We start from the raw sequence: 121,896 nt of genomic DNA, 5'->3' as shown, positions 1-121,896 counted from the left end.
TAATATAAGTAGGTAGGTAGGTACCTACGTACCGAAAATCTATTAAAATTACAATTTTTAAAAGCGATGTTAAACTTTGATAATTTTACAATTTACAAACACAACAATAACACAGGTAGATAGATACATAGAAAAAAATGCGCCGAATTGAAGACCCCCCTTGTTTATGGAAGTCGCTTAAAAAATTGGACAGCAAGTTTACGTTTAATCTTATAGATAAGTACTACTACTTACCTAATAAGAGAAGGTTTACAAATTTTAATTTTTCATCTAAAACATCCGTTAATTTAAACAATTAAAAAAAGATTAAAATTCCAACCTAACATTGAAAATCGTTCGAAAGTAAAAAGCGAAAATTCACCGTCGTATCATTTCTTGCGCCCACTTCAAATAACAAAATAGCGGTACACTGCGACTTAATAAACTAGACTCTACGTCATTTCATTTAAAATTCAAACTCCGATAGCGAGCTTAAAGGATGCGCAAAAAGTGCATTAGGCCGGTACAGTTAACAGTTTAGGTTGCGGGCCCACTAAGCTTAACCACCGCAATAATAATAATATTTATGTATCAATAAAATAATGGTGTCTAACTGTATTGTTTCAATTAATAAACTAAGACGAAAAACCACGATAGTGTGGAAATAAAATTCATGACATTGATTTTGACTTTTAACTAAAAATATTATTTAAAAATAAATTGTTTTTTTTTAAAATAAATTTACGCCTAATACTTTTTATATTTATTTAGGTGTATTTGTTTGTTGATCTGTAGTTTAATCACACCGCAACGCATGCATGTGAATTCTTGCATGTATATTTACTTTTTATCCCGGGAAATTAAAGAGTCCCCAGGGGATTTTTAATAAACTAAATCCATGCGGAAGTCGTGGGTATCATCTAGTAGGTAATATACAATACTATATGGTAGGTAGGTACTATATACAATATTTTTTGATTGTCATCAGCTCGCTACCAAAACTTGAAGATGTCTCTATTACTAACTATACTAAACTAAGTATACTCAGAATTTGCATAAAATATTTAAACGAGTAACCTTTGCAAGCAACTTTCAAATGCGTATTATAATAAATTGAACTTTTGAAATAAAAATATTAAGACGTACACACCAAAATCCTTGATTTAATTTAGGCAATACCGAAATAAACTGCCAAATACTAATATCTTACTAAAATGAATTTAAGTACTAATTGCTTAAGATATTATTATTCAAATAGCTTATGCTCTCGACTTCGCGTGGATTAAATTAATTTTCGAATTCCTATTGAATTCGAAAATTATATTGAACCCACTTAGAGGAGGAATTTCGAAAAATCCTTTGTTAATAAATACCTGCTCTTTACAGAGAACACGTCACCCTCCAAATTTCATGTCTCTAGGACCAGAGGTTTAGGCTGTGCGTTGATATATATAAGTCAGTCAGTTAGGACTTTGAATTTTATATATATACTCCCCTGCTCGTTTGCTCGCTATATCTATTAAAAAAAAAAAAGACAGTGGAAACTCGATTAATCGGACTAATTGTCCCATTGGATAATCCCAAATCCGGATAATCGAATGTATGAAGAAAAGCGGGTTTTGTGCATTTTATGTAGTTCACTATAATAGTATTTTCAATTTTCAAAGTAAGATAACTATACCAAGTGGGATATCATATTATGAAAGGGCTTTGCCTGTACATTCTAAAACAGATTTTATATGCATAATAGTTTTTGATTTATCGTACAAAATGGCGGAAAAAATACTCGAGTATGGAACCCTCGGTGCGCGAGTCTGACTCGCACTTGGCCGAACAATTTTCGAACAAAGTCCGGATAATCGCGAATCCGTATAACCGAGGGCCGGATAATCGAGTTTCTACTGTATACAGATAAACAAGAGTTATGAAAATAATTAAATAAATATATTAATTAATGTATCACTTGGTACGTAAGAGACCTAGAATTAATAGTTTTAAATAGATGACAAATAAGGGTATAATTTAATCAGCCGCAATCCATAAATTGGAATCAAGTTTTCGAACATGTAAGTACGTATGGACAAAAAAGCAGCTCTATTTTAAACCTATTAAAAATTAATATACCGAGTCTACGAGTAAGGTTTGATGGCCTGATGTAAGCTAGTAGCTTAACGGGCGGGGCTGTACATATTGGGTCCAATGCTAATTGCTTTACAAACTACAAATACGTAAAGAGTTATTATTTATTAATTATCCCTCACATTAAGATATCTTTAATATTATTAAGTCAGACAGACCACCTGCTAATAGTTGGCAAGACGACATTGTTGCAATGTCGAGTATGCTGACGCGAAGTGTGAAATACCTGTGAAAATGGCGTGGGAAAGACTCGTATAATCAACATCGGATAAAAGAAGGCATAGTTATGGTTGTTTTTATAAACTGATATTTTTTCCAAATGTGTGTAAAAAGTGTAATGTGAAAAATGTGCCTCCCGCAGCAATATGGAATGTAGGTGCCTACTTACACGTAGTTAAATACATAGGTGTAGTTCATTTCAACGGTTGTAGCTGTTGGGTATATTTTTTTAAATTAGTTGCGAAGATAAGAAGGTAATAATAAAGGTGAATAATCATAAAAATAATATTTTCTTAAAGCACTATAAAAAGTAGAATTTTCAAAAAAAATACAAGGAAAAAACTTTTTTTTAATGATCACTTTTAAATCTTAGTGTGCAACTATCTCAATAGTCGGTCGGTCCGTTTGATCTGTTGCAATTACAGTTTTACAGCGACCATAAACACGGGAACAGAATGCCAGGTAAGCCCTATTGTTGCCTTTTATCCCACACCCTTTGCTAAATCCCTGACTCTTATTTACATGGGCGAAATGCTGAATTTTCAACTAAACTACCTACAGGATATAGAGCCAAAGTACCTATACGATACTTTTAGCATTCAGCGTTTTAGCGAATTTACTGAAGATCGATTGTGGTATCAAAATCGATCGATGTTTATCGATGCTGTTTTGCGTTTGAATGAGGTATCAAAATGAAAGATGCCCGAGATGCAAGGCTGGTGGTTAAAGTTAGGTTAATGTTTATCATTACTTACCAGCCGTCCAAAATCGCGCGATTGCCGTTCGAATTTCGAATGCTTCTTGCGTGAACTAGCTGCGTGCCGCTGCCGATATAATAGACAAAATCTTAGACTTAATAATTGGTCTCCGGTAGAGAGAGACTAATAGGTAATGTGCGGAGCCGAGTTAAAAGCTTCGAAAAGCTGATAATGCTGATGATGAATGATAGTGAAAATGCAATTATAGTTTTTATTTGAATACAATGAGATTCATATTTGTTTGTTGTAATATTAGTTTCTCTCCATTTGCATCGAAATTAAAACGAGGCGCGTACAGAATTTCGCAATTCTACCTGTAAAGTGTCGTTGGTAGGTTCAGCTTTCGCTCGCGGCTGGGTAGGTAAAAACTCAGTGTTTTGCCTATCAGTGTACAACATTATAAATACCAGACTGGTATTGCAAGTAAAATATACCACAAGCATCTAGCTTGTGGTATATTTTTACCAACTTTTCTCAGACCAACCAATCAGAGGTGATTGCGATATTGACATTGGACCTACCTGTCATTCAAATGCAATCGAGCCCCAGAATCAGCCACTGAGTGGGTAGTATGTAATTTTAATAGCTTCATAGAACACAATTTTTGTTGACCCATCAACTTTGTAGTAGGTAGATATGTGATGTGTAGGTGATAGAAGTCGTTGTGTTAAGCTAAATCCACGTTAACTTGAAAGGTTGCACTGGTGCCTCAGATTGTTAACGTTAAGGAAGGTATGTGAGTGTCTGCAATCTGCAATGACATTTTAAATAATGTTATCAATATGCTCTTATTGCAATTCTCAATGGACATCGCAGACAGGTCCGGTTAAACAAGTAAATATATCAACGTTTACCATATCTTCAACTTAATGCAAATCTCTAGTTACCACTTTAATAAAAGTCACACACAAAACGCTTGCAATATCGTCTCTGCTACTTTGCAATACGGACTATGATACTCCAGAGATATGTTAACTAAGATTAAATTATTATTTATGAGATCGCTTGACCACTTAAGTATCGGATTTTGCTGATTTCCTTAATAAATAAAATTATTTAAACTTTACGCTCACCGTCCCCTTTAATCTTCTTTCGGTCAAGACGTAATCGACTTCAATGTCAGTGTTACATGTAAAAATATTTTCGCATAAACCCTCTTTTTGTGCGTTTAAGCTCACAATTGATAGGCTATGGATATAAAACACCTTAGTTTGTTCTTATTCTTTTATTATCTGTTATACTTCGTTAAAGGTTCTATAATAATTTGGGAACATTAAAGCCTAAAGGACTATGCATCCAGAGCAGTAGATAAATTAAAAAAAAACTATTGTATTAGGTTTACAGCGAGTTTACAGCGTATCTACTTACGTTACGTTTGACTGATGTGAGTGATATTGAATTTGGCTGAACAAATCAAAATACTTTGGTGTTAATTTTGAGCATTTGCATTTGCAGTTTCGTTAAGTTAACGTCAAGGCCCGCAGCACTAGCAGCTTTTGTTTAAGCTGTTTAACGGACATGTCCTTTTTCAAAAAAACCTTAGCTCGAGGTAAGGGCTTTGAAGGATGAACTAGTGCAGTGTGGTGTATTGCATTTACACGCCCTCCAGTTCGACCCTTCCCCTTACGGCAAATCCTATGGAATACTTACAAACGACTTAGAACAAGCCAGTCTGGTTTTGTATTTCAAACCGCGCGGGCCGCAGGCGCGTTGATAATACACGTTAGGCTAAAAGTCTTTCGAATTTCATAAAAAGAATAGGTACCCTTCTTTAGAAAAATTCCCGCTTTTCAATTAATGACACGCATCTTTTATTTTTTAAATCAGAAAAAGTTCTGAAAAAGTTTGTTCTTAAGTTTTTTTTTTCATTTTTCAAGAATTAATATTTTGTGTTATGTTTTTGTTCAGTTATGTGGTTTGATTCTTTTTTCAAAATGGTTTTCGTATTTTGGTTGTTGTTTTACTCGGTGTTGTGAAGTGTTCCTTTGGGGTGAATTTGAAGATTTTTTATGCTTTTTTGGAACTTTTAAAGCAAAATGAAGCTTTTTTGGAAAGTTTTGTGCACTCTACTGGTCCTGGTAGACGCCGTCATGGGTAACTGGTGGTAAGTAAACAACTTATACTCGAAGGTACCTACTTAAATATGTATTAGTAGATTTATGTATTGATGAAAGTATTTACTTTATTTCCAAAGCGAACGTCTTTTCTTTAAATAACTATTCTCCGTTATAATTTACGGTTATATTTCCAATAGTTAGGTAAGATTTTATTACTAGTTAGGTATCTTGACATTATCTAGCTTTTTAGATAGTAGGTACAATAATTTAACCTAGCGAAGCTTTAATATAAAAAATATTTTTATAAATATACCTAGGCAAACATAAACTTCCGCTCTAGAATTTATAAAAGTTCAACGCATAAAGTAGAGAGCTTCTTGAAGTAAAAACAACAAGAGATCTCTAGACAAAAATAGCCACAAACTTTTTGGGTTATCTATAAATACCTATGTATCTTAGTTGCTTTAATGTAAATGATAAATTGTTTACATTGACCATGTTTTGTTTGCATTTGGTGAAAAACAAAATACAATTTATCGCACTAGCACCTACCTACTTAATGCAACTTTTTAAGAAGAGCAAATTATAACTTCACCTGTTAGGTATCAGATTAAATTTCCGTACTCGAAGAGTACCAACGGGCCTCTATAGCTTCCGCTGTTCGCCCCTCTGTCCGTCCGTCTGTCTGTCAAAAGTACCTACCTACTTGACAGACAAAGTATTCAAAAGTAGGTAAGTACTTGTAAAAGTTTAATTAAATAAAAAAATGATTAGACTTGTCAGCGAGCTGTACCTATCTCATGAATCGTAGATAGGGAGTAGGGAGGTAAAAGGTAGAGTTGAAACTTGAAATTTTTACACAGAATGTGTATTTCTATTGCCGCTATAACAAAAAGTAATAAAAAACCAAGATGGCGAATTTCATAATGGCCACTATGCAAATTACAAAGTACCTACCTAGGTAGGTAGGCATAGTGTTATATCTTGTAATTTGTATAATGATACGGAACCCTTCGTGTGCGAGTCCGACTCGCACTAACCGGGGTTTTCCCTATTATCACTACCCCTATTATAAATACGAAAGTGTGTTTGTTTGTTGGTTTGTCCTGCAATCACGTCGCAACGGAGCAACAGATCGACGTGATTTTTTGGATGGGTAGGTAGGTACAGTTTAAGACCTGGAGAGTGACATAGGCTACTTTTTATCCCGGAAAATCAAAGAGTTTCCACGGGATTTTTAAAACCTATATCCACGCTCGCAGGCATCAGCTAGTTTATTTACATTTAATATTGTTAATTTAGCATGTTACTTTATACCTAAACTCTTTCGAATAAAGCTTACCTTTTGCTTTTTATTCTCAGAATACAGATTTTTATTACTTACTTAATTGAGTTTTATAAAGGAGAAAGAAGCTAAAAATTATGAAATGAATCCAATAGGTAGGAAGGGTAGGCTTCCTTTGTGTTTTGAGGTACGGAACCCTAAAAATATAAACAGTAGCTGTCATGTTGGCTGTGATGACACAGATTTGTTTAATCTAGCATCAGCTAATCTCTGCGATGTAATGCTTATGAAAGCGAAAGCAGATAAGACATGAAGTAGGTAGGTAAGTGCAGACGTAGATTGCTTAAAATGAATACGGCAAGTAAACTAAGAAAAGAAAGCAATAGAAAAACATTGATAAGTTCAAAATATTATTTAAGCAGCCTAATAAATAGGTCATCGGTTAGAGGATAGATTAAAATGATTCTGTGGTAGTAGCAAGTTTGAGACGCACCTCTAGCGTGGAATTGGGTTTTTTCAAAATCCCGTGGGAACTCTTTGATTTACCCTATGTCACTCTCCAGGTTTTTATCTATACCCATACAAATCACGTCAATCCGTTGCACCGTTGCGACGTGATTGAAGGACAAACCAACAAACAAACACACTTTCGCATTTATAATAAGGGTACTAATTCTGTGATCGTGGGCATCATTTAGTCATCGTCGTCATCATGATCAACCGATCGCTGGCTCAATACTGAGCACGGGTGTCTTCTCAGAATGAAAAGAGTTTAGGCCGCAGTCCGCCGTGCTGGTACAGTGCGGATTGGCATAATATTATGGGACACGCCCGGGAGCGCTAGCAGGAGACTCCTTTTACTCAGACAACATCGGCGGGGTGATAACGTACCTATATCGCGACAGGCTTGCGACAGGCGTAAATCTCGCGATCATTGCTGTCAAACGTTCGGCTAGAGAGAGACAGCAATAGCCACAAAGCAAAATAAGAAAAAGAGAGACAGCAAATGACCTGTCGCATTGCTACTGCTGTCACGTTGCTGTCGCTACTTCAACGTTTTACGTAATCACCCCCCAGGTCGCCCAAGCTAGTGGAGTTACAAATGTATGTGAGATACTCCTCGGTGACTCGTCTTCGAGACTCGCGTAGGATACTAGTCGCCTGGAAGTATCGTAATGTAAGAAGGGCCTTACATTCTCCGTAGCATGTCCGAGGCGCACGCTCAAAGGGATGTCATTCCTGTTCAGTTTACACAAGCTAGCATTGTTTAAAACAATTCTTGTCTAAACACTAAGGTTAACTTTCAACCTCTCCAAATGGTCACGTCCGTCCTGTTGATTTACAGCTACACTGGTTACACTAAACACATTTCATAATACGCAGTTTCTCTTGATTTTCATAGTGCAGCTTTAGGAGAAATATGTATCATTCTTCTTGAATGAGATTTGTAGTTGTCGTTAGTGCACAAGGTACCTACTTAAAAAAATATCTTATGTAATAATGATTTATTATATTATGTAAAAAAGGACCTACCTAGATAAGTTACAATATACCTACGCGTCCAAAATATACTAAAAGTAGATGTAGACAGCTATTATTTTACTCTCGTGCGTTTTGTATTTTCTATCTACTCCACAGCGAGAAGGCACGGATTTTATACGCCATGTCAAATATTATGAACATCTTATTACTTATCTTTGATTTATAGCTTTTTCCCGCAACTTTGTCCGCACTGAACTTGGTCCGCTTTTTAAAGATTGTTTGATTTTCTGAAAATCCTTTAGTGTGGCGCTACACTATACGCTACCTACATGCAAAATCTCAAGTTTATAGAGCTGTACGTTGATAATGTTTGTCAGTCAGTTCTCCCTTATATTCAAATAGATTGAAAGACAGTCTCTTGAATTTTTTGTACAACAGCGTTCATACTTCATCAAGAGTAAGTTTCAGGGTTCGCCAAACCTCTCTTAAAACATTTTAACGCAATTTTCGATATCCATTCATAAACAGGTGTGTACGTTTGTCAACCTTTGATGTCCCACGATTTCCGCGCGCTGTAAAATTATTTATACACGCCAGCACTAGCACAAAATAGCTTTCCCCTTTTGTTACTATTTTGTAAACAACGCAACTTGAAAGTAAGTTTAAAAATAAGGCGCAACATGTGGGCGGTGAAACGATTAAAATCGCAGGTGGTTTCTTGTTAGGTTTAGCTTTTTGCCGTCTTTTAACTAAAAAGCCGTTAAGTGAAGAAAAAAAATTTTGACTTATCGACTTATCGCCAAAAACGTGAATTTTTAAATCCTAGGAATGTTTCTAAAAAATAATGCTACGTATGCAAATTAAAAACTAACTTAAAACCTTGGTCCTAGCATTTAGATTTTATTTATTTTATAGGAAGCCAACGGTATACAAAGAAATATTTTTTTATATATTTAAATTCAAAGTAAAAAGACAACATTAAATTAAATTAAATCCTAGTATTAGGTCTTAGCATTCTTTATATTTTTTATTTTAGAGTTAAAAAACATTGTGTTCTAAGTTCTAACGTCTCTTTAATGGAGAGTAGCAGATCATTTCATCAAGATGTGCCCCAAATTGACATCATTTAATCAGATTGTAGTCAACTGGAACTTCTCATCATGGTCGAGAAATTTTTGTTGACTAGTCGCAACCGCAGCCTGCCAAAAGTAACAACGAAATTAGCTCCAACTCGATCTTGTACCTTGCTCAGCTTATATATCAATCCGGTGACTGACGTTTTGCGCATTTCCGTCTAATTAGATTAATTTAAGTAGAATATTTTTAGAAGTAGATAAATTCCGTAAACTGCACATTAGAAGCATACCTACGAGCTACCTATATCGTACCGTATAATTATATTCAAAGAAGCCCTTGGAGCTTTAATTTTGGTTGGCACCTTTTGGCTACTAACACCTGAGCATGAGCTTACACCTCTACGACAGGAGTTAGTTATCAAATGCTCAATCGATTCCATTCTGACTTCTGAGCATATCGATGGAAGTTTAACTTGCTGGAGTCAACAGTCTTAAGTTGCTACAAGAAACGATTGATCGGTCGATAGGAGTAATGGATGCCCAGTCTTGATGTGATCGTATAAAATAAATTAAGTGTCAAATAAGCGCGTCATGTCATGCGCTCGCACTGGACACTTTGATCTTGGTTTAGCTTCTACCACATCTTCTACTCTTGAGTTGTTTTTAAATTATGTAGTTGTGTCCTAAAATATGATCTAATTAGTGTGCAAGGTGCGCGAAACGACGTTGTCATGGCCTGAAGGACATCGCTCATATAACCAAAATGCAGCAGCGATGCGACGCGCGCGGTCGTTTGAGGAGCACCTTTTCGACTCTATCGTTTGTTTATTGTTTTTGACATGGTATGCTGTGTGTCAGGGCAGAAAGCCTAAATCTACATCTTAGGCGTAAATAATTAGGTAAGTCTTAGGCGTAATAGGTAACATCTAAGTTTAACCAATTGATACTGGCCGGAACTAGTCGTAGCCGGTTAAAACTAACTGTAACCGCACTTCGGCTTTTACCCGTAGCAACTAAGTATATCGAATGAGTGTGACAAAGTATATTATTCGCTTAGGATTTTTGATACAAGCTCGCCAGTCGCCTGAATGCGAACATTTCTCTACCCTCATTAGATCATCCTTGACTATACAGTGAGCGATGCGCCTTAAAATTGCGGTAGTATTTTTTTTTTTTACTTTATTTATTTTCAATAGGTAAGTAGGTATAAGTATGTTCTACTTTTTCGGAGTAATTCAGACAGTTAACCTAATATAGTTCATAAAATAAGTTCCTATTTAAGTTAAAGATCGCATTTTAGGGAATGTTGATCTTATATTAATGTGCAAAATTTGAGCCAAAACATATTATAGGATAATGAATGAATGACGTGTCAAATGAAGTGCGATATGCGTCCGCGCAGCGCCCTTTGATCTCGACCAAGCTACTTATTCTTCGAGCAGTGTATTCTAATTACGGGAAATTGTGTCGTTGTTTCCTAAAATATTGTTCTAATTAACGCATAAGTTGTGCGAAACACCGCTGTTTGAGGATTGAATGATTGATTTTACGAAATTGATATATGAAAATATTGTTTCCTAAACTGCAAACTAAAGCTACGAGTTAGGTTTTAAAATTAACCAATTCCTTGAAAGTTTGTTGGTATGTATGTTTTTATTGTACAAGATGTGCTAAGAAATTAAATAAGTAATATATTACTTAACTTTTAGCTACATTTTAATTAATAACTACCTACTAAGTACTAGTACTGATACATAGTTATAGCAATAAAGTTAGTTATGCTTAAGCTGACCCGCCCCGGCTTCGCTCGGGTGGAGTTTAAAAAATTGAGATGGGGGTTCAATTTCCAAAAATCCTGAAATCCATATTTCTTCATTTGTTACCGAAAACCCAAATACCAATTTTTATGCAAATAACTTGAAAAATGACGGACTTTCATACAAACTTTCATCCCCTATTTAACCCTCTTGGTAGTAGAATTTCCAAAAATCGTGAAATACTTATTTATTTATTTATAACCGAAAGCTTAAATACCAATTTTCATTAAGGTGACTTCAAAAATGACGGACTTTCATACAAACTTCCATCCCCCATTTAACCTACTTAGGGGTAGAATTTCAAAAAATCCTTTCGTAGTGGATACCTACTCTTTACAAAGAACACACCCTCAAAATTTCATGTCTCTAGGACCAGCGTCATATATGTCAGTCAGTCAGTCAGGACTTTGAATTTTATATATATAGATTCCGTGAATTCGCACCTGTTAGGGAGAGATGTGTACTTTGGTAGGTAGGCACCTACCGACATAGCAATAAACAAAAAAGAATATTACGCACTATGTTGTTCATATTAAAGTTGACGCCCACCGTGCCGCCTCTTGGCCAAAATTCGATTTTAATTAACCGGTTGCAATGCCCTTTGCGAATAATGAACAAGAGTTTAACGACGGGTTTATAAATTAAGGTTTTGCAATGATCTCGTAAAATTCAAAACGTATAGGAACGGTTTTATTCTGTTGTTTCGTATTTAGTTGAAATGAATAGAAGGCTTATTTGAGCTGGGCCTGGGTTCAAACTAAAAGCGGCAAACACAGTTTATTTTGCACGGTAGCGCAGTAGTTGTTGATGCGCCTTGACCGAGGCAAATGCGCAATTTATTATCTATCGATCGAGGCAGCGCAGTGGTGTTTTGAGACTCCACAAGTCCACACTGACTGCACCTGGGCTCCGGCCTAAGCTAAGCCTCCCGAGGCTGCTGTGTACCTAAGTCTGAACGCTAGACCCAGTTATACGCAATAAAAAAATTGGTCAAGTGCGAATCGGACTCGCACACGATGGGTTCGTAAATAACACTTTTAATTTTTTTTTAAATTTTCGTGGCGACCATTTTGAAATTATTACCTAGTATTATAGAAGCAATATAAATACACATTCTGTAAAAATTTTAACTCTCAACCTTTTGCGGTTCACAAGATACAGTCCGCTGACAAACAGACAGACGGACGGATGGACGGACGGACAGTGGAGTCTAAGGGTGAGAACTATAGAGTGCACTCTGACTTAGCTTAGACCTTGTTTAATATATTATCTTTGCTTAGACTTAAGACAGAGTAAAAACGAGACAAAACTATATCTTTCACATTAATCTGTCGCGCTCTATAGATCTCACCCTTAGTAATAGGGTCCCGCTGGCACGTAGTACGGAACCCTAAAAAAATTAAAATTATATAGTGCTCTACTCTACCCAGAACATAAGCTTGATGTTACAAAATAATTCCCAGTGTTCAAGAATTTGGTTACATGGTTAAACTTATAAAAACATGGACGGCTAAGGAAATAACATTGACACGGTGTTGAAGTTCTAAGTAAAATGATTCGCTATTCGACACACTCCGTTTGAAGCGAACGGACCGTTTGCCCACATCTGTTGCCCCTCTAGCTAGCCTCTATAGTCTATAGCTGAAATACAAAGAAATCGTATCTAACACTCGACTCCTCAATAGCTTAAAGGTTAAGTCGGTGGACTGAAATCTGAAAGATGGTGGTTCCGATCCCATCCGTTGCCAATACAGTACATGTTTTACGGTAAGAGGAGAAAAAACCTAATTCCTAAAAGGCCGGCAACGCATCGGCGGCTCCTCTGGTGCTGCAAATGTTCATGGGCGGCGGTAATCACTTAACATCAGGTGACCCGCCTGCTCGCTTGCTCGCTATATCTATTAAAAAAAAAAAAAAAAAAAAAACCGGTCAAGCGAGAGTCAGACTCACACACAAAGGGTTCCGTACCATCGTACAAGAAATAACTTTTTTTTTTAATTTTAGTGGTGGCCATTTTGTATTACATTTATTGTTATAGCAGCAATAGATTTACATATTCAGTGAAAATTTCAACTCTCAACCTATTACGGTTCATGAGATACAGCCCGCTGACAGACAGATGGACGGACAGCGGTGGCTTAGTAATAGAGTCCAATTGGCACTCTTCGGATACGGAACCCTAAAAACTATGTAAATATAAGTTTTTCTTTGTACGTAGGTGCAATTAAAAGACGCTTACGAGTAGGTAATAAAATATATGTGGGCTTACAAAATTTGATTCAATACTTTAAAAAGTTGAATAAGTAAACACCCACAATAAAGCGAGTGACTTTAATTTATTGCGGTATAGAATACGCCTATCTTGATTGTTATCACATCGAACGCTATTCAATTAGTCTTGCTGCTTTTAATTTGTCTAATTTGTGAAGAGCGGTTAAGTTAGGTTAATTATGTGCCTCAGGGACGATAAATCCTTTCAAAACTTTGAAGAAAACGTTTTATCCCAACTAGAGGAAGAAGTGGTTCGCCCCGTACCTCACGTAAAACCTTTTAAGAGTATTTTTAAGGTTCCGTACCTTAAAAGGAAAAAATGTACCCTTACAGGATTACTTCGTTGTCTGTCTGTCTGTCATGCCTGTCAATTCAAGAGGAAAAACCTATAGGGTACCTACTTGCCGTTGAATCATGAAATTTGGCAGGTAGCAATGTCTTAGGTAGGTATATAGGAGAAGTAAAGGAAAAATCCGAAAACCGTGAATATGTGGTTACCCCTATAATATGTATATTGTAAATATTCTTTTATTATTTAATAATTACTTGAAGATGGAAACAAATAAACTATTAATAAACTTAAATCTAAAAAAAAGAAAACAATATTAAATTAAAACTAAAATAAATTAAATTAAATCTAAAACCTCATCGAGACCACCGCAGCGAGGCATTGTACCCAAGATGCTGGCAGCATTACCCCTTTGGATGGCCAAACTAATTCTTTGGCCAAGGTAGCTGCCAGCTCTCGGGTCCCCGGTTGACTCGATAACTCTTTTCGCAATTTCTTCAAAAAGAGCTCGAGCCCCCGGGCCCCACGGCCCCAAGGTCTCCACACCAAAAGGCACGAATACGAAGCTCCCATCGAGGTTTTCATATTTGCGCCTTTTGGCCTGTTCGGCGCTGATGGCCGCTGCACCCGCCATAGAGGAGGTCGCCTGAATGTGGGATGCAGCTAAAGTGTCTACACAAGTTGCATCCCAAACAAGCGACCTGCCCATCTTCCACGGTACGAGCGTCATACCATCAGGTCTCTTGCCATCGCCACGTGCCAAACCAATAGGTTCTAGTACAGCTGGCACATGGGCGGTGGCAAGGGACCTCCGGATGATGTCGTTAAGGGTACTATGGCGGGAGAAGCGACCAGCGCTTCTCGAACAGGAGAGCCCATGGTGGCCGAAGGCGTCAACGCAGTCACCGCAGTGGCAACGGTGAGGCTGGTTTATTGTGGCGCCAAGCCTAAGACCAATCAAAACAGAAAGTGTCGTATGGTCTAACAGAGTGCCCAGGTTGGCAGAGGGAAGAGCATGTAGCCAGTAGCCGGACTCTTTTGCAGAGACAGCGAGAAGACGAGCACGGTCTTTTTTAGAATTTGCGTTTGCTAGTAAAGTGTCAAATGTCGTTTTGCAAATAATGTCGTCCCACTGTCTCTGGGAAGAAAGAGAAACCGGCACTTGGCAGGGACTATGCATGGACCATTCATTTCTTGCCTCTGTTAAGCCAGACACCTCTATGGAACCCAAAGAATTGGATATAATCTTGCCATAGAGAGTGTGTGTACTGTAAACAGAGGAAAGAAATGCTGGCAGCGAAACACTAGAAATTTTGCGAATTCCCAGACCTCCATACCTGATTGGAAGAGAAGCCTGGGACCATGCTTGATTACTTATTGGACAATTTAGAATACTAGTGAGAATATTTTTAACAAAAGCATCTAAATTGTCCAATAAAGTATTAAATTTCCAAAGTGGAGAACATCTTAGATAGTAAGTAAATTTTGGAACAAATAAACAAAACCGCAATATTGTGAGAGCCATATGTGGATTAATTTCAAACAGACGGTGGGAGTTACTACTAAATTTTGAAATAGTATTTTCAACAAATTGAGGAACTGATGCATCTAGTACGGGAGCCCCTAGGAGACGAAGTGACTCATCATTTAAAATTTTAATACCAGGAGCCAACATATTGAATTTCTCTAAAATATCTAATTTAGAATCAGCCGAAAACGAATTTGGAACATATATGTATAACCCTACTTTGGGCTTCGCCGCAGTCGGGTAAAAAAGTTCTAGGCAGATCGTGGGTAGTTAGTTTCTAATCTGGGTTAGAATAATAACCATACTCTATTAAAATACCTACCTATCTACTAACGTCGAAGGAAGTTACGTATTCACTAAACCAGTTCTAACCAGTCATCACTTAATATGAATTACTCAGGGGAATATTCATCAGTTTTCTGGTTTAGTTTGTTTGAATACAAATCAAGCTTCCCATTTGATTTCCCATGTCACGGTGATGCGATGTCATAACACAAAAACTTATCCGTGATCCATCAGAATTGCGATTGATGAATAAGGATGATTGCATACTACAAGACGATCCGCCACAAGAGAAAGAAACGCAAGAGCTATATGCATCGCGTGTTTCAGCACTGAAAATCCGAATGACTTTGATCCGACTGACAGCAAAGTTTAGCGAGTTGGTAAGCGAGTTTCGTGCGAATTTTGCAGCCATGTGCAGTCACCTTTAGACCACGTTCGGAAATAATAATAAAAACTCGAATAGTGCGGCAAATCCTTTATCGATGATTTTTGTCTAAACCTCAACCTAAGCTATAATTTATTAGGCATTAAAATAGGTTATTTCTTGTTGTTTTATTATCATTTCACTTTTCAGAACAGTAGGTAGAGGGTGTATATCCAGATTTTGAATATACATACACCTAACCAAAACCTACTAATTAATAAAACTAAATCGTGGCCAAATGATATAGAGCTGAAAAAAAACTTAATTTTCGATATAAACCTTGATATTATTATTATTATTTATTTATTTTATATCTAATTAGAACGGCAGTGCCACTTACACTAACTAGATGATTAATAATAAATTTAAATACAAATAAAGGTACAAGAAAAAAGACATAAAATACAAAACGATAAAAGATCAAAGGATTTTGAATATGTACGCTGATATAATACTATATTAAAAATAATCAAAGATAATAATAATAATCATTAAAAATAGTAAGTGATATAAAAAGGAAAAGCTGACCGACTGACTAATCTTATCAACGCACAGGTGAAACTACTGGACGGATCGGGCTGTTTGGCATGCAGATAGTTATTATGATGAAGACATCCGCTAAGAAAGGATTTTTGAAAATACAACCCCTAATGAGGTAAAATAGGAGTTTGAAATTAGTGTAGTCCACGCGGACGAAGTCGCGGGAATAAGCTAGTACAAAATAATTACAGAATGTGTTAAAAACCTAAAAATAGTATTATATTTAATAGACCACTTATTATAGGGAACGCCAAAATAAACCACTCGTACTCATAACCATAACAATAATTATAGAACAAAAATCCCTTGTACAGTATAAAAATGGAGGTTGATATTAAACATGGTGCACTGTTACAATTAGGCAACTTTGTAAAAGTCACAGAAACTTATAAATGAGACCATCAAACTTGATTAATAGTTTCCTAATATTTATATTTTTTTAACAAATAGGCACAGAGTATCTACAGGCTGGAAACTACATAATATTATGTATAATTTTGTTGGATTGTATTCATGTGTAGTGGATCACGATCATTAGTTTAAGGACGCACAGGTGGATCACATAATATCTAAGTTACGACTTAATCGATCGATCGATACGATCATGGACATCGATACGATAATGATACACTGTACAATGTACATATTGAAGGTTCGTAACAGAGGAATACCTACACAAAAATTTGGACCCAGCCAGCCAGGTGTTTAGTGTTATCAGATTACGTCAATTTCGTCATAAGACCCATAATTTAGGCTACGTGAAATAAAAATATATGTACTTATAATACACAACAAAAATAATTATGAGCTATCTCAATCTATCTCAGTAGTGTAGGGGCGCTGCTGCTAGGTGAGAAGTCCTGCAAGCAAGAGATCATGGTCAGGTTTTTAAAAAAAATAACACGTCTTCCATTTATGTGTAGACCGTGGGTCATAAAACTTATAACTGCAGGGACAGATTTAAGCAATTAAATTTTAAATTAAAAAAGAAGTCGTCCTATTACTAATTTATGTCAAAGAACTATACCATTTATTAGAATGCGGTAAAGACTACATTAGTATACGCTAGGAATTCGAAATACAATTGCGTTGCTTGTTAACAACCCTATTCCTCATTATTAGAATAATAACCATATTAGGTTGGGGAGTTTAAAAGCACATGTGTTCTCAGGACATCTCGGCCAGATTGCGTCAAATTCAATTTTCCGAAGTAATATTTCACACAAAACACGACGGATAAAATCATTTATAAAGGCGTCACAAAACATTTACATATCGCTGCCAGGTTAGGGTTGACTCCTTGTATCTTCATCAGAGTATTGAAAGCATTGTAAAATCAATGTTAAGAATGTTTTTAAATGTATTTTACTATAGTAAATATGCCAAAGGATTTTGCAACTCATCGCATTACTAATTAACCAAAGCAATAAGGAACATGATGTAAAGAGAATATCATAATATTTTGTGTGATAATCAAAGCAATTTTAATAAAACGATTTCGGAATTGTATTAAATAGCGAGAAAATTGTTGCTGTTCTATTACGAAATGTATTTATTTTACGAAAGCTATGACCAAACACTTGTAAAAATTTGTTCTTAAGGCCGAAACATTTCTCTACTTACAGGCAGAGAAGAGTTATCAACTCTCAAACATCGAGAAGTTAAAAAATCAGGGGATATAATATTACTCAAATATTTTTAACTAGGAGAAATGATAAACAAAAATAATCTCGTGGCATGTGGATGTGACAACCCTGAATACACCCGGGGGCTAGTGCACACGGTTGGCTAATTTGGTGATGTTGTACAAGTCTCACTCTTTACCCTGTCTATTACGATATTGGACTTTCGTAGTGATGGCTGTATTAAAATATGATTTATCGATTCACGTCGTCTCGTCCGTATTTTTTTTCTACAAAAGTAGTATACTTAACGTATATAAATACTTTTGAGTAGGTGATAAAATTAAAACACAATCTCTCAATAATTTGACTAGCCGAAGGACAAACGTCTCTTTTTTTGTTTTAGGTGTCCAAAGAGATTTTAAATTGTATTTAAAAAGTAGGTTCTTCATATGATGTATTAAATAAGTAATTGATGAAGGTTGAATTCGATGCCCTTATAAGTATATACCTACGTACAAGGTATAGTACAGGACCTAGTATCTATACTGATTAAAATTATAGCGAGCCGTATGTCTGTGGATATTATTAACATCTGATCATAAATTTGATGTTAAAATTAAGTGGTTACATTACCGTACCCTGAAAGGAATCTGGTTAGCCTTTCACAAGTGCAGAGGGCAAATGGCAAGTATCAACTCGATTTTAATAATACGGTACCTTGATGGATCTAAAGATATATTTTGAGATTTTAAAGAAATTATTGAAATTTAAAAACCCCTGTGTTATTATAAATATTTAAATAATAAAAAAAAATTATGCATTTGTACATCAAATAATGTGATTTTAAGCGCCCCAAAAATCTGTTTTGTACATTATTATTAATTTGTTAAATTTATTTAGAGTTAATAAGGGATAATTTCTTTATTTATTTAATTATATTAGGTCGATTCAAATGTATTTCACTGAAACTACTTTGATGCACTTACCTACTTAATATTTAATTTTATATACTTAAGTTAGTACTTGATTTTTATATGAACATACAAGCTTTGCTGTATGTTATATAAGTACCTACTCCCTAAAGCACCTTCTTCTTCTGACACCACTGAAGGTTATTAAAGCCCACGTAAGATTTACCTTTTTAAAAGTTGGTTTAAAATAAAACTATATCGTAGGCACGGAACAGCCACACACAGCACTAACCCTATGAATATTTAACTCACCCCTTTCGGCGTGTTTATTTATTGGCCGTATATTTCATAACCCCGGGTGAAATGCAGGCGATACAGCTGGGGTAAATATGCAACAGTAAGGGCGAACTCATAATATTAGCCCAGTAATAAAATTACAATTTGGTTCTTTGTTTTGTAGTTTGCTTGTTTAAAAAATATCTGTGAGTAAAATCCGTGATTAAAAAATAGTTATTTATCGACTTTAAAATCATTTTAGGTATGTTCTTTAGTTAATTGGTAAAAAACTTTTAGTGTCACTACTAGAAAATGTGCTTGTTTGTTAGTTTGTCGTCAATCAACGTGATTTTTGCATGGGTGTAGTTAAAGACTTGGAGAGTGACAGAGCTAGTTACTTTTTAACCCGAAAAATCAGAATTCCCACGGGATTTTCAAAACCTTAATCTATGCGGTCAGTCGCGGGCATAGCTAGTTTGATTATAATTAATTATTTTATTTATTTATTTATTTAAACAACTTTATTGTTAACAAAATTACAGAAAGTAAGAATACAAGTTACACTAATGATTATGTATTTAATCCATGTATTGGTTTGGATCCGCACATGGCCAGCGTGGTAGACTATGGCCAAACCCCTCCTCACTTTGAGAGAAGAGCCGGCTATGGGTTGATCATGGTAATGGTACATACATGGATCAGGTACAATAAATAAGCGGCGTATTTTCGAGTCGAATTGCAAGTGCAACACATGCAGCCGAATTATTTATATATGTATATGTTTTAATTTTTATATACATAATATTTATTTTACCTAATTGTTTGTTGACCACTATAATGCTCGAATTCCAAGAAAATGCAACCTTACCTATTATAATTCACAGGAATGCCATCGAAAGTAAAGCAGTACACGGTAAATGTGCGGGTTATGTGAATTTATTTTCCATCTTTTTGTAATTGGACACTGCATGTCTCTACGTCGCCATTCTTACGTGGCTTTCCTAGAATTTGAGGAATTTTGTTCAAAGCAATGTACCTAATGTTTAATTAATGTTGCACTGCACATATTATGTATTATAACTTTTATAAGTTGATAAAATAAAGTGCCTGAATTGGTAGTTTATAAAGTTATAATCTTAAGTGTTTTAATTTCCTTCCAGTTGTGAATTTATTAGTTGCAATACGAATTTCTCCAAGAAATATTATGTACCAATTACCTGATCGTTGATTTTAAATATTTAAGTATGATAAATATTTTTTCTAGACGAGAAAAACCATAAAACGGTTTATGAAAATTAATGCGTCTTATATTTTTTGGGGTTTCAAAATAATAGGCATAATACTAGTTCCTAATAATATATTTTGCAAATCAAAGAATGATTTTTGAACCAAATAAATATTGTTTAAAATCTTGATGAAGAGTAATTTAATATTGCATCTAACGCTAACTGCTTTGGATCGGTTTCGGTACTTACTTAGTTGTTATCTGATACAATAATATCAAATGTATCTTTATTAAACACAGTTACTTACAGGTTTTTGTCAAAATAAGAAGACTTAATACGCTCCATTAATTCTATACCTTTATATTTTATTTTTCTTTGCCAATAGATAGATAAATAGATAGATCTATGTCCTTCCCCGGAATGTAAGCTAGCTTTGTACTAAATTTCATCAAAATCGGTTAAACTGCTGGGCCGTGAAAAGCTAGCAGACAGACAGACACACTTTCGCATTTATAATATTAGTATGGATTTTAATACATGAAAAAAAAGTAAACCGCGACTAAGCGCTGCATAAATAATACACCTTTTCCTATGGCCTTCTATATTAATATTACCATAAGAAAACCACAGAAAAAGTGCGTCGCTATGTTCAAAGTTAAAATACTGTGTACCTACCTTAACCGTATCATTTGACATTTTTGTTAATAAACATAATGACTTTCATTAACATTTAAATATCGCCTTATTTTCTCTATCAGTGAAACCGACGAATGCAAGAAGTCGGTAGGTAGGTGTATTATGTAGGTATGTTGCATCGGTTAACGTTGAATTGTATTAAACTATTAACGTATTAACCTACATAAATTATTGTGCATACTTAATTAGGACTTTTTGTAAGCTACGACGAAAAAGGTAAGTCTCCTGCTGAGCGGTAATGTAGACAACTCCCCTCTCTTGTTAACAAGTGATAAAATTAACTGGTTTTTGCTTTATGTATCCTACACATACTATTGGCATATTTAAGTAGGTAAAAACCATTTCTTCGTCTTTATAGTACTTACATATTATTACGTTTATCGATACCACCTGTTATAGAGTAAGCATATTTCGGCATAAAATTTCAATTTTATGTTTATAGTATCTTGCAATGCAGATGCTCATACATAAAGATTAGACAGCTAGTCATTTTTTCCAGCTTCTTTTTAGATAAAGAAAATTGTTTCCTCTCTTGACTTATTCTGCAGAAAACTTAGATTTACCTACAACCCCCTTTTAGTTTAAAATAAAAACATTTAACATCTACAGCAGCTTAAAATGCCCAAAAAAGAAGTGAACAATTTGAAATCATATAGGTACTTTACCCAAACAAATTCCAACATGAAACACGAAATTGTTAAAAGGACTAAAGCGATCCCATTATAAAGGTATCAAATATAATGGGGCTCCCACCGTAGATAAATTCCCACTTTTAATTACTTACATATTTCACACGATAAAATATTCTAAGGACGTATCACGACCACATGAGTGTTTTTTTGTTATTTTGTTACCCAAAACGTGTAAAGGTGGACCACCTCTGACTCTGGTAGCACAATAAGCCACGACCGCCATTAATTTTAAACCGCGGCAGGTGTTGTCAACAGTTCTCGTTGAATATCTTTTTCTGATAATAATATTTTTTGATAATTTATGTGTTTTGATTATTGATATGGGTTTAATAAGATGTCAAATGGATTAGGTAAGGCTTATTTTATTTTCTGTGTCAAATCTTTTTTAAAGAGTTATTGGATTCAGTTAACTATTTATAAATACTTAATGTTAAAATAATATAATTTATTTACAGCAACCTTAGTCATCAACATTATAATAATGCTACTTAACAAAATCCTTCATAATAATTATATAACATCATACTCCATGGAAGTTTTGAAATAATTTTTACTTACATAATAAATTAAATCAAAACTTCGCGATTTAATAATTATAAAACGAATCGGTAAGCAGGCAAAATAACCCCTCACTATCATCAAATCAGCCTGTCTTCTAACTTTTTACTGCCATTAAGTTTTTATATAATTTTTCATTAAAACGAGACTACCCAAAGAAGTTATTAACTTGATACGATCGGCCCGCTCATCGTGCTTTTATAAAAGACTACTTAATTTTGCCTTTATCGAAAGAAAATATTGCTTTAAAATTGTTAAGAGTGCTGGACTTACGAACGCGGAAAAAGATTTTTCAATAAAACTCAAAACATTTCGCATCTTTTGCATTTTTATAAGGTTGACTTGCGAGGTAAACTTAATAAGGTGGTGAAATTAATTTACTGGATAAATAGGCCGATCGACTTAGTTGATATTTGTTCGACCGTTTAGAAACCCTTTATGATAATATTATGTAGAATTGAATTTAGGTTCCATGAGAAGATAATATCCCCTGTCCGAACTCTCCCAATATTCATAGTCCCAACATTTGCCAAAGCAAATAATGGCAGCACTTACCAGTCATTCACATTCTTAGGCAAAATCTTTTAGAATTTTACACTCGACAGTCAGTCTTAAATATAATAAAATTCATGCCAGCCCTACACTGGGACTCGGATATAGATTATAAGATAGTAATCAAGGTTTTCAACGATCTTTGGGATGAAGTAAAAAAGCCATCATCCTGTGGTGTGTGGTCTTCTAAAGTCATTACCGGGTGATATTGCTTTTAAAGATGGTTGAAACATTACGACTTTATAGCAGATATTGTAAATACCGTTAACAACGCTAATTTAAATCATATTTTTATGCTATTCGTACATTTTTACGAGAAGTAACCCTAGTGCGCTCCCCATCGCTTTCCTTACAAACGTACTTAATTTTATTCTCATTTGAATATTAACCAATCAAAATACAAATATACAAATCAAAAGTCGAACGAAGTCGTGGGCATGTCGCGGTAGAAAAAACTAGAGTAAAATATTTTTAAGCCCAAATAAAAAAATCTTAGATACTTACTCATTTATTTATTTTAGTTTTTATAGTAATCTTTAAAAGTCAAGAACTAGTATGTTTGCCCTAGACACTGAGCATGCTAGCAGATATTTTTGAGACTTCAGTGATATTATACTCTTATGAACCTTACGATCTACAAATAACTTTTACGTCTACAGGCATACTCGCTAATACACTTATCATTATATTTTTATAAGCTAATGGTTACATTAAGATGGCTTTACATTGTCGTACTGAACGTATAATATAACACATAATATATTGTGGTTCATAATTAGTGTGATAAAAATTTCAGTCAGTCTTGAAGATCAATAAAATATGTTTGTGGCCCTGGACGGGAGCTTTAAGTAGCAACGTGTTTCTGAAAACCACAGAGTAGGAAAATAAGTCTGTTATAAGTCCTGCAAATTGCTATTGCGCTGTAACCATGTCTCTGACGTCGAAATCACGTCAGCCGAAATAAAAATATACCATCAGCTCGAAACTTCAGTCTAGTGCTGACGTCAATAAAATGGCGGCCACGCGCATTAGCAATTTGCGGGACCTATATCTATGCTGAAAACGATGGTTCTGATTATCACATTTGACAACTAAGCGTGCCACAAAAAGGTTATCCTGATCAACCTAAAGGCGAGTATATAATGCATTAAATTGCAATTAAAATAACAACGTTGATTGGATTTTTTCTCCGGAACATCCAAAATTCCTCTTTTAAGAGTAATAAAATATTTTAACTTTACACATTTAGATATTCAGATAAAGGAAAAAGCATTAAGGCGGTGCAAATTTATTTTCAAAGGTGCAAAATAAAATTTATTCCACGGTTTTTTAAAGAGAAAGTCTGGTTTTTCGGCGCCTTTTTCATTTTTCGGATGCCGATGTGCCGCGCGCCGCTGTTTGTAAAGTTCGTGGCATTCTACTCTTACTTTACTGCCACGGTATGGCTTGATGATAATTAGCTGTCATTTTAAGAGAAGTTCTTGGGTAATAAGCGTACAGTTTTTGAATGGTACGAAATTCAAACGATGACGATGATTAAAATCGCAGGTTCAAAAAAAGAGTTTTTAAAATAATATTGATGAACGTAGAGATCCTTGATGATATTTTATTGTTTGTTATTTATTTATTTGCTTTTGGATTAACATGTATCATGTAAATATGAAAATATGAGTACTTATACGTATAAACTATAAAAACTACCTACTTTTGCAAGAAATAAGGCGGTTAAATACCAATATTTCTAGTAGATTGCTACTAGAAATATTGGTAGGTATGTTTATTATTGTATTGATATGTATATAGTTTGTTTGTTTTAATAAATAAAAACGCGTTATTTTATACATTTTAGAAAAATTAACGTACTTACTTACAAAATTGTTTCGTCTAAATTTATATCGTCGAGTATTTAATTAAGTGGAGATAGAGCAAAAAGCACAAAAGCTCTGAAATCGAATCGAGGCAGTCGGCAAAGTTAAATTGAGGTTAATAATTTAAGCTGCTCGCGACAGATAAAATAATAACTGCGTTCTTAATAAATTCATTACCAAAACAATAGCATTGTGTATTATAAAATAGATACCTAATGTTCTTAGTATATTAATTTGAAGAACCTACTTGAAACTTGAAAGCTTTTATGAAGCTTTGCCTTAGACGTGCTATTATTAGAAGAAATTTTTTTCAAACATTTTTTACTAAAATAATATTATATTCTCAAGAATTAATATTAATTCTATACATATTTTGTTACTTACAAAAGCAATTTATTTGGACCCCATGATGAATAACAGTTTTTTAATCATCATGGTTTATGGTGTAAATACGTTTGAATGAAGGTTCTCTGCCTTTAGTAGCCTACCCTACTAATAGTCAATACAATTTTTTTTTTATTTTACTAAAAAAACTGCTTTAAATGTAAAAAAATATGTACCTATTTAATTTTGGACGAACTTGAAGTAGCTTTTTAACGAAAATATAATATTTATTTTATAAGAGTTCTATAAGCTTATTATATATTTTATTATATATTTTATAAGAGTTCTATAATACTTATTATAGAACTCGACTATCACTGCGCTGCCCGGTTCGGAAAGCATTCTACTACTTTTTGGGATAGAGCTAATTCATACTAATTAATTTTTTATAGTCTTTAAAATATATTTAATCATCATGATCAACCCATCGCCTGCTCACTACTGAGCATGGGTCTCCTTTCGGGGTTTACCCATAGTCCACCACGCTGGCCACGTGCGGATTGGCAAAGAAATTTTTAATACATATAAGTCATTAATACCAATTACATTTCAGATGTTATAATTAAAACTGCAGACATTGTAACTTTAGTAAGTATTTGTTTCAGGAGATTTTCACGACAAAAATATTACACAAACATTTTCTCCGAAGAAAGTTAGCTTCAGTGTGTAGTAAAGTGTGCGTTTTATTTTTCTTGGAACACTTTCAATTTGCGACAATAGAGTATAAATTCTATGCACAAAGCACCCGCTACGAAGACGCGTGCACGTTGAGTTTCGTATGAAAATATTGTAGGGTTGTCCCTTGGTTGTCCAATGTCCTTGATAATGTTATGTTATGCTGATATTGCAAAAATACAAAGTTATGATCTAAAACTCATGGTCGTCTCTATCATGGTGCTATGAATCTCCCCCCGATTATGTAAGAAAAACGTAAGTATTCATCGTTATCGTAATTGTCAAAAAACTCTGCCCTTTGATTGGTTGATTCATCATCATCCCATCCCCGGCCGCCGCCGGCTCACTACAAAGCACGGGTCTCCTCTTAGAGTGAGAAGGGTTTGGCCATAGTCTACCACGCTGGCCATGTGCGGATTGGTAGACTCGCTGGTAGATTGATTCGCTGTTTAGATTTTTCACAGCTAATCAGGGGCAGAATTTGTTGACGATTACGATAACGATGAATACGTTTTTCTTACACAATTCGGGGGCAGCTTTGCTTATTATTCGGTTATCTGAGGCTTCAATTTATCGAATTCACATCGTAGATGCAGATTTGATAGCCTAAATAGTCTGATGTTCGAAACGGGCGTAGTAAACGAACATAAATTTAAGTAGCTAGAATATTTAGGTACTATGCTGAAAAGCGGACTCCCTTTTGGTGGTAAAATACAAGTCAAAGATTTGATGTTAGGTATAAAGTGATAGCTCATATAGCAGTAAAAATCATTTACAAAACGGGGCTAGAATGAAAAAATAAAGCAAACTTTACTAATGCTAATTCATATATTTAATTCTCTAATTCTTATAATAATTATGCTTCGATGATACATTATTTGAAATTTCTAGACGTTCTGAGTTGGAAATCCGCTTGTTTGAGCCGATTGGGGCCCATACATTGTAGACAATCGACATAGATTATAGACATGGAGATATACAGATATGGAGATTGCAGTCGGTAGGTATGGGTCATGTATGGATAGCATGGAAGTAGGAATTACTAATACTTATGGGTAGTTTACTATCAATGCAAGTCAGTCTAGACGTACATGTCGGACCAAATCGCTATCGCCCACTTGCATCCTTCTTAAGGCCATTTAATATTACTATTATGTAAGGTAGTCAGCCCTAATGAGGAGAATAGTGCACTCCGGTGTTATCGCTCGTCGTCAGCCACGACTGGAGGCAACTTGAACTCTACTGTACCTACTGTATTGCTAAACTCGTGCTGAATTAAGGGCATATTGTAAGTTTCTTTATTAAAAAGTTTTCATTTTATATTACCCAATTTAAAATTAATATTTTGAAATTAAAATTAACTTGGTCGCGTTCTGAAATCGAGTTTAAAATAAATTTAAGTAGTAAGTACCCAAACTCCATTTGGATTGTATTATAATTATGTAATGCATATATTAGGTAGGTAGATACTTACTGGTAGGTAGCTACTCACGATAGTTCATTTACCAAACCAATCTTCAATTATTTTATATTCCAGAATCGTCGGCCAATCGGGTTTCATTTTAACAGTATTTAGGCACTTAATTAATAATGTATACTGTGCAACATCGAAGGAAAACATCGTGACGATCCTGCATGTCTGAAATAAGACTTCGCGACGGTATGGCATTCGTCTGTGGTCAAGCGACCTACGCCAAAGCAAGCCTTTCGGTATCCGGCGAAAAAGTGCGATACGCTTTCGTACTCGTGAATATTGTACTTATAGATATTATATATCTAACAATTATGTATATTAATTATTGCTTTATTGTACTACCATTTATAGATCCTATAAACGTTGACAAGCCAAAAAAAAGAATCGAAATTTTGACCTACAGTACGCGACAGGTCGAGATGGCAATCGGGGTAAGAGGTGTGGGGGGTGTGCGGGGCGTTCCCAGTTCCAACCACGATTGCCATGTTGACATGTCGCGAACTATAGGTACTATATTGGACTATAAAATGTAATTTTGGGCTTCCCGTACCAGAGAGCTCGGAATCAGCTTAGTTTGTTGCTAATTCAGTAGGTATCCAAAAAGAATCAACGAGACCCTATTACTAAGCCGCTGCTGTCCGTCCGTCTGTCTGTCATCGGGCTATATCTCATGAACCGTAATAGGTAGAGAGTTGAAATTTTCATAGCCTGTATTTCTATTGCCGCTATAAAACAAATAACAAAAAACCAAGATGGCGAATTTCAAAATGGCCGCCATGCAAATTAAAAAATATTAAGTAAGTAGGTACTACTTAGGTAGGTACATACCTGAATTTGAAAAACTGTCCAGGTAAAACCAGTAACATAGCAATTTACGTAGGCCAGTGTTGGAAGTTGGAACTCGAAAACTGTGCCTGCGTGGTCTGTAATTAGTTATAATCAGTATGATTTTAATGCAAAAAGCCACGCCCTGTGTGTGAGCGAGAGGTACCTACGAGCTATTGAAATGCTTATTGCTTAATCGAATCCTTATTGGCCCTTATCAGCCATGATCGGACCCAATTCTCTCTCTTTGAAGTCACCTTTTTTAATGACAACTAAGTACGATATACCTACCTATAGTACGCGACAGGTCAAGATGGCAATCGGGGTAGGGAGTTTGGGACACCCCGCACAGTGCACACCCGCAAAGCCCTCGCGCTAACCTGGTGCGGGATAGCGCGGGTGACATGCGGGAGAGGTGTCACTCCGCCTCATACCCCGATTGCCATCTCGACCTGTCGCGTACTATACCAAGTTTTTTCATTAATTGTCAAGTAGTAGGTAATAATAAATTTACCTACATTAATAATTTTAGCTTTGGCCTAAGTATTGCCATCTACCTATCACTAAATTATCTCTATGCCTTCTATCTTCTACATAATGAGTTGAGAATCCATTTTTTGACTGTTATTGTACGAAAAGGTGTTCCAAAGGGGATGTCGTATTTAGTCCACAACGCTAGTTCGTTTTGTTTAATCGAAAACTGAATATTTTATAGGGTAGGTACCTACTTACCTAGTGAAATTAAACATAATTTGATGCCGTAAAAAGCTTATATGGTATAAACTTTTAGTATAGCAAGTGAAATCGGGGGGAATCACTGTAAATTACCGGTAATAGACACGGAGTAGAAATTTTAAATTGCTATTTATGAGCGAACTTGATAGATTATCTGGCGTCGATTTTTCTTCGAATGGAAAATATTCTTGTAAAATGATTTTCATATTGCTGACATCAAAACTCATCATTACGCATATTATTGGTATTTGGTTCAAATTGTGTTGATTTAATAGTTGTAAGAATACAGTTGAGCTGGGTAGCGTTTTGAAACTTAACTCTTCTCATCGTCAATACTACATCTTCAAAATCTTTATTTAATCAGTGTGATCTTCCCAGCCTCACTTGGCGTTGAAACGTGGACACTGACAAAGGGCTTGATCCAAACTATTTAAAGCCGCTCATCGAACTATGGAGAGGGCTATGTTAGTAGTTTCTCTGAAAGATAAGATTCGAAATAAAGAGATCCGCAGGAGAAGCAAGGTCACTGACATAGCCCAAAGCATCAGCAATTTGAAGTAGAAGCGATGGCCGGTGGAGCCGAAAATTTCTAGATTTTAGACCAGTAAGAGTAGTGTGGCGTGGCCTTCAGCAAGATGGACAGGGGACGATATAAAGAGGATGTGCAAAAAGTGGCTGGATAAAGAAGGCTGAGAACCGGATGTTGTGGCGTTTAGGAAAGGCGTAAGTTCAGCAATGGACCTCCGTAGGCTGAAATGATAGTGATAATGATGATGAGACATGTGTAAAGAAAATACAACCTTTTACATGTTTCTAGTAGGTATTTTTAATATGGTACATGATCCTACATTACGAAGAAAACAAACAAAAGTAAAAATAGACTAAGATACCTATTGGCACATTGAACAAAAGTTTACACAAAAACAATAGCTTAGAATCAAAACATAAGGGTTATTCCCTTCTGTTTGCAATGCTATAAATAGGCAAGGCGATTCGCTGCATTGTTGAATATGCCTCTATACATATTTGTCCACAACAGGCTTTAAATTTTCTGCTAAGACTTTCGAAACATATTATTTTATTTGCTTTTAGTGGTCAATTGTCTTTGTATGTTGTCTTTTGTGAATCATTTGATTCTTGTTGCATATTTTTCATTTCGAATTCATTCATGAGATGCTTTGAATTTAGGTAGGTATTAATCAAATAATAAGCAATATAGTCCAAAAACAGCACCTAATAATATATTAATAAAATTAATAAAATAATTAACTACTAGCTGGCATGTGTTGCACAGTGCAGAAGGTCGCAACAATAATTATTAGGTAGATACCTCCTTCAGTAGGTTAGGTACAAAGTTTTAACTCAATCTAATGAACGATGCGCGAATGCAGTAAATGTAAAAAGTTAAATACAGAGTAAGAGTAAAAAGATAGAGAAGAATGAAAAGATAGAGAAGAATGTAAGAAGTTAAATAGAGACGTTTTCGAATGATGACCTCCAAACTTCGTTTCGAAGAAGGCACCCGATGGTGATGATATGTTACGAACAGACAATCAGACAGACAAACGTAAATTTTATTAAATGACGATAATGTTGAGCTACTGCTAAATAAAAAACTTGTCAGCCCGGTGTATTACGAGTTTTTCTTATTACCTAATAATTTTTAATAATTTATATTTTCATGTACCAAAATTGTAGTTACAAAGTAATAATAAATTAAGTTACATTGGAAATGCTATTCATTTTTTGCAATTCATTTATTTTACATCTAATTGGAATGGTAGTGCCACTTACACTAACTAGATGATCAATGATAAATTTAAATAAATACAAACACAAAAAGACACAAAATACAAAACGATAAAAGATTCAAGGATTTTGAAAATATATCAATGTTGTGTAATATCTGGGTGCTATTATTGTTCAGCCCAAGTTTTTAACAAAATTATAGATCTTGAGAGCACCTCTTACTTCCTAAAAGCATCTATAGGTAGGTACTTCCAATAAGTGAAGAGCAGGAGTGGTCACTTAAAAGGGTTCAAACTTCAAGTGCTTAAAGTAGGCAAAATTACGTGCCAATTTTGGCAGCCACAGCCCACCACGTTGGCACGGTATGGATTGACAGACTACACACACACCCTTTTAAGAATATTATGATGAACTCTCAGGCAAGCGAGTTTCCTCACGATATTTTTTTTAACCGGTGCTTGCTTAAAACGTATTTTGTAAAGTTAGAGGTGCGCGTGCTCAGGATCTCCCGAATAGGAGGGCGAATTTATCTAGGCCACCGCCACTTTTAATTCGTACTGTTAATCTAAATATATAAAACGAAAAGGTGACTAACTGACTGACTGACTGACTGACTGACTGATCCATCAACGCACAGCTCAAACTACTGGACGTATCGGGCTGAAATTTAGCATGCAGATAGCTATTATGACGTTGACGTCCGCTAAGAAAGGATTTCTGAAAAATTCAACCCCTAAGGGGGTAAAATAGGGGTTCGAAATTTGTGTAGTCCACGCGGACGGAAAAAGCTAGTTAGTGGTCTAATAATAATGGTCCTTGTAATACTTACTGTTCAAGATAGAACACTTTGCTAGCGCGGTGGAATTCAATACTTGAGTGTTTTGTTTTTCATGGAAACCGTTCCACGTGAAAACAGTTAGCCATTATATTTTGTAAACGGGTTCATAAACCATTACACGCACATTCACCATCTAATGAATTCGTTAGACGTTGGTGTGACTTTTAACACACATACCTAACACGTTTCCTCAATTAGACGCTGGAACTTATAAAGCTTTGGGATCGTTCATAATCACTAAAGAGGTTTATATAAGCGCAATGTAATGGGCTGTCGGAAGATCAATTAAAACGGTATACACTTTCTTGTGCTGAGTGGAGAGAGATTTATGCTGAAGACGGGTCATCGGTTAAAGCTTGAATTATAGCTAGAGTGACCATGCAGTAATATGCAGAGGACACAATTTAAAATAGTAGGTACGTATTAAACAGTACTGTACGAGGCAGAAAGTAATGTACATCGGCCTTTAGAATGATATTTCGGCTGTGTAGAGCGTTATACAAATACAAATTTCTTTATTGCGAATCTGGGTAAACAGTGGAGATGTTACCAAAACAAAAAGGTACAGCCAAATTCTGCCTATTAGCATGCAATATGATATTCCTAACAAACGTGTACATAGTTTTGATAAAATTTGCCAAATTTAATACTTAGTCACAAAAGAATAAAAAAACAAGATAGTACTTAATACAAAATATGTTGCGTTGTCTCTGTCACTCATACCTATACGGTGTTTTGTCGGTCTCAATGACGGACAACGCTCTACAAAAATTTGTGCTATCTCCTAAATGTCGATGTCATTACTTTCTGCCGCGTACTGTACAATGATTGACTGATTGGATCTACAAACTTGAAATGTAATGTAGTTTTTATTATGTTTTAAATTTGTACCTACTATGGAAAAAAACAGTTTATTTATTTATTTATTTAATGAAATATTTGACCACCAAGACCCGTATGTTTAATAAGAAATGTTGACCAGTCTGTAAGTCACCAAAAATACATCTTAGTAATTTTATATTCAAGTGGCTATGTGGTTTTCTTATCTAAACTAACGATATTAATTTAGAGACGTACAAAACTCTACTGTCTCTATAATATTATGTTTGTTAGTCGACTGTTAAAAATTGGGATCGTACTGAAAATTGTGACTGTATGGTCACTGCTAAAAATGCTGACCACTCGCTAATCTCTGTCAGGAAGACCGAAGGATTGACGTCTTTGTTTAAAGCGTGCATTTGTGTTAATCTTATAAACATAATATAAATGCACCGGATATACTTTTTACAGTAGGTATATATCCACTGTGAAGGAAATAACTTTAAAGAGTTCCTTAGCAAAGTGCAGCTGTTGAGCTTACTTGTGCGTCTAAATAAATTTTTTCATTACGATTGTAGTGGGGTTTAGCGTTCCTTATCTTTGCTACTTAGGTACTTACCGACTCTTTACAAAGAACACGCCCTCCAAATTTCATGTATCTAGGACCAGCGGTTTAGGCTGTGCGTTGATATATAAATTAGTCAGTCAGTCTGTCAGGATTTTGAATTTTATATGTACAGATGTAGTATTTTAATTTTTTCGTTTTAAGTACTTTTTTACTTACCTACTTGTGCTATGAGACCTACCCAACTGCAAAATTTCATGATTCTAGGTCAACGGAAAGTAGCCTACAGGTTTTCTTAACAGACAGACAGACAACAAAGTGATCCTATAAGGGTTCCTTTTTTCCTTTTGAGGTACGGAACCCTAAAAATGTTCAAGTCATTGCTAAATTATTATGTGTGAACTTGTTGTAAATAACAATGTAAGTAGGTACTATAGGTACATAAAGAAGTCGTCAGAAATTGAAGATCGTCAACATTCATTCAGAACAATTGAATTACCCCACCACTCTTTTATAAACAAATAGATTTTATTTTTAAAGCCCGCCACAAACGATACATCAGCCGCCTCGATGAGTATGTCATTCAAGTTTATGTTTATCTGTGCCTCCATTGACAAGTGACGTTGCAATGCGCGGCCAAATGTTTTGGCGGGACGCGGTGGAATGTGTGTTGCGCTTATTGTCCTTTGCATTTACGCTTCTATGTATTTTACCGTGAATTTACATATTCGCCAGTGCGGCCCGTGGGGCGATTACGTAAAAAGTTGCAGTAGCGACAGCAACGCGACAGCAGTAGCAATCCGACAGTTCATTTGCTGTCTCTCTTCCTCTTCTTCTTATTTTAATTTGTGGCTGTTGCTGTCTCTCTCTATCCGGACGTTTGACAGCAATGATCGCGAGATTTACGCCTGTCGTAAGCCTGTCGCGAGATACGACATCGAAATTGCGAAGAGACCCAGAGACTCTTCTTCTTCCTTACCATATCCCACGCTACGTGGGGTCGGCACAACATGGCTTCTTCTTCCACTCACTTCTGTCATCCGTCAACGTATTATCCACCTCTTTTACACGCATATATCCTCTTTCACGCAATCCATCCACCTTTTCTTTGGTCGCCCTCTCCTCTTTTTTCCTTCCACAATGCATATTTAACATTCTTATAGTGACATGGCTTTCCCAGAGACGAATGTGTGAATGGTGAACACCTGTTCAGCTCGCATCCCGGCTTTCCATTCGTCATAACCCCTTATGCTAATGTGTAACTACTAACTACACTTTAAAATAAAGTTTAAAGTTTATATTAACTTTAAAATAAAGTCTAATAGAGCCAATATTATGTACTTACTAGTTACTTAATAATCTACTAGAGTCTTCGATGTCGCAATTTGGAGCCTCAATAGCTCAACCGGTATAGGAGTGGACTGAAAACCGAAAGGTCGACGGTTCAAACCCCGCCCGTTGCACTATTGTCGTAACTACTCCTAGCACAAGCTTGACGCTTAATTGGAGAGGAAAGGGGAATATTAGTCATTTAAAAAATGGCTAATATTCTTTTATAAAACAAAAAAATGAGTGATGGGAAAATTATGATACGGTTACCGTTAAACTTTGACCGCTAATAAAAAGCAATTGTTTAACTTAAAAAAGATTCCGACGAATTGAGAACCTCCTCCTTTTTTTGAAGTCGGTTAAAAAGTTACATTAGAGCCTCAGCAAACTATAAATTTAAATTAATGAGTGATAATAGTCTAATTCGATTGTGAAGTAGAAAATTTATCCCCATCACAATTAAAGACAAGATTACCTTAACAATACTGGTTAAGTAAGTAAAGGGGGATCCCTTTGATAAATCCTTTATTTACACCCTTATACAACCAATTTTCAACTCCCCTACAAGGATAACAAATCTACCACTCTGAAAGCAAAAGTATCCATTAGAACACCATTGTAAGGAAGTTTTTAAATCCCTTATGATTTACTTTCACTTAAAAATGACCCTTTATCTGTTTACACATTAGTCGTTCAAATGACAAAACATACAATGCAACTTATATCCAGAATAATAAAACCTAGCTTGTCATTTATCGAGTATGTAAATCAGGTTCTTTTAATACTGGACTTTGGCGTTGTCGGGACGTCTACACCTTTTCCAAACAAATCAAACGCCTGGAATTATTTGACATGCTGGACAAATATTGGGCCAATATTCTTGACTCGCCACTCGAAAGAAAATGAACTCTATTGTTACTAATAATAAGTTGGATTTTGTTTCAATGTTTTGATTGGTATGTACCAATTTGGTCGGAGATAAGCGTTATATTTCAAAGCACGATAGGTGACAAAAGTACGGCCTTACTATAAATGCATTTTTTTAAAGTTTTTATCTGGGAGTAATTTTTAATGGGAGGCTTTGAAACGAAGTATGTAATTAATTATGTTTTTGTCAAATTCTTATTTAGATATATCTTTTTCGCGCGTCATAATAATTACCTTACAGAGGCGGAAAGGAGAAATATGAGCTCCTATTTAATTTTACTCTAATTACTTACACAAAGTAATAATCTAACTTAAGAGCAGGTAATAGATTTCTCGACTGACATTGATTACTCTCTATGAGTACTCATTAATTTAACTAATACTTGCCTGCAGTTGCGCCCGCGCAATTAACTAACGCGCACTTGATAAGCACAATTTCGTATGAAAATGAGACTATGGTGTTATAATCTAAGGGTGTTATGCAGCATGCACTTACGTTTAGGCATTATTACTATTATGAACAGTAAATACCATACATGTGAAGTTGGTGTAAGTATTAATAGAGACATGTTGGGTGCAGACATGTGTATAGTTATTTGGTGATCTATTTTCTTATGAACTAACAGTACCTATTAAAAAAAGAAATTGTTTAAATATCATATTGCCTACTCAATCTAACTCTACCTACTCTACTTCATTTTTGTAATCACCTTTCTTTCGTGTGTGCAATCTATATCGATTTATTGAGGAGTTGCATTTTTATGTTACAAGTAGGTACAGAGACCATTTTAAATCCATACAACTCATACAATATTATTTTTAACTACAATTTTACTTTGTTACTACAACTTTGGTACATGAAAAAAAAAATTAGAATAGCTCGAATAACATTTAAATTTTATTTTGATTATCTAGGTGTTGCATTATTTGAACAACAGAACACTGCTTTTTAAATATGAGGACAAAAAGCGAAAGCAGAAGAGAATTTTTTATTACGTTACATTTAGTACGTTAATTTTATATTTAGGTACTAAAATGTTTTATAAAAACAAACGTGGCCCGCAAGTTGACTATATCGACTCATTATAACTTGCCCTATAAGGGCTATAACTCGCTTTGACGTGGTCTAATGATACTTGTAAGCAATAAATAACAAGTGCATGCTCTGTCAAGTTTGAGTGATAGTTACAAACAATCACGTATTACTTACAGCCTCACAAGCCATAGGCCCATAGTTAACCCATTTTAGTTGTGAATAATTTTATGGCTGAGAAAGCCGTGGGCAAACTTTTACGGGCAAACCAGCGATTGCTTGCAACTTCGCTCGATTTCCTATTGTATAATCCTTTACTTAATACGATTTCAACATATTTTAAATCATAGTGGTTAAAAAGGTTAATATTTCATCACTTGGTTAAAAACGTCTACTAATGTTATAAAAAGGCAAAGTTTGTAAGTTGGGATGTTTGGGATAATCTTCGGGACTAATGATCCGATTCTCAAAATTCTTTCACTGATAGATAATAGCTATATAGTATATAACAGTGCTTTAGCCTTTATAGGTTATGAATTATTTTGCTACGCAGATGACGTCATGGACAAAGCTAGTCATACATTTACACAGTTTAGATTTACATACATAGTTTAGACTTTAGTTCGTGATACGAATTACGATCCATTTACGATCACGTGACTAAAGTAGACAAAAAATCATTTTCTTTGTCGATTTACTCTTAAAATATCTCGTATTTTTCTTAACTGACTAAATACATAGTTGGTTTCCAAATTTCCATAACTCATATTCAATGCCATCAATAGATCCTATATTTTACATGTTGTCAAATACCATATTCTTGTTAAATCCCCTTCTGTAATCTGTTGATAAAATGATTGTAAATAGAATTTGTCTAGAGTGTCGTACGAATGTGTGTGTGTGTGTAGAGTGTGATACGAGTTGCGATCCATTTACGATCACGTAACTAAAGTAGACAAAAAATCATTTTCTTTGTCGATTTCCTCTTAAAATATCTCGTATTTTTCTTAACTGACTAAATATAACTATAGTTGGTTTCCAAATTTCCAAAACTCATATGCAATGCCATCAATAGATCCTATATTTTACATGCTGTCAAATACCATATTCTTGTAAAATCCCCTTCTGTACCTAATCTGTTGATAAAATGATTGTAAATAGAATTTGTCTAGAGTGTCACTACATGTTAACATTTATAGGCTATTTAAAATATACACCAGCTAGAGATAGTGTCGGCTCGTGACTGCGCATATCAATATGTGTGGTCCAAGTGTAAAGCGGATTTATTGGCTCTTACAAATAAAAATTTGCAAACTTTATTGTAATCACTACCGCTATTATGAATTCGAAAGTGTGTTTGTTTGTTTGTTTATTGGTTTGTTGGTGTGTCCTTCAATCACGTCGCAACGAAGCAACAGATCGACCTAATTTTGTGCATGGGTGCAGGGTTTTAAGACCTGGAGAGTGTCATAGGCTAACTTTTTATCTTGGAAAACCAAAAGATTCCCCACGGATGTTTTACAAACCTAAAACCACGCGGGTTAAACTGTCACATTTTTGAAATATGTATTATCCTTTCACAGCAGAAGAAGAAGAAGTTAGTAGTTATTTTTCGTTTGAATTGTGTTCAAACACAATGCAAACCGTACCGGTACCATCAGGCACATCAAATTTTAAAAGAGATTTCTGCTTCGTACAGTTCGTTTCTGTCACTCATACCCTATGTGACGTTTCGTCGGTCTCAACAACAGAGGCGCCGCTTTACGAAATTGTTATCTCTTTTAAAGTTCGATGTGCAATATTTCTTGCCGGGTACTATACAACGTGTATGGAAATAATTTCCCAAAGAAATCGAACACTTCTTATAACTTACACCAAATGTTAGTGGCCCCTGAAATTGTGCATTACCATCATCGTGCTATGACCTCTCGCGTATTAAGGGGACTGTGACCCTCCCCAGGTGAATATTAGGGGTCTTTGTATGCATAACATCAATTATTTCACGATTAGCAAGTTAGGTATTCTCTTGTATTTTAGCTGCAGCATGAGTTGAAAACATGTATTCTTTGCCTACTTAATACTTACACGGTGGTTGTAAACATAAATAAAATTATGCTTAATAATTAAAAATTCTCGTAATTTTAATTGCTGAGGATCGAGGCTCATTTATCAATGACTAGGCTAGATGATGCTCGATTTTGATTTTTAGCCTATGTCCTTCCCCTGGATGCAACCTATCTCTGAACCAAATTTCGTCAAAATCGGTTGAACGGATGGGGCGTGAAGGCTAGCAGACAGACAGACAGACATACAGACGGACAGACAGACACACTTTCGCATTTATAATATTAGTATGGAAGTATGGATATGGATGGCTATTTATCAACGACGCCCCGCACACCCGCACGCAACATGTGACATGAGTTTTAAGTTTATTGACTTCATTGAATTCTGATTCAGATTTGTAATTTGTATATTGAAACTGATGAGCCAAAAGGTTTCGAAACTTAAAAAAATCCTTTTAGAATTTTAAATGCGTACACGTTAATCGTTGGGGAAATACAACAAAAAGCTTCATTGTGATAATATAGTTATTGTGCTACACGTGAATTGAAAATATATTTCGATGTTAAGTGGACCTCTGTTGGCGTTGCCCATTTGCACCTTTTTTAGGAGGTAATCTTTCGGTTTTTGTACATGTCGGTAACTTTGATGGCGGTTACGGGATTAAGATTTATGTTTGGTAGCCGCAAATGGACTTCTTGTGATAGTTATTTATTACAATTAACACTATGTGTAGTATAAAATCAACATCATCATCGGCTCACTACTGAGCTGGGGCTCCTCTGGGCTCCTCTCAGAATGAGAATACTTAAGTTTTATAGGTTTTCAATAATTGACCTATAATTCGGACTTCGACAGGCAAATAAATATAAACTCATCCAACAATAGGGTCTTGGACTTTAGTAATAAAATGAAGTTATTTTTTGTATAGCGGTAGTTTATGAGGCTAGAATTCATTAATGAAAGAGAAGAATTCATCTTAAAAAATGATGATTTTTATTGATTTTTACCATGAACGTCACGCTATACCTACGGAAGGTGAATAATGACGTCACAATCCCTAAACGACAATTTTTTTTCATTTTTTTAACATAAAAATAGAGTCATTTCTGCGGGAAAATATTTTTTATGATAAAAAATTGAAAACTATTTGTCATTTACGCCATGTGACGTCATTAATCGCTTTCCGTACGTGATGTTAATAATTAATTATTTTTAAAATGAATAAAAATCACGATTTTTTAAATTATTCTCTTTAATAATGAGTTCTAGGCCCCATAAACTACCGCTATACAAAAAATCACGTCATAATATTATTACTAGGTACAGTTCACAGATTTTACTTGTTCAATGGCCCTGTCCTTACGAAGTAATATATAAGTCAATGTGTAACTAACCTGACGAGGTCCTAAAAAAACTCTACCCTATTTTTCCTTCGAATCTTTCCAAAGGTTACGGTTTAAATTAATTCCCTTAAACCACGTGGCACGTGTATCGTATAGCAGTAAGACCCCTTGAAATGTTGTGTCCATAATAAACCAAGAACTTTTAGAGTATCGGAAATAATGAGTTCATCAGGCCTAAACGACTTTACGGAGTCCGCGTATTGGAAGTAGGCATTCGAGTATGTCTGACAAGACAAATGCCGTTCTGGTGCAATTCAAAATGTGCGTTCACGTATTGAACCGCGTTTATCAAGCCAACGACTTTACGGAGTTCGCGAATTTGAAGACTTCTCCAAACTACTAACCCCTTTGGGATAGAAGCTTGGAAGGATGGCATCATTTACTTGGGGAATTAAAAAGTAAATGATGGTACATAGCCCCTCCGCGCCATGTACGGTGAGCTTCTGCCTTCCCTTAGTATCCTATGACACTAAGTACATAAAATACCAACGAACAGTAGCCCCCCCCCCCCACAACGTCATCATTTGATAAACGGCGCAACGTATGCAAGCATACTTTAGAAAGAGGTGCGTGCCTCTTATGATCCCACGATGCAGCCATAGCTGAAACAGCATTTTTAGAGTGGTGCTCTCCCACTACAGACCTGTTAATAGGTTTCAAGGAGAGTCAGACTCACTGCGGGAATATCCACAGGCCTTAACCCAACCTTCAATATTTATGTATTGGTATAATAATGTTGCATTTATATTGTGCGTGTATTCAGTAAACACCACAAGGTGGTTAAGCATTCCAACGAATGTCAGAGTACAAACAGTACAGCAGCATTACCTGCCCACTGTGATTGGTAGCTATTAGATATTAAAGCATGCTAGAATCAACTCAGCAAAGGATTCACAAAGCCCGAGATACTAGGTTCTCCTTCATATAAGAATCACAAAGCATCAAAGGCACTGGGTCTCCTTCGCATAAGCGTCTTCCAACGCGCTCCAACGCATACCAGCAAATAATTCAAAAGTAAACACAGGATACCAGAACAAGACAAAACCAGAAATAGCCGTATGATCTGCCATCGCTAGCCAATCCTATTCTAGTTTCCAATGTAATTAAATCCTAAAGACGAGCCAGGCTCACTGCAGATTTAGTACATGGGCCTACAACTCAATTTAACATCCACTATACTTTAATGCAACCCCATTAACATACGTTCGCACTATGTGTGAACGCACGCCGATGTAATCACAAATTCAAACATAGCAAACTATTGTCAAGAATGAACAAGGCTCACCATGGCATCTACAGGCCTAATCCCTATCTAACATCTAACTGATAGTCAGATGCCAAACAGAGCCAGGCGCACTGCGATACAAACGCCGAAGCGAGGGAGACTATATCCACAGGCCTAATCCCATCTTCAGCATTTATGTACCTTGTAAGTGTTTGCAATCACCACGGAATGATAGAAGTCTTCAGAAGAATGTCAGATAGTTCACTAATAACACTGAAAGCCATCTCAAGCAAAGATTCACCAAACACATCCCGAAGGACGCGCGGTTTTCTCCGCCTAAGCAGCCAAATTGTCAGTTCAACCATAAATCGCTCTCAGACTTTAGAAAGTATCGCCCTATAATATAAGAAATGTATCCTTGTACTCAAAGTGGTCCCATTCTCAAATTAGTATTCTTTATTATAAACCTCATGTGTCGCCCCAGCACATAAGTTACAATAAGTAAATTATATTTTGTATCTCCACATCGCCGTTTGAGTAGAGCACGCTATGAGCGCCACTACGCAACGACGAGCGCGCACACTCACCGTCTCGACCGACGCGCGCGATGCCGCACGCAACGCTAGTTCAGCAATGAACGCTCCGAGCGCTATTACGCTTTAACCAGCGCGGCGCGCACACAACGCCTCGACGCGGCCCCGCGCATCGCTGTCTGTCTTCGCTCCCGATAACCCGTGCGGCGTATATCCTCGATTCCCAATGTTTGCCAACGTTATGCGTTATGAGTTAAAATTGAAACTCTTAAAAGTGAACCTTTATATTCTTATGTGAAATACTTTACTGCTGATATGTACTAACCTAATTTCGATAAATTTATAGCAAAAATTTTGTACTATTTTGCATATTAAAATTTTATAATATTTTAGTATGCCAGTTGAGTATCGTTACAAATGGTACTATCAGAGATTGGTCTTATTTAGTGACTTTGCTTTACTAAAATTGTAGCTTACACAATGTTAATGTCACAAAAATGCAATATTGTAATCGAACTAATTTATACACCGCTTTAGGCAAGTTAATAACAATAAACATTTGTTAGCGGCGAGCAAATTTAACTCCGAGCAAAAAGCATTTTTTATTGTCTCACCCATCTTCTTAATTTGTTTGAATATGTATTTGCTGTTAAATAAATATTGAACAGCTTTCCAGAATCGAATATATTTGTAAAAATAAAGCAAGCTAAGAACATAATTTATTCCTGTTCGAATAAAGAAATCAGATTAGGCACAAAGGTATCACTGAATTTAAGATAGCATACTGGTAACTTTTTAAATCCTTTGTAGTATCTTACTACTTCAATCTTCATAGTAGCATTTGTAAAAGTATAAATTAACATACTTACCCTTTTTTTGTCGTAGTTAATTTAACTTATCCTTATCTGACTTGATTATGATTTTATTTTATGAAGTAGGTACCTACTACGTAATACCAGCGTTGCGTTTCAATTCAAAATTCAAATAATTTATTCAAAATAGGTAAAAAATTACACTTTTTGATGGTCGGTTGTTTTTTTAAATCTTTATTCGCATGGCGAATATGCCTCTCTATATTGTTACAAATAACTCTTTATTTGAACATCTCACGCACCACCAATTAAAAATTAATATCACTATGTAATAAACCTTTACGCAAGTACCAACAACAACTGTACAAAGTTTCAACTCAATCAGATGAACGATGCGTAAATGCATAGGTAACGAACACACAAACGTTTGTATGAAGAAATTTTATACTAACGTAGCTAGTAATCAATGAAATTGTACTAAGCCTTTACTAATCAAATGTAATCGTTTCATAACAGCGTCTAACGTAATGTGTGATTAGAAAAAAAGAACCAACAGGACGCACCGATGCTGGTACCTTAACTCCCAAAGAACCTTAGTGGTTCCTGACCAACCATTAACTGGTAATAATGTGGTTTTGTAAACGTAATAGACGGAATTTATGTGACAGAATTATTAGAGTTTTTGTCCACGGTTCCCGCTTTCTCACCCCACTGAGCGATTGGATCTCTTCTAACTAGCTGTATGCTTTTGTTACTTGAACACAGACCACCACCTATAGACGCCTAATAGTCGCACACTCCCGATCGCTAAGCTTAGGCAGTTCCTGAGCATAAAAGTCGATCCACGCCCGTTCGGTACCCTAAATCCACACATTGTCTTGATTACATGATTTTTGAGTCCACCAATCACAACAAAACCTTCTCCCTTGTCCTCCGCCAACATTTGACGTTTTTGTTTTCATACAAAACCTTATATATATGCGTATTCTTGAGGTTGTTAATTCTCTGTGTAGGTACTTGTAGGTGGAAATGTTTTGCTCGGGGAATCGAATCAACAGTAGGTATATACCTATTCATTTTTGGAATCTCATTATCGTTTATTCATTAATTTCATTAATTTTATCATTCGATCATTTATAACAAGACTAGGAGATGCCCTCGGCTTTACTGGCGTAGATTTAGGACTTTTAATATCCTATGGGAACTCTTCAATTTTCCGGGATAAAAAAAATACCATATTATATCCGTCCCCGGGATGTAAGCTATCTTTGTACAAAATTTAGTTAAAATTGGTTGAACAGATGGGCCGTAAAAGTTAGCAGACAGACGGACTGACCGACACACACACTTTCGCATTTATAATATTAAGTAGGTATGGATCATCTGATAAAATCTGAGTAAATATTGAGTAGGTACTTAATTTTTAAGGTGCGTGTTTACTGAAGCGCAGCCGTGTACAATAGACCAATAATTATTAATAGGTTATTGTATAATGACTTAATAATCTTATGACGCGATAATTTTATCATGTCATTCCTTAAGTCTTGCGCCTCCGCTCAGCTCACTTTAGTGGAAACCTACCCTTATAATGCCACATCTAGGCGTTTAGCGTTAGGCCTTGTTAGCCACGCGATTGATGACTCTTATTATTCCGATCAAAGATTTTATTATAACGTATGCTATTTCTGACAAGTTGTACGTAATCGATTGAAAAATTTATAATAACCACAGCATAATTTATGAAGTCAGTCCTCTAATTGGGTATGAAACTGGTTCGCTCTTCATTAATATTCTGTTAATACTGATTGATAATAATTATTACAATATTATACATACTTATATACTGTCTGTGTATCAATATTAAAATTAGTCACCTGGTGAACATAAACAGACTTATTTTGCTATCAGCAGCAAAATTCGATTTCATAACTCTAATCGGTTTTTAGGCGTCGATTATAGCGAAACTGAAGGAAGAAGGTACCTACTTAACTATTATTATCTAATCTGTGCTATAATCTTCAACTTAGAAAAGGATGTCTTTAACCCAGCAGACCAAAACTAGCATAGAAAAAACGGGCCGAATTCAAAACCACCTCCTTTTTGGAAGTCAGTTGAAAATACAAATAATAACAATAAAGCTCTAAGGCTAGGTGCACATTGGCTACTATCGCCTGAGCGTCTTACAAAACAATCAAGCTCTCTAGCAGCGGTTGCGGCTAAAAAATAATACGACAGCTTGAAATGCCGGCTCGGTGGAGTAAAGTCGAGGTGTGGGCGGCGTTTATTTTTTGACATCAATTTCAACCGTATATCAACATACTTTTAAAGCTGAGTTAAGTTGTTATCAAAAACCACCATCTGTGTCGATCACACTCGGTTTTACTCCACTTTGTCTATCAGCGCTGGCCATAAGCGATGAAAGCCTAATGGCCGATTACTGAAACAATGTAAGAGCGTCCCAAAATCCTGCATATTGACACGTGCTATATGACGATCAGACAGTTAATTTTAATGACTTCTTTAAACTCAAGTTTAGACGTAATCTGTTAAAGATATCAGCTACTTAGATGCTGAAAAAAATCACTCACTCGATAGTAGCCATGTGCGCCCAGCCTAAAATTGGAATTGATTTTCCCCGGAACAGAAAATTTCAGCAAGAGGCTGGCAAGAGATCGCTAATCTCTTATAAGAGGTCCTTTTAAAAATATGTCTCTGTTGAAAGCTGACCCTTAAATAAAAGAGAATAATAAACTTCCATTAAAATATGTATAGAAATATACATATTTTAATGGAAGTTTATGCGCATTTTGCTAAAAGGTTTCACCGTCCGTCTGTCAGATTGTCTTCCGACCAGTTGGAAGGGGCCTTAGCTGGATCTCTATGAATTTTGAAATACCTAAGCTAAAGTAACAGCTCAGAAGCGCAAGAGATGCCGAGTTTTATTACTTTATTTTTATACCAGCTGATGCCCGCGACTTCGTCCGCGTAGATTTAGGTTTTTACAAATCCCGTGAGCAATCTTTGATTTTCCAGAATAAAAGTAGCTTATCTCACTCTCCAGATCTTTAACTACTTACATAATATATCCATGCAATAATCACGTCGATCTGTTGCACCCCTCGTGCCTCTCTACCCGCCTTCTCCACTCCTGTCCCGCTGGCAAGTTAGGTACATACCGATCTCAAAGCCCAATGCAAATAGGAATGTTAGCAGGATTTGGATTTTGGAAGTAAGCGGCATCGCGTCAGTTTAGTCGTTCCTTTTTCTAACCGACTTAGTAGGCCAGTTTCTAAATCACCACGATTTAGCAATGTAGTACTTAAATAATATTTTCATACTTGCACTTACTGTCAAATCGAACCATAATTTTTATTCAACGAACCTTATTAATTAAACAGCTTTAAATACGAAATAACGAAGCACTTACAGTAATGATTATGTTGTACGCAGCATACGGTCACGTGTACAATCTGAATGGCTGTGTGTATTCGTTTTTGTATTGGATTTTCGTAACTATTGTTACAGCATTCTACGTGGTAGGTATATGGCGGGCCGCCTCAGAAGAAACAAAAATTAATTTGGCTTATTATTGTGACGAATTCGTGATACATTTTTTTGCATGCGTACCGCAGCTAAGGTTCTTTGTTTAAATGTGACTAAGGCATCTTGCACCTCATGCAACTATAATTTATTGCTACTATTTATTGCTATAAAAATTAGTTTCTAATCTTAGAATTTTATCTGTAGGGTCTATTTTCAACTTATATTTTACTAGATGAAGCTCGTGACTTCTTAAGACGCTTAAATTAAGGTTTTTAAAAACACCATGAAAGTGCTTTAATTTTCCAGGACAAAAAGAAGCCTAATTCATTTTCCTGATGCTTAACTGTATCCATGCAAAAATAATATAGATCCATTGCTCCGTTGTGGCCTGATTGAAGGACAAGCCAAGAAACAAACACACTTTCGCATTAATTATAACATTAGTAATTTGACTTTTAAGCTTGAAACAAGTACTATCAAAGAACTTAGACTTAGGGTATATAATATGCAGAGCAGATCACCGTCTGTTTCTTCATTGCATGTATTTTATACGAAAAAAAAAACTAAAGTTCACAAAATACATACTTAAATAAAATTCACAATAAAGTAGAATTTGCGTTACATTGGAAAATGCAGGTAGATGTATCATTTTTTGCAAAATAAAATGCTTACCTACATTTTTTAATCAATTTTACCTACGTACTTTAAAATGACATTAAATTAACATTAAATTCCTCACTAAAACACTCTCCGCAACCACAAACTACTTAGCGGTGACGTATAGTCTGTGGTCAACCTTAAAATTTGTTTCTGCTAAAAATAATCTCCTGAAAAATAATACGAGATAAGTACACGGCGACTGCCTTGTAATTATTTACACAGTTTATAGAACCTCCAATGAAACTTACAAGTTACAATCATCCGTGAAGGTACGCTTGTACTTAAACATGGGGAATTAGTGACCATTAAACGTAATTAAGGTAAAAAAAGGTAAAAAATCAGTCAAGTGCGAGTCGGACACGCACACGAAGGGCTCACCACCATCGTACAAGAAATCTTAAACCAGTATAATAAAATCTGCGCCATGGTGATCGGGAACACAAATCTTTAATTTTATTTTGTGATAGAACCACAAACTACGGCTTTCAGATTTTTCAAATTTCATCATTCTAAGTCAACCGGAAGTACCCTATAGGTTTCATGACAGACGCAACAGACATTTATAATGAAGTGATCCTATAAGGTTTAAGCTATCGTGAGTGATTTCCATTATTTATGTCGGAGAAACCGACTTTACTCACGTATTTAGTCGACGTAAGCCCGACTACTTTCAAACCCACCCGGGGTCCTTTTTCACAGGGACTCAATACGTGAGTAAAGCCGATTTCTCCTACATATATGATCCTATAAGGGTTCCTTTTTCTTTTTGAGGTACAGAACCCTAAAAGGTGCCGAAATTGTTTTGTTTGATAGCGTACGGCGAGGGGCAAAATGTATCCGTCGAGAACGGGATTTAATTCTGGTTTAATTACCCCGCACTTGTAAAATTATATTCACTTGGAATGGCTTTACAATCAATAGTGGGACTTTGGACGGAAAGTCATTTTTATTAAACCCGAGATTAAGAATTTTTTGCTCGTTTTTCGCTAAATTTTGCAATAGTTAAGTACTTAATATAAACGAAGTTGTTCATTAGAAAGGGTTAAACAGAAAAGCTAGCAGACAGACCCTTTCGCATTTATAACATTAGTAATGGATAACGTTTTCGATGAGAAAAGATACGGGCTTTTAGTTATTGTAATTCAAACTTTTTTGCTGAGAATATTATAACGTCACCTTTGAGAAATTAAAGTTATGCCAAAGCTAAAAACCCTTTCCTTTTCTAAATTAATTTGTGGGACTACCTTCAGAAGAGGTCACTACCTCAAAGTTTCATTTTCGTATGTATGTATGCCTATAACTCGTATCGCTTGTCTTTGTTTATTTTTCGCATCTGAAAGTAGCATATCTTGTAACCACAGACTCCCCACTAATAAAGCATTGATGGCCACACCATGGCATGGGGCAGAGTTATGTGCTGGGGTTGTTTTACGAGTTTGCTTTACCACTCGAGGGGTGAGCGTGGTTAAGATACGTATCATACAAATCCAATGTTTTTCATACACATGACGGACTGAATGACATATCTAATCTAATATACTATGATTTATTGTGCGTACAAAATGACTTCTCATGCGCCTTTTTAACTTTGTGTCAACTGTCAAGTCAAAAGTACAATTTTAGTCCTTATTTTAAAGGTGAACCGTACCTACCGACTTTTGAGATGACAGTTGGCCCATAGAGTTAAAATAGCGCGGTAGAAATAATACATTTTGTACGGACTATACACAGAAACTTGATGATTCTCGCGACTTCGTTCACAAGGTTTTCAATAAATCCATGGAAACTCTTTATTTTCACGAGATAAAAAGTAGTCCAAGTCACTCTCCAGACTTTTAACTACACATGAGAGAAATCACATACTGTTTGATTTGCTGATTTCTCGATTGATCTGTTGCTGGGCGACTGAAGGACGAAGGTGTAAAAAATGTCATGCTATAATAGCCCGTAGCAAGCAAGTGTTTATTTTTCCGAGATAAAACGTAGTCTATGCCACTTTCCAGGTCTTTAAAACTACATCCATGCAAATTTTGTCGATCTATTGGTCGGTTGCGGTCTGATTGAAGGACAAACTAACAAGGGTTAGCTTTTAAAAATTTAGTAGGGATAGTGAGTTGAGGAGACTTGCCGTGAGTCACTTATTAATTAAATGGAGTACCTAAGTTCTTTTAACTTAATGATTTTAAATACATATCAAAAATTGCGTAACCGGCAGGAATCGAACCTGCATCTTCTGGGTTCGCGCCCGATGCCTTGACCACTAGGCCACGGTTTCACTTACTGCCAGTGACGAAATTTGTGATATGTATGTTCACTTAGTACTGAAGTGACTGTTTTGTTTTAACTTTTAACATGTACGTCTGAACTCTGTACCCGTAGTACAAGATTTTACGTCTCACCAAACCAAACCAAATTCGAGAGTCGAAATACTTCCGCGTTACAGTAAACTGGATCTTAAATGCCTTGTTTTAAAGCTCAAGTTTGTCTACACTTCTACAGCCAGCGCTCCAAGCGGAAACATTGCGAAATTAAAATCAGTGGCATTGAATATTTGACTTCAATTCAAGGGTGTTTAGGTCCATTTTACTGTAACGCGGAAGTATTTCGACTCTCGAATTTGGTTTCGTTTTGTTAGAAATCATGTTATAAATATTAAAATTTGTAAAGTTAAATACTATGGCCATAATTAATAGAGCGCATTAAATATAATATGAAGGAAACATTTGATTGAATGTAGAATATTGCAACCTAAACCTTATGTGATTCATTCAATCAAATGTTGTTGACAATAGACATCCCTAAATTGCATATCTATTTAAAGTAACTTACTTACTAAGTTTGCTAATCGTTAAAATTACTACAATTATTTATCAAAGTAGTATTACATATATTTGTTTGTTAACATAATAATGACTTTAGTTAAGATACGTTGAAAACGAATCTTAAGGAATGAACGAAGGTAACTTCACGTCATTTCGATTAATGTCTGAGTTCATTCATGATAAACGATATAAAAAGCCGTGTGGCCGAATAGGCAAGTAGTTCTGTAATGAAAACCGACAAATAAACTTGTGAAATCGTCTTCGAGTTATTTTTCCTTCGTGGGCTCCTTACATCAGAAGCAGGGATCGATCGGCTGAACGCAGGTAATAAGTGATTTATTTTATTGTGTGAATAAGTCTAAAGCGATTTGAAAATTGAGATGTTTTTTTTTGTGTTTTAAACCTGTTCATTAAGGTGACGCAGGACGCTCGACCGAAACTGGCAGCGCACGTGGGTAACATGTTTGCTTTTCACTTGACATTGTATGAGAAAGTTGAGAGGCACGATGATTTTCACCGAAATCGAGCGCGCGAAAAGGGTTTAGGAAAAGTATTTTTGAGAAAAAACTGCTGAATTTATGTTTGCAAAGTAAAGTTATTTCAACTAATGAATAAATAAACTACGTCTAATGATAAATTGTTTTAGAATTTTCTTAGCCCTAATCTTATTTATTTACGCCTAAAGTTGTCATTAATTTAGTGTTAAAATAGGAATCTTTTGAGCCACGTAACTTTTAAATCAATATTTTTTTCAATGTTTTATATATCAATGAACCTAGATATTGACGAGATAAATCGATATAATTCTTAGTTTTGTGCGTACAATATCGAATATTGTTGTAATTTCCCTCCTACGTTTGTATGAAGAAAGCACCGAACTGAGTCCCCTTAATATCCATTTATGGAGTTAATTATGGAAATACCCACCACCTTCAAAAGATAATTTACGAAAAGGAAAAAGGAACAAAATGAAACTTTGCTGAGATAGGAGTGATTTTTTTTAATCTACCCGTATTTCATCGATTTCCATGTTTTGATCTTTCCGTGTTACTAACGTCTCTAACCGATCTACGTAGCTAACCGATTTTCAAACTATAAATAATTAAGTATGTTAAAATCTAACGCAATAACATCTATTTCTAAGTAATGTGTGTTTTTCATCTACCCGCATTACATTGATTTACATGATCAAAATGTTTATTCGTCTTTTTTTTTCTTTCGTTCTTTCATATCGAGGACGAGGCTCCACTATAGAAAGGTTCACCACTATTTATTCACGAATATTATACTATATAGGTATAGCGGTAATATTCAGTATAAAGAGGTTCATTTGCACTTTACATATCTGTAATTTCAAGTTTCGGAGACACGTATTTATAGACATTTATACAATTTTAAAATGATTAACATTATAAATAGAAAACACGATTACTACATAGATTTCGTTAATATTCACTGGAAAGATATTAATTTGCACTGATCTTTATGTAATTTCTTAATTTCAAGACACGTAATCGCGTATTTTATACAGATTTATGTAATTAAAATGAAATTAATTAGGTCCCTAGCATTTTTAGAAACACAAAACCGCAAAGTATGAACTACGAACACATATAAAGATTACCATAACATAAACCTATAATACTTTTTTTTTTAACTGGTTTTACGGCTCTGGGATCTATAATAATCTTGCTGGGAACCAAAGACCAATAAAGTAAACTTAGCAAGATACTTTTTTTTTTAACTGGTTTTACGGCTCTGGGTTCTAATCTATACCTCCCCCCCGCTCCCACCATCAAGAGCGAGCGAAGCGAGCTCGGGACTTGGGGCACTTCGACTCGGAAGGGTTAGGTTAGAAGGGGATGGCGGGGTCTGTAAGACCCCGCCATCCCCTTCGTGGGTTATTTCTTTTTTTACCACCCAGAAAAAAGGAGCCCCGCGAAGCGGGGCTCCGTCGACGGGCCCCGGTCGATGAGAAGAGACCACCACTATGGTGGGGGGTCTCTTTCCTCCCCCCGCTCCCACCATCAAGAGCGAGCGAAGCGAGCTCGGGACTTGGGGCACTCCAACTCGGAATGGTTAGGTTAGAAGGGGATGGCGGGGTCTGTAAGACCCCGCCATCCCCTTCGTGGGTTATTTCTTTTTTTACCACCCAGAAAAAAGGAGCCCCGCGAAGCGGGGCTCCGTCGACGGGCCCCGGTCGACGAGAAGAGACCACCACTATGGTGGGGGGTCTCTTTCCTCCCCCCCGCTCCCACTATCAAGAGCGAGCGAAGCGAGCTCGGGACTTGGGGCACTCCGACTCGGAACGGTTAGGTTAGAAGGGGATGGCGGGGTCTGTAAGACCCCGCCATCCCCTTCGTGGGTTATTTCTTTTTTTACCACCCAGAAAAAAGGAGCCCCGCGAAGCGGGGCTCCGTCGACGGGCCCCGGTCGACGAGAAGAGACCACCACTATGGTGGGGGGTCTCTTTCCTCCCCCCCGCTCCCACCATCAAGAGCGAGCGAAGCGAGCTCGGGACTTGGGGCACTCCGACTCGGAACGGTTAGGTTAGAAGGGGATGGCGGGGTCTGTAAGACCCCGCCATCCCCTTCGTGGGTTATTTCTTTTTTTACCACCCAGAAAAAAGGAGCCCCGCGAAGCGGGGCTCCGTCGACGGGCCCCGGTCGACGAGAAGAGACCACCACTATGGTGGGGGGTCTCTTTCCTCCCCCCCCGCTCCCACCATCAAGAGCGAGCGAAGCGAGCTCGGGACTTGGGGCACTCCAACTCGGAACGGTTAGGTTAGAAGGGGATGGCGGGGTCTGTAAGACCCCGCCATCCCCTTCGTGGGTTATTTCTTTTTTTACCACCCAGAAAAAAGGAGCCCCGCGAAGCGGGGCTCCGTCGACGGGCCCCGGTCGACGAGAAGAGACCACCACTATGGTGGGGGGTCTCTTTCCTCCGCCCCGCTCCCACCATCAAGAGCGAGCGAAGCGAGCTCGGGACTTGGGGCACTCCGACTCGGAACGGTTAGGTTAGAAGGGGATGGCGGGGTCTTACAGACCCCGCCATCCCCTTCGTGGGTTATTTCTTTTTTTACCACCCAGAAAAAAGGAGCCCCGCGAAGCGGGGCTCCGTCGACGGGCCCCGGTCGACGGGCCCCGGTCGACGAGAAGAGACCACCACTATGGTGGGGGGTCTCTTTCCTCCCCCCCGCTCCCACCATCAAGAGCGAGCGAAGCGAGCTCGGGACTTGGGGCACTCCGACTCGGAATGGTTAGGTTAGAAGGGGATAAACCCCCCCCCCCCCCCCCTAACCTACCCAATCCTTAAGTTTTTTAAAACAGGCTACGCCAGAAGACTCGCTTTAAAGCCGTTTAGAAAAAAAAAGTTTACTTTACTGGTCTGTAGTCTGTACAGCAGCAGCAAAAGTATTATAGATTAGAACCCAGAGCCGTAAAATCAGTAAAAAAAAAAGTATTACAGGTGTTAACGGTGGTAACCTATGACAGTATCTATTGTATTTTGCGATTTTGTATTGTGTTTGTTTAGTTTATTCTAAAAATGCTAATTGTGATTAAAGTGATTAATTTTATTTAAAAAAATGATTTTCGAGCTCTGAAATTTTAACTTAGAGTTTCAGGAGCACCCCCTTTATTGCCCCCTATCCCAATGGATGGTATTGTACTCTATAGCAACCCCGAGGACGACGATGTGCCGCAAGCCTCAGCCTGGAAGTGCGGCCAGAGACGCAGTCGCCGGTGTGGCCGGAGTACAGCCGGGAACACGGCTGGCAACGCGGCCAGAAGCGCGGCCTCCACGCCGCGATGCGACTGGGAGCGCAGCCGGCAGGACAGCTGGGCGGTGCGGCCGCCGGTGCAGCCGGGAGCGCAAACGTCGGCGCGGCCAGAAGCGCGGTCGCTGGTGCGGCCTGGAGCGCGACCGTTGACGCGGCCGCTGGCACGGCCAGGAGCGCGGCCGGGAGCACGGCCGTCGGTGCGGCCAGAAGTGCGGCCGCCGGCGCGGCCGGGAGCTCGGCCGCCGGTGCAGCTGAGAGCGCGGCCGTCGGTGCGGCCGGGAGCGCGGCCGTCGATGCGGCTGGGAGCGCGGCCGTCGGCGCGGCTGAGAGCGCGGCCGTCGGCGCGGCTGAGAGCGCGGCCGTCGGCGCAGCTGAGAGCGCGGCCGTCGGCGCGGCCGAGAGCTCGGCCGCCGCGGTGCGGCTGGGAGTCCAACCAGAGCAACCGAGGGAAGCAGAAAAGTCTGCTAATTCAAATGGTGATAATTATGCATCAATGTAAACATGTTAATATGAGTTATATAGATTTCATGAGGCTCATGAGTTTTGTAGATTTATCAATGATCAATCTCCAAAACTGCATTATGATGAAAATAAAACAATCTCTAAATTTGATTCAACAACAAAAGTTAATGAGTGCACTAAATAACATACCACTTTTGCATTCCCGACTCAGATCATGTTAAAAAAAAAAATAGTACATGGTAATTACAATCGATTAATCGCAAAACCTTAAGGGCTTGTGTGGATCTTGTAGATTTGCTTGGGTTTTCGAAAGACATGGGTAGGGACTAGGGAACATAACAGTGGAAGTACCCATAACCCAATGCATAGACTCAGAACTCTCACTCGATGATATTTTATGACACCCGATAATTTGTTTTAGTTTAGTTGAGTCTCAGAGAACAATATTATTTAAAGCATTGTCTTTTTTTAAAGATTTTGATGAAGGGATTAATAAATTAGAGAAATCTTTCACTTATTGGATTATGCCATATTAACTTTAAATGAAAAAAAAAATTACATTTCTATTTATTTTGATATATAATATAATAAGTAATCTATGAAAAAATCTTGAACTAGTACACTCATTAACCAAATTCAATCAATCAATTAATAATAGTACAGATAGTGAAGAGAATAAATAATTATAATAATATCTACATTATTAGCATTATTAAATGTAGTATCTCTAACGGAAAAATCAAGGGATCAAAGGATATTCCAAGCATAAAGTTAAGGGGATGTCAAAATGAACTTCCAGGCATGAACCGAGGGCATGTCCGAAGAAGTTCCAGGCATTAAATTAAGGGCGTGTCTGAAGGAACTTCCAGCATGAAATGAGGGTATGTCTGAAAAAGTTCTAGACACGAAATTAAGGGCATGTCTGAAAAAAAATTTCAGGCATAAAATTAAGGGCATGTCTGAAAAAATTTCAGGCATAGAATTAAGGGCATGTCTGAAAGAACTTCCAGCATAAAATGAGGGTATGTCTGCAGAAGTTCTAGACACGAAATTAAGGGCATGTCTGAAGAAAATTTCAGGCATAGAATTAGGGATGCTTAAAGAAAATGTTAAGCATTATTTGAAAATTGAATTAAATGAGTAGCAGGGAGCTGCTGGATTCAGGCGGCACAAGACTATGGAAGTTCCTACGAGATTTAAAAAAAATTAAAAAAATTATACAAGATAGATAGATAGAATTAGTAAATATGTATGAGAATTTTATTTTCTCTGTGATTTTATTTAAATCAGTGTAATTTTAATTAATGCTTCAGATTATGATAAATTAAATTATTGATTGGTTATTTTTTTTGCGACACAAGTTCTCAAGTTCTAATTATGTTTCGTTACTCAAATACTAAAGTTATTACTTTATTCATGTATCAATCCATTCTCATTTGATTATTGTAATTCTGATTTAATTGTTACAGTTTCACGATTAGTTTAATCCTGTTTTAAATGTATAAAACAATATTAAAGAAGCTAAAAATCTTGAGTAAGATTAAGATGAATTAAAATCTTAGTAATATTAGTTAAATAGATCTTAAATAATCTCAAGGATTTTATATTTAGTTCAGTTAGTTGGTAATAAAACATTTAGCTGGTATAATAAGCTTCCAGAAGACATATTGGAGGTGTCTCTCAACAATGTTCAAAGTCTTCATAAAACGTAAACTTATTAAAAAAAAAATCTATTACAATAATACCTAAAGTACTATTTGAATGATAAGAAAGCTTGGTTGGGAATGAGTTGCTTAACAGCTTTGTGTTAGTTCTAAGTTATTTTGTAAAGTGGTGATAATAAAAAGAATACCCGGCTGAGTTTGTTGTGGGCTCTTCTCTTCTCTTCTTTTTGTTTTAAGTACGTATTAATTATCACCACTATATCATTTTACCAATTCTGGATAAACAATTTGAGTTTGAGTTTGAGGTAGTCAGGGTGTAGTCTCATGAAAGCAAAAGCACAGTGGACATAAGTACATTATGTGAAAAGAGAAGGAAATTCTAGTTAAATTTTAAATTCTTTACCACGCTCTTCTCGCCTAATACAAAGATACTAAAATATTGTCAATTATAGTTAATTATCTACTTATGCAATTAAAAGTTTGAGGACAAACTATGATTATCAGAATGGCCGAAATGTTAGAAATCATGTTATAAATATTAAAATTTGTAAAGTTAAATACTATGGCCATAATTAATAGAGCGCATTAAATATAATATGAAGGAAACATTTGATTGAATGTAGAATATTGCAACCTAAACCTTATGTGATTCATTCAATCAAATGTTGTTGACAATAGACATCCCTAAATTGCATATCTATTTAAAGTAACTTACTTACTAAGTTTGCTAATCGTTAAAATTACTACAATTATTTATCAAAGTAGTATTACATATATTTGTTTGTTAACATAATAATGACTTTAGTTAAGATACATTGAAAACGAATCTTAAGGAATGAACGAAGGTAACTTCACGTCATTTCGATTAATGTCTGAGTTCATTCATGATAAACGATATAAAAAGCCGTGTGGCCGAATAGGCAAGTAGTTCTGTAATGAAAACCGACAAATAAACTTGTGAAATCGTCTTCGAGTTATTTTTCCTTCGTGGGCTCCTTACAGTTTGGTGAGACGTAAAATCTTGTACTACGGGTACAGTATACCTAAATATGTATGCCGTGCCTAGCCTGTCTTTTGCTGTCGCAAGTCGCAAGGGTGCTACTACTGGACTACTATTCGCTACTTATCTATACGAATATTATAAAGAGGTAATCGTTAAGTTTGTTTGTAGGGGTAGGTAATCTCTGGAACTACTAAACCGATTTTAAAAATTCTTTCACCAGTAGAAAGCTACATTATTCCTCAGTGACATAGGCTATACGGGATCTTTAAAAACCTAAATCCACGCGGGCGAAGCCGCGGGGATCAGCTAGTGATATTATACTTTTTCAAAACGTAAACATGTCCGTAACATATACCTACCTACTAGATATATTTTTCATTATTTTCTTATCAAATTATCTCATAGAACTCGCTCTATCGATAAACATAAGAATAAGTTGCAGGTGTAAGTAGAAACTTCCATAAAACACCAAAATGTTTCCACTTTTCAAATGATGACAAAATATAATGAATGAATACAATGTTTTGCTTACTTCTCTATTTCTCACAGTTTTACTTTTTGCCCCATATCTCAAACCTTACCCTGTTATAGTATTTTTTATTCCATTGTCTCGAAACCCCGTACTCCGTGCCATCATTATTTCTAAATCATTACGCTCTATTCCTCACGGTTCTAAGCACACTAACTCATCAACTCCATATATTTTATGCCGGCGAAGGTATAATTTGTGCGGAACCCCTCATTCAAATAGAAATGCAACAAAAAACACCACTACCACCGTATCCGATTGGAGCTGGTGAAAAATGAACCTCTATTATCCTTACTAAATTATTGTAGGACTGGACCGGACCCCTACCATGGACCGGATAATTTAGAAAGATCGAGATAAATGTAAGATGTCCAAAAATAGGTAGGTACCAATACGGAAATGTTTTGATCCCCCCTTAGGTGGAAAGACGACGTCAAACTAATTTAATATTATTAATTAGTAGAATTGCCTCACCTTAGGTACGTATTGAATCCACGTCTTATAAGAGCCTCCGAAAATTAATAAACTTTTATTCTAATTTAGAATTCGGGGCGGGCCGCTAGACTTATTTTTTTTATTTTTTTTTCATGTACCGAAATGGTAGTTACATAGTAGTAATAAATTTAGTTACATTGGATATGCTTATCCCTGAACAGATATTTCTTCCAGCTTCCCATTCAAGGTTGTGAGTAAGGCGTTTTAAAAAGTGAAATAGGTCTTACAAATACACTTATTTAGCGGCCCGCCCCGAATTCGACCATGGTTTATATATACCAACATAATCCCATCTCCATAATGTACCTTTCAAAATGATAGTTAAATTTTTCAAATAAGTACTACAGTAGTTCAAGAGATTATACTCTACATCCACAAAACTCACTAAATTCGCACTCTCTTTATTATAAAAGGATGTAAAAATAGATCTCCGAACTGTCATAAAGTGGTATCCATCGATGTACAAGATCGATGTTGGTAACATAATGTTTTTATTCCCGTAGTAGGGGTCTGGGCCAGACGCTGTAACTTTACGATTTCAACTTTACTGCAACGCCCTGCAACGATGGGGAAAAAATAAATTGGAATCCGCGCCCTCCAAAGCCGCATTTTACGATGCGTGCGTATCTTGTGCACTATCCTTAATTATATAGGTGTGCTTACCCAGCTTGCACCTGTGGCTTTGCCTGTGTACTTACATCTACTGTAAAATTTATATTTTTAACAATATATATACATATTATTTACTAGCTTATGCTTGCGACTTCATCCGCGTTGACTACACAAATTTCAAACCCCTATTTCACCATGTACCTATCCATATAATATGTATTTTAAACTTCCAGGACCAGCTTTGGTGTCCCAAGGTCACTCGTTGTGTTTGACCAGAGCTTAGAAGTTCGGGAAGTAGGATGATATTAAATCATAATCATAATACATAACACTCTAAAATTGCTCTAATTTTTTAAACAAAGATTTCATCATCATCATCATCATCATCATCATCATGATAAACCCATAGCCGGCTCACTACAGAGCACTGGTCTCCTCTCAGAGTGAGAAGAGTTTTGGCCATAGTCTACCACGCTTGCCATGTGCGGATTGGTAGACTTCACACACCTTTGAGAAGATTTAAATCTAAATCTTAAATCTTTTAAATCTTTTTTTATTTTATTCGTATAAACTTTTACAAGTGCTTACGAATAGTCGGATGCATCTACCACTGGTTCGGAATGCCTTTCCTGCCGAGAAGAACCAGCAAGAAACTCGGCGGTTGCTCTTTTCAAATATTTGATATAGGTACAAGATTATGGAGAACTCTCAGGCATGCAGGTTTTCTCACGATGTTTTCCTTCACCGTTAAAGCAAGTGATATTTAATTACTTAAAACGCACAAAACTCCGAAAAGTTAGAGGTGCGTGCCCGGAATCGAACCCCCGACCTCCGATTAGAAGGCGGACGTCCTAAGGCTATCTAGGGAAAGTAATTATATTATATCTATATAGGTAAATGCGGGCAAAATCGCAGAGTAGGTAATCATGGTTAGTAGGTATTATAATTACGCAGGAGTAAATAATGATCCACCCTTCCTCTCCCCATCCAAGCTTATTTCCCATCGACTTTGTATACTTTAATAGGCCGCCATAGCATTTATGGTGCCTCTAAAAGGCCGTGCTTTAATTTGGCTGTAAAACGAAGCCACATTCATAGGTGAGCGGTTTACCTTCGTAATCGCTTACTACAATCTAAGATATTGCTAGTTTATTCTTGCGGTTTGGTCCGCATTCGCTGTCATTTCTTTGTGGTGCTTTAAAAGTTTCTCTCCGCCGTATTTCTCATTACTCAGGGTCGTGGAACCTTTCCATTAATTACGAGTGGTGGGGGTTATCTTGGGATAATATTGTTGCGGTGGACTTTCAGATCCTTCATCCTACAATTCGTTATTCGACTAATAGTGCGATTTTCGCCTATTGATGTACTCGCAGGTCCGCCCGGATTCGGTTATATAAATGTATGGGTAACACATATATTGTAGCCTATGTTACTTCTGGATAAAGTAGGTAGCATTCTATACATTACATCTTATCTTAGTCCTACTATAATAATATAAAATATGAAAGTGTGGATGTTTGGATGTTTATTACTCAATCACGCAAAAACAGCTGAACGGATTTGGATGAGGAATGGAGATAGATTATACCCTGGATTACGATTATAGATTATACCATAGGCTACGTTTTATACCGGCCAATCAAAGAATTCCCGCGGGATTTTGAACAATGTAAATCCACGCGCGGGCATCAGCTAGTATATTATTATAATAAAAATTAAAAACTAAACAAATATGTGTTTTTATCTTGTAAACGAGATTCTAATATTTGTGTACAAAAAAACTAATAAAAAGAAGTCGAACTATTTAATCGAGGAATACAATCGAAATACAGAACGGACGCTAAAATTTTTGAAATCCGATCCTTATAAAGGGTGATCCATCAAATTTATGACAGATGGGAAAGTTCTATACCTTTTGTACAGGCTTCGAGAATAAGATGCAATGAATGCTGTAATTAAAAAATTCCTTTTGTAAATGTACGCCTTATTAAATTATAATAATATTTTGCTACGAGATTTTAAAACTCAACCAGTATTTGTTCTGACTTCTGAATAAAGAACAACAAAATTGTATTTATACCTATGTTAGTATTTTTTTAAAGAATTAGACAGACTTACAGGAAAGGTGAACAGTCAGGCACACACATGGCTAATGACTAGATATGCCTCTATATTTTTTAAAGGTTACATTTTTAAGTATTATAAATGTATTCCTAGTTCCTACTTACCTAATAAATTGGTTGATGATTTTAAAAATTCTGCCTTTATTTAAAGTATCGTAAAATAATCATACTATCCATACTTCATAAATTGAATACAAAAGTGTGTCTGTCTTTCTGATGGGTAAATAGGTCTTGACAACATAACTCGTGTCCTGGAAACAGATTAGTATAATATATTTTTATCCCAGAAAGTTAGTTTCCTCAAAAAAATAAAACCGCTCGAACGAAGTCGCGGGGATCGGTTAGTACATGTTTTATTTCCAATTCCTATACCTAGTTACATGTTTTTTTTTTTAATTTATGGTAAGAACCAGAAAGAAAGAACGCATTAATAATTTTCGCATATGTATACCTACGTAATAAATACCAATTTGAGAGAAGGCCTATCTATTAATAATTATATGTTTGAGCGCAATAAATCTGTGTATACACGATTGACCATCCGTTACATTGTAAAATTATTATAATACTAGCTGCCCCGGCGAACTTCGTACCGTCTAACAGTCGATTCAAATTTTTAAAATTTTTATCTCCGTAAGAACCATCCTCGTACTTCAAGGAATATCATAAAAAAAGAATTAGCGAAATCGGTTCAGCTGGTCTCGAGATTTGCGATCAGCAACACATTCAGCGATTCATTTTTATACATAGAAGATAAGTAACCTAACACAAGAGAAAATTATAGGGTAAGGCAAGGCCAAATGAAGATTTTTATCCTGGAAAATCATAAAATCTCCCGAGATAAAAAAACTAAACTTGACTTTATTTTAACTTTTTGCAAAGGATTTTGTTTTAAAATAATATTTTACAAAAAAAGAACATCGAACTTCTGACAAATTTCCCTGCTTTCAGCTATCTTTGAGCAGACTAATAAAACCTATATTATTGTACATCAATAAACCATTTAACACCTAACTGTTGACTTACTCAGAAATCATTTTTTTGAGATCCCTTGTTTGAATTTGAGAATTCTTACAAATCCTTTCTTAGCGGATACCTACGTCATAATAGCTATCTGCTTGCCAAATTTCAGCCCGATCCATCCAGTAGTTTGAGCTGTGCGTCGATATAATTATATCAGTCAGTCAGTCAGTCACCTTTTCCTTTTTATAAGAGAAAATATATTGATTCGGCGAACACGATTTAGTGATTCTAAGCCGTATTATTTCGGTACGCCATTATGATGTAACGACGCTTGACTCGTAATTATCCCGTGTGAAATACCACACCAATCGTGAAATTTATCGCGATGGTATTTCAGATATTTTAGACGATAAATTATGTTTAATATGCGTGTTTGACTACGCAGATATTATATTTAATTAACTTGATTAGCTTTTCAACAGTTTTTTTACATTTTAATATTTCTTAACGTTAATTAAAAGAAACATAATCTGTTTTGTTAGTGTTCCGTACCCGAAGGGTGCCAACGGAACCCTATTACTAGCTTGCACTATCCGTCTGTCTCTGTCCGTCCGTCTGTCTGTCTGTCAGTCTATCAGTGGGCTATATATCATGAACTGTAACAGGTATAGAGTTGAAATTTTCACAGAGTGTGTAGTTCTATTGTCGCTGTAACAAAAAATTATAAAAATGTCAAAACGGCCATATAAATAAAATAAAAAATTAAAAAGTGTATAATTATGAACGATGGTACGGAACTCTTCGTTTGCGAGTCCGACTTGCACTTGATTGGTTTTAATTTAATTTAATTTGTTTGTAATAATACAAAACGAAATGAGCAATATTGATATTTGATACACATACCTGTTTAAAATCTGCTAAATTATATTTTACTAGGTAAATATAAGAGCCTGGACCAGTCATCGCAATTATAGCTTTAACAAATAAATAATCCGACATTAAGATATTCATAATTCAGTTACGCTGTAATCTCTACCCTGTGACTTGTCTCGTACAAAGGTCAAACTTGAGCTTGAGAAACCGAGAGCCAACCATAAATTTATAGATTGTGACATTTACTAGTGATTGTGTCTTTTATAATGTACGAGAAACGTTTATCCGTAACTAGATGATATCCGCAACTTCGTCCGCGTGGATTTAGGTTTTTTTAAAAATCCCGCGGGAACTCTTTTATTTTTCAGGATAAAAAGTGCCCATGTCCTTCCCCGGGATGTGAGCTAACTCTGTACCAAATTTCAAAATAATCAGTTGAACAATTGGACCGTGAAAAGCTAGCAGATAGACAGACACACTTTAGCATTTATAATATTAGTATTAGTATGGATTGAGTACAAAAGGAAATTAACTACATTATTAACTACTACGATTTGTGTAGGTGTTTTTTCGTTCAATATTGATTACAGTATTATTATCTACTTATTATTAAATGTTGAGATTCTACCAACTTATATTAATACTAGACGATGCCCGCGACTTCGTCCGCAGGGATTTAGGTTTTTTGAAATCCCGTGGAAACTGTTTAATTTGCCGGGATAAAGAGTAGCCTATGTCCTTCCCCGGGATATAAGCTAACTCTGTACTAAATTTCATCAAAATCTAAAATGTACATAAAAATATAAAATGTAGCCTATATTACTCAGACCATAACAACGAATCAATCGACATCTCATTCATCAAAATCGGCCCGATCGCGTTAGAGTACAGCCGCTATAGTGGAACACACATAGATACAGACATAGATAGATACTATACACATACTTACATAGACTGCCAAAATCATAACCCTTCTAAATAATATCTGTCCCGGCTGTACTCACGTCTCACTCACGGTAGTTTAAATGCTAAAATCATAACCCTTCCTTTTGGCTTTGCCGTAGTCGCGTAAAAAGTAATTTGTGGTTACGTTTTCACAAACGATTGTGCTCGACTTCGAGCTGCAAGATGTCAATTAGGATTTACTTTGTTGGTGAAGCTCGACCGATGATACAACAGTCAAGTAAAATATTGGATCCTGTCGAAGTCGTATCGATGTCTTGTAGTTGAGAGAGCATGGTTTCTTTAAATAATATACCATAATAAGTAACTAAGTACCTATTACTAATGGTAATATATCACGACCTGTACAACTTTTGTCATAAAATCTATTTGCATTCGCTTTGTTTTGGTATTAGGAAATAATTTCATAATAGGTGCAGGTAAAGTACCATGAGTTGAACAATAATATTATTGAGGTAATATAGGTACTTATTTATAGGTTACTTAGCTTATGCCCCCGACTTTGTCCGCGTGGACTACACAAATTTCAAATCCATTTTACTTCTGTAGGGGTTTTAGCGTTCAAAACTATCGTGAGTGATTTCCATTATAAATGTAGAAGAAACCGGCTTTACTCACTTATTTAGTCGACGTTAGCCCGACTAGTTTCGAACCATTTCAAACCCATCCCTGCTCTTTTTTCACAGGACAGGACTAAATACGTGAGTAAACCCGGTTTCTTCTACCTTTAGGAATTGAATTTTCAAAAATCCTTTCTTAGCGGATGTCTACGTCATAATGGCTACCTGCATACCAAATTTCAGCCCGATCAGTCCAGTAGTTTGAGCTGTGCGTTGATAGATCAGTCAGTCAGTTTTTCCTTTTATATATTTAAATTTTCAGTTATGTTGAAGTCATTCACATAGAAATTTGAATGATTTGATCTTAAAACTCACAAACTAGTCTTGTATACTTAATTACCAAAATAAAGTAATATAATACCAGAGTTCATTCAAGAGATCTAATCAATTTATTGAAATAAAGACGTCTTAATAAAAGTTACGATCATATAGCGCCATCTATCTAATTACAACGATACTAAATAGCTTTTCTCAATATGGCCGCTTTTTATTAACCGTAAAGCTCATTTTCATGAGCTTTTTATTTTTTTCAATAAAGTGTTTATTGGTTTTTCACTTTATTGCGGAGATAACGCATTTTATTAGACATTCAGCTGTAAATTATGCTTAGGTTTTGTGTATTCTATTTGTATATCAAGTTATTTTTAGTGTTCGTTATCTTTATTGATGAATGTAGATAGGGTGTTCTTTATAATGTTCTCAAATGTACTATGATATCCATAAGACTGCTCTCTGCATGATTTTTGGGGTTCCGTATCTCCAGAGAAAAAAGAACCCTCATAGAATCACTTCGTTGTCTGTCTGTCTTTCTGTTGTGTCTGGCAAGACCCGCCAAAATTTGGGTATTTTTCGTTGACCAGGAATCATAAAATTTGATAAATAGCATTGTCGTACAGCATAGCACAAGTACAGGAAGAACTCCGATAACCATGAATTTATGGTTACATCACAAAAAGTCGTGTTATTTCTTGTACGATGGTGCGGAACCCTTTGTGTGCGAGTCCAACTCGCACTTGACCGGTATTTATTTTTATTCTTTAAAAGAACCATCCAAAGTCAGTTCACTCTTCTCACTTTTTATATAAGACTATAGTACAAGGCCATACGAGTATTCGGTTCCTTAATTATTAACTTTTTTTGCCAATTAAAAAGTAACAACTGGGTCGCGGCAACTGTAACCTGAATTAGATTTTCACACTAAACCTAAAAAATGTACCATTTTAAGGTTTTTTCGCTATTCACTAGTTTCTAAAATCAGAGCATGACCGTAGTAACCTGCTTAAAATAATTTCACTCTTACAAATTTCTAGGTTCCTTATTCATACATGAAATATTTCTAACGCAATTTGGCTTAGAAAGCACCCACCACCTGACACCAGTACACTCAGTTCTATGGTGTGGTTTAGTAAGTAATGAAGCAGGTAGAGTGTCATTATACTTGACGTGCACTTTATTAAGCAGGACGATTGCTTTTTGTTTCGTTTGTCTGTAGCAGAAAGGAGTAGGTACACTTGCCATTTATTTACATTATAAAATCATTCGTAAAGCTACATTTTTGGCAATAATTGTCTACCGCTGACGCTATACAAGAAATTACAAAGCTCGAATGTTTTAAAATTGAAATCAAGCTTCTTGTAATAGAAATCTAAATATATAAAAGGAAAAGGTGACTGACTGATCTATCTATCAACGCACAGCTCAAACTACTGGATGGATAGTTAAGAAAGGAATTCTGAAAATTCAACCCCTAAGGGGGCGAAATAGGGGTTTGAAATTTGTGTAGTCCACGCGGACAAAGTTGCCAGCATAAGCTAGTTAGAAATAAAATATTAGAAAACTAAAATCGGTTGAAAGACTATTTTAGGGAAAGCATCCCTGTCCATCTTTTTAATATTATTAGCTTTTTTTTTGGTTTCGCTGGAGAAACTGCACTTAGGTACGCATCCCGCTACAAAAGTGGGTATGTGGTACTCGTTGACACTGTTCAGGATACCCACTGCGATCTTGTCCGTATGCAGAATCAGTTTTCCCACGGAACTAACATTCCGGAACTAAAGTCTGAAAGTCCTTTCAATATGGGCTCAGCCGTTTCCAAGATTAGCGCAGACTAAACGGATGATTAGGTTACATACAAACTTCTCATTTTGAGAGGAGAAGAGAGTAGAGACCCGTGCGCAGTAGGGGTCCAGCGATGAGTTTAGATGATAACGAGGTTACGTATAGTCCGCGACAGGTTGAGAATTGAGATGCCAATCGGGGTATGATGCGGGGACGCCCCGCGCTCCCGCACGTCACCCGCGCTCGCCCACCCCGGATTAGTGCGGAGGCTTTGCGGGTGTGCGGGGCGTTCCCTCCCTGATTGCCATCTCGACCTGTCGCGTACTCAAGAATTTAGAAATCACAGACATACCTACTCTTCAGTTTTTTATTTGAATAGATATTTATGTTTTATCATTCGTACAGTAATTTACAGCGCAGTACCTATTGGTTCAGATAATTGCAACAAATGAATGGAGGAAAGGAACCTACATACTCATAAAAGTCCGTACCTGAAAACTTATTAAACAGCGTGTCAATATTCATTGCATATAAACGATATAAACAGGGCAATCGAAGGGTGAACGCAACACACCTGTGACTCAGCCCTGTGTAGGGTAGCCAGGTTTTTGAAAACTATAACTTGAACGGTTCTGACTCTGAGCAAAACTAATTTTTAGTGTATTCACATCCTCTTCTTACTAATGTAATACGAAAAGGACAGACACAGTTTCACAGTTTTAAATTCAATTTAGAGCTGTCAAACCTCGTGACTTTAGCTGCCAGTTGCGAGCCTATTAAAGAAACGTGCAATAAAGTGTCTTTAAATGTAAAATTCATGTTCCGCCCCGTTTTAGCAGTATTAAAAAGAAAAAGGTGCAGATACTCTAAATTTAGCTTAGAGAAAGACAACATAATTGGCGCCGCCAGTATGTCATTAATACATTTATCTATCTAAAAAGGGAAGACTTTAAACTTGGACACTTGGTTCACATTTTGTAGAGCGCTATCGGTTCTACCCAGCGGGCGATGGAGAGAGCTATGCTTAGAGTTTCTCTACGTGATCAAACCTGCCCCCCGATTGTGTAAGAAAAACGTATTCATCGCTATCGTAATCGTCAAAAAATTCTGCCCTGTGATTGGTTGATTCGCTGTTTACATTTTTTCACAGCCAATCAAAGGGCAGAATTTGTTCACGATTACGATAACGAGGAATACGTTTTTCTTACACAATTGGGAGGCAGAAATGGGAAGATCCGCAGGAGAATCACAGTAACCGACATAGCTCAAGGGGTTGCGAAGCTGAAGTGGTAATAAGCGAGGCACATAGTTCGATAATCAACTTATAGACATTGGGGTCTCAAGGACCTAGAATGTCGATTTTGCACCTGAAAGCGTAGCGTTGGAAGACCTTCACACTAGGTAGATGGATATAGCATCAAACGAGTCACAGGGAGCCGCTGGTTGTTATAGCCGTTGTAATTGAAATTGTTTGTTGTGTATACTAATTTTATTTACTTATATTGGATATTTAAGGACATTTTATAGAATTTGAGGTCAGGAATTTGAAATCAGGCTCCAACAAACTATATCTATCTACAATAAACGTTTTGTATCGAAAAAAATCCGCGAAAATCAAAATTCATGGAAATCCTAACTATGACGAATACTAAAAACCGTCTGTATTTTACGCGAAAGCGTCGTAAAATTGACTAATGCGTAGAGAATGTAAAGAATTTTTAGTATAAATTTTCTTTTGCTTACATGAATGGTTTGTAATCCTCCAAATTCTAAGCTAGTCAAGAAAAATGTAATGTCTACTGAGAGTTAGGTAATTATTGTTTAGGGTTCCATATCCAAAGGATGTCAATCGGGACCTTATTACCAAGCCTCCGGTGTATGTCTGTCGGTCCCTCCGTCTGTCTGTGTGTCACAGTGGTTTCGTGTTTACAGCGCGGCGTCAGCCGTAAAAGTTAGCCAATTAAAATTGGCATAGAAAAAGTTTTACTAATAATCTCTATCACGGTAGAAAAACCTCGGAAAAATTTCATTTTTTCAATTTTATTTTGTTTCAACTTTATCTTACAAAACGGTAATACATACCTACTTGAAGTTTCAAAAAATAATGGTCAAAGTGTATTACATAGTACTAAAATAACAAATAATAAAAATAAGGGTTCCGTACTCCGAGGATGCCGAATTGTTTACTATTTCACTTCTATTTCGTCGTTTCGGTGCCTTATTTTTTGTCACCTTGATGCATCTTGGATGTTACTATGGCATCTATGAAATTTGATATTTACTGAAATAATTAACATTGAATTGTAGTACGGAATCCTTTGTGTGCGAGACGGACTCGCACTTAGGCGGTTTATTAGAATTAAAATTTATGGAATAAATTATAGGTACGGTTAGTTTATTTATTATGTGAAAATTTTATCACAATAAATTAAAATAATCATTGATAAGATTATTTTAAAAACTAAACTGATTAGTTAAAATCCACCTAGTTATATGAAACATAAAATTAGGACAAATTTTTAATATTATAAATACTATCTGTCCCGGCTTACTCACGTGTGTAGTCGACGTTAGCCCGACTAGTTTCGAACCCATACGGACTCCCTTGAAAAAGGACCCCGTATGGGTTCGAAACTAGTCGGGCTAACGTCGACTACACACGTGAGTAAGCCGGGACAGATAGTATTTATAATGGAAATCACTCACGGTAGTTTAAACGCTAAAATTTTTAATACTTAGGTATTCACATATTATGTATTTTAAGATGAGAAAACGAAATTCACAGATCGTCGTTTTAAATAAAAAATACTATTGTCATATAAATTATAATAAGTCAATGATTGATAAGTATTAATACTTAGATAAGTTATCTTGTGGTTTCCATAGTATGATTTCAATATTTTTACGAGAAATTGTTAAAAGAAAGGTAGTAAAAAATGAGAGAATCACCTACTTAACTACCTTTTGAGCTGACAATATCGAAATATCAGTGAAAACGAGACTCGTTCTGAAAGTGGCAATCCCACTAAAACCGTGGTGTATGGTGAACACATACTCGGCACTTTTAGTCAACAATATGCAACGGCGTTTCCTGAAACGATAACAATAATTAGGCTAATTACTAGACAATCAAGATCTTCCATTTTTTTGGTACTCCAACTTAAGTTAGCGTACGCTAGATTATACTGTAATTTGTAAGTTTTTGATAAATGTAGGTATAGAAAAAAAATACGAAGGTATGTCGGTACTTACTTAGATTTTAAAAGTCAAAAATCGAAATATGTAGAGCAATTTCTACGCTCCTACGCCAGACCTGTGCTCAATAGTGGGCAGTGATGGTGATTATGATGATAGAATAATACGAAGCAACCGACAGATAGTAATACTTTGAATATGCTATGACGAAGAAGAAAAATAGACTACAGTGTCAAGTAGTATCTAGTATTTAATAGAGTTAAATACTGTAAAACAGATTGTTTAGCTGTTTAGCATTAAGGAAGTCCAGCGAGGCAGTGAACCTATAGGGCAACAATCAATGCAGGTAACATTTTAAACGCTATTTCACGCGTTGCGGCATCATAAAAGACCGTGGTCGACCATAGGCGATTTCGTCACGCGGGCGGCGGCAGGAGTTTCAGCTTTCAACTAAGTATTCTCGATTCAAAATTATTAGTTTTATTCGATAGTTCCATAATTTTTGCAGTATTTTTAAAACTGACAAATGCACTAATAACGGAGTATGTAGAACCAGAGTGCGACATAACTAGCGGGTTGCGAAGCTGAAGTAGCAATGGGCAAGGGCACATACCTAGTTCGAAAAACTGATAGACGTCGGGATCCCAAATTCCCAAGGTGCTGGAACAGCGACCTCGTACCGGAAAGCGCAGCGTTGGAAGGCTAGGCTAGGTACTAGGTAGAAAGAGACCGTGGCGTGCGGAAGTTCTGACAAGAGACCTATGTCCAGCAGTTGACGACTAGCCACACAGATCGCAAGTACGTGAATATTTGCGTTATCGTGATTTCAAAACGAAGACACATCACAACGCATTTTTGATCCCAAAGATTTCATTGTAATGTGATAAGCTTCGCATAGTGTGCCCACATTTTAGCTTTATAGGCTATAGCCACGATTGAATTAAAATTCAAGGACCTTGGAATATAACTATCAGGAGTTCTTCGGCGAAAAAACTAGACAAGCAAAAATGATTTTTTTAAAAGCTTTAGGATACTAAATATACTTATTATAGGAAACTTAAAAAGGAACACTTGCGTCTACATGTTTTCAAAGTGGGAGGTCGTCATTTCATCAAACATGATCGTACCCAAAAATTACAGCTTAGTTACGCTTTTCGATTTTCAATAGTAGTGATTCTTCTAGGTAAACGTAAGGAAACAATTTCTATAGTGAAAGGAACTGGTACAAACCAATCAGAGGTATGAATAGAGTTTTAAATATGGGTAAAATAATAATTTAGGCGTAGATTTTATTTGAAATATTTTATCTATACATTTCTACAAATATTTCTCTTCAAGCAAACTATTTTGATTGAAGTTGCAGGGCTAGCAGTTAGCACCAAAGCTCGATAGCGATACTATTACCAATCTCTATCACCCTCTTGTTTTTAGCTAAAATACACAGTTGCAGCAAGACTAATAAAATTATCCAATTAAGACCATTTATTTGACTGAATATGACAATAACAGCGTCCGCGTTAGCTCTTTTTTTGCAAAAATGCAAAAAAACAGTAAAAAAGAGAGAGAGTTAAATTTATAGAAATAGGTATATTCTATCGATGCCTCGTACATTTTCTTGTACTTGCATCAATAACCGTTTTTCCGCTTTCAAGTCACTTTTTGTTAACCGCTTCATAACAGCCTTTAGTAACCAAACAGAACGACTCATATAGAATAAGGAACCTTATTTTAATGAGACAGAGTTTAAATTAATTTATTGTGTATGCATTGTATTTTTCTCACCATGATGCGAATTGAGCTATAAACGATAGCATGCTAACAGGACTTCTTACCACAGTACTTTAAACTATTTAGTGTTATGTCAAAATGTTTGCTGAAATGTCGAACCTTCACCTAGGTATTACTTAGATATTAGATTATAAGAAGTTTTAGATTCTTTAGGTGTCGGTTAACTACTCTGGTTCTCCTACGGATCTCCCCATTTCTGATTTGATCACATCGTGAAACTTCAAGCATAGCTCTCTCCATCGCCCGCTGAGTGACTTGGCCTACATTACCTGCTGCCTGATAATAATTATGTGCAGTCGCAACTAAGTCATACCACCTCTAAAATATTATTTTATACGATGAGGAGGAGGGTGAAAACCAGATACTTCCATATTGATCAATTAATATATATATAGGTCACTGTACTAGTCTCGATTAGGTAGTTCGTCGACTATCTACCTATCTAAATGAAGAAAAAACAAAAATACGGCTGTTTTGCAAATTCATAAAGAAATGAACGGCAGGCGTAAAGTGGGTAACGCAATTTGTCAGTGTAGCAAGTTTTATTACCATAAAGCACGCAACTATTTAGTTTTCATTTCAAGTAACGCTGATTGATTATAGAAATTAGTTAATTATACCCTTAAGTACTAATGGCTATGTGGTTTCGTCAATCAACGCTCATTGCGGAACGTCGTTAAAACAAATTATTCCACAATAATTAACGAATTATGTCTTAGTTTAATTATTATTTACCCATGTACCTAATCCAATTTTTACGGACGTTTTATATTATGGTCATGTTGATGCATTATTGTACTAGTTCTCTACAGCCATATTATATAAATATGCGAAGCATTCTGAGCTGAAGGAAACTACCTGAAAGCTCTTAAGTACTGTAACTACAAAAGTACACTCAATTTTAATTGACCCATATAATGAATCTTGGTAGTGGCAAGACAACTAGTCATACAGAAATATTACGCTGTAACCCCCATCTGACAACATAGATGACATAAACAAGATCCCTTCCCCCCATAAACAAGTTGAATGCGCTTCCCCGATGCCGCAGTCTCTGCACGTGCGGCACTCAAGGTCTTACAACCCTTTACACATCCTCTCATGTTTGCAATTAAAACGAAAAACCGAGCGGAATACACATACACGTCCTGCCAAAGACAAAAAGAGACAGCGAGACTCATTTACCCGAGCACTTTTTATTTCCACTTGCACTCAAGGGAGGTCGTCGGCCAATCAACGTACTGTGGCGTACCCGTTCCCATTGGCCGGTTTGAATAGAGAATTTTTTTAAAGAACAAAAGCGGAGGGTAGGTAATAGCGAGTTTTGTTTTCTTCGAGTGGCATTTCTCACTCGAGTGCCAGAGTTCGTACGAAGCTGACGTCTCGAGACTAATTACCTTAGCTTACTTGCATTGTTTACGAGGGTTCTCTCACTAAGCTCACTTCATTTGAATTGTCAGACGATGATGTTTAACATTGTTATTTATAGTACGGAACTCGTTCTCGGTTCTTGAGCTGGGTGGCATTGCACAGCAAGCAAATTAGTTATGTTTATTTCACTCACAATTATCCTGTCTCCAATGTTTGCCAAGAGCTGGGATGGCTGTTTGCTTTCGTTCAAGTATAACAAGATACATTCCACTTATAAAGGTATCTCATTATTTAGTATGCAAATTGTGTTTATTTAATTTCCCTTTATGACAATAATTTCATCCTGTTTACTTTAATAATGTTGATTTGTATTTACATTCTTGGAATCAAGTTTTAAATTAAATTTAGATATACACTTTTCTAAAATAATATAAAGTTAAATTAAAATGGCTCTTTTAATTGTTACAGGAACTTAGCAGCGCCGAATAGGCCCACCCAGTCATCAAACACTTCTTTAGAAATTTTTACAACACTGCACAAAGAAAGCTGTCACAGATTAGAATACTTGGTAGAGCGACAGAAGCAATTATGTATGCTATCTGATAAAATGGTGCAGGTGAGAAAATAATTTAAGGACTTAACTTTAGCGATATAAGATAATTGTTACAATTACCTAAAATTCAGTTACTAGACGAACAATATTACTCATTCAATAATTGTAGGTACATAATTATAATATTATATACATTTTAGACAATTCATCCATAAGTATCATAAATGAGAAAATGAAGTCGTTGAAAACAGTAAAAATCAAATAGTAATTAACTGAAATGACGCTCAGCAAATAGTAATTAACTGAAATGACGCTCATGAAATAAAATCTTTATGTACAAGATTTTTATTCAAGATGGCAAACGAGATAAAATTCCAACGTGCATTATGTTCTTAATGGAATATTCGCTTCGATTTTACATTAATTGAGTAATCGAATACAGATTAACAGTAATTTATATTCTAGACTACTTTTAGTTGGGCATCTTTACATTGTAATAGTTATAAAAACTAAGACTTTATAACTATTATTTAGTCTTTCTATTACATATTTAAAACAACACTATGCTAATAATTCAATTTATTTTTAGCTATTTACTTTTTCACTTTTGATTAATATCCTTATCATTAAAATTTCAGATCAAAATCAATCAATTAAAATAACCTTTTCAAGCTCCTTTTTTTAGAAATTAGTGTCACAATCTACGATGATTTTGGTGTCATTTTAGGTTGCATCACCCTTCAATATTATTAAGGCAAAGTTTGTATGTGTGTATGTTTTTACTCTTTCACGCAAAAACTAATGGATGGATTTGACAATTTTTATTCCAGAAAATAAAAGAGTTTTCGTGGGATTTAAAAAACCTATATCCACCCATGATGAATTGGAATTGGATGAAGTCGCGGGTTTCATCCAGTTTATTATAAAAAATCAGCATTTATACAAGCTCATATGTTTGATTGACTTGCTTTCATTACTAAATTGATAAATCGGAAATTGAATGAAAGACCTCTTGACCGCATTGCGGGCACCCGCATCTCTTCGCCAAATATTATTATTATCGTTAGGTCGTTGATCTCTATTATTATCATAATAATAAAAATAATAAATAAATAAATCATTTGGTCCCGCGACTGTATCTACGTGGATATAGATTTTCAAAAATCTTATTGTATGCTTTATTTGTCTTTTTATTTATTTATTCAGATACAAGTTTGCCCTTAACTACACTCTCGCCTGGTGCTAAGTGATGATGCAGTCTAGTCAGTCCTTTGGTTTCTACACTTTTTGCTTACTTGTCTTCTATCCTTTTCAATTTGTTATGTGCTGATTTCAGGTAATACAAATGGGAGCACAGCAGGCTATTGAAGAGTGTCAGCATCAGTTTCGGAACAGCCGTTGGAACTGCAGCACCGTTGACAATTCTACTGATATTTTTGGCGGGGTGCTAAAATTTAGTAAGTAGGATTCGTTATTTATTAGGTAGTCAATAGTTCGGTTTTCAAATAACCATCTCTTTGAATACCGAACTATTAGCAATTTTATTGATTCCCCTTTCTCTTCGTTTCGACTTTATTTTATGAAAATTCAACAAAAGCCGTAAATTAATTCTAAGAACAACGGGCTGTACGGGCAGCGGCACGCGCGGCGCGCAGTCTTAAACGCGGCGCGTGCGCGAACTGACCCCCTTGATAAAGGACCCCGGATGGGTTCGAAGGGCTAACGTCGACTGGATACGTGAGTATAGCCGTAGAAATATACTATATATAATTCTTAGAAATTAAACAGTTAACGTTTAACAGGGTTATTAGCATCTGCAATTGAAGTCATAAAATTTAAAATTTCCGTTACCCATCATACCAATTCAAAGCAAGCCGTAAATACTTAAACAATTATCGCTTGCAATCCTCACCTCAACGGTGATCCCAGTTCAAAGGACGGTGTTAAGTGAACACCACATGCGCTTTGATGTTCCCGGACTCTCTTTGAACGGTCTCGTTCGTCAAAACTGTTTATATTCTTACTAAATGTGAGTAAGCCTAATTCTGGATTTGAGTAACAAGTTAACGAGTGCACTAATGCTATTAAGGACTATTATCCACTTTAATTATTTTCGACTAGCTGATGCCCGCGACTTCGTCCGCGTGGAATTAGGTTTTTAAAAATACCGTGGGAACTCTTTGATTTTCCGGGATGAAAAGAAACCTATGTCACTTTCCAGGTCTTTATCTATACCCATGCAAAAAATCACGTCAATCCGTTGCACCGTTGCGAAGTGATTGAAGGACAAACCAACAAACCAATTAACCAACAAACAAACACACTTTCGCATTTATAATAAGGGTAATGATGTGGGGTAATTTTTTGCGCGGGCGAAATCAAACATATAACAACCACGCCAACGAACTATGAAAGAATAAAAATACTTAATACTTATAGAATGAATTTGACTTTTCAGACGATTTCCAAATTATCATTGTTAAAAGAAAAGTAGAAACAAACAATTTCGTGTTATAGTAAGAAAATTCAGATTTGAATCAATGGAAAAGAGCTACATTTGTAAACGATTAAAAACACCCACCTGTCTAAGCCAAGTTTTCAAATAAATTAATGTAAACAATGTGCTATCCATTATTATCATGCCAAATTTTGATGTGACCTATAAACATGTCCCACGAGGTGTATATTTGTTGTTAAATGTTTCTAGGCTTGTACATAATAGGTATAATTTTCTAGTAACAATAAAGTACAGTTACAATCAATACAAAGTAGGTATCTACCTACCTACGAACTTGTAATCTCTTAACTTCATTTAAGTTTTTACCCATTTTACCCTATCATTTAGTTAGGTATTTGGTTATAGTTAAAAACTTCATGTAAATTTTTTTTACATGAAGTTCCTTCAGAAAGGAGTTGAAAATGAATTGTGAAACAACATACGTCACCAAGATAAACTGTTTATATTAAAGGCGCCTTATGAACTATGGTTCATGTCAGTACATATTGTAGAGTCCACTTCAAGACAGTGTTCAAGGAATTTCATCTCTTCATGTATCTTGTTTATTTTCAAATGTCGATTACTGGGATCATGTGTGTACTTGTTGATGGAGTTGCTCAGTTTGTTTAAAGAATCTCACTAGTTACATGACCAGTGTTATTTGGCCCATAGTGTTTTATATATAATCTCGGAAGTAAGTTTATTTGCCATCTTATTTCGACAATGCACGGGTCTTTGTTTTTGGGTATTCCAAATCAAGTCGGTCAGTGAACCATTTTATATTTGGGAACTAGTGTTTTCACATTTAATTGTAGGGCAACTAGCGTCTTTTAGCTACATCTGTTACTCTACCACAGTGTACCGGTTGGGAATGTAGATTCAATTGAGAAGAGCCGGTAAGAGACTCAGCAGTTGCTCTTTTCAAATCATAAAGAGTTATAATATGTAACAATACAACTACATCTTGTGGGAAAATGAAGGCTCAGCCGTTTACTTCCATGCAACTTTGTCACTAAGGAAATTATCAATAGCTGTATAATAGCCTCGACTTAATACCTGGTGTTTTTACACATTGTTAAATTTGTGTAATGAAAAATCCAAAAATTCTTTTCGAACCATATTTTACCTACTTCACGGACGACGTCCGTCGTTATTAGCGTTATCAGTTTATAGTGGTTTCTAGTCAGTCGATCCCTTTTAATTTGTCGTGACTTTTCCATGGAGAATATTATAATTTGCAGTTTAAGTAACTACTTATGTTTTTTATTACAGAATCTCGCGAATCTGCTTTCGTCCACGCCCTGTCTGCAGCTGCATTGGCACATACAGTAGCACGAGCTTGCAGTCGAGGCGAACTAAATGAGTGTTCCTGTGATGCTCGTGTGAGAAAACGCACGCCGCGACATTGGCAGTGGGGAGGCTGCTCAGAGGTAAATTATTTACATGAAGCACATGTTTCTTGGAAATCACATCAGTACCCGTAGTACAAGATTTTACGTCTCACCAAACGAAACCAAATTCGAGAGTCGAAATACTTCCGCGTTACAGTAAAATGGACCTAAACAGCTTTGAATTGAAGTCAAATATTCAATGCCACTGATTTTAATTTCGCAATGTTTCCGCTTGGAGCGCTGGCTGTAGAAGTGTAGACAAACTTGAGCTTTAAAACAAGGCATTTAAGATCCAGTTTACTGTAACGCAGAAGTATTTCGACTCTCGAATTTGGTTTCGTTTGGTGAGACGTAAAATCTTGTACTACGGGTACAGATATGAACCGCTAAGGTGTGGAAGGCTCTTCCGGCGTCCGCATTTCCGGCCACGTATAACCTGACGTAAAATCTTGTACTACGGGTACAGGATATTCTTGAGCTAGAGTTTTACTCTAAACTACTCGTATATAAGACATTTCAAAAGATGCTGGCGACTTCGTCCGCGTGTAATATACAAATTTGACTGCATGCCAAATTTCAGCCCGATCCGTCCAATGGTTTGAGCTGTGCGTTGATAGATCAGTCAGGCAATCAGTCAGTCAGCTTTTCCTTTTCTATTAATATAGAAGAAGATAGTCGTCCACGTGGTTTGTTTTAAGCTTTATTTTCCCAAATTTCTATTATGGTTTTTCCATGGGACTAAGATTATTTTCCGGGATGTATGTAGTGTAGTACATACTAAGCTTGCATTGCCACTATTCTACAGAAGTTCTGTAAATATCAGCTCATTGATAAATTCATGAAAACATAACAGACAGATACAGATTTTCGTCAGACGTACCTATTTATATTTTTATAATACAAAACATTTATTACAGGATATAAGATACGGGGAGAAATATAGTCGTGACTTTGTAGACGCTAAAGAGGACAGGGAAACTGATGAAGGTCTAATGAACCTACACAATAACGAAGCTGGTCGTAGAGTAAGTATTGAACAATTTTTAAATAGTAGCAGTAAAGTGTAGGTAAAAACACTGTCATAAAATAGAAATAAAGTATTGAACATTTTAAAATATAGAGAGAATACAAAAACCTGTAAACTCTTCAGAATTGAAATATTTGAATATGTGAATGTACAATTACAATAACGATTTTTTTTCACTAAGTATACTAATTAATATTACCCACTAACTTATTTTAGGATCTTGGCCTTCGACAGAAGAAAGTGTCATCCAAGCCTTTGATGGCAGTTTCTACTATACTGCCACTGCCGTCTTCCAACGGTTTACAGGTTTCTACACAAAATCGTTCATTCAGCGATACCTGGGGTGTCCAACAGAGCGTTTTGTCATTGGATGACCCAGATACTTTTCACAGACGTATCCTGTAACTGTTGCAGGCTGTGCGAGGTCGCATGCAGCGCGTGTGCAAGTGCCACGGCATGTCGGGTTCGTGCTCGGTGCGCGTGTGCTGGCGCCGCCTGCCGCAGCTGCGGCTGGTGGGCGACGTGCTGAGCACGAGGTACGAGGGCGCTTCACACGTTAAGGTGAGTAGGTACTTATATTCATCATCATCAGCGCAAAGTTGCCCGTCTATCGGTATTCTAAAGGATAGGATATACTTCAGAGAGTGTGCCCAGGAACTTTTTGACCTGGTTCCTTTACCTTTCTACTATCACACCGCAAGGCATCCTCGAGGCCTGTACCTGAAACTCCATGGATAAGTACACGCCGACTGACAATGTTGGCAGACACCTCACTAGCTAAACAGACGACCTCGAACGAGTCGCGGGGAGCTGCCAGATCAAGGCTGTCTTCTATCTATTGATGTGGATTTATGTACTAGTTGATGCTTGCTTTTCCGTTTGAGTGGATTTAGGTAGTTTAAAAATCCCATGGGAACGCTGATTTTTCCAGAATAAAAACGTTCTATTTCCATCTCCAGGATGGAAGCTATATTAGTGACTTGTCAAGATTGATTTAGCAATAATTGAGCCGTGAAAATGACACAGACAGAAAGGTACACGGAAATAAGCCCACCACAACTTTTCTTGTGAGTTTTGGTTAAAACTGATCAGACTGACAGATTATTGAAAAGTCAGACAAGTGCAACTTGATTTTGTCTCTAGAATACGGTTTTTTCTTGTATTTCGAATGTTGAAAATCAATTTATGTTGTTTAATCTTTTTAAATTAGGCACTCTTTGTGCCAAGATCACTTGAATATCTACTCGTGTGCCAAGATGCTATTGAAACTTACAGTTCCGAAATTCACTTTTTTTAGGTTGTAGAAAGAAAAAAAGGCAAAAATATAAGAAAATTGCGACCGCTCCATCCAGATATGAAGAAACCGAATAAAACTGATCTAGTCTATTTGGAAGATTCTCCTGACTACTGTGAGCCGAATGATGAGTGAGTTCACACTAAGTATTTGAATTTTGTTTAGTATCTATCTCGGAGAAACGCGTAAGTTATTGCGACTTGTCCAGCGATTTGAGCTCTTTTAGAGTTTTTAGTTTTTACTCGTATCATGATTTCATTGTCAGTTCGCGGTAACAAGGTAATATTGAACGTAACGTAATATTGTGCGCCTCTTACGCATTTCAGAGAGAAACTACTTGTTTACATTTTCTTCAAGAAAAGGAAAAACGGACTTATACCTACGTATGAAATATTCATCATCATCATGATTAACTCATCACCGGCTCGCTACAGAGCACGGATATCTTCTCAGAGTGAGAGGGGTTTGGCCATTGTCTACCACGCTGGCCATGTGCGGATTGGTACTTCCTCAGGATGTTTTCCTTCACTAGCAAGTGATATTTAATTACTTAAAATGCACATAACTCAAAAAGTTTGAGGTGCGTGCCAGGGATCGAACCTTCGAGCTCCGATTAAAAGGCGGACGTCCTAACCCCTAGGCTATCACAGACTAATGAAATATTTTAAATTGTGCATAATACTTTACAGGTTAGGCATCTTGGGCACTCGGGGAAGGACTTGCAACAGGACTTCAGCCGGTTTGGACGGGTGTCGCTTGCTTTGCTGCGGTCGCGGGTACCAAACCAGAGTGAGAGACCACGAAGAGAAATGCAGATGCCGTTTTGTTTGGTGCTGTCGAGTGCATTGCGAAATTTGTCGGTCCAAGCGGGATCACCATGTTTGTAATTGAACAAAGACATTCATTTGTTGATAATTATTTTAAGTTGCTTTTGACAAGGATGATTAATTTTCAGTTTGAAGAAAGAGAAGATCGATTTGATGATGATTTTTAAATGATTTTAGTTCTGAATTAAATAAATCTGACGCCATTAATTGATTACTAAAATGTACCTATAATAAAGAAGATATTTTGTTCATTAAAATAACTCGATTTTTTTTACGACGTTTTTTTATATTTTTTGACACTATCCTAATTGTCTATCTGGAGTAAATTCATTTCTTTATTTAAGTTACTAATGAAAATAAAATAAGTAGATACAGTTTTAAACTTCAAGAACTATATGTACTTAATAATATGAAAACAAGATTTTACTACAAGATTAGCAAGAGTATAGAAATATAAACAATAAATTTTTAAAATAATATCTTCAAAGTTATTTTAATATTTATTGATGCAAATGTTAATGTTATACTCAATGATAATAATATTAATTAATTTTTGAAGTAATAAATAATATGAAATGGTTCAAGTGCGACTTACCAATTGCAAAATACGGACTGATATGTTTAGTTACTTATATTTTTAAATTTATGTGTTTTCTGATTATAAGCTTTAAATTTTTTACAGTATTACCAACTAATTTATTTTATTCTACGTATTTAATGTAAATATTACTCGCAAAGTTGTAAATATAATTTTCGTTGCTACGTTATTTTAGTTATCAGTACAAAACTACAAAAAGAATGACGGTATACTTCCAAATGGTTGGAAAATGTAATATTTTGCCAATGTTTTTTAACAACAAAAATATACAAAGTAATTTCATGATCCTGTTGGTCTAAATTTGGTCCATAACCCATTACTTGATCGACTTTTCATGATAAAACTTGTATCAGGATCAGGACATCATATTTTTGTTAAGAAAATCAAATCTATGTTTTTTAGTGTTTAAGTGTGGACATAAAAATATTTTCGTGGCAATATATTACTTTATTCTGTAGTGAATTGTATCCGCGTCGATTGTAAATAGTCACTATGTACTTATTAGAGTTAAATTATTTTACGTTCTACCTCAGAAACGAAATCTTTTTAACCAGCTTCAATGATTTTAGTTATAAGGGAGGCGTAAGCTCGAATAGTCTTTGAATCATTAATTGTTGATTGTAAATAAACATTATCGTACTAAGTTAGTAATTTATTGAATTAGATTGTGATAGCTTTATAGTTTATATTATATTCTAAGAACTTAACCAGTGGAAGGATTAGGTAGTATTTCGCAATTTCAAAAATTTTCAAGTTCTATAGTTTTGTAGATTTAACCATTGTAAATACTCCATAGTGAATGTAGTTGTTGTAAATCTTTTGTATTGCCTTTATTATAAGGTTTACTTACTTGAGATTCTAATCTAAACACTTGTCTGTGGAGTAACTAAGTTATGATACCTACTGACAAAATCACTAAGTGACCCCCAAGGAACCATTATTGGGGCTAAATGATTGTTTTACTGTAGGTATTTTAAATGTACTGATTATAATTCTTAATAATATGACACTACAAATCAATTCTATATGTCTGACTCCTAAAGTAACAATTAAATTAAATTGACTAAAGGCCCGGTTTCCATCTAAGTGATATAATATTTATCTATATATATATATAAAAGGAGAAGGTGACTGACTGACTGACTGACTGACTGACTGACTGACTGATCTATCAACGCACAGCTCAAACTACTGGACGGATCGGGCTGAAATTTGGCATGCAGATAGCTATTATGACGTAGGCATCCGCTAAGAAAGGATTTTTGAAAATTCAACTCCTAAGGGGGTTAAATATGGGTTTGAAATTTTGTAGTCCACGCGGACGAAGTTGCGAGCATAAGCTAGTATAATATAATATTTGATGATGTGATATTTTTTTCACATATTTCGCACATCTGCTCCGCTTGAGTAGAAACCGGGCCTAAATATGTGCATAATTAAGTCTATTGTTAATTGTTATAATTTTTGAACGAAAACAAGCGCATTTATTCCGCAGATCAATTAATTCGTATTAAGAGTAACTAAAGTCAAATAACTGTCCATTTTGAATTATTAATATTGTAATATTAAATCTTAACTGACTTGACTCTCGAGAAGTCCATACCAAATGTTAATGTTATTTAGATAATAATATATGTGTGCAATCGGCAAGATTAAGTTAAGTCGATCAATTTTTGATGCTGTTTAATACAAAAAGTAAACGATTAAGAAATTACTGAAATATTTCAAAATGATGTTGCGGATTGTGCACATGTCCAATGAGATATTGTCAAGACCTCTAGCTTAATCATTTTTGGATATGGAATAGTTACTATTTGGTGTAAACTACATACAATAAATGTATCATAAACGATTCGTTTTTTTAATCTTTTTCTCTTTGATATTATAAGCATAGGTAGGTACATATTATTGGGTTTTTAAAAAAAAAATTGGAAAAAATGTCCATATTCCACGGATACGTACGAAGCGATTTGCCTCCTCATTTCTAATTCGAACCGCTAAGATTTGGAACACCCTTCCAGCATGTTTTCCCCTCCAATTATAATATGGGTATACTTGAAGGTTCAAGTCAAGAGGTAATAGGCATCTTCTAGGCAAGCGCGCTCCATCTTAGGCTGCACCTTCACCTGCCACCAGGTCTGATTGCAGCTAAGCGCTAGTCTATAAATTAAAAAAGGAACCCTTAAATAGGATCACCCCGAGTTCGTTGTCTGTCTGTCTGACTGTCGTGTCTTCCGTAATTTTCTTGTACGTTGGTATGGAACTCTTCGTATGCAAGTCCGACTTGCACTTGGCCGGCTTTTCCATTCTATTGAATTTCTGTTATTAGTTACTACATTTCACAAACATCAATCAGATTCTTGACAAAATGTAAGTAGGTATGTCCTATCACCTATGACGAGGATCGCGAAAGAATGATTAGGTATTGTTATGTTATTGTTGCGGAGAATAATGACATTGATATTACCAACGCTACTTGAGTTTTTTGTAGTAGGTACCTACCGAAAAGATATCGACTTCAAAACATAATAAGATATAATGATAAGATTGATAATTTTTTTAAAAAGTACTTTTCCACGTTTTTAATGAAAACAGATTTAATCGTGATAATGATATTGTAGAGGTTCTGGGTATGTCTATGTACCTGTTCTTTATCTGAGTACCTACTTAAGTAGCTACCTATTTCATTTTCAGTCCACCTTTTTTTAAATAGAAAATGTTACAATAAAACTTACAGCTAGCCTTATTTAATTACTGTACAAATTATGCTCGCGTGGAATGGTGCCTAGAATATTGGCTGCATTTCCGCGTTGGACGAGGAGGTCCAGATGAGGCTCGTAAATGTCTCGTAATTTGTTTTTAGCACTGCAGCTCCATGGCCCCAGGTTCTTGTCAGGAATGAGTATTTCGTTCTTTATTCAACTAAGTAATAAAAGAGGGTAATGGTATTAAATTATTTATCTATCGTCCCAAAAAATAAAATTTTCTTTTCCGTCAGCCAACTGTTTGCCTAAACTATTTTCAGTATTTCAGTATTTGAGATATTGAAACATAATATCTTTTGATATTAGCTCATATTTTATATCAAAGTCTTTTGTATCAACCTAAAGTCCGAGTGGATTGTTCACCCACGGATAATTTCTAGGACAGCTCCCGCAGACTCGCATGTAGTAAGTTTTCTGAAAAAGTAAGTAATATCGATTGATAAAAAAATATTAATTAACATTTGTGACGAGCTAATTTCGCAGGTACAAGAATTGAATACAATAAAATAGAATATACCTATTTTATTTGTGCTTTTGAATCATCAAATAGTTTAATTTATCACTGGTTCGGAATGGCGTGATAAAGATAGAAAAGAAAGAACATTATATAGTTCTTAGCACTGAGTAGGGAATTGTTTCTGTTATCTATCAATCTATGGGTTTTAATGTACAAATCAGAAATGAGAAGATCCGTCGGATGACTAAAGTAGAACCGACATAGCTCAACGGGTTGCGAAGCTGAAAATATGGCAATGGGCAGGGTACATAAAACATGAAACCGATAGACGTTGGGGTCCCAAGGTGCCAGAATAGCGATCTCGCACCGGAAAGTGCAGCGTTGGAACTTGGAAGACCCTCTCACTAGGTGGACAGACGACATCAAACGAATCGCAGGGAGCCACTGGATTCAGGCGGCCGGTGCAAGACCGCGATGTGACGCAATCCCTACAAGAGACCTATGTCGAGCAGTGGACATGTTATCCGTTGACTATAATAATGATGATGATGGATAATCTGATAAGATATTCAAATTATACCTGATTTTCCGGATTGGAGAGCGGCTGACAAAAGCTACGGGTGCAACCGGATGGTACGGTGCGCCTGCACTCCTTCTTGGTATACTCATTGATTGGAATTGGATTTCGTACCCAATCGATTACTTCTTTCGCGTTCACCTGAAAGCAAAGTTACATAATTTTAACCGGGAGCCGCAGCAGAAATAGGTGATTCCGGTAAGCGGCGCAAGTACGCTTCTCTTATAAAGAGTTACATTTTTGTGCCATTTGCTGTGGAACACTGGGGTCATGGAGTTTTAGTGCTAAAAGCTTTTAAGAGACATTTCACCGCAATTAATAACCTCATCTGACGACTGAAGGGCTGGCTCATTATTTGCGCGTAGGGTGTCCAGCCCGGAAATGCAGCCAGTATTCTTGGCACCATTCCACGCGTGCATAATTTGTAATTTTAGGTTTAGCGTATACCTATTGGCTACTATCGCATGAGTATCTAGTCACTTTAACTTCTTTAAGGCAGACGGAAATGTCAAATGCTTTTGGATGCACCACTGTCAGCAAGCTGCCAATAAACGGCTCGATTGATATTGGTAAAAATCAGTCGTTTAACAAACTTTTAATCATTTTAATTTACAAGAACCTGCTTATACCTGTAACAGTAATTAGTTGTGAGTTATGCCCGTATTACATGAGTAGGTGTAAGTGAGAAAGATGTATTCACTTGTTTTTGAGGTAGTTAAATCCTATCAATTTAATAGATAGGTTTCGTAGCAGGTTGTTTTTCAAGTATATCTACGTAAAACAAATAGTATAAAAACCAACTAACCATAAATACGTCTTGAATGTTGTTGATCGTATCAAGGAACCGCTCCATGGCTCTCCACACGTGCGGTCTAGGTCTGATGAATGCCTCATGAATGTAAAACCCGAATGGCGCCCGATTTCCGAGGTAGTGTCTTTCGAAGTTTTTAATTATGAACTGGTACCATTCCTCTTCAGTATCTGGCCTAGAAGTAAAAAATTGGCTTAAAAATCGGAATTATTGGAACCCTGTCTCCATTGCAATGTTAGCTTAGAGAGGAACTACTTAAATAAAAGTAAAATGTTCTTCGACTAACATTGGAATTCATAGTCAAGATAGGGGCTTCTTTAGAGAACGTTTCAAACGACGTGTGTCATATTCAAACTTCATGCAATGCATTAAGGTTGTGTATTACACATGTCGTCTGAATCGTTCTCTATTGAAGCCCCTATCTTGACTATGAATTCCGGTGTTAGTGGTTTTTCCACCAGTGTAGGACCAGGGGCTGCTTTTCTGTATTTTGCCGCCTACTTTGCCCAGTCTTGAAGCATTCGATTATTGAGTCTAAATCAAAGTAATATCTTACCGTGTCCATAATTCAAGGCGCCTTGAGGGTTGGTAAAAACCCAGTTTTTGTTTAAAATAACATGTTTTTAAAACTGTTTTTTTTTAAATAAAATATACGTTTAGAACCTTGCATTACTTACATGTGGAAACAGGCATCGACCATAGAGCATGGGAAGCCTCCTAAATCTGTCCAAGCTATCATTGGTATGACCCAAGTACCAGGAAAGCTTGCGGTGGGACAAGGATCTACGACACAATCTTGCGTAGATTCGTAGTCTAGGGTATATGGCCATAAGCCAGGGTTGGTGAATCTAGTGGTAGGCCAGGACAAGTCGTATGTTATGCCAGCGCTCTTCATCATTTGAAAAGTATTATTACCACTCATTTGTAGAAATGGACTGCGGACTCCTAGAATAAAGATAGCGTAAGGTAGTGTAAAAGTCTTATGAGGCACCATACAAATCGTATTTTTTTAAAAAATTTTAGTCTGTCTCTGAAACTACATTACTTGTTCGATTTGAATGCAAATTGGCGCAGTTATTAATTCTTCGGGTTTGGTCGATATTGCAACTTAAATGTTTCCAGTTTTTTTAATCGTTTAATTGTGTTTCTTACCAATTACAATCCGGGTGAATCCCTGTGAAAAAGGACCCCGGATGGGTTGGAAACTAGTCGGGCTAACGTCGAATAAATACGAGAGTAAAGCCGGTTTCTCCTACATACATACAATATCTTTGAAACAAGAGTGAATAGGCAGCTTCTAGGTAATCTTAGGCCACATAATCACTTTCCATCAGGTGTGATTGTGGTCAAGCGTTTGCCTATACTGAATTAAAAAAAAATACAAACATAACAAAATAGCTAATGAAAACTGCTAACCGTGTATAGTGCTAGCGGGTATGTTGGCAAACCTAGCTACTTGTTGTTTTTGATCTCCGATTTCACGCATCAGTTGCTCGTATGTAGCGTTTCTCCAGAAGTCTTGAGGCCATCTATGAGAAATGGAGTGTAGAGCTATTTCATAGCCTTGATTGTAAAGCTCATTCACCATAGTATAGTCAGTGTATTCATGTTGCATGTAGAAAGTAACTCCAATTGGACACTGATTATTATTGACACGTTTATATAGCATAGATCGGTAAGTCTGTGTGTTTAGCTCGGTGATAGCATCATCGAAAGTTAGGATGACAAACTGAAATTAAATAGAAATTAACCAAAGTTAGGGCCGACGCATACAGACATAATAGAATAGAGTTGAGTCTTGATAACAGCCTAAACTCAGCTTTATGTATTTTGACATACCATTGCAATTGGTTTACTGAAAACAAAACAAAACAAACGCTTTGACAAAGTATACAAAGCTTAATTTGAGTTGTTATCTAGAAAAAGACGCCGCATCTCGGCTCTACTGGAGGGCGATTGTCTAAAACCTGCATTAATCATTATTACAATCTCAATTGTTCTGATAGGCTGAATTTGTGCGATTCTTGTTGCAACAATGCATTGTGGCCAATAGTGAGCGAGCATTAACCAATCAGAGATGATTGCGATCGTGACATTGTAGCTGTCAAACAACCGCGGTAGGGCCACTGGTGTGCGTTACGCCTTATTTTATATTATTATATTTGAGATAGGTATATATATCGGAAAGTCGCATATTTGGGGCACGTGCTTAAGCACGAGAAGTACGAACTTCTACAACTCATCATGATGGGAAAAGTTGCCTGAAGAAGAGGCCTCGGTTGCAGAAAAAGTCCTGACTGCGTAACATCCGGGAGTGGACGGGAATCGCGAGTACTACAGAACTATTTCGCCTCGCGAAGAACAAAGTAGTAGGTATACACAAAGCTCACTACCAACCTTCGCTAGTCGGAGAAGCACGCAAAGAAGAATATTCGAAATAAACATGAAGCAATAATAGGTTACTCATTGTAAAAATTTAATAATATATATCCTTAGTATAATTAATCACCTTCGATTTCCGACAGGAGTCATTTAGGAATTTGTAACTACTAAGTCTTTGGTCTAGGCTGGTGGGAGGGTACGCCCGTGGCTAGTTATACCTTCCTACCGGCAAAGTCGTGTCGCCAAGCAATCTAGTGTTCCGGTACGATGCCGCGTAGAAACCGATAAGGGGTAGGTGTAATAAAACCCGTTACACCCATTCTAAGTTAGCCCGCTACCATCTTAGACAGCATCATCACTTACCATCAGGCGAGATCGCACAAGGAGTAATGGAATTTAAAAAATATAATTAATTGTATAATAGCATCTAGAAAATCTTAAAACAGCTGTGATAGTCTAGTGGTTAGGACGTCCGCTTTCTAATCGGAGGTCGGGGGTTCGATCCCCGGCACGCACCTCTAACTTTTCGGAGTTATGTGCGTTTTAAGTAATTAAATGTCACTTGCTTGAACGGTGAAGGAATACATCGTGAGGAAACCTGCATACCTGAGAGTTCTCCATAATGTTCTCAAAGGTGTGTGAAGTCTACCAATCCGCACATGGCCAGCGTGGTAGACTATAGCCAAACCCTTCTCACTATGAGAGGAGACCTGTGCTCTTTAGTGAGCCGACGATGGGTTGATCATGATGATGATGATCTAGAAAATAATTTAATATTACCTGAGGTGTATCTCTAGGTTGTAGCCCCCCTGGTATGTCCACTTCTGAGCACCTGCACTCGGGAAGTTGGCATGCTGTTTCATCACAAGGCTCGGCCAAAGGAAGCTCATCCGGTTCGCCATGAGCGAAGGCAAGTATTGCAATTAACAACACTATAGATACCGACTGCATGTTGTCCTATTACTTCTTTTGGCAAATACTAAAAACAAAAAGAAATATCTCATATATAAGTAATTAGATATTCTAATCTATATCGACATCGTGCGATTAAAACGTTAATTGTGTTGTTGTAATTTTCTATCTAATCATGTAATTGCGATTTCAATCAAAAATCCGAGAAAAGTTATTAGTTTCGGGAATGATGAAATTTACAAAACTATTTTAATTGAATGGGCTCGTTTTGCGGTATTAAGAATTAAGTTTCTTATGGATAAGGATAATGATTAATTTAATCCGTAACATCGTGCAAGCAATGTCAAACCAGTAAATAATATTATTATGTTCACTACAACTGCAAGTTAATGACGGACGCCATTTTGATATTGTAATTTAGTAAACATGTTATTTATTCGTAAAAAATATTTTTGTAATGTCATCACAAATTCACAGTTTTAGAATTTTGTGTTCTAAAACATTGCTACCTGCCATTTCATTACATGATTCTAGGTCAAAGGGCCGTTATATAAGTTTTGACTCCCCCGAATTTACAGACACGACAAATAGACAGACATCGCAGTGATCCTTTATGGATTAGTTTTTTCCTTTTGAGGTACGGAACCCTAAAAATCGATGAACATGCATAAGAAAAAAATAAGCACGAATTAAGAACTTCCTTCTTTTTGGGAAGTTGGTTAAAAGGCAAAGATTTCAAATATAAGTACATTATTATCGATATTATTCATTGAAATAAAAAACCTTTATAAGTACCAAAAAATTATCTACCTGATGGTAAGATTGCAAAAGTTATCGATTGATGGATTTTGGGGTATTTAACAGCGAAACAAAAAATTTAATCGATGTGTCACAGTTGCCGACCCCACCTATTCTATACAGGGTGTAACCAGAACGCTGGCAAAAACGAAGACAGGTGATAGTACTGATGATTACTGATATGATACCATAAAAAAACCGCGAAAAAATAAATAAAAAGATCCTATTATTTCGTAAAAGTTTACGATATATTATTGCAAATAAAACATCAGACTGACGCCAGAGGTCAACGAACGTTACGTTAGTAGGTCACTCTGCCGCGTCGTAAGCGGGGCATTGACCCGAGTTTTGCACGATATACATTGTGGATACAAAAATACTAAGTCCTTAGACTAAATCTCTTCAACTACAAAATGAGGCAAATAGTTATTGGTATTAGATTGTGTTTAAGTAGTATAACAATAACCCTAATTTAGAATAGAATAAAATAGAATAGAATTTATTTATTCAAGTAGACTTATTACAAGTTCTTTTGCATTTAACAATTTTTTGCTAGCGTTCTGGTTACAGCCTGTATAAATATAAAAGAAAAGCTGACTGACTGACTGCCTGATCTATCAACGATCGGGCTGAAATTTGGCATGCAGATAGTTATTATGACGTAGACAATAATTATAGACATCCGCTACGAAAGAATTTTTGAAATTTTACCCCAAACCGGGGTAAAATAGGAGTTTGAAATTTGTGTGGTCTACGTAGACGAAGTCGCGGGCTGCGACTGCATCGAGATATTGTATAGCATTTTAACAAGTTCCCAGTACCCACGCCAGTGTGTGGCGCGTGTGTTGTGCGTGTGTTGCGCGTGTGTTGTGCGTGTGTTGCGCGTGTGTTGCGCGTGCATTGCGCATGTGTTGTACGTACGTTGCGCGTGTGTGGCGCGTATGTTGCGCGTGTGTGGCGTGTGCGCTGCGCGTGAGTTGCACGTGTGTTGTGCGTGTGTAGTGCGAGTGTTGCGCGTGTGTGGCGAGTGTGTGGTGTGTGTTGCGTGTGTGTTGCGCGTGTTTGGCACGTGAGTTGCGCATGTAAAGAGCCCGTGTGGTTTATGTGCACTTGCTTGTGCGGCGGTGCCCGCGTGGATTAAGGTTTTTCAATATACATTTTTTGGGATTAAAACTTTGCCTATTATACCAAAGTTAGCATTATTTTTATGAAAATAAGTATAACTTGCCATTTAAACTTACAATTGAAACAACATCAATGAACCGTTAAAAATCAGCGAATTCTTTATAAATTAACTAGCTGATGCCCACGACTCCGTCCGCGTGGAATTAGGTTTTTAAAAATCCCGTGGGAACTCTTGTATTTTCCGAGATAAAAAGTAGCCTATGTCACTCTCCAGGTCTTCATCTATACCCATGCAAAAAATCACGTCAATCCGTTGCACCGTTGCGACGTGAAAGACAAACCAACAAACAAGCATACTTTCGCATTTATAATAGGGGTACTGAAATAAAGGTACTGATTACGAATTAGTCACTAATGGTTGACTTATGGAGCGATATAATTGTATATTGGTCCCAGGGCGCCAAATCTTTAAATACACTCATGCCTAGCTCTAGTTTAACATAATCATTTATCAATCAAAAAAGCAGTAATAACCAGCAGTGGTAAGTTGTGACGTCGCCATCCTAGTCGGGAGATCCGGGCATCGATCCCGGACACACACCTCTAACTTTTCGGAGTTAAGTATGCGCGTTTAAAGTAATTAAATATCACTTGAGTTTACGGTGAAGGAAAATATCGTAAGGAAGCCTGCACACCTGAGAGCTGTTGCCCATAATGTTTTATGAGGTATGTGAAGTATGTCAATACGCACAATTGACCATCGTAAAAGACTGGCTTAACCCTTCTCATTCTGAGAAGAGACCCGTGCTCAGCAGTGAGCCGGCAATGGGTTGATGATGATGATAAAGACCAATGTATTACATTAATTTTTTAATGAAACTGCCCTTGCAAGCTAGCCACATTTCATCTTACCATCACTTCACTTACCATCAGGTGAGATCGCAGTCAAGGGCTTAGGTACGATAAAAGATAATTCATGGAAACAAAAAAACACCTAATAAAGTTTTCAGGCACCTTTTATTTATAACAGTTTAGAATTTATTTAAGTATAATAATAATAAAATTGACGGAAACAAAATTTTTCTTTTCCTGGATAAGTAAAGTAAAGTACCTATACATTTTTAAACTCCAAGGGGGTTGCCAAGCCATGGATATACTCTCGGGCATCTGCTGCACACTTGCATGTAGTAGTTTATCTGTAAAATAGAATGTAATTAATTATTGAAAGATAAAGAATATCACGATTTACAAAACAGGCTTTCCAATGTTCGAAACAAAATTAATCCAGCACCTTTGGACCCCAACGTCTATCGAATTTTCGAACTATGTGCCCTGTCCATTTTTGCAACGTCCCCTGTGCCCTGCCCACTAGTGCAACGGGCGGGGTTTGAACCGTCGACCTTTCGGTTTTCAGTCCACTCCTTTACCTGTTGAGCTATTGAGGCTCTTAACTATTCATTCATTGCCACTTCAGTTCGCAGCCCACTAAGCTATGTCTGTTACTCTGGTTATCCCACGGATCTCCCCATTTTTGTTTTGATCACGTAGAGAAACTCCAAGCGTAGTTCACTCTATGGCACGCTGAGTGACTCTTTCTTACCTACCTGTCACGGTACCCGTATATTATCTTGGTTTGATTTTAAAGACTTAAAATTAAAACTTACTTACCACTTAAAAATTATGTCGAAATAGCTATAATTACAACATACCTCTCCTTCAGGAGCGGGGAGAGGTCCACAGATGCTCAGGGAGCACTGAGTCCTCAAGATGTTTTTACATGGCCGCTGGCGATATACGTTGTTCGGGACCGGATTCTTTACCCAGTCTATTACTTCTTGAGCGTTGACCTGAAATAAATTAATTTATATAAGTTAAGATCAGGTAGCTGTGATAGCCTAGTGGTTAAGACGTCCGCCTTCTAATCGGAGGTCGATCCCGGGCACGCACCTCTAACTTCTCGCAGTTATGTGCGCTGTAATTAATTAAATATCACTTGCTTTAACGATGACGGAAAACATTGTGAGGAAACCTGCATGCCTGAGAGTTCTCCATAATGTTCTCAAAGGTGTGTGAAGTCTACCAATCCGCACATGGGCAGCCTGGTAGACTATGGCCAAAACCCTTCTCATTCTGAGAGGAGACCCGTGAGCGTTAGTGAGACGGCGGCGATGGGTTGATCATGATGATGATATAAGTTTTAATCATAGGCTTCGATCACTAGTGTTAATAATTATATCCGTTTGCGCTTGCATATTATTTGTTTATTTATAAACAAAAATCATAAAACGCAGTCCTCTGTATTTTTTATAACGACGTAGGTTTTCGTATGGGAATTTTTCATTTTCATATGGAACTCATGCCATATAGCAAATTTTCATATGGAATTTTATTTTGGAGCTTTAGTCCAAAGTTTTAATGTCTAAGGAAAATGAATAAAGTATTATAAAAATAAGGTATTTAGGTACTAAAATGAACGCTGTTGTCTTTTAAATGCCAGGTCCTGGGTTGCAGACTGCAGTAGAGGCAATTTGAAACTATAATTTTTAAAATGTTTTTGGACTGGTCTGAGTGTGTTGTTGATCGCTGAGTTATCGAATCACCCCGCAGAACAGTTGAGATTCAAACACTAACCGTAAATTTAATTAACAAAAAAGTAACCTAACAAAGATTTACCATGTAGACGTCATTGATGCTGTTAATCACATTCAAGAAGCGCTCCAATGCAAACCGAAGTCCAGGGTTGACACGGACGAACCACTCGTGGACGTAGATGCCGAAAGGTGCGCGGTTGCCGAGGTAGTGCCTCTCGAAGTTCTGCAGGATGAATTGGTACCAACCGTCTTCGTCAGAACCATGTGGGCTGTAGATAATTTAGATAAGTAAACTATTTTTTAAATTAATAGACTAGCGGTTGGCTGCAATCAGACCTGCTGGCAAGTGATGATGCAGCCTAAGAACAGCGCGCTTGCCAGAAGATGCCTATTCAGGCATCCAATACCTGATAAGGTACCCATAGTATTTGAATGTCATGATATTAAGTAAAACAAACAAACAATTTGGAAGTGAATGGAGGAGGCCTATGTCGGAAGACACTGAGGCGTTAAAACGGCTACCGAAGACGCAATTTGGCATAGATACTTACTTAATAATAATATGTAATTGTTTTAAATTAACAAATTGTAAATTGTGTACCCTCAGAATAATAAAGGCTTAATAAATTAATTAATTTATTTATATTAAGTAAAACATTTGTGACTTTGATGCGCATAAAAAACCAATTTATAGCACGAGATCATTGACATAGTGTTATAGGTTGTTACTTCTTGTTGAAAGGAAGGGAGCAATATCATACGGCACAAGTAAAGGGAAAAATCCGAAAACCATACATATATTTGTAGTTTTCACATCAAAATTTGCGATTAACGGAACCCTCGGTATCGAGTCCGATTCGCACTTAGCCGTATTATACACTGGTATGGAAAACGGATACGCTTTCATATTTTAATGTAGGGAACGGGTAAAATCATTAGTGATACGCTTTCAATTTATATACTTACTGGAAGAAACAATTATCGACCATCGAGCAAGGAAATCCTTGCAAATCAGTCCAGGCGATCATAGGAAGTACCCAAGGACCAGAAATGGATGCAGTGGGGCACGGGGGGACTATGCAGTCCTGAGTTGAGCTAAAGTCGAGAGTATAAGGCCAAAGACCTGGATCTTGGAATTCGATGGTGGGCCAACTAGAATCGTACGTGAGACCAGCACTTGCCATCATTTGGAAAGAAGAGTTTCCAGTCATTTGGAGGAATGGCAAACGAACACCTGAAAAAAGACAAAAGAAAAATATTTCATTAATATATTTTGTAACATAATGTAAAACATAGAGTGTATTCTATGTTTTTTATCCCGGAAAATCAAAGAGTTCCCCCGGAAGTCGCGGGCATAAGCTAGTTCTTAATATTGTTACTCACCATGGATTGTGTTAACGGGAATATTAGCGAAATGAGCTATCTGAGCTCTCTGGTCACCAATCTCTCTCATCATTGTGGTAACGTTAGCTTCCCGCCAGTAATCGTTGTTAGGTTTATGGCTGATGGAGTGGAGAGCGATTTCGTGTCCTTCGTTGTATAGCTCGTTGACCATGGTGTAGTCGGTGTATTCGTGGGTGACGAAGAAGGTGGCTGCAGCAGGGCAGTTGTTGGAGTTGCGCCGGTTGCGCAGGAGTTGACGGTATAACACCATGTTACTAATGTTGACGCCATCGTCGAACGTGAGCAGGACAAACTGAAAGATTCAATTAAGGTGACGCAGGACGCTCGACCGAAATTGGCAGCGCACGTGGGTAACGTGTTTGCTTTTCACTTGACATTGTATGAGAAAGTTGAGAGGCACGATGATTATCACTGAAATCAAACGCGCGAAAAAGGTTTAGGAAAAGTATTTTTGAGAAAAAACTACTGAATTTATGTTTGCAAAGTAAAGTTATTTCAACTAATGAATAAATAAACTACGTCTAATGATAAATTGTTTTACAATTTTCATATCCCTAATCTTATTTATTTACGCCCAAAGTTGTCATAAATTTAGTGTTAAAATAGGAATCTTTTGAGGCTCGTAACTTTTAAATCAATATTTTTTTCAATGTTTTAGATATCATTGAACCTAGATAACGACGAGATAAATCAATATAATTCTTAGTTTTGTGCGTACAATATCGAATATTGTTGTATTTTCCCTCCTACGTTTGTATGGAGAAAGCACCGAACTGAGTCCCCTTAACACTAGGAAATAAATTGAAATTCACCTATGTCAAACAACAGAAATCTCCTGAATTTAGACAGAAATTATTCTATTTATTTATATTTATTTATTTTATGCTCGCGACTTCGCCCGCGTGGCCTACACTTTGACACCCCTATTTAATTTAATTTAAACATATTTGTTGCTTAGTACAATGACAAATTTTATCCCCTTTCTTAGCTGTGAAAGGATTTTTGAAAATTCACGACATAATAGCTATCTGCTTGCAAAATTTCCGTCCAGTAGTTTGCGCTGTGCGTTGATAGATTAGTCAGTCAGTCAGTCAGCTTTTCTTAATATATAAAAGGAAAAGGTGACTGACTGATCTATGAACACACAGCTCAAACTACTGGACGGATCGGGCTGAAATGTGGCATATGTGGCATAGCTATTCTGGCGTAGGCATCCGCTAAAAAACGATTTTTGAAAATTCCACCCCTATAAGGAGGTGAAATAGGGGTTTGAAATTTGTGTAGTCCACGCGGACGAAGTCGTGAGTCGCTAGTCTTTTTATATTTAGAAATTTATCTACAGGTACCTAGCCTAAGCAGGCTATAATCGAAATAAAATTTCCCTTCCTTAAATTTTTATGAGTAGACAGGTAAGTATAAAGGTAATGTTAAAGCCCGCTTCGTCCAGTAGTTTGAGCTGTGCGTTGATAGATCAGTCAGTCAGTCACCTTATCCTTTTATATATTTAGATTTTTAGCAAGGCCATTATTTAATAGTAAATACCTAAAACATTTGATCTAGCAAACCAGTTTTTTCCGCTTAGCCTCGGTGACTCGCCTTAATAGATAGTCTCGGTGACTTGGAGTTAGTCCTTACCTCAAACAATAACGTTTTGTTAAACGAGTCAATGGCGCCGATTCTGTTGTCTTTCTCTAAACTATTACTATTACTATTAGAGTATCTGCATCTTTCTCTTTTTAATATTGCTAAAAAAGGATGGATGAATTTTACATAAAGACTCTAAATTTTAGAAAACGCTACAAATTTAAACAATAGGCTCGTAACTGGCAGCTGAAGTCACGAGGGTTGACAGCTCTGAATCAAATTTAAACCTGTCAATCTGTGTCTGTCCTTTTCATATTACATTAGGTTGTAAGAAGAGGATGTGAATAGGTACTCTAAAATTTAGGTGTGCTCAGAATCAGTAGGTACCAATATTGAAATTCTTGGCATACCTGAGGTACATTGCTGGCTGATAATGCTCCGGGGACGTTTGTAGTCGAACATCTGCAGTGTGGGAGGTTACATAGTGCCTCGTCACAAGGATCTGCACCCGGAATGTCGGCCTGGCTGTAGGCTAGCGCCAGTACGGCCGAAAATAACACGACAAAGGCAAACTTCATGTCCGCCGTATATCACCCCTAACTTTGATTATTCAAACAACGCCAGAAACCACGCGTCGGTATTTATATTTCATTTATCTTTATCTATATTTGGATATAATCTTATAATTGACTAATATTGTATTTTAAGTTCTTATCAATAAGTAGGTACTTAGTTGCTAATGTTTTTATAAATCAACTGGGAACTTCCAGAAATTGCATAGGTATTTTTCATTTCACGTTTGCTCTATATAAGTTTCAATTTTACAGGCAGACAGACAGGCAGACAGTCAGACGGACGGATGGACGGGCGGACAGACAGACAGACAACAACCCCGCCCGTTGCACTATTGTCGTACCTACTCCTAGCATAAGCTTGACGCTTAGTTGGAGAGGAAAGGGGAATATTTAATTGTCTAATTCATTTAACATGGCTAATATTCTTTAAAAAAAAAAACAAACAAAAAAAGTGATCATATCCCTTATATGATCACTTTTTTTTCCTTTTTTCCTTTTGACGGAAATCTGTCTGGCTGCTAAAATTTTCCCAACAGTCATTAATTATTTTTTATACTGGTCTACTTATAACATCAGCTCAGCGAGCTAGCTAGCTATCGTGTTTTGATTTTGAAACTTGAAAGACTTCGAAGGCTGAGCGAGCTTGCGCCACCTGCAGCCAGTTTTCCCGGGGCCATGGCCCCTATTGCCCCTAGGGTAAATACAGCCTTTTATCTATGTTTGTAGTGGATAATAAAGTGTATTGTAATTTGTATGTAATAGTTATCTTTATAGTTACACACATGTATAGAAACTGTTTAAAGTTTGTAAACCGACTTTCCTACTTTAATATGTATAAAATTAATTACAAATCTAGATAAGATTGCGTTCTCTTTCCCAGCAAGTTGTATCACTAACCTACTAATAGTGCATTTTTAGTAGATAAATATAAAAATCTGTCATTCTGTCGAATCGGCTACCTTTGCATTACGGACAGATAAAAGATAAGATTACAATAATTAGATCACTTTGATTTAAATTATAGGAAATCATTAAATGATTCTACCGATATTGCAATCGTGGCAATTATCATTTCTAGATTTGTTATGTATTGCTAATAGAGATCGTAATCGCTATCATCAGAATTCAGAGTACCTATGTTCAGTTCGCAAATAGGTTTTCCTATTCAAAATGCAAACGTGATCATCAGAGGGCCTGTGCGCCGAATGCGCGGGGCGACGGCGGTAATTCGCAAAACAATATCATAATACCTCTATAATATATATTACTGATACATATATTATTACAAAAAAACAGCGACAGGTAAACCCTGTCAACTATATTTTTATTACATAATTATAAACTATACTTTAACTTAATAATAATATATTAGATATTAGATCTTTATAATAATATATTAGTATTAGAGTGTTCCTTACCCATACTATTATTGTATATCATACTGAAGAATATGTTGATTATAATAGGTAGGAACTGACTAATAGAGTAGGTACCTACGTATGAGATTAATATATTTAAAAAAAAGATTTCGACGAATTGAGAGCCTCCTTTTTTTGAAGTCGGTTAAAAACTAATCAGTAATCAGATTATTATTATCTGGTTTAATTAAATTATTATCAAAACTAAGCTATACACGAATGTTTATAATGTTGTGTTAGGTTAGTCATTTTAATTGATGGCTGGAACGGACCACATGACGTTAGATTGTTTTTTTTCAGTGTTCCATACGAGTTTATTAGTGACTAGCGACCCGCCCCGGCTTCGCACGGGTTACTTATTATAATTTATGCCCAAGAATAATGTAGCTTTCTACTTAATGAAATAATTTTCAAAATCGGTTCAGTAGTTCCAGAGCTTACTTCCTAATTTAAACAAACTTACAAACTTTACCGCTTTACAATTATATAATATTAGTACAGATAAACTACCTTCTGAGTTACCTACTTATTAATAAATTATTATAACGCGTACAAACTAAGAAAGGGAAATCGTGTCCGCCATAGTTTGATTCAATATTAGGTAGATATAATATTTTTAATTTATATTTTCATTGAATTTTGTCCTACAAATCCCAATGAAAGTCCTATAAAATCTATTGAAAATAATAATCTATTGAATCATAATGGTCTTATCTTTTTTTTTTATTTGAAATTAGTTTTGGGTTTTGACAAAAAATAAACTATTACATTATTAACTCCCATTTTATTCAACACCATCTACCTAACACTCACAAGAGCGTCTTGTTTGGACCATCAGGTTCTACTTATTTACTGAATCTCATTTTAGTTCTATGAAATAAACATAGATGGCATTAGTGAAACTTGCAGCAGGAGCTCTAATAATATTCCTTCAGTTCAAGAAAATAATTATTATATTAGTGTTATTACCGTCAAACAAAATACGAGCAAACAATTTAATATGATAAGTCTTTCTAGTAGTCAATTTTAAGAAGAATTTAAGAAAAGTTAACTTATTGAAAGCTTGTGTATAAGTATATTAGGTAGGTAGTAAAAACATTGTAGGCTGTACCAGAGATAATAATTATTAACAAGTAATAAATTATCTCTGGCTGTCTGTACTCAGTCAATGTACCTAGAGCAAAATGTTCTTTGAAAATGTTTTGTAATTTCCTTGAATTTCCACAATGTTAGGTATCTAAGTCGCCACTGACAAAAACAGGGTCAGTTCTGTGTTTTGCCCACAGCTACTCGTAATCTCTTTGTACGAGAATAATCCTTTCTTGTGTTCCTTAATAAAAGAAATAAGTAGAAGGTGCTTTTATAAAAGGAAAAAAAATTGAAGAATAATTTGAGATTGTTATACTTAGTATGTTCCCCTATGTCGCTGTTGTAACTTTAAATGTAGGTAAGCACAAAATATAAATTGACAAGGCTGGCTGAGCTGCCTTTATGCTTAACGAAAATACCTACCTTCTTAGAGGTCCTACTGAGTAGGAATTAAGTCATAATAAAGATTAGGTACGTAAGTGATACCTATCCAAGGTACGGAGAGAAAGTAAAAGATTCCGAAAATTCCATTTAGTGCCAAAGACATTTTATTTGTCAGTGCTTCATCTATATTACTTGTAGCTTGCTTGTATGAGTTGTAGCTATTTTCGTATTAGGAACCAGTGACTTCTATGTAGTAAATATACACACTAGACATTCCGAACAAGAATTCGGGTTGTTTTTGCTTACAATGTTACTAATTTTGACAGCTTCATAGACTATGAGTTTTGTTTAAAATTGCCAGCCGTTCCATAAGTACAGTTCAATGTTAAGAACCCTTTTGTTCCATAATATTTTGTTGTCAGTAAGGAATTCAGACGTAAAATGGGACCTAGTAGTAACTATGTTATATGAAAAATCGGTGCTGCATGGATACCTACCTGCTGTACCTAAAGGTCAAAATACAATCAGACCAGAGAGGTCTCACGAACAGTGCACGAACACAAGGATTGCGTATCAAGCAAAAAGGGCATACCTTTTTGTCCCCATGACGCGGGTCGAGCGGGCCATAAGCATCCATTTAATTATTCCCACTTTTTGCTACAAAATAATATTAAATACATACACGCAATGGATTAAAAAAAATCTGTGGATATCTGTGTGTGTCCTTTAAAATATTTAGTTGGATAAAGTTATTAAAACATTCACTGACGTTTCATCTTCGTCATCGTAACCTCAACCTATCGCCAACCCACTACTGAGCACAGGTCTCCTCACCCAAAATGATTTAAATATAGCTGATTAAGTGCGGATTGTAAACATTATGGAGAATTCTCAGCCATGTAGGTTTCCTTACGATGTTTTCCTTCACCGTTAGAGTAGGTTCCGAAAAGTTAGAGGTGCGTGCCTGGAATCAAACCCTAGACACCTGAACAGGAATAGGACGTAGTCTCAATCACTTGGCTATCAGACACCACTTCTTTCTTTTCACTGACGTTTATCTACCTGTTTTTATTATATTTTCGTTTCATCTCATATTCTTCTGTCACGTCTCACTTCCTTTTCTATTCTCTTATCTTCACTCATATCTTTCCCGTACTATTTCTCTTCTCACCTCTATTTTTTTGCTTACATTTTTATCAATGTTCCATTTAACTTTACCTTTCATTATAATAATTATATAACCGAGGGAGTTACTCATAACCCCTTCGTTTATAATGATGAAATTCATTTCATCATTCATTGTACGGTTTCATTACGGAGCATCATGTTCATTTATGTAATTAAAAACAGGGAATTTGTAACATTATAAGAGCCTCTTTCTCGACGCCATTTTTGCTATAAATACCTAGTGAAGTTCTTTTTACAGCTCTACCCAAGATCAAAATGCTACGAGTTTTTTCCTGAAAATTCATATTTTATTTATTATATTTACTTGAAGAGTTCATGACCTTAGTAATCAAAGCTTGATCATTCTACAGGGATTATAAAGTGTAATAAACTAGAGAAACTAATTATTTGGGGAGCCACTAGCCAGCAACTGTTTGCCTAGATAATTTACTCTTGGGATAAGGTTTTATTTGTTTGATTGCCTAAGTACAATCTAAAATTAATTTCGTTTTAGGTACCTACCTATTTATTATTTGAGTTCTAGCATAATGCATTATAAATAAATTGTAAAGTAAATAAATAAATTGATAAAAATATGCTTTATTCAATTTTTTTTTAATTCGTTATAGGCAAACGCTTGAAAGTGATGATGCGGCCTAAGATGGGACGCGTTTACATAGAAAACGCCTATTAACTCTTGTTTTAAAGATAAATAAATAAATAAATAAATAAATAAAGCCTTTAATCCAATTCAATCTTGTGGATACATACAATTTATCACAAAAATTACAGTTGATATGACAATTCCTGTACTTACATAATATTAAGATTAACAATTTATATTACAAAAATTCAAACAATTATGCAATATGATATTCGTTATAGTTTTTATAGGTAGGTACAATTTTATAAGTTTTATAACAGTTTTTGGTAAAAATAATCATCATTAATAAAAAAATTAAATTAAATTAAAATAATCACATCGTCTTAGATTTATAATAATATTGTGAATTTGTAAGTACTTATGTCAAAAACAAATTAGAATAGTCAGTTAAATTATATAATATAAAAGTCAATTATTATTTTTAGTCAACCAATTAAATTGTACAAATATAATGTCATTCACTAACTTCGCTATGTCATTGGAATACCCATTTTTGGGCATAGGCCTCCTCCATCCCTTTCCATCTGTCTCTATCTCTCGCCAGCCTGGTCCAGGTATTTCCCCTACCTGGGAACCCCTACCCTATTAACTCTTGTTTTAAAGATACCCGGGTTGTAATTTAGAGCCTCAATAGCCCAATCGGTAAAGGAGTGGACTGAAAACCGAAAGGTCGACGGTTCAAAACCCGCCCGTTGCACTATTGTGGTACCTACTCCTAGCACAAGCCTGACGCTTAGTTGGAGAGGAAAGGGGAATATTAGTCATTTAATATGGCTAATATTCTTTAAAAAAAAAATTAGTAGGAAACACATATCGTGGAAGAGTATTCAACTTTTAAAAGTACCTACTTTTGAGTCGGCATCTACCATTGGTTTGGAATATGCCTTTCCTTCCGAGAAGAACCAGCTAAGAATTATTAATTCATCATGGTCATGTTAGCGGCAGCCTGTGAACATCCACTGTTGGACGAAGGTCTTCTCTTAAGAGTCCGATCCAGCCGATAGAATGTCTGTTATTTGCTGAGGCTCTAATAAGCGTTACCACAGTCGATTCTCCTCAGCCTTTCCCCTCCAGTTGTTTCGTTTTGTGCGTAGAAGAAGTAAAGCGACGTATGGCGATAGCAAGAACTGCAATGGACAAGCTGAAGAAAATATGGAAAAAGAGAAACATCACAAAAGCTAAAAAGATCCAGCTCGTTCGAACTCTTGTTTTGTCCATATTTTTATACTCCGCGGAGACGTGAACTTTGCGAAAAAATCAAGTCATTGAAATTGAAAATTATCCGGGCAGAAGGTAATTTCAATAGTATGTAGGTATATATATAGGGTACACTGAGGGCTACAACTTGCAAACACAATGAGCAGTTTGTTTGGTACACAAACATATCGTTAACGTTCGCTAGTCGCCCGGGAACCTCCATCGATGTTAGAATAGGGTGTGAATAATTCTCAGGAATCCGTTTCAGGGTCCGCTCGTTTCTCATTTGGGCCGAAGTGTACAAATTGCGGCCATTACCGTTTTGCGTCAGATGTGTTAGCATTCATTATTTCTGCCCATTATGTACCTACCTATTGTATAACTATAAAAAATAAAAACGGTTTTGGTGTAAAATGGAACGTTTTAATGACCCTCCTTTTTCTACAACCGCACCGCGCGCCACCGTAAGCAATTTCACTCTCTCCACCTGGGTGTCTGGTGCATTTCGACTGTCCAACCTATGGAACCAACTCCCATCGGCGGTGTTCCCACTAGATTACAACATGGGGTTATTAAAAGGGCGGACCAACAAATTCCTAAAAGGCCGGCAACAGATCGACAGTTCCTCTGGTGCTGCAAATGTTCATGGGCAGCGGTAATCACTTAACATTAGGTGACCCGCCTGCTCGTTTGCTCGCTATCTCTCTCTCTCTCTGTTACAAGGAATAACCCTGAAAGATCTAATAGGCTATATACACCTGTTGACAGATGTTAGAGCGATATTTTGGAGAATGCGCTCAGGAACTCCTCAACCTTGTTCCTCCTTCACAAGAAATCGTGAGTGTTGACATCTTTATGTGGTCTAACTACTAAACTAAACGTTTTTGCTTAACGTTTCTGAAACGCTAAGGTTTGGAACCCCCTTCCATCGCGTGCGTCCGTGTTTCCTGCCACGGACAAGAGTGAATAGCCATCTTCTACGTTAGCGCACTCCAATTAAACCCTCATCAATGGTTTCCTTTAAGGCATGATTGTCGTCAAACGCAAACATACCCTGTAATAAAAAAAGTTCATCAGTAGCTTGGAGCACTCATTACTCGAGGCATGACTAACCACTTCTAGCTGCAAAGGAAAACTGCATCTTCCTTTCTCATATACGTGAGATTTTTGAGCAGTTGTGACCGCTCCAAACAGTCAAGAAGAAAAATTGCAAAATTTACTTACTACACTAATTGTATTCGACTTTTGCACTGAGTAGAGAACTGCGGATATCTCATCCCTGGGCCATCCCCGGTTACTAAAACATTGACTGTAAATTACATTTTATTAGCTAGCATCTTAACATTCAGTGAACCGCAATGCTATAAACTGAAGTTTGCAAAGGAATATTCTTAAAACTTTGGAATACGCTTGGAATAAGTTTTGTCTCCGACCATAAAACCATTGGTTCAATACTTGAAGGATAGTCTAGCAATCATGCAGTTGGACATGGACACCGCTATGGCTTAAATATGAGGGTCGATTGCCCAGGCCGTAACCGTTGCAATCCACAACGTGCGACATGTTGTGGATTCGAAAGATGGAAGTTAATTTGTTGATGGTAGTTCACTCTGACATAGTTCTCTTGTATTTACGATTTTGTATAAATAACCGGGTGCAATTCATGTGGGTTTGTTTGACAACTTAGTAGGAGTCTACCATCGTGCGAAATTGCCATTTTGGAACCTTGGAAGTTTGGGACCTAACGTTTATCAGTTTTGTGAGATATGCAGCTATTGCCAGTTCTCTAATACGAAGTCTCTCTACTAGGTATTTACTTTTGTTCACGTAGAACATTTTTATATCCCGTCACCTACTTTTCCCAGTTTTCCTTTCCATTACTGGGCAAAAGAATATATTATAATAAATAGTATAAAAATAATAGTATCTAATAAGTATATCAGTACCTTTATACCCTTATTATAAATGCGGAAGTGTGTTTGTTTGTTGGTTTGTTGGTTTCTCCTTTAATCACGTCGCAACGGTGCAACGGATTGACTTGGTTTTTGGCATGGGTATAGAATATAGATAAAGACCTGGGGAGTGACATAGGCTACTTTTATTCCGGAAAATCAAAGAGTTCCCACGGGATTTTTAAAAAACCCAATTCCACGCAGGCCGCGGGCATCAGCTAGTATTATAATTAAAATATTCATTCGTTCGTTTAAAGTATACATTCGTTCCCCTATCTGTACTATTGCTAAACTGCGTTTAAAGTATTTTGGTATAGATACTGGCGCGGTATTTCTAAACCTCTCGCGATAAAGTTAGCAATAAATACACTTTGTAACGCGCTTTGCTAGCTCAGGTGTACTTCCTATATCTAGAGTTTTGTGCTATTACAAAACTGTAAGATAAGTGCTTCAGTGCATTGAAGTTTTGTTGAAAAGTAGTTTACCTAAAGTATTGGTAAATGCATAGTTCTATTTATCTTCCTATGTATTATGAACCCACAGATGAGTGAATAATACCTATCTCTCATCTGTGTATGAACCTTGTTGGTAATGGTCTTCTGAAACCATGCTTACAAAAATGCGATAGTTAGGAAACGTAAAGATATTTGGTACACAAGTGAAAATTCTAGGGATAAGAAAATTACACTAAGGTAAGGTATTAATAAAAATCAAATCATCATCCGGTGAACGAAGATTCTTTCCACGAAAGTTCATACTGTGCTTTCATGTTCATACTTTTGGATGTACCTACGTCCTACAAGAGTTTTTTTCAATTCTTTTTTAACTGACTGTATCTTTTATCTTTGAACTGGTTTTGGTATTAGTTAATACAATGGTATCCGTTAGGAATCCATACTAATATTATAAATGTGAAAGTGTGTCTGTCTGTCTGTCTGTCTGCTAGCTTTTCACGGCTCAACTGTTCAACCGATTTTGACGAAATTTGGTACAGAGATAGCTTGCATCCCGGGGAAGGACATAGGCTACTTTTTATTCCGGAAAATTGATGAGTTCCCACAGGATTCTTAAAAACCTAAATCCACGCGTACGAAGTCGCAGGCATCAGCTAGAAGAAAATAAATATGTGTTCAAGCAAATACCATAATAAATAAATCAATTACAAGCATGTTACATATCCTAACGATAACCTAGTTCAAATCACTTACGCAGCAAACCATCTTTGAAGGCTAAGTCACTAGGTCATAAGTCCAGCGCTCCGTCAGCAAGAAACTACCTCATTGCCATACGTGACTCCGCAACGAATTGGATTTAGCTATATTTTAACATTAAGGTATTTAAACCAAGTGAGAGATGTGAAGAGGGGCAGTCTGTCGTCACACCTCGACGCAGTCTCTTAGTTAGGTTAGATTAGATTTAGGTCGTCACCATGTAAAACTCTGCATCTAACCTCGGTGCAGAGTGCAGGCAGACGTTAGGTTAAGTTAAAATGTAAAGATTTAAGAATATAAATTTAGTAAAAGCCTATCTTCGTTTCCTTCAAAAATCCTTCTGGTTGCCGCTTACGTAACTGGCGCAGTCGGTAGGATCCTTGTTGTTCGGGCCCCGTAACTACATAGGGTAGCTAGGGAACTGAGGACGAGGATGCGGAATCTACGGACCTGCGGCAAGACCAAAAGGAGTATCCAAAAATCGATACAACAGAGGAGACAAGATAGTACCTACAGGAAGGATTACATGTAAGTACACTTGAATTGTTCTCGTGTTGCTTCCCTGTTTCCATTTTCTTACACCTAATCATAATTTAGTACTTATCTAGAATATTATCCTTTCTTTCGGTAGCCTAAATTGCCTTAGGCCCACAGAAAAATTGTTAGTAAAATAGAAGTCCTTATTTAGGTTTAGGGCAATCAATCTTGGTTACCACCCCATAGTTAGTTTATAGGTTTCGGAATCTTACATTGTTTAAGAACCGCCGAAAAATAGAAATCCAATTTTAGACTTTTAGGGTAATCTATCTAGATTACCACCTTAGAGCGTAAAAGTTTTGGCATCCTGAATTTCTTTAGGTACAGCCGCCACGTGAGATTTACGTAGAAATAATAAAGAATATTTCGATTCGATATCCGCGATGTAATTTCGTCAGATAAGCACTTTAAAATGTAGGTTAGTCTCATATCGAACAACGTTTATAATAAATTACTATTTATTATAAATTATAATAAGTAGAGTCAAATTTCAGCCGCGGTTTTGCTGACTATAGGTATATAGATTCCGCTTGTGAATCGATAATAAATTCAAGATCAATAATTCATTTCAATTACCTAATTGCGTTGTCATGTCCTACATTCTAATACTGCTGTTACCTAATTCCAAACTCGAAATAATATCGTTAGACAAAGAAAATTCAAATTACCTATAATATTAGTAAAGCCCTATTTTCGTAGGTTTTACTAGTAGGTAGGTCCATCCTAACCTTTCCTTGCAACTATCGAGACACTATTCATGTACCTACCATAGAGACAGAATGTCCGAAGCACAAATCTGGAATTTCCTCGAGAATTCGGCCACCCATCATCATCAAGTTCACCAAACCTGAGGAAATCCTGTCAATTCAAGCAGAAGCATTTTTGGAAAAGGATCTCGAATACAATAGAAGGCTACAGTTCGAGTTTGAAAAGCATATCGCCATTTCCGATGGATGCCACAAGAAATCTGACAACGATTTGTCCAGGCCATTACAAATGCTTGATTTTCACGAACGGGATAGCAGCCATCTCACAGCAGCAGATAGCTTCCACTTCAAATACCTAGCAATCTCAAGAGGATAAGGAATGCGACATCTCGGCAACATTCGAACCATTGTTGCCTCTCTGAGGGCGGAGGTGTTACATATCCTAACGATAACCTAGTTCAAATCACTTACGCAGCAAACCATCTTTGAAGGCTAAGTCACTAGGTCATAAGTCCAGCGCTCCGTCAGCAAGAAACTACCTCATTGCCATACGTGACTCCGCAACGAATTGGATTTAGCTATATAACATTAAGGTATTTAAACCAAGTGAGAGATGTGAAGAGGGGCAGTCTGTCGTCACACCTCGACGCAGTCTCTTAGTTAGGTTAGATTAGATTTAGGTCGTCACCATGTAAAACTCTGCATCTAACCTCGGTGCAGAGTGCAGACGTTAGGTTAAGTTAAAATGTAAAGATTTAAGAATATAAATTTAGTAAAAGCCTATCTTCGTTTCCTTCAAAAATCCTTCTGGTTGCCGCTTACGTAACTAGCAAGTATTAGTTGTTGGTATTAGAATGGAATAAAACACATATGGATTCGTTATTCGGTAATTTATATTGTAGCTTTAGTAGCATTCTAAGCTATGTTTTAAAACTTTCCCAGTTAAAATGATATTTTTCACAAGGGATATTATTATTATCGTTAAAGTTTATATCAATTTACACCAGTAGCTTATGGCTTCCGTAAAATTGAGCCCGCCCTGAATGCGAGCGACATTTTGAGCAAAGTTTACATTTTTTTAAAACTGCATGAACCTTTATTACTGTGGCTTAGAGCGCAGTTTTGTATAATACAGCTGTTGGTTAAGTTTGTTTTATAAAGGATTGTGCACTGACCACATAATATGGAACCTCAATGACGGTAAACTTATTTCTAGTAAGTATAAACTTTTCATAACACAACGGTTTAAAGGGCCGAAATAAAGTAATTATATCTGTGTATTAAAATGTTTTGGACTCAATACCCAAACTTTTATATGAACGCTCTGGATGTTCTACCACAAAATACTTAGTAGTAGGCCCCACCTTCTACCAGTATTTGGGTTAAAGTTCTTATTCAAAGAAGTTTTTACATCGTGAATCTACAATCGTCAAGTTTCTTGCCGGTTCTTCTCGGTAGGAATGGCATGCCGAACCAGAGGTAAATTAGTCTGACGATTCAAAAGCACTTGTAAAAGTTTTATAATTTAAAAAAATCTATTCTATTCAAGTGAAGCTAAGAACGGTATAACAGGGGTAAATGACAAAAACAAAGACAGGTGATGATAGTACTGACGATTACTGATATGATACCACAAAAAAAAAACGCAAACAATATAAAGAAATCCTATAATTTTGTAAAAGTCTGACTGACATCTGACTGACGCTAGGGGTCAAAGAACCTTGCTTAAGTAGGTCACTCGGAGTCAATGCCGCGTCGTCGGTGGGGCATTCTTCCGTTCCTCGTAATTCTTATTAATAAAATTCTTCTCGTAATATTCATTCAAAATCTCTGTTTGACTGATTTGACTCACTTAATCGGTCTTTACTTTGCGGTGAATCGCTTTATTGCGAGTATCTACGATTTCACCAGTATTTAGCCGTTTAAGTCAGTCTGAATGGACGGACAGATTTGACATCTTAACCACACTGTAGCTGCGAAATTCCAATGGCCACAGCCCTTGCTACGAAATGTCGAAATGCCTTTCATACTAAGTTTTGCTGAGATTTCCAATGCGATCAGAATGGAAACCGACGAACTAGGAAATTTGAATATTGCAAAATGTAGGTACTGGAAATAGAAAGATTTTTTATTCAAATAAACTTTTACAAATACATACAGTACGCGGCAGAAAGTAATGTACATCGACCTTTAGAAGGAGATAGCAGATTGGTAGAACATTGTCATTCTAATGCCCGATGTACATTATTTTCTGCCACGTACTGTAGCTACCTACTTTTGAATTGTCACTCTTTCTTTTACTATTATACTCCGTAAAATATTTGTGTTAACTTTGGACTAGGTACCTACAAAGAAAAAACCCGTCCTTATGGAAAAAGAGTAATCTCCACCTTTGAAAAGTAGGTAGGTATAGGCACATAGTGTAAGTTAAATTTATCTATTAAAATTATAGAGAGAGAGCCAGCGCATGTCAGGTTTTATAAAATAACGAAGGTCTGACACTCGCTGGCTCTTATTCCATTACATTTTTAGTTAAAAAAATATTGGGAAAATTTCAGCTGTAAAATTAATAAATACCTATTATATTATTTATAATAGAGCCCAACGTAATAAAGTCGTGTGATGACGTTAAAACGTTGAAAATACCAGAATTTCATGATCGGTATTTTTCGGGAATGTACGATATACCACGATGCGTATATCTGTCGGAAAGTTCACTCATTCCCGAATATTTTGCGTACAAGTGCGGCCATGAAAAGTGGTCACACGTTGATAAAATATGTCCTAAATAGCAGATTTACCAAAATTACTATTTTAATTCTGCTATTAAAATATAAACCAACAAAACCAAAAAAATATACATCAAGTGATGGAATGCTTAGGCTTAATTATATACAAAAGAAATTAAGTACCTAATACTTAATTTCTTTTGTATAATATAATTTACCCACTTATACCATTTGAACTTGCCTCATAAGAAAAAATTTCATATTCCATTCTTATATTATGTCTGTACCTATATAAATTTTTTTTTGCGTGGAAACTGCATTCAATCGTGTTTCCATATCTGAGAGATTATAAATCCAAAAAGCACATAAATAAAGTTATTATATTATAAATATAATTTTCAAATAAAAAGCTTCCAAAAGTTTTTGCACCATGAGCCGTTAGAATTAGGAGATTGCTTACATTTTTTGACCTATATTGTAAACACGCTTTCGGGATAAATAATGTGTGCAGTCATTTGGTTAACTAAAGTATCTGAAGCGGCTGGGCATATCGTAAACTTCCCAAATGTGCCGGTTGTTTGTGTGTTTGCCTAAAGTATTGCGCTGTGATGGATATTTCGTGTAACTTTACCCTCATTTTCCTTTATTATTACACCATTAACGCAAATTCAACCATGACCTTTTCATACACAAGCATTTTTTAAACTAATCGATTTACGTTAGAGTGTACTTAGTATCAAAATAAAGTTCAGGAATACTAAAACTGAGTTGGTCGAAACAAATTCAAAAATTTAAGTGAAGAGAGAGAGAGAGAATTAATTTAATCACAAGATTCTATCCAGTCTCGTGATTATTGGTTTAATCTCCACTTTTGAATTTGTTTCGAACGACTCAGCGTATTACTTCTATATTAATATTACCATTAGGAGCATAAGCAGTATTTTTACATACACTTTATTGAAACGTTATGTCACCTCTGCGGGTACAATATATCTAACTATACCTTACTAAATTGAAGTAAATCTGGCTGTCTGGTTTTTACGAGTGAATAAAGATTATTTCCACAAAAGTAGGTATATTATAACTATTCGTTGCATTCGAGTTTTAAGAGTCATGATAGGTAGGATTTTTCCTTTATCCAAAATTTGCAGTTTAGTAGACCATCTTATTGTAAATAAATCCGCAATTAGGACATTTTATGGGGATTGGGGAAAAGTTATTGTAAATGTTATAACGCAACATTTTATTAAATATTATAATTTAGGCTAAACAGTAATTAAGTAATGTACGAAAAAAAATTTCAGAGCGCAGATAAAATTTAATGTAACGAAGTTAATAACTCAGCACTTCTATTTTAAGAAAAGTTTCAACGCTAAGTGTCTATTCAGACGGGTCACATCATAGAGTTAAATGTCGCCACGTCGTGTGACAGCAGTCTATCTACTACTCGATGCTACAGCCAGAGTGAACTAGAGTGAGGGAACTCTCGGCTTGATCCTGAATCGACGATATGTCAAATATTGGGCATGGCAACCATAGCCAATATAAAATCAAATTAAAATAGACGATTCATAGGCTACCTAGTGTCAAATGTAGGAACATTTGAGGCCTGCCAGTGACATCGAAGCCTCGACGTTTTGTTACAAGTTCTCTAACTGTCGTGATCGTGAACTGTGCTACAGCAGCCTGAAACTTCAGGCACGAATAACTGTTCAGTGTTCGTGGCAGGCAGAAATTACTAAGGATGGATCATTTTATCGCTGAGCTTTAGGTATTGCCCACGAGTCCGTGGCACCTGTTATACTCGACTGCAAATTGTGGTAACACCCTAAAATGGAAGTTTGCGTTTCCTTACAATATTTGTCGCTGTATTTGGGTTGTGATGTGGTCCGTCTGAACAGACACTAAACAAGTGAAAAACATCCCAGTTATTTTCCACAACATTTCGCCAGCAAAAAGAGTTTCAGCAAAAAGATTAAATTGAGCAACTAAAAAGATAAAATTAAGCAACTCCACTCCGTTCCGGTTATCCCTAACTAACTTTTTCAAAACAGCGCAATATAGAATTTAACTGACCATTCTGACGTTCTTTTAGTTTACGTAATTTCACTTAGCGAAAATGTTCTGTCGGAGTGCCAGCGATTTTCGTCCGTATAGTGCGATACCTATTTAAACTTTCGTTCCATGTTTCTAAAATGCAAAATAAAAATTAACGCATAATATGTATTTAGACACAGCCATAGACAGACAGGCGTGATCCATATAAGGGATTCTTTAATAATTTTTTCTGTTCACATTTTATTAGAAAATCTGTAATTCTATAATCTTAATCTAAATAGGGATATAAAAGGAAAAGTTGACTGACTTAGTGAGTCACTGACTGATCTATCAACACACAGTTTAAACTACTGGACAGATCGGGCCCAAATTCGGCATGCAAATAGCTATTATGACGTAGGCATCCGCTAAGAAAGGATTTGTGAAAATTCAGCACCTAAGGTGGTGAAATAGGGGTTTAAATTTGTGAAGTCCACGCGGACGAAGTCGCGAGCATAAGCTAGTTACAAATTAATTAATTACTTAAAAGTGACATGACATCATCGTCTTCGTTATCATCAATTCATACACGTCCACAGCTGGACATAGGCCTTTTGTAGAGCCTTTGACACGCCACGGTCTTGCATCGCCTAAATCCAGGCTTCTTGCAAGTTGCAATTAGTTTGGCATCGTATGTCCACATAGTGGTAGGGTCTGCCAATGCCACGCTTTCCGGTGCGAGGTGACAGTTTGGCCATAGTCTACCACGCTAGCCAAGTGCGGATTGGCAGACTTCACATATCTCTGAGAACATTATGGCGAACTCTCAGGCATGCCGGTTTCCTCACGATGTTTTCCTTCACCGGTAAAGCAAGTGATACTTAATTACTTAAAACGCACGTTACTCCGAAAAGTTAGAGGAGCGTGCCCGGGATCGATCCCCGACCTCCGATTAGGAAGCGGATGCCCTATCCACTAGGCTATCTACTTAGTATGTTATGTTTAGTAGGCTATATAGTATTTCAATCATATAGTAGGTAACCAAATTCTAGCAAAGCGAAATAACCAAATACTAATCGGATTTCGAAAAAGCTTGATAGTCTAAAGTTTTAATTAGATCTCTTAAATTTTGGCCGCACCCTATTGTAGCGGGCTCAGGGCCGCCTGAAGGACGGCAGGGGTGATTAATCGACACTAATGAAGCAAGCCACCGCTTCAGTTACGATTTCACTAATTTGCAAATATTTATACGTACCATTTGCTAGACGAGAACTCTTTAATTAAAAATATAAATAGAGCTGTTTTGCGTAGATTTTGAAATGTAAGCAATGCAATTTTAAGAAAACTATCATACCTAGTCATACTTAGTTTGATATTATTGCCAATAGATACCACTCGCTATAATATGCTCTTATTCAGGATATTGAATGTTTAAAACGTAATAATCATTAATTTGTAGTTTCAATGACACTATAAAATTATTGGGTTACAACTACGATTATAGTCCCACAAATTGCTATTGCGCTGGAACCATGTCTTATTAACATTGAAATGACGTCATTTTGACGTCATTTGACGTATATTTAAGTAAAAATATACCATCAGCTCGAAACTTCAGTCTAGTGCTGACGTTACTTTGGCGGCCACGCGCATTAGCAATTTGCGGGACTTATACACGTTTACAGTGTTATTGGAAGTATGTACATTCATTAATACAAAACAGTTTATTAATGTAATGTGATATGGATTTTTTATAATATAAGTAACTAGTAGACGCCTTCGTCCGCGTGGATTTCGGATGTTAAAAATCCTGTGGGAACTGTTTGGTTTTCCGGGATAAAAAGTAGCGTATGTCACTTTTCACTATACACATGCAAAACATCACGTCAATCCGTTGCTCCGTTGCGATGTGATTGGAGGACAAACCAACAAACAAACGCAATTTCACATTTATAATATGGGTAGGTACTTAGGTAGTGATAGTGATTAATGCAATTAAATAAAACTCTTGTGACAAGATTTGTGATAAAAGCATTACTGCACTGAAGAAGTTGAAATCAAAAGAATAGTAATAATGCATCGCACTTATTCCAAATAGATTTTAAGAAAAGCGAAGTAGAGAACTAATTTGAGCGCAACTCAAATGTTGTCAGCGACTAGCTCTATTCCACTGTAATTTTAAATCTTGCCACCAGAGAGGGTTTGTTCTTGAGACGCTCCAGGTCACAATCCGTCAGAAGATATATATTTATTGTATACTTACGTGACATTAACGACACGGTTACGATTTTGAGAAAATGTAACGACACTTAAAAGACAATATTTAACAAATATACTATATCTTGTCTAGCTTGTAACAATCTGTGTATATTTTCAAAGCCATACCGATAAAAATTACTCACTCAGCTGGGTTAAATCAGGTTAAAGTCAATCTAGAAAAATATGTATTAAAATATAAGATAAGAAGCAGCAACACATGACCGCAGCAGCACGACAACTACGAATATTATGAAGAACGTCACACTACACCAGCTACGCAACTGCACGCGCTACTCTGCGCTGCGCGCTGTCTTGCGCAGTTTACGTTATACGCTGTGTCTTAACCGATTGTGTTAAAAAAAGAAAGTAATTTTTTTTTTATTCAATTAAACTTTTAAAAGTACTTTTGAGTTGTCAAATGCATCTACAACTGGTTCAGTTACAGGCGGTTGCTCTTTTCAAAGATTTGATAATATATAATATTATGCCATTAAAGTACATAATTGCAGTCCCACGCACGCATTACCGGAACGAGCTACAGGTCAAATCCACAGGTTAAGAACCACGATTGTGTTACGACCACGATAATAAGACAACGAATAATAAATAAAATATTTTATAATAATGCACTAGATTCTAGTAGAACAAGGGAAGTACTCATCTATAACCTATTCATAGCATAGCATCTTCGTCGGCGAAGACAAGGTCTTTAATTTTTGACGTCACCCGGATGTGGATTCGTCCCACGATTTCGGGAGAGTACGATCTAATCTAGACCAATATATCCATTTATCCGACATAAATCTCAACGTCTCATAGACGATGCCGTTAGACATCGATGTTCGATTTCATAATATAGAGACTACACCCATGTAGAGATTCGCATTCACCACCTCTCCTGGTGACCCTGTGTCGGTTTATAGTGACATGAAATGAAATGAAATGAAAATCTTTTTTATTCGTATAAACTTTTACAAGTGCTTACGAATAGTCGGATGCATCTACCACTGGTTCGGAATGCCTTTCCTGCCGAGAAGAACCAGCAAGAAACTCGGCGGTTGCTCTTTTCAAATATTTGATATAGGTACAAGATTATGCCATGTATAAAATAGTATTTGTAGTCTTGTGCGTTGCTGGAACGAGCTGCAGGTCAAATCCACGCTCTTTTATCATTTAGATAATCTTCAATTGTATAATATGCTTTTTTCAGGAGCATATTTTTAATAGATTTTTTAAACTTGTGCAAAGGTAAGTCCAAAATAGTTTGCGGGATTTTATTATAAAAAGGTAATACCAATACCCACAAATGACTTTTGGACTTTCCTGAGGCGGACACAATCAGTTACATAGTTTACACAATCCGAAAAAAAAGGTCCGGTGACAAATTACCTACCTATAGTTGAACAAAATATTCACATGCACGTTCTTCCACTATAATGCAGCTTGGTTGAAGTTGATAAATAAAATTTAATACAGAAAGTCAAGTAGTGCTTTCATATTTCCTGATGTAACCAAAATTAATTTTACAATACCTACTCTGCGAAATTGAATAATTGCCAAATTATAACGTAGAATGTTTCATAACAAATTGGCGCGGTCAGGGCGAATATAATTTCAATGTATTAAATTATATTAATGCACGTTAATGTTCACGTACGTTTTATTATGTTGATTGACTGCTTGAATAAATGTTACCATTTATAATGTTCGTTAAAATGAATATTCATTCGGTGTTCGAGTGGATTTTGTTTTTACATCAATAATTCTGTGTATTTTCGAGTTATTTTATTTCCTAGTTATTATATTTAATTAAGTTAGGGTTCATCTACAGATAATTTAAAATCATATTCGTATTTGTAGCTTTACAATAGTATAATTAATGTTAATACGATAAAACTAACTACCTAACTAAAGCTAGATGTACTTACTACTATAAAATAACTAATATAAAACTAAACTAAACTAAATACTACTATAAAACTAAACTAACTAACTAACTAAAGCTAGATGTACTTACATGTTGGGCTACGGCGGCTATGTGCCAACTTTCTAATATTATTATCTTTCAACTTAAACGCGAATTTATCCCTACGAGTCGGGGTACAATAATAGTTGTCGATCTTGATTCTATGATAATAATCTTTATTCTTCATAGAAAATTGTCTTTGTGCTGTAAGACAGGATTTTCAATGAAGAATCAAGATTTTCCAGATTCAAAATTGCCAATAATAATCGCATACAATCTGATATCGCATCGTAATCGTGGCGTAACGCTTAAATTGTTTCTCAACTAACAAGCTATGGTCTTACTTCTCATTGATACCAAAGAATAGTCGTCCTTAGTTGCAATTTTAAAAATACTGGAATAGAAATTCTTTTGCTCTGCCATTTCTTTAAAAAGACGGAAGACGTTGAGTAAATTACAGCTTAAATTGTAACTTCTTTATGACGGTCGGTGTTGCTATCTTTTTAATAGGGTCTAGGTACAATTGAATTTACCAGTTACACCTAATTAACTTTTATTTTCTTATTCGAATAACTAAGTTGTATGCTAAAATTCCGAAAGGTTCCGTACCTCAAAAAGAAAAAAAGGAACCCTTAGAGGATCACTTTGTCGTCTGTCTGTCCGTCTGTCCGTCGTGTCTGTCAAGAAAACCTATAGGGTACTTCCTGTTGACCTAGGTAGGTCTTATAAAACAAGTAAAGGAATAAATCTGAAAACCGTGAATTTGAGATAACATCACAAAAAATATATAATCAAAATGTGTTCATTAGTATTTTTAATTTTCAAAGTAGGATAAATAAAGTGGGATATCATGAAAGGGCTTTACGTCCTGTATATTCTAATACAGATTTGTATTTACTTTTATGCATAATAGTTTTTGATTTATCGTGCAAAATGTGAAAAAAATCCGACGGCGATCCGTGATATGCGCGGTTTTTTAATCTTGATGAATTCGGATAGGAGACTCGTGAGCTGGCGATGGGCTGATCATGATGATGATGGTGGTGGATGCTGTAAAATTTAGATAGGTATTCAACTACGCAAAATAATTTCCCAAACAAATAATCAAAATAAACCTACTTTTCCTGCAGTAAAACACAGAAAATGTTTTAAAATCTCAACGATCGTTGAACACTTTCCATGTCTATATTAGGAAACTCCTATGAAATCAATTAATTACTATTATTTATCGGCACTATTGCAATCTGCACAAAGCGTCTTGAGGTCTGACGATTCACGTGACAGCCAAAGTTGTTGTGAGAGAGTCCCAGAAGAAATAGCCAATCAAGCTTGACAGATTTGTTTCAACTTTTAATTTTTTCTTGTTTTATTTTGTTTGTAATTTCTTTATCAAAATCTAATGAGGAGTTTGGATATACGAGGGAAAATGACAAACTTACACTCATACGATATAATTATATACATATTACATACTGTTTCATCCCGACTAATATTATAAAGGCGAAAGTTTGTATGTGTGTGTGTGTGTGTATGTTCGTTACTTTGTTACTCCTTCACGCAAAAACTACTGGACGGATTTGGCTAAACTTTGGAATGGAGATAGATTATAGGTACCCTGGATTAACAAATAAGCTACTTTTTATCCCGGAAAATAAAAGAGTTCCGCGGGATATTGAAATACGTAAATCCACGCGGACGAAGTCGCGGGCATCAGCTAGTAATTTATATGTATACTGCGGTGATATCCTACTGGTTAAGACGTCGGCCTCCCAGCCGGTGGTCCGGTGTTCAATTCCGGGCATGCCCTTCGAACTTTCCGGAGCTACGTGCGTTTTAAGCAATTAAGTATCTGAGAGTTCTCCATAATGGCCTTAAAGGTGTGTGAAATCTGCCAATCCGCACTTGGCCAGCGTGGCAGACTATGGCTTAACCCTTCTCGTTATGAAAGGAGATCCAGGCTCAGTAGTGTGCCAGCAATGATGATACTTCTGTATTCGGGTAATTAATAATAAACATTGCGACTATCTCAATGCATCCCTTAATTATATGTTACGTAGTACAACCCCCTACAGCCAGACGGAAATCTCTATTCCGTTAGTTACGTTCCAATTGGGCATCGAATTTACACTTAATGCTTATAAGTTTCACTTAGAGTGAATTTATTTTATCTGCCCTCAGTTACGCTAAATTAAAATAAACTGCAACTTTGTAGATAAATTCTCGATGCTGAAAGTTTTAATCATATTTTATTAGGCTTTCCGGAACTTAACTGGAACTAGTATTTTCTGTCAGTAAATAGGTCTATTAGCATCAATTTCGTATGTGTTATTCTACGTCGTTATCGACCAATAGACGTGATAAAAGGAAACGCCCATTTTTGGCCAAATATCATCCATTAATGTTATGAATACAAAAAAAAACTTATTTAATGACTGAAATATTGCTCGGAACGGTTTGTGCGTAATTAAAAGATACACAACTAATTCAGCTCGTAATGACAGGAATAGGTATATTGCAATAATTCTTACTGAGAAAACAAATAAACATAAAGGTTTATAAAAGTTCCTTCAAGTTTTATGGCCAAAATAATGCTTGTTTCTTGATCTGTGATCTCAGTCCTAATGCCTAACGTTAATTTCATTGATAGATGCACTTTGGCCAAAACCCTTTCACGAATGGGCGTTTCCCTTTCTTTCAGAAAACTTTCACACGGCACGGTTTTTGCGCCGCCTACATTTAGCGGCTCCCTGCAACTCGTCGTCCGTCTGTCCACCTAGTGGGTGAAGGTCTCTGCCAATGCTACGCTTTCCGGTGCAAGGTCGTCATTCTATCACTTTGGGACCCCATCGTCTATCGGTTTTTTTAATAATGTGCCCCGCCCATTGCTACTTCAGCTTCGCAACCCGTTGGGTTATATCGGTTACTAAGGATCTCAACATTTCAGATTTGAACACGTAAGAGAAACTCCAAGCATAGCTCTTTCCATCGCCCGCTGAATGACTCACTTTGAGTTTTCTTATAATGCCCATAGTAAGCGACTATGTCTTGGGTCCATATTATATCATTAAGCTATGTCATTACTGGTAACACGTACTTATTGTTTGAAGACTTTGGTCTTCAAGCCTGAGTAATTTGGACTAGAAGACATCTCGAACGCTGCCCAGTTGAGTTGGATTCGGTGGCTAACCTCTTCCTATGATATATGAATTAAAAATGTAACTTTTACAGGAAATCCATAGTGACAGTTCATAATATAATATGTCACTGCCACTGGCATGTTGGTAGTTAGTACCTCCATCCATCCATTGGTAATTTTTAGGGTTCCGTACCTCAAAATGAAAAACGGAACCCTTATAGGATCACTTTGTTGTCTGTCTGTCTGTCTGTCGGTCTGTCAAGAAACCTATAGGGTACTTCCCGTTGACTTAGAATCATGAAACTTAATTAATTGATCATAAGGGGAAAAATCTGAAAACCGTGAACGTTTTTTGTGGTTAGGTACATCACACAAAAAAAATGAAATTGTGGTCATGAATTAATAATTAGTATTTTCAATTTTCGCATTGACTTATATATTACTTCGTATGGACAGGACCATTAAACAAACAAAATGGCACCGACTCATTGCCTCATTTGGTGGCTCAATGCAAACTCAGTGACGTCTGGATTTCAAACGGGTCGTTCATTAGTATTGAAGAGGTGGCGCTGATTAATTTGGTTTCAAAACCGTGAAAAGTTTTGTTCGCTTGGGCATATCTTGTCATTTATATCGATGAATTTTCGAAGTATGATAACTATATCAAGTGGGGTATCATATGATAGGTCTTTACCTGTGCATTTTAAAACAGATTTTTATTTATTTTTATGCATCATAGTTTTTGAATTTATCGTGCAAAATGTCAAAAAAATACGACTGTAGCACGGAACTCTCGGTGCGCGAGCCAGACTCGCACTTGGCTGGTTTTTTGCACTGTAAAGCTTAAAAAATGCAACTCTGTGTGAATGAAAAACTAGTTCGGATGAATACTAACACCGTTGGTGCATACCCATTCCCTTATGACGTAAAGTTAAAAAATTGATTGGATTGTTACCAAACTGAAATGAAAAATGTAGTGTTATATGCAGACCAGGTTTAGTTACATAGTGAATTTTTAAAGCTTAAAATTGAACTAAATTGTTTTTTATTTTTATTTTATGTTTGCTAGTTGGTTTAGATGAAAATATAAACTTAGAAGGAACCCTAGGTTTACTTGCATTCGCTCTCTGAGACGTCTTTTTTATTGCTACAATAATAGGTATTATAATGGTGAGTGTTATCTTCTGATAATACCTACCCAATGAGGTGGGGTTCCGATACTATATTTACGCACACGACTCTATTAAGTGTACGTTGATTCTCAGCTTTAGCTAGACGCAGTCTGATGATTGACAGGATCGTTGGAACATGTTGCTAGGTCCAATAATATGAAACGCCGCATCTAGTGAAACATATCTTCTATAATATAAAAATGAATCGCTAAATGTGTTGCTCATCTCAAATCTCGAGAACAGCTGAACGATTTCGCTAAATCTTTTTTTTTCTTGAAGTACGAGGATGGTTCTTACGGAGAGAAAAATTTAATTCAACCTCCCCCTCAATTTTCTAAACTCCACCCGAGCGGCGTTTCAGCTAGTCAATGATATAAATTCATTGGCATTAAAATCGTTGATTATTGAAAGTACCTATTCACAAGTGAATTTATTAACAAGCATAAATTCCCACGAACCTAATGAAAGAACAACTATAAAGTGTTATTTATAGGAGTTGCAAGTTCCTATGGAAAGTTCATTTTGAACAGGAATTTTCGTTTCACAGACAGTGAATGACCCTGACTTTAGACTTGATAGCATGGAATTGTTCTTTGAGTCTACGATTTCGGAAACTAGTCAGGCTATTGCGACAAAGTTCGTACCTTTTATTGCCTGAATAACTGCAATAAAGGGAAAAGGGGTCTAGTCTACTAGAGACCAGGTCTGAAGCTTTAATTTTAGAGACAGAAGATACAACGATTTTAGTTTAATTATTTTTCATTTTTTTATAATTTATTTTTATTTCAGAAACAAACATTGATATTACCATATTGATTACTCTTGGTATTTGTAAGCGGTTGACGGCTTGTCTGATCTGACCGTCTGAGTACTGCACATTCCTCAATAAGTTAACAAGCAATAATTTATACTATCTACTAATATTATAAATGCGAGAGTGTGTCTGTTTGTCTGTTAGCTTTTCACGGCCCATCCATTCAACCAATTTTAACGAAATTTTCTACTTTTTGTCCCGGAAACCCGGAAAATCAAAGAGTTAATAGAGGCAGCGGGGTCTTCTCCGTTTGACCTAGGCCAAAACGGGGGTACGGGCCTCGAGGCATGGCCTCCTTGCCCGGGTGTGGCGCGGGGAAGAACGCTTCCCCGGTAACGTCCTTTAAGCCGTTGTCGGCTAAGGCCTGCCTTCTTGGCTTAGGGCCTCGAGGTCTCGGTTTTGTGTTGGGTCCAGGGCGCCCGTACTGTAGGCTGTGGGCTCGTCGTTGTGCACAGGGGTATTATCAACGCCGGTAAAGCTTGCGTCGTCCTCATCGTCGTCCTCTTCATCAGCACGTTGCGCTGGTGTGGGTGACCGCAGAAGCTCGCGAGGTAGAGGACGCCCGTTTGGTGGTCTGGGTTGAAGCGGTGCTATCCCGTGGAGGTGTATGTACGGCCCATGGTCCGCGCGGGCGAACATTCGCCGAGCAAGTGCATGGACGTACTCCTCCACGGTGGGCGTCTTGGTATCCCGATGAATGACGTCGTTTCTGACGTACCTCGGAGCTCCAACAATCAGGCGCAGGCACTTGTTCTGTTGAACCTGTAGCCGGCGCTTCTGGTAAGCCGAACAAAGAGCGTACCACGCAGGTGCCGCATACGTCAGGCGTGAGCGGACATAGGCTCCGTAGATACGGAGTTTGGTCTTCGGTGATAGTTAATAGAGGCATAAGATTGACATTATTTTGCATCATCATGAACTAGATGGCAGCAGTAGTGCTATAAAATACGCTATCCATTTAGAACAACGAACCGGTATAAATGGCTATTTATACTGTAGTAAATTACAAGTTTATTTATTTATTTATTTATAATTTTTGGAAAGTGGTACACATCGTACCACTTCAAGAACGCCCAGCGGCCAGCGGCTCAGTGAGGAATTACGAACTACGAAGACGAATTTATTACAAGCCGATAGCGGATAGACGAAACGACCAATGCATATTTTAATATGAGAACTCACTCGCCATTTAAGCTCTATCAGTGTCGAGAACTGTCGTCTGTCATGTTAAAAGTTCTTTCACATTTAAAATAAGGACTAAAATTGTACGTTTGACATTTGACACACTTAAGAGTTAAAATGGCGAGTGAGATCTCATGTATGCACGTATCGAGATTTATGTGCGCTCTAGAAATTAAACACGTGGACAGGTTATAATGATTTATATTCCAACAGATTTGCCTCAATATTCTAAGTGCTATAAGTTCCGCCAATTGCAAATGCGCGTGGCCGCCATTTTAGTGACTGAAGTGTTTTAATTTTGAATTTTAGTAATAGTGTCCCGTTAGCACGCTCCGGGTACGAAACCCTAAAAAAACCCTAAGTCGTAACTAATTATTTTGCATCATCGTGAACTAGATGGCGCCAGTAGTCTTATATAACACGCCATCTATTTAGAACGGCGAACCGGTATTATATAGCTGTAATTCATAAGGCACTATTTTTATTTTATTTATTTATAATTTTTGGAAAGTGGTATGGTAAACATCATACCACTTTAAGAACGCTCGGTGAGTCTATAATATTAAATTATTAACTCTATAGTACTTATAATATATACGATTACGAAGATGAATTACGATACGAGACAGTATTGCC

General features: G+C 36.4%; 3 protein-coding genes across 4 annotated transcripts; 1 reads left to right on the top strand and 2 right to left on the bottom strand.

Moving 5' to 3' along the window:
* Positions 1-4,783: 4,783 nt before the first annotated feature.
* LOC117983507 (protein Wnt-3a-like) lies at positions 4,784-81,511 on the top strand. 2 transcript variants are annotated; one of them, XM_034970072.2, is made up of 8 exons: positions 4,784-5,199; positions 71,940-72,087; positions 73,361-73,481; positions 75,794-75,951; positions 76,830-76,937; positions 77,354-77,500; positions 78,237-78,364; positions 78,923-81,511. In XM_034970072.2, exons 1-8 carry the CDS (start codon positions 5,132-5,134, stop codon positions 79,122-79,124), a joined length of 1,080 nt encoding a protein of 359 aa, XP_034825963.1. In that variant the 5' UTR covers positions 4,784-5,131; the 3' UTR covers positions 79,125-81,511. The 2 variants fall into 2 exon arrangements, with proteins under 2 accessions (XP_034825963.1, XP_069355570.1); XM_069499469.1 differs by lacking the exon at positions 4,784-5,199 and adding an exon at positions 71,470-71,750.
* A 1,090-nt stretch (positions 81,512-82,601) lies between these two features.
* On the bottom strand, positions 82,602-87,897 carry LOC117983506 (chitin deacetylase 8-like). The gene is made up of 6 exons (XM_034970071.2): positions 87,431-87,897; positions 85,685-85,997; positions 84,946-85,213; positions 84,263-84,443; positions 83,461-83,598; positions 82,602-82,837 (listed from the first exon to the last, which is right to left on the bottom strand). Exons 1-6 carry the CDS (start codon positions 87,599-87,601, stop codon positions 82,763-82,765), a joined length of 1,146 nt encoding a protein of 381 aa, XP_034825962.1. The 5' UTR covers positions 87,602-87,897; the 3' UTR covers positions 82,602-82,762.
* Positions 87,898-90,606: 2,709 nt separating this feature from the next.
* LOC117983510 (chitin deacetylase 8-like) lies at positions 90,607-95,647 on the bottom strand. Its single transcript, XM_034970074.2, has 6 exons — positions 95,475-95,647; positions 93,460-93,772; positions 93,043-93,310; positions 92,159-92,345; positions 91,195-91,332; positions 90,607-90,681 (listed from the first exon to the last, which is right to left on the bottom strand). The coding sequence occupies exons 1-6, from the start codon at positions 95,640-95,642 to the stop codon at positions 90,607-90,609; spliced, it is 1,149 nt and encodes a 382-aa protein (XP_034825965.1). The 5' UTR covers positions 95,643-95,647.
* Between the last annotated feature and the right edge of the window lie 26,249 nt (positions 95,648-121,896).

The sequence above is a fragment of the Maniola hyperantus genome, chromosome 7 (genome assembly GCF_902806685.2).
Source record: "Maniola hyperantus chromosome 7, iAphHyp1.2, whole genome shotgun sequence".
In the NCBI taxonomy this organism is placed as follows: Eukaryota; Metazoa; Arthropoda; class Insecta; order Lepidoptera; family Nymphalidae; genus Maniola; species Maniola hyperantus.
Note: the sequence above shows the minus strand (reverse complement) of the source record. Positions and strands in the feature narration are given on the sequence as shown.

Excerpts from the sequence above, each read along its gene's own strand:
- LOC117983510 (XM_034970074.2), bottom strand. The coding sequence starts at position 95,642 with ATGAAGTTTGCCTTTGTCGTGTTATTTTCGGCCGTACTGGCGCTAGCC. Across the intron at positions 93,311-93,459 it reads TCCCGTTAACACAATCCATG|GTGTTCGTTTGCCATTCCTC; the intron begins GTGAGTAACAAT and ends GTCTTTTTTCAG. Across the intron at positions 90,682-91,194 it reads TCCCCGCTCCTGAAGGAGAG|ATAAACTACTACATGCAAGT; the intron begins GTATGTTGTAAT and ends TCTATTTTACAG.
- LOC117983506 (XM_034970071.2), bottom strand. The coding sequence starts at position 87,601 with ATGCAGTCGGTATCTATAGTGTTGTTAATTGCAATACTTGCCTTCGCT. Across the intron at positions 85,214-85,684 it reads ACCCGCTAGCACTATACACG|GAGTCCGCAGTCCATTTCTA; the intron begins GTTAGCAGTTTT and ends TCTTTATTCTAG. Across the intron at positions 84,444-84,945 it reads GTCGATGCCTGTTTCCACAT|GCCAGATACTGAAGAGGAAT; the intron begins GTAAGTAATGCA and ends TTTTACTTCTAG.
- LOC117983507 (XM_034970072.2), top strand. The coding sequence starts at position 5,132 with ATGAAGCTTTTTTGGAAAGTTTTGTGCACTCTACTGGTCCTGGTAGAC. Across the intron at positions 5,200-71,939 it reads GCCGTCATGGGTAACTGGTG|GAACTTAGCAGCGCCGAATA; the intron begins GTAAGTAAACAA and ends TAATTGTTACAG. Across the intron at positions 73,482-75,793 it reads TGGCGGGGTGCTAAAATTTA|AATCTCGCGAATCTGCTTTC; the intron begins GTAAGTAGGATT and ends TTTTTATTACAG.